The 116938-nt window shown below is 52.7% G+C and overlaps 1 protein-coding gene, 1 long non-coding RNA gene and 1 pseudogene across 3 annotated transcripts; all 3 read right to left on the bottom strand.

Annotated features, from left to right (window-relative positions):
• Positions 1-4660: 4660 nt before the first annotated feature.
• Positions 4661-7656, bottom strand: aqp4 (aquaporin 4). The gene is made up of 5 exons (XM_029831034.1): positions 7560-7656; positions 6857-7265; positions 6618-6782; positions 6022-6102; positions 4661-5543 (listed from the first exon to the last, which is right to left on the bottom strand). Exons 1-5 carry the CDS (start codon positions 7631-7633, stop codon positions 5289-5291), a joined length of 984 nt encoding a protein of 327 aa, XP_029686894.1. The 5' UTR covers positions 7634-7656; the 3' UTR covers positions 4661-5288.
• A 9774-nt stretch (positions 7657-17430) lies between these two features.
• LOC115247944 (uncharacterized) lies at positions 17431-57269 on the bottom strand. Its single transcript, XR_003886997.1, has 4 exons — positions 57026-57269; positions 56600-56684; positions 47239-47428; positions 17431-17588 (listed from the first exon to the last, which is right to left on the bottom strand). It is a non-coding gene; the product is annotated as an uncharacterized lncRNA (long non-coding RNA).
• Positions 57270-67204: 9935 nt separating this feature from the next.
• LOC115247931 (cadherin-2-like) lies at positions 67205-110442 on the bottom strand (annotated as a pseudogene). The gene is made up of 16 exons (XR_003886989.1): positions 110151-110442; positions 108750-108858; positions 84183-84403; positions 81657-81821; positions 80859-81014; positions 80325-80469; positions 79845-80017; positions 78884-79021; positions 78275-78460; positions 77862-78115; positions 77077-77219; positions 75812-76045; positions 75012-75245; positions 74699-74838; positions 71217-71381; positions 67205-68680 (listed from the first exon to the last, which is right to left on the bottom strand). The product of XR_003886989.1 is annotated as a cadherin-2-like (transcript).
• Between the last annotated feature and the right edge of the window lie 6496 nt (positions 110443-116938).

Consider the following 116938-nt stretch of genomic DNA (forward strand, 5'->3'; position numbering starts at 1 on the left):
CCCAGTCCAAGACACGGCTCCGTCTACTACATTTTTAAAAACACTCCTCGTGCGTGAGACAACTTGTTGATTAGTCCGCGGTCGACGTAATAATTGCCGAGATGTGATTAATGAAGGTCTCTCTCTGGACGTTGTAATTCTTTTCCTCCCTTTGGACCCCCCCACCCCCCTTCCCAATGACGTATTGTATAAATAAGCACTTGAAGCTTGCCTCTATGCCCAAATCAAGTCTGAATCAGCGCCTGCGGCTGATGTGCGAGCTCATTTCAGATGTTCAACCATGCATGGATTTGGAAAGATGGAAGCTTTAAGATTTCAGCACTGGGCAAAGGAATTCCATGTTTGGAAAATTCTTCACGTGGACGCGGGTTATTATTAGAGGGTGCTCTTAAATCTAAAAATCTCGCCAATTAAAATCATTTTAAGTAGTTATTCTTGAATAAAGATGGCACCGCCCCCTTTGGCGCCCCCTACCGCCCGCACCACGAACTTCACTCGTTCCAGAGGAAGAAGTTTTGTCCTCTTTGTTGTAACTCTGCACAACATCAAAAAGGAGATCTCACAACACAAACAGGGCGCACACAAAACCAGCCTTTGACTAAATATTTACACACAGTCTGTGTACCAAAATCCTCATCCGAGGAGAAGCTCCCCCCCCCCCCGCCCACCCACCCGATCCAGGACCGTTCTCAAGCTCAGGCCGCGGCGGAACGTGTGTCATCGCTGATGGAAACAAAAGATTTTTCCTAATTGTCTGCATCAAAGGAGCATCCTCCGCGGATGACAAACAGGACCGCTTCATCCCGGCTGATCCAGGAACCATTAAACTTTCCACTTTTTGTTTTTTTGGAGCAACAGGAAAAACAAACACCGGATTAAAGTGTTACCATGAAGTGATTTTTCCCCTCAGAGGTTACCAGGCTCGCGCACGCTGAACCTTGACTACACACGATTTGCACACACATGCGTGCGTTTTTATACCATTATTCTGACAACAAAATGGCGAGCAACCCCCTCCCCGGGCCTCAGAGTCCCATACGTTATCCATTTTCCACACAAATGGAGCCTATTCCCACTGGAACTCTCTTCCCTTCGGTATTCACGATACGAGTCGGACGCTTTTGAAGCGCTACGACACACGTACAGTTTGACAGAGAGATCGAGCGGTTCTTCTGGGACCTGCGGCGGTTTCCCCTCAACGCAACGGCTCCGGCGCCGGCGGCGGGCACGTCGCCGCCTGGCTGCACCGTGTTCTGGCGGACAAACGATCCAGATTGGTTGCAGATGTGAGCTAGCACGACCCCGATGACATCATGGGCTTCCCGAAAAGGAGCCGTCTCTGTCTGAAACTGCAGCCTTTTAGCGGCGTTCTAGCTCCACTTGAGCTTTTGTCAGTCCAGAACCGGAATGTTCTGCTCCATTTGGATCATTTTAACAATCTGTGACAGCCTGAGACAAAGACTCGATGATGATTTCCACACAATCAGTCATTCCTGGACGGTTCCCTGCTCCCCAGCCACTGCAGCAGATCCATGTAGCACATGCTAAGCTAGCCTCCCACCGAGATACGAGCGGTTGCTGCTGCCGCCGCGCTCGCCGCGCTCGCCGCGCCCCTCTCATGGCCCGTGGGCATGCGAAGGAGTGGGTTAGATAAAAGGAAAACACTGAGGCTGCTCCAGAGCCTGACTCACTTCTGCCCTGCGGGGTCGCACCGTTTTAGGCCAGACTGTTCATCAAATATTATCTTTGGCAGCGGAGAAGATGGCGGCGGAGCGTCGCCCCGTCGCTGCCACGCAGCCCTGCCACACGAGCGGGTTCGGCTCGGGGACGTTAGGGCAGCCTCTCTGCCCGCTCTTAATATGAAATTTGGGCCCGTTTTTCCTCGCGGGGGCACACGCGGCCCCCTCAGCGTGCCGAATCTGGCTAATTCACTCCTGAAGAGTTTCTCAGTGCGACAACAAGTGTGTGGCAAAGGTCAGGATCGGCCCCAGATGCCCCCTTCCCACCCACACTGGACACAGGAGTCAGTGACACTACTGTAAGTGGGGGGAGACAAGGTGTGTGTTGTGGGGGGGGGGGGGGGGGGGGGGGGGGGCTGCTTGGGTAACGCTGGGAGGCTCTAATAAAATGTAATCCTATTATATGGTTCCCACTAGAGGGCAACAATAATAAAGGTTTCCCTAATAACAGCAGCACACCAAACCCAAATGGAAAACAGCTCCTCGGGTCACATCCCGCACTTGTACATATATCCTCTCATTAACCCGATCGCTGTTGGGCCACATTACACCGACGGGCCTCCGAGATTTAAGCCGCGATGGCGCAGCAAGAGTTAAGTCAAACAAATGTGTTTCATCAAACTGCAGTTTGGGCTGCTCTGCATAAAGGAATTGAGGCAGGGAGGAGGAGGAGGAGGAGGAGGAGGACTAACGGAATGTGTGCGGGTGGAAAGTTGGAAGCAGAGCCCCGAGGAATCCAATCAGAACCTCCCCACCCGCCCTCCGCCTGTCCAAGCCACCGGGGTCTCAGGTGTGCGCTCCATGAGCTAATACCTCCCAAACCGGATTGTTTGTGTTGGAGTAATCAGGGTTCTGTAATGACGGTCCCGGAGTCACGGGGCGCTCGCACCCAACCGCCCCTGACGGTTCATTTACCTCGCCGGCCAGTCCAGGCGACACAAGAACAGAGCTTCTGATTCCACCAGATGAGCCTCCTCCCAGAGCAGCTCTGCTCCGGGTCAGCGGAGGCGTCCGGCGGAAGCGGCGGGAAGGCGGCCGCGTTCGGGCGAGGAAGCGGCGCCTCCACTTCCTGCCGCCGTACGCAAACGCCCTCCAATATTCATCATAAGTGACAAGGTGAGTGAGGAGATCCATCACATTCTCAAGACAGCCGAGTTATTAAGTGCGCCGGTGTAACAGCATTACGGAAGCCGGAATAACAAAGTTATTCCTCCCTCTCCGTCTCCGTCTGTCCCCGCACACGCGTGTGCACGTGTGTCTGACAGCATCAGATGGCGGGAGAGCGTCGCACGCCTTCCTGTTCCTGCACCACCCTCCGAGCCCAGAGCGGCTCACTCAAGGCTCTTTCCAGAATCAAACAATTTCACGCAGCTACTGGAGGAGGAAATGAACTGAGCCCAGAGCAATAATAAAATTATACAAATGTTATTACAGACTCGCCTGCTACTGTCCTACTTTAATTCAAATTTGGACACTCCAGGCGCCGCTGGTGGCAGAGACCTTCCTGAATAAATCAACATTAGCTTACGTCTAAATTATTAAGGAAGTGGGAGACTTTCTTGTTTATAGTATGAATTATTAAACAAGTGTTTAACGCTGTTTTTCCCCTCACGAATCCCCAAATATTATTTGCTAATGATCTTAAAGGTGTGTGTTTTATCTTTCGCCCCTTCTGTCGAGTGCTGGGAATTGAGATTTGAGTTTGCTAGCTGCAAGAAGCCCGCCTGCTGTCGGCGCCATGAGGGCGAGGAGCGGCGGCGGCGTCGCTCGTTGGCGTCGTTATGATGTGCAAATGAGACGCGATTCCCATCGCCGGCGATGTCGGCGTCTGCTCCGCATCTGTACGTACATTCATCAATTATGGAGGCGCCGCTTGCGTTTCAGCCTCCTAAACGGACAAACGCGCGGGTTAAAAGTGTTTTGCTGCAACCTTGTTGCTACGCGAGTGTCACAACTGAAACTTCGAGGGGTCGATTCCAGCATCCTTCAGCCTGCAGATTTATCACTCCATCCCCATCTGAAACCCAAACCGGCCCAAGATCCCCCCCCCCCAACTGGGACCGTTCTCCTCACTTTCCCTCCACCGTTTAATCTTGCGATGGCCCGTTGTTGATAAATCTGAGCCCAGGGAGTCCATTTCCCATCATCCCGAAACATCAGATTTATGTGCTCGTTTATTTTGGCTGTAAAGATGATGAAGGGGAGCTGAGGGGGCGCTGGCCTCCAGCCACTGAGCCCTTCAGGAGCCCAGGCAGCGAGCCTGCAGGTAAAAGATAACGCTGCAGGAATCCAACATAAGGAGTCCTGGAAGGAGAACATCAGTAGGTTTTAGAGTGGAAGGACAGCAGACATTATTTTGATGCATGTTAATGGGGGGCAGAAAAGGGCAGAGTTGCACCGAATATAAGGCTCTGACCAATTTCAAAATCCAGTGGTGCTCAGACTTTAAAGACAAACCCCTGCTGCCCCCTGACATTAGTGCAACCTTCACGTGCAAGGCTCTTGGCTGCCCTCCCCTGGAGAACAACAGATGGGACCGCGATCGCCCGTAAAGCGGTTCTCAATATGGCCGCTAGATGGTGCTGTTGGGACGCAGCACAGCGAGAGGCGGACGTGGGAGGTTAAAATAAATACTGCAAACGTAGCCGCAGACCAGGAGGTTGGGATCATTTCCTCCACGCTGCAAACCGAGATCGACTTTTTCCTCTGTTTCTTAGTGCCGGAGACAAAAATACAAAAAAGCTCAGGTCTCTGGCGTTCCGGAGCGGGGGCCATTTCCTTTGCTGATGGGATGAGATTATGTGAAGCCACTCTCTGAGGTCTACCTCAATGTTGTCGGGAGATTAAAGGTAGATGAGACCATCCATCATTGATCCGCAGTTTCAACCCCCCCCCCCCCCAGAGGCGCAGAAACGAGTGCACGCAGTGAAAGGCATTTTATTTCAAAACAACTACGACAATCATCACAGAGGACTGAAAGCCTGAACCAAAACGCTTCATTATCTCAGCAGTTGTTCAGCTGGGATCAGCCCCCAAAAGGTCAATCATTTAAATTCTCATAGCCTGTTGCATCAAACACGATGGGAAGAAGAGACGCCGGCATGACGGATGCACTGGAAACAGAGAGCGACAGGACGCAGCTGGGAGGACTTTCTCCCAACTGTCCCGTATTAATTATCAGGGGAAAATGTCGCCCATTATCACGCAGCCAATACACGGAGCAAACAAACGCGGAGGCCACTGCGGCGACCCCGGCGTAATTGGCTGCCCGTCCACATATTTCTGGTGGCCGTTTAGCAGCGTTGAAAGGAACCTCTGTCTAAATGGTGGTGGGGGGGCCCCCGGTGGAGCGGCGGCCGTTCCCAGACGATTCTGAGTCCAAGTGATGAGATTCACATTAGCTCGGTGACAATGAGGGGAACTGGGGTTCGCCGTGGAGCCCGGCGGGCAGGAATTTCACTTTTCTCCGAGGTCCTGGACCAAGATGGAGTCGCCAAACTTTGACCACCCCTTCTACAGATTGGTCTCTACTTCCAGCGCACGTGATAGTCATACGGAGGACAGCACTTCTCCCGCCGTGTCCTGGAAACACTCCTTTTTCTCGGCTTTCTCCAGATGGGAGACGGTGTGGACGGAGCCTGGTTTGATGGCGACGTCTTCCGCCTCCACCTCCCGGTACCTCCCCGCCGAGTCCTTGTGAAAGACCGTCTCCAGCCTCTTCTTGAGCTCCGGGTCGGGGCAGTACAGGTACTCGTAGAGCCCGGCAGCCAGGATGGCCCCCAGGATGGGTCCCACCCAGTAGACCTGCCAGGAGCAGCAAGAAACCCCCCATTAGTTGGCTGGACATGTGTCCACTCTGGCCCTGCCCCTTCCTGTAGGCTCCCCAGAGCTTCATCTGACACCACAGAGACAAACGTTACACAAACGTTATTAGCACAGCACCAACAACACGACGCCGTGGTTTAACACCCCGTCCGGCCACATTCCATCAGCGTTCCACGTTAACATGCTGCATTTCCTTTATTTCCTGGAAACAGGATGTGAACTGATCCATCCCTAACCTATGGAAATGCATGGACTTTTCCAGGGATCTCAGCTTCCATCCACGGCTGCCTCAGCATTCCTGGCAGCGGCGCTGGAAATGTGACCTTCTCTTATTTCACGGTGGTGCTGCGCTCCAGTCCGCCCTCTCCCAGCCTCGGCCACAGCTCATCATTGACGATGCATCCACAGGTTCAACCAGGCCACATATGCATGTATACATCCCCAGCTGGACGCTTACCCAGTGGCTGCTGAAGTTGAGTGTGATCAGGGCCGGTCCAAAGGAGCGAGCCGGGTTCATGCTAGCTCCGGTATAGTTGATCTAAGAGATAACAAACAGTTTCACACAATATCGTCATCAACTGTTTTCCATAGGATGCCGACTGCCTGTAAAGTGGGATCAACGGGACTCCTGATGTATATATGTACATGCATTGGTAAGACAGATGCAGGGGGAAGACAACATCCATTTCCCCGAGCGGCGGTGCGCTCGGCAGGTTCAGGGAAGCCCCAGAGATCGGTTGCTATGCGATGGCAGCCTCCAAATGAATGTGCACGTAGGTGTGAATCAGTGAGAAAGTGCACGGTGCGACACACAGAACAACACTTGCTTTTACAGCCGCGCCGCTGCGGCTCCAGAGGCCAGGGCGAGGTTCTGGTTCCGGGGTGTTGTAGAAGAGGGCGGAGGGATATTTAAATCACCGCTGTTGGGTCGGGGGCACGAGAGGTGTCAGCTGATGTGAGGTGGGAGAACATTTGGGGCGATAAATTTATGAATCAGAAGGTTTTTCTGAGGGTGGTTTAGAAGAGGAGGAATTTCCTCTGGGACGAACTTACGGCAAACAAGTGTCCGATGGCAACGGAGAAGCCGATGGCGAGGCTGGCGGAGCCCCCGAGGTCGGTGCGTTTGGGATCACAGGTGGCGAAGATGGTGAAGACCAGCTGGAACGTGATGAGGAGCTCCACCAGGAGGCCGTGTCCGACCGAGATCTGAGAGTTCACCTGGGGAAGAGACTCCCAGTGAGACGAGCTGCACGGAAGTGCGTCAGCGAACGGGAAGAGCGGCGGACCCGTACCTCCGTGACGCCCAGGGAGCCTCTAGCGGCCGCAGGCGTGACGAGGTGCAGGACCCCAGCGCCGGTCACAGCTCCCAGGCACTGAGCCAGCACGTAGAACAGCGCCTTGGCCAGGCTCAGCTTCCTGGTCACCACCATCGCCGCGGTGACGGCCGGGTTGATGTGTCCGCCGCTGATGTGGCCGAAGCACTGCACCATGGTGGCGATGCTCAGGCCGAAGCACAGGGAGATGAGCACCAGGTCGGCCGGGGGAGGAGAAGCCTCCCCCGCTTTCCAGCTGATGGTGGAGCCCAGGCTGAGGAGGACGAAGATGAAGGTGGCCAGGAATTCCCCGGACACGGCCCTCCAGAACTCCTTGGTCCAGATGCCTTTGAAAGCCGCCATGATGTCACAACGACGCAGGAACCTCCTGGCAGAGATAGAACACAACACGGACCAACGTCAGGGCTTCAACCTTCAACCTTTTCTTCCGAAGCTAACGATCAGGCTCGGAATTCCTTCAAGTATCCGCGTCCGTGGCTGCGGCCGCTCGGCTAATTCCGTCATCTCTCCCGGAGACTCACCAGAAACGTGAGCACGCTCCCCCTCCCTGTGTCCCTGACCAGCCCGATGTGCTCTCACTCATGAGTCCGGCTACGCACCCGGCGGAGACAGCTCTCCCCTCATGACAGCTAAAGGCTGGAACGGTTGCCGGGGTACTTACGGGAGCGCGTCGGGCCACGGGAGCGCACGAGCGGAGCAGGGGGCAGGTCTGTCAGAGGGACGCCAGCCACACATAGTGGAGCTGGATCGAGTACAGCAGCTTTATTAAGTCACTAACCGGGCATCACCTCTCAGGAGTTAGGCTGCCTGGGGGGGGGGAGGGGGCGGAGCCATGAGATTTGCCTGCGGGGCAATTAGAGGCGCAGTTGCACTCGGCAACGCAGCAACTCAGGCAACCTCAGTGTTGCAGTTGGAGCAGAGCTAGAGAAAAGACGGGCTGAGTCTTTATTTTACTGTCCCCACGTCCCCCACGTCCCCCACGTCCCCCACGTCCCCCATCCCAGAGACAGGATGGACACATGTGGCAACATCTGTGCTAAGCCAGCAAATAATAGATGGATTTTATTACGAGAGGACGGGAAATGGGCCAGCAAAGAGCCATAAAGAGGCAGGAGACTTGCTGGTTGTATTCTGGGCGGTATGAAGACGCTCTTCTTCTTCTTCTTCTTCTTCTTCTGGTGTTCTCATCTTCTGCCCTGGTGATCATCCAAGGTTCTCCAGGAAATGTCCTGTGTCTAATACAGTGGTGGAAGCTAAAAATAAAGGCACAACCACGAAGGCCGACTGGGGGTCCATGTTTTCATTGGACACACGTTTAGCATGGTTGCTGATGGCGACGAGCTAATGTGCTACGATCGAGTTTTTAATCCACTTCCTGTCTCCACTGACGCGTGCAGTGTTCCACCAGCACGTTGATCCAGCCGTCCGGCACTAAATCACCATAAAAACAAATGAAAAGGTTCAATTAACTCGGAACTAAGATCCTGGTGCTGATTCAGTCATAAAAGAAGAGAAAGTGCAGCGTCGCCCTACAGCTGCTCATGAATCAGCAGATAAACACGCCGTTCTGAGGGGAACAGGCAGTTTTTGGGGACAGGCTGTGGGCGCCACAGTTGCACCTCAGCCTGCTGAGCCCAAACGTGCGCAACGTGCGCTGTTTTCCCTTTAATATCAGCATGCACGGCATGCCTGCACCACCTGTACGGTCCTTCCTGCCAACATGTGACTGACCTTGTTGTGAAAGAACCATTCCAGGGCTTTTCATGTGCTATCGTTTAGTCATTACACATTATTTTGAAGGCTCCTTCACGCTCCTTTAGGCAAACACAACGGGGCAACATGTGGAGCGACACGAGTGGAGGCATTCAGATTTGGAGATAATGAGGCCTGATAAACTCCAAAGTGCTTTTGGGGACCTTACTCTCGCTAATTCATGCCCCAGCTCTTTACCCCAACGCTAACAATCACAACTACCGGATTTTCTGGACTATAAGTCGCACTTTTTTCATAGTTTGTCAGGGGGTGCGACTTGTACTCCGGAGTGACTTATATGTTAAATAAATACATTACAGAATTTCACATGTTTGTTATTTTAACACTGACGACCACAAGAGGGCGCTCTAGGCGTGTGTACCTGAGGAACGAGTTCCTTTAGCGACGCAGAAGAAGAAGCGATGCTTCGTCTCTGGAGTTGGACTTGATTGTTTGGTAAACTTGCTCGGATGTTCTTTATGCTATAGTTATCTAAATTAGCTGAATTTGTTACGTTAGCATACCGTAACCCTATTGCTAATCCATGCTAATTGCCTTTCAAGATGAAATGTATGTTCTTGGTCTCGGATTTTATCAAATAAATTTTCCCCCAAAATGCGACTTATAGTCCAGTGCGACTTCTATCTATTTTCCTTCTTTATTATGCATTTTTTGGCTGGTGCGACTTAAACTCCGGAGCGACATTTAGTCCAGAAAATACGGTAAATGCCCCATAAACACCAAACTGAATGTCTTCGCTTTGCCAGTGAAATATCAGTCCTGGTCCTTGTTCTGCAACATGTGCGAACACACACACACACACACACACACACACACACACACACAGAGTTAAATATATGCTATCACCAGAAGTTATTGAGACCGTAACCTTTGCTTTAACCTTTGACCTTAAGTGCCCGGCTGCTCTCCGCTCTGGGCTGGAACGTACGTAACGTCTCGCGTTTCCTCCTGTCGACGCGCTCGGAGGTTAATGAGCGTGCACGTCGGCAACAAGTGCACGTCTAATTTTTCGAGGAAGGCGTGCTGAAGCGCCACAGTCTTTATTTTTAGTGCTTCCTCGTGTTAAAGGTGATTATTATCGCTCCGCAGGTGCACGTGCACGTGCATGCACAGCGTGAGATAATCACTTACACACCCTGATAATTATGCACGCGCTGCGGCTTTGTTTACAGTGGTAAATATGACCACTAGGCTTGTTTATTTTACAGCAACATTAAAATCCCGCACACTGTATCAACTCGGAATCATAATGAGAGACATGAAACGGAGAATCTTGTGCTTCCTCCAGGCAGTGAACGCATCACAGCAGTTCCTCCTTCACTAATTAAAAGGTTGCCTTCATTTTTCATTGGTGCCCGTGTTTAATTTACAGTCAATTAATATTTGTGGACAAGACAGGAATCCTGTTGTGTTAGACGAGGCTGTTCGGTGTCATGCTAGCTCAGTCGTGAGCTAGCATTAGCTCTAAAGGACGTTTGTGTTGCTCAGAAAGAGCAGCTCCAGCTCTAGCGAACATTTCCTACGTTGCTACGCTTCGTTAGCCAGCCCGCTCTGCGCAGCGCCAAGTTTTCGGCATTCCACAGTGAAGAGAATCCCGAGGCCGTTATTTAGGCCTGATTTAGCCTCTTCCTGAAAAAAAGGGACGTGCGAAAAGGGTTTGATGCTTATTGGAGTAAATGAAGCAAACGGGAACGACCTGCTTGTGACAGCACGGTTAACCTCTGACACAGAAAAACAAGCGTCTGACTCTACTCCACCCCCAACACGGGCCGTTCGGGGGGTGCGGGGGGGGGGGGGGGGGGGGGGGTATGCAGCATGAGAGGACGCTGATCCGCAGATCTGGATGTTCTGGAGTGCTTTTAACCTACGCTATCTGTGTCAGCGAATGCAACAGCTGCACATCGCAGATTTGGACTGAGTGTAGACGGAAAACATTCCCGGTTATTCCGTTTACGGCCACTGGAGGCGATAGAGGACCGCTTCCTTTCAGGAGCCTGATGTGAATCAGTTTCTGTTGACAGTCAACAATAAAATCACCCAAAAACTGGTGATTATCGTCTCGTTAAAGAGACGCATCCGGAACACCCGGTCCGGGGTCATCGCGCCCCTCCTCCCCTTTGCCCCAGATCGTCTTTCAGGCCTCGGTTCCGGATGTAGCGGAGGAGAAAATTTACAGGAGTCCAATCTGTGGATTTCACGGCTGAGGGCAGGAGTGTGTTGAAATGTGATGAAATCACAGCTCAACTATTAAATATTAAACACACTGGCTGTTTTCACATATCAATAAAGCTTCTGACCGAAATGTCATTAGTTCCAGTAGCTGCCTGCCTGTGCTAACGCTACGCTCAAATGAACAGGAACACACACACACACACACACACACACACACACACACACACACACACACACACACACATACACACATACACACTCCGAAGCACCCAGAAGACCTTGAGATTATACTGCTGCAAAAACAACTTGACGAGGTCCCGATGTTTTCTGGTGTGTGTGTGTGAATGTGTGTGTGTGTGTGGGGGGCACATTCCATGTAAGCTTCATTGCTCCTATTCAATCATCTACAGAGAATAGTGACATTTTTCATTTCTCCCCCTCTCTGCCGAAAACACGCCGCTGTAGAACCCAACAATAAAAGTGCACTTTATAATTACTTTTTATCGATTTCTTTCGGCACACGTGGGGGGGGGACTACAGCGAATACAGCAACTGATTATCTCATTTGAGCCACGCCGACGCACAGCGCAGCGTCCGGCCGCGCGTTAGCTACGAGCATCTTTCAGCGCCACCCTCGTTACTCCCGGGAGTCGCGGAGCGTCCACGCTGTGGTCAACCCCGGCAAAATGGGTAGCAGCCGTTAGCTTCAATACAATATGCCACCGGCAGAAGCTAACGGCTTTTACGTGCAAGCACGCGTTAGCAACCGGCTGTTGCTACAAAGCCTGGCTTCGTGCCTCCGTTTGAGCTGGTCTGCAGCCAAAGACACGGACGAGTTCTTCCACTGCTGCCGCGTTGCTATTTTTAGCAGCGCTCCGCGGGCAGTCCGTATCGATTTTTCTTGTCTTAAAGTTCCGCAACTGGCTGCTGGACTTCAGTTAAAGATTTTGAAGATAGTTTTATTTCAACATTTGCGGGCGAGCTAGCAAGAAGCGGCGGGTTGCGTTAGCGACCGCGTCCGCGGGCCTCACGGCCCCTCGTGTCTGCGCGCACTTGCCTAAAACGGAGCTTTGGGGTTGAGTCTTAAGGAGGGAAAAGAGGATTGGGCCTGTTTTCATCTGGATCCTGGTGCCAGAGAGTCTGTCTCTCCTCCTAATCATCACTGGAAGAGGAACAGGGCGGCTATTGTGAGTAATTAGAGATGAAGCCGAGTGTGAACGTTCTTTATCGGGAGGCTGTGCAGGACAGAGAAGCTCCGGGTTGTAGCTCCAGTCCTGTTGGACCGTCCCAACGTGTCCCTAAAGGACGCCCCGTTGTTCCAGTGAGCCGTCCTACGTGACCACAGGAACCGGAGCCAGCAGCTCCTTCCCTGGTCTATCTGCCCTGGGTTATGTTCAGCGTGCAGGACTTAAGGCGTCACATGACAACACCTCGTGTTCCAGACCCCCCTTTTTGAGGAAAATCCCGCCAGTGGCGTAAGTCATCACCTGCCTGGGATTTACGGCGCACGTCGCTCTCTTCCCTGCTCCTGTCTCATCCCTGTGGACTTCAAAGAGCTTCAGCGTTCCACCGCTGACACTGAGAATTACCGCAGGAAAGTGACGCACACGAACGTTACGGCAACACACGGAGCCTCCAGACGGGGGCATGGCGGCCCCGTGGCGGACCGACGGGGGTCGGGGTCGTCTGAAACGGCCCGCTCGTAAACAGGAACAAACGCCCGTTCCCGTTCCCTCCAGATGGGAACGGCTCATAAATATCTGGCCTCCGCAGCAACGCGGCACTGCCCAGCAACTCCGAGGACATCGGAGAGACGCTGGAGGGGACGGAGCACAGCAGCGCCGTCACGGAGCAGCAACCAGCAGCTCGCCATCAGCGTTCAGAGCCTGAATTCAACCGTTGACCTTCAGCCAAGGTTAAAGGTCGTGGAACCGAGCGGCGCCGCTTGTTGCCGCACCTGTGTTGCCTCCCACAGGTGAACAGCAGAGGTGTGGTGAGGTAGCAGCGGCAGGGACGCGCGTGGACAGGACGGGGACAGAGCGTCTCATTACCGAGCCGTCGCGGAGACGAGCTGTCAGGTTAAAGCCCCCAGGAAGCGGCGCCCGCAGATGCTGCCAACGATCGCACGCCAGCCTCTCCGCCAACAACAGAGGACGTTTGCGAGCATTAGAGAGGAATCATTTGATGGGGGGGGGGGGGGGGGGCTCTCAGGCTGCCTCCGCTTGGCGGCAGGTTCACCAGGACGGCGGCGCTTCGCCGCTGGTTGACCCACGCCGGCGCCGGCGTGGACCGATGCGATCAATACCTTCTTATTATGACTAATAGGGCGTTTCTGGGGTACGTATGGATCCCACTGTCAAGGTCCCGTTAGCAGGACGCGCCTCATCCTCGCCTGTTCTTCCCTGTGAAATCAGGTTAATCCACCAGGATGGAGAAGAAGGGCTTTTCTTGTTGTTACCCCCCCCCCCCCCCCCTTCCCGGGGGGCAGGTCACATCCACGTTTACACCAGAAGAACCGAGAGCTCGACCTCCTTAAATCCAAACTTCATTCCAAAAGGCCCCAAAGCCCAAAGATAGAAGGAAAGAACCCCTGAATCCTCTGTGGGGGGGTGGTGGGGGGGGGGTTCCTTTAGTCGGACTGGTCCCTTCAGAAAACATCAGCCTCTTCTTCAGAGACGGGCGGCGCTGCGGCCGTGACGCCGTTCCGAGGGAGCGCGTGTTGACAGAACAAGGTCAATCGCTGGAAACGTGAAAGAAGGCCGCGTGTTTGGGAATATGGCCCCCAACACCCCAACTACACCTGACTACTGCCTCCAGGGCTCCGGGTCTGGGGCAGTATTCTTCGAGAAGAGTCCATCACACCCACTGGGAGCTCTGGGGGAACCTGGAGGAACCTTCTCTGGTCACACTTTCTTCATCAGGAGGCGTCTGAGCCGCAGAGGGAAACGGAGGCTTCAGCCCCCGGAAAGGTTTGATTATTTACCCCAGCGGGGCAAATCTGACTGGAGCTGCTGCTGCTGCGGACCTGCAGGACGGGAGGTTCAGACCCTGGATGGTCAATCTGACCCAAACAGGTTGTAGTAGTCACATTTAAAATATGAATATAGCAACATTTCTACCGGGGAGGGTGATGTTTCTATACACTAAGAAGAAAGGATGCTTCTGAAAGGAAAGAAAATAAACTCTTATTTATAAGCTAAGATAAGATAAGATAAGATGAACCTGGAACCTGGAACTATCCTGGAACTATTTTTACACCGGGTGATTTGTGAATCAGAAGCGTGTTACGTAATCACACACTGAAAATAAAATGTGCGTGGAACAGACTCGCGCCGACCTTTGCGTGAGATATTATAATTAGTTTAAATATATAGGTTTAAAAGATCCCGGAGGTGTAATGCTGCGTGCCGCCACCGGGTGGTGCTAGTGCGCTTTGAAACGCAGAGCTGAAGCGCCCGCAGATCCCCGCACAAACCCGCAGATTTCTCCGTGAGTGGCAGCTCTGCAATATTAATGTGATGGTGGATGCACCGAGCACTCTCTCCCATCCTTATATCTGCATTAATGTCAGGATTTCCACATCACGACAAAAAAAGAGAACAAAAACATAATGTTACAGAAGCGGCGCACATGCATTTTAATGAATCCCATCATAAAATATGGATCAGAAGGCACTTAAGATTCACGTGTTTATGTAGTTCCACCATGTTAGTTGAGTTTTTAGTTTATTTTAAATCTGTGACTCGGTGCAGACATGCAGCGTTTCTGAGGTCAGAGGAACATCTGGTGTTTGCCAAGAGGGGAGATTACAAGATCGATAGCAGAAGGTAAATACAAGACTAGAGCCAGTAGCTCGTTGTTGGGGGGGGGGGGGGGGCACGACCTGATCTGCCCAAGGGTAACAAAACCCACCTGCAACAATATGCTGAGATGTTACAGGACGGGAACCGGATCCTTCCCTGCAGCCCCCAGTTACGGAGATGAATAATCCAGGTTTTTCTTGTTATTATAATCAATATCTTCCTACTCCAGTATGACGGATTAGATCACAGAATCTGTAGGATCACATACGTCCTGTAGGATCACATACGTCCTGTAGGATCGTATAGGTCCTGTAGGATCGTATAGGTCCCGGGATCTGGCGCCTATTGGAGCTAAAACAAATGAATTCCTCTCCTTCCAAACATGGTTTAAGGATAAAGAGCAGAAAATAACTCTTCCCCGCGGAGCCTCGGAACCCCCCCAGCAGAAAAAGGTCTTCGCACTTCTCGTATGTTGCCGGCTATTTCTTGCTCTGCGCGCGCGTGTGTTCGCGCGCACGGAATGTGCGCGCATTTATTGTGAAAAGCCCAACCATCCCCCGGGCATCCAGGCAGAGACGTATATTCCTGTGTTATTCCTCCAGTATATTTCAACCCTCCAGGAAACCGGTATTGATATTTCATACTCATAAAATTGGACGGTTTTTTTTTTACTTCCTCTTGCACGTGCACGCGCATGCTGACAGAAAGGCTGCGAATTCACAGAAATGGAACCTCAGAAATGCGTGTTTTATTTTTTGTTCAGGAAAGTGGGAGCTGTGGAGCTCAGGAGTCGCTCCCCGGTGTAAGTGGATGTGACAGCTCCTCGCCCAGGAGAGCGCTTGTTCTGAGCACACACTGGGGGCCAGCGGGGCCACCTGTCACGCGCATCTGGGACGGAAGAACTCTATTAAGCGACAAACGCCCCGCGGTGGCAAACACGCACACCCGCGCGCCCCAGATCGATGTGCGGGCGAATGACCGCGCGGGGTGATTAGGTGGGGGGGTCATAAATATGGCGGCGGGTAAGAAAAGCCGGGATTGATGGTTGTTTCCCAATATAAGTGCACGTTTTAATGAGATTATTTCCTGCCTGTCACTGCTGGGTGTGTGTGTGTGTGTGTGTGTGTGTGTGTCTGGGGGGGGGGGCATCACTTTAAAAGGGCACTTTGATTTACAGTCGACAGCTGAGTGATGAGGGAGCTCATTTTTTAGTTTTCAACCACATTAGCTGCTTCTGTCTGCACGTGCACGGTGACCGCGGTCAGCAAGGACCAGCAGGGCCCTGAAAAGCTGCACGGCCCTCGCTCGCTCGCACGCACGCTCGCACGCACACGCACGTGCGCTCGCCTCCTCCTCTCCGGATTTAAAGGAAATGCTGTCAAACACTGTTTGTGCGATATAGGTTCCTTAATGTGTGGAGATCCTTCTAGAATGAGATAGCCGGAGGAATTTTCCACACTGTCACTCTGCTTCGGTCAGGAAAATAATCATATTTGACACTTCCGCATCCTCTGGAAAACCACGACAAGTCGGGCTGTCGGGGCTCTTTTGTCCCCGAAGCCTTTGGCGCCTTTTCATCTTATTGCTCGCTGCCCCTGGCTGCTGTGGCAACGTTTGAGTCTTCCAACCAAACGGCCGTTGGAAAAACACCCGTGAAATCAAGGATGATCTCTGCTGTCCCCCCCCACACCGCAGGCCGTCACGTGGCGCTCTCGCTGATCCAAGGGGAGAAATTCGTGGGAACAGGTGGAGCGTATCCCATTAGCGAGCCTGCTAACGGATGGTCCCCACAGGAGGAGACCCTCGTCCCCGTGCACCAGGGGCTCAGGCCTCAGATCAGGGCTGAAATCTGCCTCCAAGGGCGGCCGGACTGGCACAGAGATCCCACCTTATCCTGATAAATAGGTACAACGCACAGCGATGCACTTGGAGCTAAAACTCCCCCAGCCTGGATCTGCAGCAGGACGGGGCGGGGGGGGGGGGCTGGCATGTGCGGGGGGAGCATGTGAAGGGCACGCGGCTCTTCCTCCGGCTCCCACTGGCTGTGATGCTCGCCTCTGGCGTCATGACGCTACCGACATGCTAACACATGACGGCAACACCCTCCCCTCCCTCTATATATAGGCCAGACACAAGCGATGGGAGACGGTTACTTTTAATCAGCCGGGACGCGTGTGGCGGCGATGAGACGTGGCTGGCGTGCACGTCCGGGCGCATGACTGAGACAGTAATGGCTGTTGCGACAACCTTTCCTGCAGACATCCCTCATACGGCCTTTCAACCAGTGGAAATGGAGGGAAGCTAATGGGCAAACACCCTCACGACGCGCTCTGCATCCGCGCGCTCATCCTGGGGGCGAAGGCGCCGCTCGGCCTGGACGTCGCCCGCGCAGGATGGTAAACGCCGGAGTTTTCTCCGGGCATGCTGACAGCAAACTCCAGCTCAATCAGGAATGTGCAAACAGGCGGCAGGGTTTAACACACGCGGAGAATTTCAAACAGGAGCTGTCAGAACGCCGACTTTCCGGGCAGTCGATCCTAACGAGCCTGCGTAGGTGTGTGGAAAAATATACGTTAGCGCTGGCGCAGCTGCGTCCGTCAGGCCTGATTGTCCAAAAACCCCTTTGTGCTCCCGTGTCCTCTGTCAGGAACGTGGTTTGACTGTGGCAGAAACACACACACACGCACACACACACACACACACACACACACACACACACACACACACACACACACACACACACACACACCGCTGGATCGGGTGTATTTACTGAAGGTTGGCAGTAGAAAAGCAGCAATTGACAACACAGAAGACGTCCACGGCGAGGACACGACGGGTCTGTGGACGTCATAGAACAGGAGGGAGGTGGAGGTGATTGTGTGATGGGTCGCAGGTGTGCAGAGGGAAGGATGGGGGCGGACCAGGAAGCAGCGACGCCCATCCTGGGAAGAGACAAACAGGGAAAAGACTGAGACACTAGAGAGGACTCCTAATGACTGGAGAACGCTGCGATGTTTCCTTCACTGGAATTTTATTCAAAAATGGGAACGTGGGAGCATCAAGCAGCTGTCCAGCTCCGAGCCACATCAAAGCAAGGCGGCCGTTCGGCGCCGCTCACATCTGGATGCATTTCAGCCAGCTGTCTGATCAGCTGAAATGATCACTCCTGGCACGGGAGGTGTGGGATAGGATGGGAACGTTTTTACTGCTGCGGTCGTCCTGCAGATACGGACGGATGCAGCCGAGGGGAGGGAGAGCAGAGCCGCACGTTGCCATGGAGCGCGCAAGTTAGGGAGTGTAGCATCCCCGAAAACAACATCAGAGGGCTGCAGAGTCCTGCGAGGAGCCGCACAATAGCACCATTTATCAGGGGCGAGGAGCTCTTCCAGCTCCGGCAACAGGTTGCTCTTGTTCCACCGGCGGCGGGAAGTGACTGCTGCCGAAAAAGCTAGCAAAACTGGGCGTGAGGGAGATGCCCCCCCCCCTCCCCCGATGGGATGGGAAAGCATAATTAATGCTTTGTTTTAATATGGAAGAGGTAATTGACATCCTCACATACACACACATTCTCGTATTTGTGTCTTTGCGGGGACGTACGTAGACAAAATACATTATCCTGCTTCCAAGCCCAACACACACACACACACACACACACACACACACACACACACACACACACAGGGAGTAATCCGTATCATAACTGCAATTAGAACGTCTGGAATGGCTCAGCTTATTAAGCGAGGGCGTTTGCGGCCCGTCGATGGGCGCCGTTCTCGCGTCCCCGCATAATGAGGCGTGTTGGTGGTGCGCTGGGAAAGTTCAAGCTCATTGTTTGACCTTTTGTCTGAATACTCCCCCCGAGTGTGTTGCTAAAATCGATACCTCACGAGGCGCCGCTTGTTTCCCCGCAACAACGATGCCCGGTGGCTGTACATATTGTGCACTTGACATAAAAGGAGGTGGGGGGGGACGGACGCCGCTGTGACGGTGGCGGCGATGCAAACCAGGGTTTTATGGGATTTTAATCGCAAACAGACTCTTTTCTTTATAAGTGAATCGATAAACGCTACAAAAGTTCAGCCGTCTTGACAAGTTGATGGAAATGGTTTTATGGCTCGCAGCTTGTTGGCCTAATTAGAACCAGCGGTACGAAAAAAAAAGCTGTCAGTGATTCATTTCTTTTAATAATTCATGCCTTTCGTCTGCGGGCTTCTGCTGTTGCTATTGGTGATACACATAAAAGACCAGAGACGCCTCAACGTTCTTCAACCAACACATATTTTACCCATAATTCCTGCGGGGAGGCACCTCCGCAGTAACGGTGAGGAACTGGGCGGGGCCTCAACTCTTCCTGGACTTTAAATATTTGGCCAGGGGCCCAGGAGAAGGACCATAGTTCAACCAGAAATACAACTCAGACAGCTGCACCGGCCTCTGCCCCCCCCGACCGCTCGGCCTTGAGCCACAGCACAGATTTGTGCTTGCAGGCTGTTTTAATGTGCATCCTCATCCGTCTGCAGACCGTCGGACCGTCACCGAGGCGGACCTGTTAGCAGGCAGCAACAGCTGCTCCCCCCCGGGGAGTTAAACTGTTGGCCCCCACGTGCTCATCGCCCCTTACTGAGCACAAGCTCGAGTTAGGCCACCAGGACCTCCACGTCCAGGTGGAGCCGCTAACAAGTGGTTAGCGTCGATTCCTCATAGCAAGGAGGGTCTGTGTGCATGTTGTCCTTCTCTTCATGGGGTAACTTCCATCCAGCCCCACGAGGGGAGAAGAAGAGGAGCTCCACGCTGATGAGCTTCGTTATCTGCTGGTGTGGGCCTGCGTGGCCCCGCCCCCTCTTCAACAACCTACTACCAGGTGACTCTGATTACAGGTGGTTATTTATGGGAACTTTACCGCGGTAATTCTCATCTCTGAGGCGGTCTACCTTGACTGTTTGGTAGTTTATAGAAGAGCTAGCCTGACCAGCTAGGCTGGTGGAACCCTGCTGGGTCATGGCTGCCTCCTCTCCCCTCCCCTCCCCCCACACCAGCCTGGTCCTGCTCCAGGTTTCTTCCTGGTAAAGGGAGCTTTTCCTTGCCACTGTTGCCTGTTGGGGGTCACCCACGCGACACCCGCCTCCAGACCGGTCGGTATTTTAGGAGCCCGAGTTTTGCCTCGCGTTGCTGCGCGCTTCCATGAAACTTTCAGCACCCTCCTCTCGTGCTCGTGTCACGTTAGAAACACGCCACGGCACATTTCGCCCGGGTCGAGCATCGTCGCCATGAATCTTGCAGGACGGCCGCCGAGAGTCGCCGTGCTCGGGGCCGGGGAGACGATGGCTGTGCAACCAAAAATATGACCTGTTCTACACGAGTGTGTTCATTTCTGTGTCGGCGGATCCCTGGGAAATCAAAGCCGTGGTTTTATGGGCTGTGTGATGAGGCCTCCACCTGCTGGAGGTGTCCCGGGTGTCCGCGGAGAGCCGGGAGGAAGGAGGCAGGACACCAACAACCCCCCCCCCCCCCCCCATGGCTGCACCTCTTCAGCATTTTGAGTGACCGTAAAATGTAAATGTGCACTTAAAAGCGCCGCGCGCCTCCCGACCTGCTCTCAGTACTTTAATAAAACAGAATTACATGAGTCTAAATGGGCGCTCGGTTACGTGTAAAAGTTGGAGGGGGGGGTCTGATAGCAGCAAGTATTGGGGGGAATTTCATTTAATTAGTTCCTGAACGAGCCATTTGCAGCCAAATCAGAGACTCGATAAGCTCCTCTGCCTCCGTACTGTCCAGTTTGGAGGTTACACATCATAGATTTGATTTATTCCGTCTCCGTTTCTCCTGCGACACACTTACGGCGTCATAATACAAAATATTGCTGCTCTTAAAGGCCACAAACGGCGGAATGTCGCATGAATAATGTCTGGTTGATATTTCCTGAGTGAAAGAGGAAGTCGTCTTAAATAGAAATAGCAGTTTACTCTGGGTTAATGTGACTCAAATGAGGCTGGAGGAGGTGCTGCGTCAGCAGGTCTCAGCCGCCATTTGAGTGCCATCAGGCCGGTGGCGGTGGACTCTCTGCTGACGACCTAATGATAGGAATCGATAGACGAACGCACGTGCTGCTAATCCCAGCGGGGCTGGAGCTCAGCACGGGATTATTCACACAGAAACAGCCGCTCGCCGTGTATCAAGCTAGTGATTTTAGCCATTAGCAGGTAAACTGGTGGGAATAGGAACTCTTTGTTTCTCTGGCGTTGTGTTGCAGGATATCAGCCGTCATGTTTGGCTTCGCCGGGAGTGTTTCCAGTCCGCCGCTGTCACACTGATGGAAATACCGCCCTCGTTTGCATTGCATTAAGCCGTGGCATCTTTTCAGGCCCGTTAATTGAGTCTGATGGACGCACTTGGAATTAGCCGGCGAGCTAAAAGGACTGACGTGGCTCGAAGGCGCCCGGTCTGGCCTCAGTCCAGCACAAATATACGGTGTTTATGTGCAGAGTCGAGTCCACGGCGGCGTTCTCCAGCGCTGAAAGGGAGCGCGGCGGGCGGATCTGACGTGCTCCGACTCGGGTGGTGAAGCACGAGGGCCTTGACGCCGAAGACGGACTCGCTGCTGTTATTGGGTAAGACAGGGCGCGTTCACTCCCATTTTCCCAGTCCTTTGTCAGGAGATGCAAGGCGACGTCCACGAGATATGTTTTTCTTCCCTTTTACTTCCCTTTCAGGATTGAGAATAATTTATTGGCTCCTGTTGAGGAAATCAGTTTGTCGGTGAAAAATAGCCAGGACACACTGATAAGGGAGATTGATGACTGAAGGGTGTAATAAAGCAGCGGCGGATCTGGGCGATTAAGAACTTCCCTCCTCCCATCACACCTGTTACCGCTCTCATTAGAGCAGCCTTCAACGAGCTGGGATGAACCATTCGGTACCACCCACAATTCATTTACTAATAGAGCCGAAACTGCTAGCATTAGCGTTAGCGCAGGTGTGATGTCAGTAATACATTTCAAGCTTTTTTTTTAAATTTTAAATTTAATAAGACTATGACCACGGCAGGATCCAGCCTTGTGGGACTCTGGAGTATTTGATGTTTGCCAGTATTCCGGAGCCCTTTCTGCCCACTTTTCCTGTATTCTGCCGGATGCTTTGTCTTTATAATCCCGGCACAGATCCCCGCCTGGATACGAGCCAAGATTACACCAACTGTGGGGAATTTGAGGACAGGAGCATTAGTTTAGCATCCAGGAGTAATGTGATTTTATTCTGTGACAGGATGGGATCACGTCAGGACCAGCGCCATGGCAACGCAGCATGGTGCGTTTTTTGAAACTTGGAATCTTTATTTTCTAAGTGCTTGTCAAATAACTGAGAATATCATATTTTGAAGCACCATCATCTAATGCTAATGAAGCTTCGCTTCCACAGTTGAGACAGATGAGGAAGCACTTTGGACCGAACAAGTAAACTCTTAAAACGCCTTCAGAAGCCTTTGGTCTTATTTGCAAGTGACCCCTGGTGCACTTCGCTTACAGTGGGAATGCAAAGAGACGAGCAACCGAAGAGGATGTGAGGTGGCAGAAAAGAGGGAAAATGCCTTCTGAACATGAGCGCGTTGGCGGCTACATGAGCGTTTAATACGGCTGGCTACAGAAGGGCACCCGTGCTCCAGTTGGGATCCCTGCACAGACACTTTGGCCCAACACGCTGATCCTGGGCCCGTTTGAAAGACCTGGCTGGACTGGATCGACACTAATGGAGATTAGTCAGATCATGACCGACGATTAATGCAAGCTAACATAATATTCTCATGCTACCTCAGCTTTATAGGAACAGAACTGTATGAACCAGGAGGATAAATGCAGTGAGGAACAACCGTCTTACAGCCTGGTGGGGGCCAACGGGGAGAGATGAACCCGTCCCTCTAACTCTGCGTTGAGCTCTTGGCCTGGGACCACTGGGGGACCAGTGGAGGACCACTGGGGGACCACTGGGGGACCACTGCAGGACCACTGGGGGACCACTGCAGTACCACTGGGGGACCACTGCAGGACCACTGGGGGACCACTGCGGGACCACTGCAGTACCACTGGGGGACCACTGCGGGACCACTGGAGGACCACTGGGGGACCACTGCAGTACCACTGGAGGACCACTGGGGGACCACTGGAGGACTACTGGAGGACCACTGGGGGACCACTGCAGTACCACTGGAGGACCACTGGGGGACCACTGGGGGACCACTGGAGGACCACTGGAGGACCACTGCAGGACCACTGCAGGACCACTGGAGGACCACTGGGGGACCACTGGAGGACCACTGCAGGACCACTGGAGGACCACTGGAGGACCACTGCAGGACCACTGCAGTACCACTGGAGGACCACTGGGGGACTACTGCAGTACCACTGGAGGACCACTGCAGGACCACTGGGGGACTCAAAGAAGGACTCTTCCAGCCCAGCAGCACCTCTGATACAGGTGAATACTAGTGGAGAAAAATCCGGTTTCACATCGTGCGTCATGGATCCGGCTGAATCTGGTTTCCTCTGTTAACGTCTATTAACGTCGCACTGATTTGACAGCTGACGTCTTTATCGCTTGTGTTCTTTTCACAAACGTAAACAGGAAACATTAAATTGGTGAATTACAGCAGTAAAATTGTCAGTCAAATCGCTTCCTAACATCGTTAAAAGGTTCTAATAGAATAACAGAAGGAAAACAGACAGAAGTCCGTGGAATGGCGGCGACGGGCCCGGCAGCTCGCCGTGCTGCTGGAAGGCCCCGGCGACCTGTGGAGCCCCCGTGCACGTCAACATGGCAGCGCACGGCGTAGCGACAGAGAGCTGATGGCAGGAGGACGGGAGACGCACCGACTCAGCCGCTGACATCAAAACAAACACAGGAAACAAGCTGTGGCGTCGCGTCAGCAAACGGCTGTCGACCGTCGCCACGGCGGCGAGGACAGAGGAGCGGGGGAGGAGGGGGGCGGAGGGAGGGGGTGTCGGGGAGGGAGGGGACACATCGGCAGCAGGAATGACGGAGCCCCGGGATCGTACCTTATCTCCAGGCAACGCTCGGCGGGTTCTGCTGGCGGGCACATCGGCGTCCTCACGCACACGTCCTCAATCTCAGCGTTTCCTCCTCCGCCTCCCCGGTTATTGATTACGGAGCGGGAAGAGCTCGACGTTCCCGTTATCGCCCAGAAAGTTAAATTCTCATTCCCCGATTCCATCTTTATTTATTTTAATCTTTTGGGGGGAGGGAACAACGCAGCCTCTGCTTCCGACAACATTCCCGCTCCGAAACGGATGCAGGGACGTAATTCCCCGTCAGGTTTGCTGACTCTTGATTCTGCTCAGGCCCTTTTTGGTCCGGGACGGGGCCACCGGGCCCCCGCTCTGCCACCAGAACCTTGTGGAAGGACGTGCAACCGGGCCGCCGCCGCTCAGCAGCTGGTCTGGGACCAGCGTTGAGATGATGTAAGGCGTGTGTGTGTGTGTGGGGGGGGGTGGGGGGGCGGGGGGGGGGGGGTGAGCGAGCGGGTCGCTGCGATGGCGTGAGGATGCAGACGCTGCGGCCGTTAGCGGCCTCACACGTGATGCAACCAGACTCTGATCGATGGCTCCTTTACATCAAGTCCTGCCGCTCTTCGGCCGGCGCCGCCGTCGATCGGACCGCAGGGATGGCGAGTAAACACTAACGTTAGCTGATGGGCTAATCCCGCAGCCCGTCCGTCTCAGATTAAAGGCACATCAAAGGTAAGAGGGAGATCGCCGAGGAAGCTTTGATTAGCTGAAGGTGCTAAAAGCCACAGCGGCTACAACCCTTCATGGCACATCGACCACCAACCCTTTTTCCGTCACACCGCAGACGCCGTTTGGACGTCATTGATCTCCACAAAAGCACCGTGAACCATCCCGGCGACAGCGTCACGCCGGGGGGGGGGCGTTCCAGGGCGGGAGCGGGACGGATCCTGGAGAAGAGGCTGATCCCACGTGCAGGGAATTCTGATTTCAAACTCACTCCTTCCTCGCCGGCTTCCTTTCACTCTCTCGTCGTGCAGCAGTATTGACGTCCAGTGAATTCTATTACGGCTGGTTCCTCGGGGGGGGGGGGGGCGGGTGATTTCCACCGCTTCCACAGTGGCGTCACTTCACCGTCAACCTGCTCGCTCACATCAACAGCAGCTGAAATGTCTCCCCGACCGACCATTAAAACCTGCTGACCCCCCCCGACTGTTTGTGGTTGATTCAGCTAAGGTGGATCTGGGGGGGTGGGGGGGGGGGGGTTCTGATCATTGCCAGTCAAATAAGAACCAGGATCACCAGCACCGCTCTCATTTTGTGCTTAAGCAGCGTAATCCTGGTCGCAGCTCATCCCTCCATATTCATCATATTAATCCCCCCCCCACTTCACCCCCCCACCCTGGTCAGCTGACTGTGTCCCGACAGTCGTAACCTTAATTTAACTCATGAGACGTCTCAGAAAGTCCACATCTGATTGGTTCTGAGAGCTTGTTTCCATCCACCCTCCCAGTAGAAGATGTGATAACCCCCCCCCCCCCCCACAGATTCCCTCGCCCCAAAGTGTAATGGAGGAGTTATAAGAGAGGCTGCATTAAAATATGGGGGGGGGGGTGGTTAATGATGCTTCTCCTGCTTTTTCATCTGTTTTTAATGGGTCCGAAAAGGTCCCTCCCATTTAGGATGACACTGGCCCACGGGAGAGAATGTTAAGGTGGAATTCCGGAGCTCTTCAGAAGGCCAGTGTTTCCGCGTCTTTTGCTTCATCCTCGGAACGCCGCTAACAGCAGTTTAATGGGGGCTCCAGCCGTCCGCTCTGATCATCCTCGTGGCGCTCGCTGCCATCTGATCTTCCACAGGAACGCAGACGGAGGTCCTGGAAGTGCGTAAAATCCTGAAGGAGCCGGGCCTCTTCAGGGATGGAAGCTTAACGAGCTCAACAGCCTTTGAGTTGCCTGGAGACGGCGGAAGGGTTGTAAAGCAGCGAGGACGGGACGAGAGGAGAGCCGCCGATGCTCCGTCTAATCTGTGGGCGCCATGGCGGCGTCTCCGGGGACAAGCGGCGAGGAGCCCTGAAGAGGAGGTGCGATTCGGGATCAATAGCAGCTCCGCGGAAGCGTTGACATTTAGATAAAGCCCGTTTAATGCCGTTCCCTGGCTTAAATCTTTAAGAGGCGATCCTTCATGAGATACTATTGGAGGGGCTGAGGAGTGACATTTAAAAGTGCACGAGGCACTCGAGTTCTTTAATTACAGCGTGGATCCCACCAGACTTCCAGGATGGACAGTGTCAAATCCCGGGAAGAGGCACCGTGTTGATGGAATTCAGCATTTATGACTTCCCAATAAGTCCTGAGAAACCTGCTGGGCTGGACTGCACGGATGGATGGATGATGGATGGATGGATGGATGATGGATGGATGGATGGATGATGGATGGATGGATGGATGATGGATGGATGGATGGATGGATGGATGGATGGATGATGGATGGATGGATGGATGATGGATGGATGGATGGATGATGGATGGCTGATGGGTGGATGGATGGATGGATGGATGGATGGATGGATGGATGGATGGATGATGGGTGGATGGGTGGATGGATGGATGATGATGGATGGATGGATGGATGGATGGATGACGGACGGATGGATGGATGGATGATGGACAGATGGATGGATGGACATATGGATGGATGGATGGATGGATGGATGGATGGATGACGGACGGATGGATGGATGGATAATGGATGGATGGATGGATGGATGGATGATGGACAGATGGATGGATGGATGGATGGATGGATGGATGGATGGATGGATGGATAATGGACGGGCGGATGGATGGGCGGATGGATGATGGATGGATGACGGACAGATGGATGGATGACGGACAGATGGATGGATGATTGATGGATGGGTGGATGATGGACGGATAGATGGATGACGGACGGATGGATGATGGACGGATAGATGGATGACGGACGGATGGATGATGGACGGATAGATGGATGACGGACGGACAGGTGGAGCTAAGCCTCCTGGCTTTGATGGATTCATTCTAATTCATGACACGATGCAGCATCTTTATTGCTACCCAATATTGACAGGTCAAAGCCCAAACACCTACGTTTTGATATCTAGCGGGAGCAGGTTCGAATCCCGCTCGGGACGTGTGGTTTTGTCCCCCCCCCAAATGATCCCATCTGATTCCACATTCGAATGCTGAACCTCTCACAACATAGCATAGCAGGCTAGCTTGTTAAGCTAGCTGCGAATGTGTGTGTGCAGCTCATCACACGGCTCACTGACAGTCTAAGTGTGTCACAGACGCAGAGTGGAAGTGACACAGACACGAGAGAAGGGCTGCAGACAGGTTCCTCACTTACAGCTGAGCTGCCCCCCCCTTACTCAATCTCCTCACCTTTATTATGTTTCCATTCACTTCTGCTAACACGCCGCAGATGCTATTGCAGGAATATCATCATATCATAATTGCAGGGACGTTATGGTCGCAGCACTGACATTTCCCTCTTCCTGAAAGCCATGTTCCATTACGTTTTCATTTTTTAAAAAGGTGAACAGTTGATGTAAAAATGATTCCCGGGGATATTTTCTTTCATTAACTTTTGAACCGCGTTTGCTTTTATGTAGTCAATGCTATGCTGTATCCCCCCTTCTATTCTAAATAGTCCGTCTGGGTGTGGACGCTTTGCCGGGTCGCCTTTAATGAGAGCGTACCGAAGAAAATGAAACAGTAAATCAGAGGGAGGAATAAAAAACCTTGCAGATGATCGAGTGGGCTCCATTCCCGGGAGGAAAATACGGCAGAACCGCAGACCTCAGATAATTTGATTGGCATCTATTTTGATAGCTGCTGAAGTGTCCAGGTGCCCTCTTGTCTAATTCTCTGTTCGGCTGGGAGGCTGCAGTCCATAATAGCCTCGTTATGGAGGCCCGTTAAATTCATTATGAAGGGAGGAAGCGGGAGCGGCGGCGCGGGCGCGCGCTCTTGTTCCGACATCCGTCTGGCCAGAACTCTGCGGGGGGAATAGTGTTTCTCATTTTCATTAGATCTCGTTACCAACACCCTGTTTTCCACAAACATTGGAGAAGTTGAGATCCTCGTTCGCCCCTTTGCCGTCCTCTCCTCGTGCCGGAGACGGCGCTATAATCGTATTAAGTGCTATAAATCATCTGAGCGGTGGAAACGTGCGCGCTCTGCGGCTGGACTGTTGCTGAATCGGCGCCACAGTCTGCAACACCTCCTGCCGCTGCAGAAATTAGCATGATTCCAGCCCGATGGAGATGGCGCGCTGTCGGAATAGAATACGCGGGATTGGGTTTGACAAGGTAAGACCGTGTTACTGCCTGTCAGGGCCGGCGCCGCTTCCCGTTGCATCAGGAAAACACATTCGCAGCCACGACCGCGCCAACACGAACGCATTAGCGGGTGTGTGTGCTGCTAGCTAACAAGGAGATTTGTTGGTAAAATCAAAGATGTAGCGCCGCAGCACGTTGACATACGTGCACGCGGGCAGTGCTGCTCAGCTGCAGATGTTGGACAGAAAGCTGTGTGTAGGAAGAACGGCCACGATCGTGACGCTAGGTTAGCCACCCGCGCGTCAATCACAGCAGCTACGTGCACGTCCACTTGGCACGCCAGGGGCGATGCCTTCAGGAGCAATTTGAGGTTCAGGCTGTAGCCCGAGGACACTCTTGACGCCGTGGATCTGACGCCACAGCTGACAGAGGTGGCCGAGCTCCATGCAGACAGCACCCAACGTGTAGCGCTGGATCCCAAACAGGATGTTGAGCCATGAGGTCAGAAGGACAATGAGGCAAAACTAGCAAAAACAGCCGGAGAGACCAGGAGTGCACACGTTAAAACGTGGTTAAGCTTCCTCGTTACGTCCGTCTCCTCCTCCAGCAGTCAGCTGATCTGCTCTCTGGTCCATCCAAACACCTCCACAGTTGCCCCGCCATCACAAATGTCAGCCGAATTAGCAGCCAGACTTCCTGCGAACGTCAATAACACGAAGGCAACGCGCTCGCGGCTCCGAGCTGGAAAGCACGTGCACACGCCAGTCAAAACAGGCACTCGCTCGCACCTCTGCTAATCAACAGAGGTCCTGACAGGCTGCTACAGCCAAACGTGCATCTGTTGCCGTGGGAGGAGCCAACAGTGGGAGGAGCCTCGTGTGGGAGGAGCCTCGTGTGGGAGGAGCTTCCCGAGGTTTATCCACTTCAGGTGTGTGTGACGTCCATGCTCGTGCCCGGACGCATGAAATGGCCTTAAAAACGACTCCGCACCTCTCTCCGTGACACCTTTTCCATAATTCCTGCAGACGATTGTGGCAAAGGCCCTAATTTACGCTTCATAAGGCGACTGACAGAACGCAGCCCTGATTTTATAAGGCGTGCGTGTCGACCACGGCAGCCATTATCAGGGTGAACACAGCCGAAGCCGCCGTTCCAGCGAGGCCAAACTGATGCTGCTCCTCTCAGTGACCCCCCCCACCCCCCGCTGCTGTAAACAACAACAGGCCCCCTCCGACCCTTCGTGCCTCAGCTGGACAGTTCCAGACAGTCGGTCTGATGTGGCGTTCCATCGACGCGGCGGCTCCAACAGGTCTCGTTTACGGAACAAAGATCCGAGCAGCTGCCAGGATGGCGGTGGGAAAAGGCCTCCAATCGTGTGTTGTCAACACAACCGTAGACGAGCACGATGAAGCCGCTGGATACACGCTCGCGCTGCTCGTGCAGCCGTGGCGCTGATGCAGGGAGCCGATTGTCATTCCGGCCCGTCTCATTCCCAGCAGAGACTTCTTTTCCCCAGAGAGAATCCTTCTGGCACATCAGTCGAGTCCCTCCAAATATCCGTTTCATTGACTAATCATCGCTCTCTCCTCTGTTAAACTGGGACGGAGGGACGAAGGAAGGAGGGACGAAGGAAGGAGGGACGAAGGAAGGAGGGACGCAGGAAGGAGGGACGCGGCGCTGGGACGGAGGGACGGAGGGACAGAGGGACAGAGGTCAAAGGCACAGGGGTGTTTTTGCCCCAACCCCCCCTCATGTCCCAGCGGGGCAGGAGACGCAGGACTGGTCACTGGATAATTTTAGCACGCGAGGCCGAACGCTCGCGAATGATGCAATAAAGCGAAACAGTGTTTTCATTATCGTTAGCTGCTCATTTCTAATCAGCGGCGCGTGGGCGCCGCCGCTTCCGCTCCCATACAACAGAACCTAATTAGGCGCGTGTAAATGTGCAGAACTGATAAAACACGGAAGCATAATCCGGAATGCCGTTTCATTCCTCCTCCCTTCCAATAACGCTGCTGCTTAAATCCATGCATCCCTCATTAGGGCCTGATGAATATTTCATCTCAGACGCCGTCACTTTAGATGAATAATGGAGGGGGGCGGGGGGGGGGGGCAGGACCCAGGCCACTGGGCCTGGATGGTGCACAGGGATGGTTCTCGTCGGAAATGTCAGGGTCAGAGGTCAAACCGCTGACGTTGACGCACCAATTATCCTGAGCACCAATTATGCTCGACGCATTCTTCCTTGGAATAACGAAGCTCGGACCGGCTGGATCATCGGGTTTTTATCCAGTTCTGACCCGTTTTTTGTATTTTATTTTTCTGCCTCTGCTGGAGCTTCAGCCTGGACCCTGTGATGTCTGATGTAACTCTAACCTCATGCTGCCTTCAGGCGCCCCGTCCTTAAAGACAGCGGGAGCAGCCAACAGGTGTGTGTGTGTGTGTGTGTGTGTGTGTGTGTGTGTGTGTGTGTGTGTGTGTGTGTGTGTGTGTCCTGCTGTGTGCAGGGGCCTGAGATGAAGAACTGCCCCTGGAAAAGAAGGTTTGGAGGCTGTTTTTGTGCCACATGCGCAGGTTATTCCAACAGTCAATAACGTCTAAAGACAAAAGGACAAACTGGTCCCAGAATTGTTGAAGCTGAAAGGCGTCTTCCTCTGTCCAGCAACGCGCCGCGGAAGCTTAAGCGGCAGTTTGAAGCCCTAAATGAAAGCGAAGGATTTAAAATGGAAATCTTTGAGTCTGTAAGCCAGCAGATATATAAGAACCTCCCGTGGAGCACGTTCTGGTTGGCTGGTTTGGCACCACAGATACAGTCCCAGCATCCTCGGCTGTAGCACGCCAGCAGATTTTAACCTTCGGGATTTTCACACACACACAAAAAAAAAAAATCCACTTCCTTCCATCTGAACTTCATCGAAATTAAGATAAGGGTTCTTTTCAAGTGCGGAGCGGCGCCGGGTATTACGCAACACAAGGTCAGATCCAGTGTTCCTGTAAGATTATGGAAATGTCAGGGCTCCTCCTCCTCCCACTCATTAGGAGCGCTGACATGGAGACCAGTGGAGAGCCGGATGAGGAGCCTCTCCCCCCTTCGTTTCGGGTCTTTGACACTCAGACTTGAGGCTCTGACTAATTAATCTCCATTAACCTAAAATGCTGCAACACGTTTCTGAGTTAGGGACGCTGCAGGAGCGGCGATATGGCCGTTAACCCTCGGTGCCCGAGGCTTTGCACGGAAGTGCTGCTCTTTAGCGTCGCTCTCCTCAGTCGGGCGGGCTCAGAACATCGTAGCTGGGAAAATACAAACACCTGAAAGGATCCATTTTGACCCGTATTAAGTGACCTTTTGACCCCTGGAATCCATCAGCCTCTTAATCTGGAGGAGTGAGTGATGCAGATGTGGGAAGGTCTCCTTGGAGCCGCTCCTGCTCCTCCATCCTCTGATGGAGAGGCCGGCTGAATGACAAACTGTACTGTTCTCTGCGGATCAATGGCTCATAAGTATAAACCAATTTCCTTTACAAACTGCACTCTGGGAAATAAAGAGACGCGGCGCCTGAGGAGAAGCTCTGGCAGCAGATTAGTCATCCGAAGGTTGCAAAACTTTTCCGGCTGATCCCGACAGTCTGGCACCGATGGCAGGGTGAATAAAGTGGAATTCAAATCATCTTTAGGGTTAAATAATGGAAAGATGGCCATCTTAGAACGACAAAACGTTTAAACAAACGCGTCTCCTGCAAGGTGCTTCGGAACGGGGCCGAGCTTCGGCACCCGGAGAACAGGTGTCCCGCAGGGGTCCGTCCGAGGTGCTCCTAAAATCCGGATTTGTGATAGAAACTGTGCCCCGGAATGAAGAGATGTTAAAACAAACCCGGAACAGCTTCATTAACTCCAAACACGAGCTGGAAATTAAAATAATAATAACTGTTGGCTGCTTATTGAGCGGAGCTCGGGGGTGTTCAAAACCCACTTCATTTCCACTGTTGTGGCACTTTAATCATCCTCAAACCTCAAACACAATTAATAACATCTCTGTCAAATAATTGGCTCATGTTTGATGTCTGATAAGTGGATTTATTCAAAGTTCTCTTGTTAGCCTGAGTTAAATTGATTTTCCTTCTCTAGTTTTGTTCCTCTTCCCCCATATGAGCCTGGTCCTGCTCAAGGTTTCTTCCTGTTCACGGGTTGCTGTTCCTGTTGACAGCTTGGCTTTTGGGGGTCCATCCCATAATTCACTGGCTGCGTGTCCTGGAGAGACACGGGAAAAACGCCGCCCAGCCCTGGGAATAGCAACCTTTCCCGAATAAGACCTGGATTTGAACCCAGCACCATCTTGCTTGGTGGTGCGACTGTGCCGCCGACGCACCATAACGACCCCCCGCCGGGCCCAGATCGTCTCGTGTAGAAACGGAGTCTGGCTGTTATATCACGAATTGAAAGAGCTCGTTAATATTTATCTGGCGTTTCAAAGGCGCCGCTGGATCGCTTCCTCCACGCTGTTTAGGTACGTTTAAGCAGAAATTTGCCCACATTTGTGCGATAACTCTTTAATGACGACTCGGAGCCTCCGGTGGGGGAATTCTCCCCAGGAGCCGTTAAATGGAACGGGAATTTCAGCTACTTATCTCTTCATCTGCACACACGCGGAGCAAGATGGCAGCCGGTCTGACGGATCACAGGCGCCCTCGGTCCGAGTTGTGCGCGTCCGCGGCGGCGTGAGCTTGATTGGAAACGCAGCGTGCAGGACCTCCGTTAAGGGCGAGTTCTCGTTAGCGTGATAATTATTACGTTTAAAAAGACGTTTGGTTTTGGTGGGATTTTTCCTCATGACTGTACTGTTGCCCTGGCGTCTGTCGCAGGACAATAAAAGACAACAGACGGGCGTCAGAGGTCAGAGGTCAGGCGGAGTCCTCCAGACACAGCCTGACCTCTGACCTCTGACCTCTGACAGCACAAACACAGGCTGGAACGCTGCATCATTGAATAAATCCCAGGTCTGCTGGACACAAACACGACACCACTCTCGTCGCTCCTGCACGACTCCCCACCTCGACGGTTCCTTTGTTCTCGTCGTGCGGAGAAGCGGGAACGCCGCACGCCGGCCTACGCGTGTCCTCCCGCCTAAAGACTTTTAATTGCTCGTTGTGACGAACGGGAAAACAGGAAGAGGACAGAAAGCAACGTTCCTCAACCGCGGTGTGCATTTCCACGCGGAGATGGAGACAGAAAGGAGAAAGGAATCCAGGCACCGGCGGCGGGAAGGTTTTGATCTCCTGCGAGTCGTTTTCTCTGAACCTCCCACTTAATGTTTTGACACCGTTATCCGTGTAAACGCTCCGCGCGGCGCTTATGAATACTGAGAGCTCTCGTTTGCACATGAATTGCCTGAGTGGTTGGAGATCATTTAATTCTGTGGAGATGGTGATTAACACAAGCGTTTATTTCAGGTTATGCTCCGCTTTGATGCCAGGGAGGGGGGGCGGAGTGGGGGGGGAGGGGGGCGGAGTGGGGGGGGGGGGGGGGGGGGGGGGGGTGAAGGTAAAGGGAGAGCGAGAGGAAAAGAAGCAGGACGGAGAGAGAGAGAGCAGGAACGAGACTGGCTCATCCCTCATAACCATGTGACTAGAAGCATAAATGCCTTTGATAAAGCTGGCCGTGCACGTGCACGTGCATCATCAGCCCGCCTCTGAAGACCAGCAGGGACCAGCATCCATTTGCTGCATTCGCGGTCGCTCCTCTAACGGCGACGGTTTAAGCACAAAGCAGAACGCCGGCGTGCAGGAAATGGACACGGGCGCCTGTCTGGGGGGGCCAGCCCACCTGAACCAAAACGTGCACCTCAGAGGGAACGTGCGGTGGAGGACTGAGGCACGAGGGATGCGCGCACGAGACATTTGACGGTGGCTTTGCTGTGTAATTACGAGGCCGGGGCATTTAGAAGGCAGCCTTTATCCCCCGATAAGGCCGCCAGCTCACGCGGGTCGCCGCCGTTTCCTCCGTTCATAATTGCCAACACCTTCCTTTGGGTAAATTCCTCATTGTTTTAAAGGTCACGTCCCAAACTGCGACCCAGAAAGGGCAGCCGTAGTCACACAGCAATATTCATCTTTCCACAGTAGCTGTAATCTCCTCAGCCTGCCTGCGTCTCATCCGAGATCCCGCCCTGCATCCGGTCAGCGTTCTGTCTTTTTCTCTCAAGGCGACGAATTACAAGGCGTGTGAAGGTGTCAACAGGTGTTTTTGTTGCTGTGTGAATGGTTTTACCATCAAGTTGAAATGGTTCTGAAACAGGATCTATACTTCAGCCTCATGCAGCAACCTTCAAAGAGCCTCTTCAATATGTAGTAAACAAACTCCGAACGCTCCGGACACAAAAAACCAGCCGAGTTTCCGTGACCACCCATTGATCCCCTTTGAGAAACATTCAAGTTCGACGCTTTTATCTTCCCATTAGTCATAAAATCGTTAATGTCACTGAAGTAAAAGAGTAAAGTTAAAACCAATTTCAGCAAAAGGAATCAGAATTAAATCGGCAACGACGGAGGGAGAACGCGAGCGCATAAACTTTACCACTTCCTGTTTTAACACATCCGGCTCTCAACAGCTGGAATAAGTGTCAACACGTGCAAGATGCTGGTTGCTGGAAGTCTGTTGGGGTTTCTGGATTGTGTTGGTCTTTGTCCTGCAGTGGGTGGTAGGGGCACCTGTGGGAAATTTGCATCTCGTTGCCTTTTTAAGCAGGTTGTGCCTGACAGTGCCGGGGTGTCTGTTGGTGTGGGGAGAGCGTCCGTTTGTCTAGTGTGGGTGTCTGTTTGGGTTCCGTGGTGTTTGTAAGGGTGTTCGTGGTGAAGCTGTTTGGTCGCTTCCCCTGTCGTGTGTTGGTGCTCTGCGTTTCCTGGAGGGCCACTCCTGTTCCCGAGCTTCCAGTTTTTCTGGAGGGTTGCTCCTGATCCCGAACTTCCGGTTTTTCTGGAGGGTCGCTCCTGTTCCTGTTGCCCTGGAGTGCCACTCTTGATCCCAAGCTTCCAGTTTTTCTGGAGGGCTGCTTCTGAGCCCGAGCTTCCGGTTTTTCTGGAGGGCCGTTCCTGTTCCGTGTCTCCTGGAAAACCGCTCCTGCTCCCCTCGCAGTCTAGGAGGACTGCCCCTGTCTTCAGTGTCTCGGGGTACGTTCACGGTCTTCGAGTCATTGCTGGACCGGTGAGTGTGTCGCGCCGGACTCCCGAGTTCCCCGCAGTCCAGGGAGACTGCATCTGGTTGAAGACTCGCCGATGGACCTGTGACGGGCGGACGCTGCCTCCCGATCCCCCTGCGGTCCAGGAGGACTGTATTCTGTCGTCAGTGTGTGCTCCCCTTCCCTGTAAATAAAACTGACCACTCCACCATGGTGTCCTGGCCTGCGTTCGGGTTCTGTACCACCACGTATTATAACAAAGTCTATAGTTAAAAACTTGATGTGACCAGAAAGGGTCTAATGATGGGCGGACGCTGACCTAAGGGACCTTGATGCATATATATCTGTACATGCACTAAGCCCCTCCCCCAACCATCTCAGTGGTTGGCTGGAACATGGTTTGTGATGTTTTGGTGCACGTTTGCGCCCCCATGTTGTCTCCAGAGGTAACAGCGTCTTCAGGAGCAGCTAGCAGACCATCGCTCCGAAACTCTGGAGGAGCTCATGGTGCACCTTAAAGACCTGTGATCATTTTGCTGGGAGAACACGGACAACGTGAACATTCCCTGAAGCTGAGAATTCCCCTCTCAGATCTGCTCTTTTCTGCCTTTTGTAAAATCCCTCTGTACTGTCCGACTTTTCTGGAATCTGTATTCTGATCCGATCCACCTGCTCGGAGTTCAGGGACACGCGGAGCTGGGCCGAGCTGGGATCGTGCCGCTTTGTCTGCAGGTGCATCTCGGAATCGCGTGTATCGACAAAATCAGGCGACATTATGTGGCTTTGGAGAAGCGCGCTCCGAAGAAGCCTGTTGATTACGCTCCGAGGCTGGTGTTTATCCCAATCTGCCGAGTTTGCTGTGGGGGATCTTTCTCTGGATTAAAGTGATACTTCTCGTGCCGGCGCCCTCTTGTTTGGCAGCTTTATTCTTTAGGCTGCAGCTAATTAGCCGGGATTGTCTTAGCCGCGCTGCTACATGCTTGTTTATCTCCATCATGAATCCATTTGGTAAATTTTGTTTTGAATAAGTGCGGAGGGATTCCAGCTGCATCTTCTCTCTATTTTTAAGGACTTTTCTCTGGTGCAGCTCACAGAAGCTGGAGATCAGCTCAGTCTTTGATGCTAACAAGCTGAGCGACCGTTCAAAAACCACGAGATCATTTAAAACATCAGAGGACCTCGGACCTTCATGAGGGAGGAAAGACGAAAAACCCTCGCCCAAAGATCTGCTTTACACCCCTTAAAAGGAATAGGAAGACTGGAAGTTCTGGAGTAGGGAATGAGACGGCAAACACAGCGTCCCCGGTGTGAAAGCTGGTGCTGAAGGCTCAGCCTGTGTGGGAGGTTCTCTGCCGCAGGTGCACGAGGACGGTCTGGAGAAGGTTTATTTTCCAGCTACTGGAGTTGCAGCCAAGTTTCTCCAGCAGCATCCGGCACTTCTCTCAACTCTGACAGCTTCCCAGAAGGCTGATGGGCCCCTCCTGGAAACTCGTATTCAGAAGTGTTAGAACTCGCCGTCCTTGGAAGGCGACGTGCACGACGTGCACAGCGTGGCGGTGGTTTTGTGGACAGTTCCTCCTCCAACTGTGCCGACGCTTAAACTCAGAGTTCAAAAAGGCAGCCGTAAAATATTGTTTTATCCATAACTTCAAAAATGTCGCCCCTGGTCCCGCTCAGATGAGTTCTGCAGAGCTTTTTTGGCCCGAGTGAGTCACAGAATTATTTATATAATTCGGCTCCAAATTTCACCGCCACGGTGAGTGTTGTCATGTTGCCGCGGCGATCCGCTTCCAGCCTGTGTACTTTGCATCTTTGATAAGGATCAAAGGATGACGCTGAAATATTTAGGACTGATGAGACGTTTGGGAATTTTTCCACACAAACGTCCTCATTTGTCACGTTGTGCATGTTTCGGTGTTTCCAGCCGTCGGTTAGCGTCAGCGTTCCGGGTGGGAAGCTGTGGCACGTGGTTCCATAAAAGGTTGAAGGTTTGATTCCAGCATAATAAACTTGTGTTGTGAAGCGGAGGAATAGGTCATGAATAGCGCCGGCACTTCCTGTTCACGCTGAATGGGAGGGGCTGAGGTTAATGAGCAAAACTGCCTCGAGCGTTTTGTTATTCATGGGATGGCTCCTCAACTCACGCCGGTTTAAGTCAAACCGGAACGTGGTCGCGCTCGTCTGGAGAAGCACAAACTCACCCGAGGTTCATTTGTGACGTCACGTTTTTAGACACGTGACGCTTCAGCTCAGGGTCGCCACACTTTCAGTGGTTCTCATGCGTTATATTAAAGTTTTCTTTGAGGTTTTAAAGTGCAACTGACTCAATCTGAGGAATGCTTAAAGTGGGTGGAGCCTTCATCCAACGCCTCATGACGTCAGTGACGCCCTCTCTGGGCCCTCTACCCAGCTACCCGCCATTCTGGAGGCAGCTTGTGTCACGAACCACCGTGTTGGACCCCGACTGAGTCAGGACCACCTTCCCACCGTGAACTGATACGATCTGACTGCACCGCCTGGCAGCTGTTTTGAAAGAGTGCATTCACGATCAGGAGCGTCTTTATTTTACGAGCTGCTCTGACCAACTGTAGTCTCCATAAATCCGTCGAGTCGGCGTCCTTGAGAGCCGGCGGTGGTTTTTGCAGAGGAACAAATGCAAATAAATGTAAAAAGAGTGCATGTCGGAGCAGGGCGCTCGTGTGTGTGTGTGTGTGTGTGTGTGTGTGTGTGTGTGTGTGTGTGTGTGTGTGTGTGTGTGTGTGTGTGTGTGTGTGTGTGTGAAAACACAGGAAGACTAGTGCTAAATGTTATCGCTTTTGAAGAGAAAATTCCATTTCCCCTTTCAGCAGCCGGCTTCACTTCTGCCTGCTCTTATTTCCCATAAAGAAAATAAGAGGCTGATTTGGGACTTGGGGAGCGGCGAGAGAGCCGGTCTGTCACTACCTGTGGACAAACTGCGTGGGGACGAAGGCGGACAAAGGAGGCGATTAGTTGGACCGAGTGCTCATAATACAGTCCCGGGGGGACAGTAAGTCAGGGATGGATGTTGCATCCAGGTTCACTGAGCAATTAAGAGTGCCAGGAGAGTCAAAGTGGCTTAGTCTGATGCTCCGCAGCTCTGGAGAGCAGAGGGTCACTTTCAACCCCTATCAGTCCAAATGTGTGTCTTAATGCACCCGTCCACACTGGCCAGATGAGCCGAGGACGGAGCCAAGGGGACACGGCGGGGCCAGCGGGCTACACGGGAGGAACTATAATTGTGTCTGACACATCCACTGGCTCCCCTCCCAGATCACTTGATATATACATTTTTCTTCGTGCCCTTGTTATCCTCGGACCTTTAATGAATAATTTATTATGGGGAGAGTGAAAGAGGAGGAGAGCATTTCCCCTCATAGTAAACATACCAATAAAAAGAGAGATGAGTGCAATAAAATGATACTGAAGGGATCACTTGCCCTTTAACCAAAATGGCTCTTGAAGTGGGCCGAGCACCATTTTTAACATCAAAAAAGGGCTAAGCTCTTTTGGCGGATGATTCCGAAGAGTCAGACAGTCAGATTAAATTTTAGAAATGATTATTGGGGATTCTTTGATGTAAACGCCATCATAATTCAGTTGAACTGTAACAGGCCAGGTGGCTACGCTAGCACGCTTCATTATATCACGTTAAATCTTTTGATCTCCAAAACAGCAAACATGCTAATCAGCTGCCGCTGGTATCGCCATTACACTTTCCCCAAAGGTGCTTATATAATTCCTGTTTAAACGTTCAGTGTTAAATGTTTTAATTTCATCTGATAGTGGACTCTCTTCCCTCTGCTAACAGCTTAGCAACAGTGAGTTGGAACAACGTGGAACAGAGATAAGCACACATGCAAATGTGCCTATGTCCGTGTCACCAGTTGAGGCAGGAAAACACACACACACACACACACACACACACACACACACACACCTTAGTGTCTAATCAACTGTGGGGGGAACCAGAGATCCTGAAACCACGTATAAAGGCTTAAAAGAACTCAAACCTGGAAAATTGAGTATAAAGTGAGTATAATAATCTCCCGTTACTGGGGAGCGTTCCAGCTATTTCCCCCAGCATGTGGACGGCTCAACGTGAGCGTTTGAGCTAATGGCTGGATCAGGAAAGATTTAAGCAAGTATCAACACAGTCGAGGGGGAAATGAGGGGATAGACGCTCCGTCCCGCGCTAGCATATATGAGGAATTCACCAGGCACACACCGACCTGACAATCAGTCCAGCCCTGGGACAATCCTGGCTATTTTTTAGGTTTGCTTTTCCCCCGCCGCCAGTCCACAAGACAAGCAAGATTACAAGAGCCAAGGCGGCGGCGCCCGGAGGGGAACATTTTCCAATTTACCAGCAGCACATTCATGAACACTCTCTCATATAAAGGCCCTCAGAGAAATCTGTTCTCCACTTTACAGCTTCCACAATAATGTAAGAAATAAGTGTCGCGAAATGAGGAATAAAGCTCTTTGTTACGTCTCATTGAGGAGGAAGCTTCATGGGAGGATATCAGGTCTGAAATTGAACGGCACTGGAGGCCTGCTCGTGCGCTGCACGTTGGACTCCGAGGTGTTAATTTAGAAGGCTCCTTCCACCATTTTCGCCGTGGCAGGAGAGCAAGTTCCTCATCCACCGGCGCTCGGTCAGATGCTCCCGCTGGTGGAGCTCTTTCTGGAAGAGGGCAGTGATGCGGCGGAACAGAGAGCTCCTAATTAAAGTTGTACGGAATAATAAAAAGAGGGGGTCATTAATATTTGATCAAAGAGCGGCTAAATTGAAACATGTTTGCATCAATTAATCATCCCCCAGATGCCACTTATCAGCCTTTTCCATTGCAGCATCAGAGCAATCCAGCAGAGTAGTGGTGCAGAGCCAGAACCATCACTCATCGGGTCTCGCCTGCTCGTGGCGTCTGCGGCCCAGTGATTAAAACACGGCTGCCGCCGCCGAGCGCTCGCTCCCAGCCCCCTCTGAAGATTGGTCTGTGCCGCCAAAACCTGATTACCATGTTTTCCACCCGTTATTGATATTTTCTGAACTTCAACAGGGGCGAGGCGGCGTTTCAGAACCGTCTGCAGCTACGCTTTCACTTATCGGCTCGTTTGGTTCAATCACTGTCAGGTTACCTCACGGGGAGACGGACGCCCACCAGCGCTTTGTGATCAATACAAAACAGACTTTAACACAATGAGCGTGTGTTTACTGCCCCCGGGACCGTCGGCGCGCTAGCGTCCTTCGCCTCAAATCCATCATTTGGCTAAAATGTTGCCAGAAAGCAAGTTCTAACTCCTGACCCGGCTGAGGTTGCACAATGGAGCGCTACTTTGGTTCAGTAGGTGCAGATTAGACCCCTAACCTAGCTAGCAGGGAGCTCCTGTTAGCTAGGAAAAAAGCTATTCATCTCCTCAAAAGACTGAAGCGTGAAAAGGTTCTGAAACCCAGAAGTGTTAAACGGAACGGCACAGAATACGCAGCGGGAATGCACAAGAGCCTGAACATGAAAAACGGGGAATTCTTTGAGGAAAAGGTCAAGTCAGAAGAAGAATTCCTCCCAAAGGCTCGACGAACGCTAAAGACACCTAAAGCAATTTGTCGGCTACGGTTTTCCGAAAGCAAAAAGCACCTGTTCATTATTCCGGTTGTTGTCTCCGACTCCCACATCCAGCTCTCCTCGTCGCCTAATGGCAGACGTATAATTGAAGTAAGGTCGCGGCAAAGACGGCCGTAATTGTGTGTTGGCGGCACAACGCTGGGATCCAAATGTGCTGTTTAGTTTGGATTAATGACCCTGCGATGTGGCGCAGGAAGCAGAACATCAATAATTTCCTACATAAATGATATTTTCATTACGACGGTCGACTTCAATATGCTTCCCGACGGGAGCGTCCCTCCGGAGGATAAGGTCGAGACGGACGCGATGAGCTCCAGAGTCACCTCGGTCTAATCTAATCCTGGAATCAGAGTCTTTGTCTTTCTTTAATCCTTCAGGAGCCTCGTGGATATTAGCGTCCGTGTTCAAGGCTTTGGAATTCCATAAACATCCCTCAATGACTTCCAACTCCTCTCAGGAATTCCCTTTATTTCCAGTAAAGGCAGATGACGGTGAGGAAAAAAGCGCTCGAACTGGAGCGCTGATGAACATCTGGTTAATCCAGACGGGATTAGACTTGCTGAGATGGACTGCTGGAGACGACGCTCCCATCTGAGGTTCCTATAAGGAAACGTTGCATCATCTGTATCTAAGCGGATCCCTGCTCCATTTCGAGGATCCGAGACGTGATCCGTGGCAGCAGATCAGCTCTGGATATGCATCATGTGATGAACGACTGCCAGCTGTTGCAGGCTGGTCCCAGCGACGACGTCATAAATCACCAGTATTCACAGCCCCCCTCCAACCCCCCCGCTCCCGGGAACGTAACCCAAATGAATGCCGCTTCATTTCCGACCGTTTAAAGGGAAGCAGAGTCCTGTTGACGGAGGTGTGCTGCCAACGAGCCTCCGGTCGGATGATGAATTAAACATGAAATTTAAGAGTGCAAATACGACGTCCGGGGGGGGAGGGGGGGGGGGGGGGCTGTCCGGCGCTAATGAACACCCCTAAAAGCTTCCCAACAACAGACAAGACACCGGAACAAGTTCAGCAGACCAACAGTTGATGAAGGCTGAAGTCTGTCCAGACCACGGCGTTGCCGTGGAGACCTTTCTGCCCTGGTTGGGTCCATAATTGCAAGTTCAGTGCAGCGTTTTCAGTCTTTTTTCACACTGAAATGGAAAAAATAAAATCTAATATTGTCTAATAACTACTTCTACGCCTCCGTATTCAGAGCCTTTACTCAGCATCTTCAGCAGCAGCTCCAGCCTCCAGTTTTTAAGTGTCCCCCTCCTGGATTTAGGGATATTCTGATACTGCAGGATATTCTAGGCTGGTCAACAAATGTCACACACTCCTAATATGTGGGCGGAGCCTCTTCAGCTGTGAACACTCCTTCCAACGTTGCTCCCATGAGCTTCTGGAATGTCACTTTTATTTCCCTCCCAGATCTTGTAGTGATGATGGGAGAGTCGGACCTCTGAGCAAAGCTTATCCAGCATGTCCCAAAGGTTCTCAGGGGGGTTGAGGTCTGGACTCTGGGGGCCCGTCCATGTGTGAAATGATGTCTCATCATCCCTGAACCTCTCTCTCTATCTGAGCCCCAGGAATCCTGGAATTCTCATCTTGGAATATGCCCACATCATCAGGGAAGAGAATGTTGCTGAACCTGGACCTGAGGACCTGCAGCAGCCCCAGATCAGAGCTCTGCCCCCCAGGCTGGTCCAGTAGACACCATGATGGGAGCATGGGTTCATCTGCCTCTCTTCCTACCCTGATGCCCCATCACTCTGGAACAGGGCCAATCTGGACCCATCAGACCCCGTGACCTTCTTCCATTGCTCCAGAGTCTTTATGCTCCCCAGCAGACTGAAGCCTCTTGATCAGCCTCCCTCATTACTGCTTTTCTGAAGGCTCCACAGCTCTTCAGTCCCTTCACATTGTGCACGTGGGAATGTTCCAACTCTCACAGTCCTGAGTTCTACTGGTGCTCTTCTACCCTCTGAGCCCACCAAACCTTTGAGTGACCACTGGTCACCATTATTCAGGATGGTTTTCTGACCACATTTCTCCCTCTAAGATGATGGTTCCCCACTATCCTCCCCGTTCTGAATGGTTGGACAGTTCTTAAGCCTATTTTAGGAGTTTCTTAGATGTTTCCTCTGGTGGAGGCAGGACAATGCTGTGACTCTTCTCAAACACACCAACATCTTCTCCTCCACCACAGAATGAGCCCTTAACATGATTGTTGAAGAGCTGAGACGCGGCCGCATCAGCTGGGCTTAGATAAGGTGTTACCAGCTGAACGCTAATGACCCATCAGTGGTGCTCCAGCAGGTGTGTCTGACCCGTTTGCCTCGTTAAATCCAGGTGGCCAGACGGTGAACGTCCCTCCCCCGTCACTCTCATCGTCGTCACCTGGGCAGGAGACTCAAGCAGGTGTGGTCCATCACCATCGCCAGATGATTGTGCCTGTTAGCATCTGTGCGAGAACTTAACTTACTGTAGAGTTTTTTAAAAATAATAAACTCACTAACGTGTGGTTTCCTACACTCTGAGTCTGACCTCCAGCTGGGCAGGTCACAAGTGTGTTTCCACTAGAGGAGCAGCGGTAAAAAGTTCCCCCAACCACAATCTTGCTCTGAAAATAGTTCCAAGTCAACGGGGGACCTTCAGGTTACTCGGACGAGGGAAAGTCCTGGAAAAGAGAAGTTTAAATAAATATAAAGCCGCGGGAGGACTGTGGTGTGGGGGCCACGTCAACCCAAATTACAGCCTTTCATCATCTTATCAAGCCATAAAACATGCGGCAACTGTAAAGAGTAGCGCAAAATGCATTCAAAGAACACATCATTAAATGTGAAGACATCATACTGATTTTATTCCTTGATTTTGAGCCAAATCAGAGATGTTATTAGTTCAGGGAGCTTTCAGAGCTGTGTAATATTTAATCAGCCCTAATTTACATTCCTGCACGTGTGCACCGTTAATTCCCCAGATTTCACAGGTGATTACGAGTTTTTGGAGCCAACGTTCAGCATTAATCTGGAGCTTTGTGAGAAGATGTTTGTTTTTTACCTGTCTTGGAACAATAAACACGGAATTCTATTCCACTTTTTCTCTGCCACATTTTATTCATCAGCCATCAATAATCCATCGTGTGGCCACATTAACTCTTTAATGGCAGTAGAGTAGCAGGGTCACTGTGGGGGGGGGGCACCTGTATTATGACCATATCCATCTTGTTAGGGATTGGGTTTTTACAGGACCCAAAAACACACTGGTAAACAGTCCAAAATAGGTTTTATTAAACCAACTCAAAACAGCGGTCCTCCTGGACTGCAGGGAAGCACTCGTCTGGTCTTCCGGGGCGCACCGCGGCGCCAACACGGGAGTCGGGTTCTGCACGTTCACTAGTCCAGCAGGACGGCCTGGAGACCTCAAACGTGCAGGGAAGACACCAAAAGCAAGATACCCTCCTTAAATAGGCGGCCTGATGGAAATTGCCGACAGGTGCGCTGCTGCCTGGAGCGCCAAAAAAACAACCCGGAACCCTGGACCCCAACACATCTGAGCTTTACACTCGTGTGACAGGACAAAAAGTAGAACTGAGCGATTCACAGAGGATCATAACTTCATTACTAGCAGTTACACCTGTCACCCCCCCCCCCCCCAGCATGAAGAGCTGCTCTGGGATCCATCATATCCAGGCCCAATGGGAACCCAACACTAGCTTAGCAGCGTTCTGCCACGTTGGTTTAGAACTTTTAAAGAGGGAGCGCAAACCTGCCTGAGTCTGCAGATGGAGCTTCAAATCAGAGGAAGTCTTAAGAGGAAAGGTCTCTGCTGCACTCTCGGCATCTCCAAAGAGCAGTTTTAGTGTTTGATTTGATCAAACCCTCAAAGGTCAGCTCACTGAAGAGGGCCCGCTTTCAATGAGCGTCTGCTGAGAGATTTGCCGATACGAAAGGAGCAGGAAAGTAAAATCCTGTAGAGACGCCACAGGATGAAATTCCATGAATGAACTCTCCTAGAAGTGGAGCCGGAGAGGTTAAAGCTGAGCAGAACCGCGCACCCCCTCGCTCCCCACCTGCCTTCTGTTGTCCACTCTCCTCGCTGTGATTTCTGTCAGGACCTCGGTCGATTTTGGCTTGGCCCCTCTCAAAGACGCACCTCCGGGGGCTTTGCAGCCCCAGGCCAGAGCACTCGCGGCTTAAGAGGCAGGCGCAGCGCCGCCACGTCCTTCTGAGAGGACGGTGTCACTGTCAGCAGCAGGAGAGGGACCCGTGGATGTTAGCAACATGCTAAAAGGCTACACCGATGCAGCCAGGCGCTGCTTTACCCCCCCGGCGTGCTCGTACCATCAGCGCGTTGTGCCTTTCCCCATCAGGTGCTAAACGAGCAGGCGTGACAGTAAAAACGCAGCGTTCCCACCACACGTTCTGCACTTTAGGGGGAAGCAATCGCGCGCTGCACCCTTTCCACCACTTAGCCAGTTTTTTTTAATCATTTTTATGTAAATCCGCGGCTTTATAGCCCCCAGATTTACAGCGAGGAAGGCATCCTTCTTTACAAAAGTTTTGATTAGCCAAATATTCCCATCCCTGGCAGTAAAACAGAGAAATAAAGAGCTACAGGAATCAGGGTCTCTCCTCTTTGAGTTATGACACCGTGACAGTTTACGTCCATTGATTTAAAATATTTATGCACACCTCAACGTTCCACTCTATACAGGGTGTCCATATGCTGGGACGGGATAGAGCCCTACTGGGACCCTAAACGGGATAAGTTGGAATATAATATTGATGGATGAGTGGTTGCCAGGGAGCTTCCCTGAGGAGAACATATATATATGTTATAGGAATGACAGGCAATCTGTTCTTACCGGTGCGGAGGGAGCAGGTGAAATCGAGGGGGGGGGGGACGGCATAAAAACATCTACAGAGTGTTTTTATCACCAGCTACAACTTACTCATCTCTTCGCTGCGTGCACGGTGCATCACCCTCCCCTCACACCAGGCGGTCCAATGGACTCGGTACGGTTCCAAGCAAAGCCAGGAAAAAAACGGAGTTCTGGCCTTCACGGGGAGTCCAAAGCAGGCTTTACGAGACAAACTGGAACCACGAATAGGGAGCGAGTGGTGGCAGAAAGGCAGCAAAAGCCTCCTATTTTTGGAGACAATAACTCGGCGGTGGCGGGGAGCAGCGTGGCGACGTGTGCTGGACCACGGGGAACCCCGGCCCTTCGGCCTCCCCGCGTGGATCCATCTGTTGGCTGGTTGAACCAGGAAACAACAAACTGCACAACAGAGAAGGAAGCTGTCTCCGTGACAAGAGCACCCCATAAATTACATCAGGGAGCAATAACACAATTAATTCCGCGACAACACCACCCTGAAGTGAGGCGAGATGTATCATAGCGGGAAATCTGGTGGAAGGAAAAACGGGAGCAGCAATTGGAGGGAGCGTTACAGCCGGTGTAGCTAACAAGCAGGCGGCACCTGGAGGCTCGTAGCGCTGTGGGGGCCTCCATGGACGCCTCTCTGGGTTGTGCGACGCCATTTGCCTTCGCTAACAGGCTCCCAGACTTCTTTAGATGTAAAAGGCTGCACCGATTTGAGGGAAAAGAACAATTTGCCATCGTTGGAGATGTTTTAATTTCCCAGGAGGTCCAGCTCTGCTTGGATTCTGTTATTTAGCCTCGTGTTTTTGCGTACGAGTGTCGTTAAACTGGGGTTTGTTGTGGCCGCAACTGCTGCAGGACACCTGAGCCGTGTGTGGGGGACGCGCAGGTACGGACGCCTGAAACTCGCGGCGTTGGCGGCTCGCTCGGCTGCCGGCTGGGGGACAGTCGGTGACGTTGGAGTGACTGAGGGAGCCAAACATCCTCATTAAACTCCGCGTCTCAGGCTGCAAGGCGAGGACAGACCCTTTGATTTGGTACCAGAGTCCATTGGCAGCCCAACCCCCCCCCCCCCACAGCTGTGATTAATGCTGGAGGAGCAAAGACTTCCTACCGCCTTTTTGATCACATCATTTCTGTCAGCGTGTCCTGAAATATAAATAAATCAATAAAACGCAGGATGGAAATAGAAAAGGCAACGCCGGCAGCACGATTACGCAACAATGGAAATGAAAGGCGGAGACCAAACCCCTCCAGGCAGCACTACATCTTCTCTGGTCCACAATCGCTACGGAAACGTCAGTTCCAGTCAGCGCAACAAGAGTCCCACTATTTTTACCCACGCAGGAAACATTTAGCTAGTGTTCTTAACCACTTTATTCCACTCAGTGTCTCAACAGAGTGAAGGAAATCCACCATGAAGAGCATGAAAGTGCAGAGAAATCTGTGGTCAGGATGCATTTCTAGGAGGGCAGGAAGCTACAGATCCAGACTTTTGAATCCTGCATATAAAAAGGCTGAAAATGCAGCTGAGGTTGAAACTAAACCTTTATTACCTGTTGGTGACCTGTAAACTGTCAGCCGACTCCCTGAAAGCGTCCATTAACCACATGACACCAGGTCCACCAGGTTCTTCGCTGCTTTCATGCCTGCCGGAAGCGTGTGGACGTCCTCGCCCTGGCTGAACGCTCTGCCGGCTTGATAATGCAGGAAAACGATCAGTCCGTCGTTTCAGGCTGGTTCAGCCTGGAAAGCAAATAAGGGAAATGATTACAGTGTGTTAACCCTGGAGGAGTAATGGCACCTGAGCGGGGCCTCGCAGCTTCAAAGCACCGCGGCGCTAACGCCTATCATTACTTCTTTGGGTTCATATTTGCGGGCCTTGTTTGTAAATGAGCCCTGTTGGTGGGAAATGGCACCTTTTAACTGCTGCTCTGGACCAAATGTGGGGGGGGGTTTACATTTTGTTTGTTTCATCTTTGTTGTTATTGGCTTTATATTCAGTGATGAGCCGCTTTGGTAGCGACGTACAGGAAGACTTCATCAGTGTAACGGGCCAAATCAGGCTCATTTCAGTCCGTCTTGCACCATCTGCAGGAGCCCCCCCCCCCCCCTCCATATGAGCCTGGCCCTGCTCACGGTTCCTTCCTGTTGCTTGATCCTTTCATCACAGTGTTTATTTGTGCCGTTGACCAGGATGCAGCTTTATTATACCCCGAGATGACCACAGGCCACGCCTTTAGCTCAAACTCCTCACGCTAGCAGCTAAACAGACGACATACATTTTTCCTCCTTACATCCAGCTTTTATCACCTGAATATTGAGTTAGCATATTGAATTATGCTAACTGGAGAGCACTAATGTGGACCTCCTCAGAGCCACTTAGGCAGGTTTACGCAAGTGGTTGAGACTGTCCATCACAAAGACTGTAACGTTGTGTTTAAAGAACCATAAATCTGACTGATAACGTGTCAGTGAAGTCCAAACAAATGAGGATTTTAATCCCTGCAGCCTTTTAATGGGTCACTTCAACATGCGCTGATTTTAGCTGTTATATGGGGGGTTAATGTTTAGGCTACAGATTACATTCACACAGGCCCATAAACATGTGAGAGGAGGAGGAGGAGGAGGAGGAGGAAGATGAAGAGCAGGGGCGGTCTGTCTGTCTGAGTGTCTGTGGCTTTTGGAAAATGATTTTTGGGCTGAAAACGGAGAGAACATTCAGCCAATGTTGTCATCTGGGCTAATGTTTCAGCTTATTAGCTCTGGATGATTCGAGTAATTGGGCGCTGACTCCCCCGTTCACATGTGGTTTGTATGACCCCCCTTCTGTGCCTGCTCTGAATCAGGGCACCGCCACGTTAGCTTTGCCTCGGTGCTGAATTATCTTACCACGGCCTTGTTTTGGTATTCGCGCAGCGTTTACGTGGTTTTTAATACATTATGTACATTATTGTATTTCGCTCTGGGGGATTTGATTAAACAAGTGCTGAAGTGCTGCACAAATCTTGACACACACTTGGCAGGTGGGTGCTACGTGCTGCATATGCTAAGTGCTGCGTATGCTAATCTCCCCTCCCCTCTGAAATAAGGCGCGAAGGCCAAACATGAACAAGCGTCGGAACCTGGGACATTCTGTCACTCCACTGCCACCGCTGACTAAAACAGGTTCCTCCTGAGTTCTTCCCACTCTTTTTTTTGATCGTTTCGGAGGGTTTTATCGTAATAAGGCGAGTATCTGTCGTTATAAAGCGTGAAAAGAATCACCAGCTTCTCCCTCCCTCGTGGAATCACAAAGCAGCAGATGAAAATATCATATCGAAAGTGTGAAAATAGATTTTATACATTTTTTTTTATTTGATTAAGAACTGTCCCGAGGGAGCCGTGCAGCTCGTCGCTGCCCACCATTAAACGGGCGAGCACTGGGAGGATCAAAAGAGCTGGAATGAGAGCGCATTTCCTGGAATAGTTATCATCCTCCTCGAACGCTCACATCGCTCCACACGTGGGGATATTAGTCAGACAGCTGCACCATCTCAGGTCGCCGCTTTGTTATTCACTGGTTCCTCAATCACGGTTACCTCAAGGACGTTCTCTTGGAAGGACAGACTTTACTGGATGGTTAAGGTGGAGAACAAAATCCTTTATTTTTTTTATTTTTTTTGTTCTGCGCTTTGGCCGGGGATGCACAAGGCGCTCGCCAAACAATAAAAGCTCAGATGTGCATGAATGCATTCAAAGGAAATACAATCAGAGTGGGCAGATGCAGGAAACAAGGACATGAATCAGTCCAAATACCCGCTAATCCTGCCGCAGGAGTCCGCTTGGCACTGCTGGTTCGCGCCTGAGCGAGGATGTGGGAACGCAGCATCCAGGGCGCGATGCCCCGCAGCCAAGGCGAGGGGGGGGGGGGGGCGCTAGCTGCAAGTGTTCCGCTAACATCCCAGCCCCCTGGATGGCTTTGATAGACTGGAACAGATGACTGAAGTGTGCAGAGCCTGGTGTGGGCTTCTGTCCCTTTTCCACTCATGAGCCGGTCCAGGCGACTCCAAATTGACCAAAGTGTGAAGGACTGTTTGTCCCTGCATGTTGGCCCAGCCAGGAGCTGTGGACATGTCCAGGCTTTGACCCTCACGTCTCACCCAGTGACGGCTGAAACAGGCTCAGTAAGAGACACAAAAAAGCTGTTTTATAGAGTTCCTCAGAGCTGCATCAGTGGTTGGTCTGAATCTCTGTCCACAAACAGCATCTTTGGGGTCTGGGTTGGGCATGGTTGGCATCTTTGGGGGCTTGATTGGGCATGGTTGGCATCTTTGGGGGCTTGATTGGGCATGGTTGGCATCTTTGGGGTCTGGGTTGGGCATGGTTGGCATCTTTGGGGGCTTGGTTGGGCATGGTTGGCATCTTTGGGGGCTTGGTTGGCATCTTTGGGGGCTTGGTTGGGCATGGTTGGCATCTTTGGGGGCTTGGTTGGGCATGGTTGGCATCTTTGGGGTCTGGGTTGGGCATGGTTGGCATCTTTGGGGGCTTGATTGGGCATGGTTGGCATCTTTGGGGGCTTGGTTGGGCATGGTTGGCATCTTTGGGGGCTTGATTGGGCATGGTTGGCATCTTTGGGGTCTGGGTTGGGCATGGTTGGCATCTTTGGGGTCTGGGTTGGGCATGGTTGGCATCTTTGGGGGCTTGGTTGGGCATGGTTGGCATCTTTGGGGTCTGGGTTCGGCAAGGTTGGCATCTTTGGGGTCTGGGTTGGGCATGGTTGGCATCTTTGGGGGCTTGGTTGGGCATGGTTGGCATCTTTGGGGGCTTGGTTGGCATCTTTGGGGGCTTGGTTGGGCATGGTTGGCATCTTTGGGGGCTTGGTTGGCATCTTTGGTGTCTGGGTTAGCATCTTTGGGGGCTTGGTTGGGCATGGTTGGCATCTTTGGGGGCTCGGTTGGAATCTTTGGGGGCTTGGTTACGTGTCTTTTAGATCCCATCCCAACACACCTGTTGAAGGATGTTCTACCACTGATAGGCAGTTCTATCCTGGACCAGATCAATGGTTCTTTAGTGTCAGGTTATGTACCCCGGTCCTACAAGGTGGCAGTGATTAAGCCGTTGCTTAAAAAACCATCACTGGATCCTGATGTCTTGGCAAATTATAGGCCAATATCCAACCTTCCTTTTATCTCTAAAGTTCTAGAGAAGGTGGTGGTGACTCAGTTACTGGAGCACCTGCAGAGGAACAGTCTGTTTGAGATGTTTCAGTCAGGCTTTAGAGCTCACCACAGCACAGAAACAGCACTTCTTAAAGTCACTAATGATCTTCTCATAGCTTCCGATCATGGACTGGTCTCTATGCTGGTTCTGCTGGACCTCAGTGCTGCTTTTGATACAGTTGATCACAGCATCCTGTTACAGAGACTGGAACATGTGATTGGGATTAAAGGGACAGCACTAGACTGGTTTAGATCATACTTATCTGATAGATACCAGTTTGCCCATGTCCACGGCGTTCCCTCCTCATACAGTAGGGTTAGCCATGGAGTTCCTCAAGGTTCCGTACTCGGACCAATCCTCTTCACATTGTACATGCTTCCCTTAGGGAACATTATTCGGCAGCATGGGATAAATTTTCATTGTTATGCTGATGACACTCAGCTCTATTTATCCATGAAACCCGAGGAGACAGAGAAGTTAGTGAAGCTCCAGACCTGTCTTAAAGACATAAAGTCCTGGATGTCTTCAAATTTCCTCCTCCTTAACCCAGGAAAAACTGAGGTCATGGTGTTTGGTCCTGAACCTCTCAGGGATAGATTAGATCACATGATCACTCTAGATGGTATCTCATTAACATCTAGTCTCTCTGTGAGGAATCTAGGAGTAACTTTTGATCAAAATCTCTCCTTCAACTCACACATTAAATTAGTCTCTAGAAGTGCCTTTTTTCATTTGAGGAACATCTCAAAGATCAGGAAGCTACTGATGCAGCCTGATGCTGAAAAGTTAGTCCATGCTTTTGTTACTTCCAGGCTGGACTACTGTAATTCTTTATTATCAGGGTGTCCAAACAACTCTTTAAGAAGCCTCCAGTTGATCCAAAATGCTGCAGCCAGAGTTCTGACAGGTATTGACAAAAGAGATCACATAAGTCCTGTACTGGCGTCGCTTCATTGGCTGCCCGTTAAATTTAGAATAACTTTTAAAACCCTTCTTCTGACCTACAAGGTCCTCAGAGGCCTAGCTCCATCCTACCTGGAGGAGCTAGTGATACCCTATCAGCCCAATAGACCGCTCCGCTCTCAGAATGCTGGTCTACTTGTGGTTCCCAGAGTTTCTAGGAGTAGAATGGGGGGCCGAGCATTTAGCTACCAGGCCCCCCTGCTTTGGAACCAGCTCCCTGTCCAGGTACGGGAGGCTGACTCCATCGCTACTTTTAAGATCAGACTCAAAACCTACCTCTTTGAAAAAGCTTACTGTTACTAATTCAGTAGTTCCAGTTACTATCATAGACAGACAAATTATCATACTTAGGGGGTCGTCTAATCATTAGGTCACATTCTAGCTATGCTGTTATAGGCCAAGGCTGCCGGGGTCCGGAAACATGATCACCTGACAGGCCTCTGTCACTCCACTGGGTCATGGTTTCCTCTCCTTTCCTCTCCTTTCCTCTCCTCATCAAGCAGACTAGTTATGCTGATTCTTGTGTAGTTTTTCTGCTTCTCCCACCCCCCCCCCCCTATCTATTTGCAGGTATCACTGCCATCGGAGCTGCATAATGACCGCCGGCCCCGTTGAAGCGATTGTGTATATTTTTTGTGTGTGTTTCTGTGCTCTGTGCCTCTCCTCTCCCTCTCCTCTCCTCTCCTCTCCTCTCCTCTCCTCTCCCTCTCCTCTTCTTTCCTCTCCTCTCTCCCCTCCTCCTCCTTCTCCTCTCCTCTACCTCCCCTTCACTCTACCTCTCCTCTCCTCTACCCCTCTCCTCTCCTACCTATTCTATCCTCTACCTGTCCTCCCTCCTCTCCTCTCTCTTTACCCAGCCGGCCATCAGCAGGAGGGTCCCCCTACATGAGCCTGGTCCTGCTCAAGGTTTCTTCCTGTTAAAGGGGAGTTTTTCCTTGCCACTGTTGCTTGTCTGGGGTCAGGCCCTGGGATTCTGGAAAGCGCCTTGAAACAATTTTGATTGTATAAGACGCTATATAAATAAAGATTGATTTTTTTTTTTTTGGTTGGGCATGGTTGGCATCTTTGGGGGCTAGGTTGGAATCTTTGGGGGCTTGGTTGGGCATGGTTGGCATCTTTGGGGGCTCGGTTGGCATCTTTGGGGGCTCGGTTGGCATCTTTGGGGGCTCGGTTGGAATCTTTGGGGGCTTGGTTGGGCATGGTTGGCATCTTTGGGGGCTCGGTTGGCATCTTTGGGGGCTTGGTTGGGCATGGTTGGCATCTTTGGGGGCTTGGTTGGCATCTTTGGGGGCTTGGTTGGGCATGGTTGGCATCTTTGGGGGCTTGGTTGGGCATGGTTGGAATCTTTGGGGGCTCGGTTGGCATCTTTGGGGGCTTGGTTGGGCATGGTTGGCATCTTTGGGGGCTCGGTTGGCATCTTTGGGGGCTCGGTTGGAATCTTTGGGGGCTTGGTTGGGCATGGTTGGCATCTTTGGGGGCTCGGTTGGCATCTTTGGGGGCTTGGTTGGGCATGGTTGGCATCTTTGGGGGCTTGGTTGGCATCTTTGGGGGCTTGGTTGGGCATGGTTGGCATCTTTGGGGGCTTGGTTGGGCATGGTTGGAATCTTTGGGGGCTCGGTTGGCATCTTTGGGGGCTTGGTTGGGCATGGTTGGCATCTTTGGGGGCTCGGTTGGCATCTTTGGGGGCTCGGTTGGCATCTTTGGGGCCTTGGTTGGCATCTTTGGGGGCTTGGTCACCTCCGACCAAGGCTCCTCTCCCCAACTGTCCAGTTAATTCAGACATCCGGCTGTGGGAATTGTCCGGTCCAGCTCTGTGTCTCGGTTCTTTGGACCTCATGGATCCCATTTTTGCTCCGATATGCTCTACGAGCTGTCTTATTTAGAAGGTGTGCCTTACAAATCAGGCCCGGTCCATTTAACGTGACACAGCCGACCACTGATGAAGATGTAGAACCATCTCAAAGCTGAACAGAACCTCAGTGACCTATATGAGTTCTGGCTTTCTACCCTCCTCCTGAGGTGCAGATTGGTGTGGAAAACAGGAATCTTTGGATTTTGACATGAGGCTTCACCATAAACAGTAGAAGATTTTGTGGGTGTGAATACTTTGCCTGCCTGCTGTTCTGAGCACGGCAGGGTTGATTGGAGGCCCTTGGTACGAGTGTGTGACTGGAGTGTTTGTCCTCTGATAGAGCAGCGACCTGGAGCCTGCTGGGACAGAACCCAGCCTGCTGGCCCTGATTAGAAAGGAGGGATGAACGAGTAGAAAAGTTCTTTCAAATGCATAGGTGGCTCGACAAATCGGAGGGGGATTTCTGAAAAATTCCAAGTTTTATGTCACAATTTGGTAGGTAGAGAATAACCAGAGGTAGAAGGCAGCCATAAACCCGCTTCCACGGCTGCTTTTATCTGGAAAATAGAGGGAGAGGGAAACGTGACCGCTGACAGTTCTGCTGCATTAACAATAAATCAGGAGGAAGTTGAAATGAATTCTGAGTGTCGCACTTTTCCCACAAGTGCTCCGAAAATCTTCGTGTAATTTCCTGTGAGATCCTAAAATAACGCTGAGTCGAGTGTAGCTCTGGCTGCAGCCCGACTGTGTGAATTACACAAGCGATGCTCCCTTTTTATCATTTCCCAGCTCACAGAACAGCGAGAACCTCCACAAAACCAGCTCACACTTGGATCTACTGGAAATATACCTCCATGAAGTCTCCATGAAACCTGAGATTATGGAGACGGATAAACCAGTAAAATACTGCAGCAGCACCTCGGATGGAAGAACGTTGGTGTCGTCGAGAGGATGAGACCTAAAAGATGGTCATGGCTCATTAAATAGCAGCACAACTATCTGGTCATTATCAGAGGTTGAGTGATCAGATTAGTGAGAATGCATCATGTGGAGCTTGATTATGGGAAATTGGATTAATTACTCCTTACTATTGTCTTCCTGTATGTTTAATCTGATTAACTTTGTTCTCGTACATATGCACATGTGTAAAAATCAAAGGAAATGTTTACGCTACGCTACTCTGATGCATTTCCACTATAAAGAGCCTAGTTTTTGCCACCTGGTGCTACTTTTCTGGTACCTGCTCCCCTCGGGTTCCAAAAAAGTAGCTCTGTTACGAAATAGTGACGCAGCCTAGACTACCGATTGTTTGGAGATACTCGTCGTCATCAGGGCGCCATTTTTAAAGAAACATTTGTTGTTTTGAAACCTTCCTCGCCGTACTGGCGGATGAATACGCCCAGAGGCAGCTGGATCGGTCCTGCCTCGTAGGGGGAATGTGACCAAGCGCGAGTAGAGTAGCTGCTGTCAATGGAAACGACCGTGAGCTGAAGGCAACAATCATGGCAGTGATCCAGTAACTGGACTGAATCCTGAGGACCAGCTTTTGTAGCCTTGTGTCAGATTTGATGTTTACAATAATGTGATTACTCCTGTTGCTCTGAGGCTTGTGGTCAGCGAGTAGCGCCGTTGACATGGCATAAATAAACCCTCTTGACCCTCAGATGGGAACACTATGTAAATTATGAAGTCACACTGGTGTGTTCTTGTGCCTGGACCACCCTTGGGACACAGTAGTCAAAGCTCCCCAACAGGTTCGCCCTCGCAGGCACCAGTTGGCATCTTTACATTCCTATGAGGAAAAACAGTTTTTTCCCTCCCACCTCGTTGTCACCAGCGTTTCCCAGCATTCTCCTCTGTCGAGACTCCATAGAACAGAGCTACCGTAGGTAGCCGCCTCCTCCTCCTCCCCGTCCTCCCAGGCATTTACTCGCGGTGGCACCCGGTCATCATGGCAACGGTGAAGTCTCTGGCAGGGCCGAGCCGGTCCAGACTGGTCCAAGCTGGCGTCGGCTGGAAGCCGCGGCGCTGTTTAATTAGGCTCGTCCTGCTGAGCTGCTGCTGTTTATTTCCCCTGTGACAGTCTGAGCTGATCTCCACGCGGCAGCCAGAGACGGAGACGGAGACTGAGGGACAATTATTATGCACATCCATCCACGCAGAAGGACCTCGGCTCTGTCAGAGCTCCACACGCACATTTCCCTTCTGCTGTATATTTTCTCCCCATTTCATTCCGCGCACACGTCCATGGTGGAGTGAGACTGTAGGCTGTGAGAGGGCCCAGCGCGGTGATCTCCCGGTCTTAGTCTGAACTCTGGCTTTATTACTCGAAAGGTGCGCCGGCTCAGAAGCCGAGCCGACCGAGGCCGTGCTTGATATTTGCTTTCTGCCATCAAATATCAAATGAATTCGGTTGTGCGCACGAGAGGGCGAATTCTGCTTTTAAACATGTGGCCACTCAGCTCTCACGCTGAAGGGCACTGACAGTCGCATGTCTGTGCCATAAATGTGTCCTTGCTGCTAACTTTCACATGGAAAAAAGGCTAACCAATAGCCAGGCTCCATCTGAAAGGCCGTGAGCACTGACAAGGACTCAATTCTACGAACTGACTGAACTGCAGACGAAGGTCGAACTTCTTGTACATTTTGGCACCACAAAACTGCGATATTCCCCTCAGTTGTGCTAAAATGGATCTTGTACAAAAGAGAAACCAGCATGGAGTCCTTCATGGAAGCGGCAGTCACCGTGAACAACTGAAGTTAGATTGTTATTGGAAAAAATCCAAAAAGAGGAGGATAACTAACAGCGTGTGTGTGTGTGTGTGTGTGTGTGTGAATTCCGATGACTGAGTTGTCATTTCTTGACAAACACACAGTAGCGTGTCCTTTTTAAATCTTACCTTCTATTTAGCCAACGTTGTTCAGCCGCTGTTTAGAATCCCTCACATAAATGCGAGTGTCATCAGCGTATTGGAGGCGCCGAATCTGTGAAGTGTGATGCAGAGGAAGCGATTATTTTCACCTTTTTAATGCGTCTCTCTGACACTTCGGGGTGGTAACAGAAATACATTTCCTTGAAACAGAAACCCACAGCGCTCCAGTCTGTGATACTGAGCTCCGCTATCTCTGTTGTTAAAGCGGCTACATGTCATACGGGGGAAAGGCCAGGAGATACGTCTCCCTGGAACAAAGATCAATTTTAGAAAGGAGGAAAAAGGAATCGCCCTGACAGGAGCTTCACGGTATTCCTGTGGGGCAGAAACTCTTTTTCTCACATTAGCTGGTTAATTTAAGTGCAGTTCCAGGAAAGAGGTGAGTTACTGTACCCGTCTGCCGGGTCTCTACGCGACAGGAAGAAGCAGCAGGTCAGCACAAAATGGAGGCAGAGATGGATGGATCGTCTGGACCCTCTCTTCTTGCGTGCACTTTAAGCTGCTTAGCTAAACAAATCTCCTCCATGCTCCCCTCACTTGCTTCCATCCTGTTTTTCTTCCCTCGCCATGTTTCAGCGGCTGCAAATTGAGAACAATGTGAACACATGGCATCTTAGAAATCACTCTGACTACTCCTGTGCCTAAAAAACTGTGAAAGTAGGACTGGCAGAACTGCCACAGGACTCTGCCAGGTCCTTTATTGGTTTCACACACACAAACACACACACACACAGTCTCATATTTCTATCGTTGTGACTCTTAATAGATGTAATACATTACACAGCTGCCTCCCCTGACCATCATGACTGACCTCATGACCTAAGCGCAGCTCCAACCTCCACCTTAAAGCCAAGTCTCAACCCTCAACCCCCCTTTGAAGTTTTGGGGAGCAGCCAAAACGGACCCACATAGCAAAAACGTGCTCACTTTGCTAGTAGCCTGAGTATTTTGGTACTCAAGATGCAGCAAATACAAGGACACACACACACACACACACACACACACACACACACTGTTTTTAAACATGAACATGTGCCAATTTAACCCTTTTACTTGTCTGAAACCTCAGCCTTGATTATGTGGTACGACTACGCAGGTAGTTTTTACATTTACATCAACATAAAGAACTCAACATAAAGAGCGCGTGAAGTCATTTCGCAGGTCTAGTATAAAGAATTACATTTAATGGTTCGGATATTACTCCTGTGGGCGGCCAGATTAGAGTCGAACGTATAACTTGATAAATGGAAAAATGATTCCTTGTTGGGCTCCACATATGTAAAAGAATAATTCATGAGGCAGCTTCTTTAGAGATTATAATTCGAGGTCACATGATGTCATTGTGTCTGGGTGATAAAGCGACTGAAAGCACCAAAAGAAGAAGAAAAAAAAATCCATGAAAAGGAATTCTTTTGAAATGTTCAGATCAGTCGTGTATAAAGTGTAATGAGGGACCTCTTCGTCACCGCCACCCGTGATAGACACGTCGGCCTGGAAACCGGGAGACTAATGGAGATAACTCACCCAGATCCGAAGAAACGCCTGTGAAATGAAGCAGCCGGGGGATATTTATGGCGGTAATGTGTTTAGGAGGAGCTCGTTTATCTGGTGCGTATCCATGACCGAAGAGGACGCGGATTAGCCGCGGAGTCGGCGCGACCTTTGCTGCTGTCGCCTCGTCTGGGCATCGTCACGTCTGTTGAGACTTTGGTGTTTGGTGTGAGCGCCTGAAGGATGGACCCTGAGTGTTCCGTGACTAACCGTCGGAAGATCGGGCCAGTGTTGGCGCTCCCGGCTTTTCCATCATTTCATAAGAGGAATTTTCAGAATGCAAATGGAATAAGAAATTTGTTTGCTTCAAAGTGAGAACAAGAGGGTGAGAGTTGTGATCCCACCGGAGCTGGGGCTGGAGCTGGGGCTGGAGCTGGAGCTGGAGCTGGAGCTGGGGATGGGGATGGGGATGGGGATGGGGATGGGGCTGGGGATGGGGATGGGGATGGGGATGGGGATGGGGATGGGGATGGGGATGGGGATGGGGCTGGAGCTGGAGATGGGGATGGGGATGGGGATGGGGCTGGAGCTGGGGATGGGGATGGGGATGGGGATGGGGATGGGGATGGGGATGGGGCTGGAGCTGGGGCTGGAGCTGGAGATGGGGATGGGGATGGGGATGGGGATGGGGCTGGAGCTGGAGATGGGGATGGGGATGGGGATGGGGATGGGGATGGGGCTGGGGATGGGGCTGGGGATGAGGGGGGCCAACGTGACTCCGTCCCTGCGTCACGGGTCGGATACATACCATTAATCACAACTATTACACTTGTGTCAACTAATGGTTTTATTGCATGTTGTATTTACAGCCAAGTGGGACACGGTAATTAAACATTAACCTTTCTTCCTTCATTACCTGAGGTGCGACTTCGGGCAGCGACCGGGACGCCGTAAATCACGCCGGCGGCTCACAGCTTTCATTTGGATTCCTATTTTCCCCCGTTGCCTCCTTCAGGATTATTAGCATAATTCTCTCCTGTGATGAGCAGCGGCCCTGACGCGGCACAAGTACCGAACGGCACCATTAGACGGATGATTGGAGGGGGCGACTCCCGTGTCGGGTCTGCCGGTGGCACATGGTGATTAGGGCAAGTGTAAACAGACGAGGCCGTCGCCACGTTAGCGGGTTTGAATGATGCGTTCCACTTTCGGGGGTGATGTCATCTCTTCCTGCTTCCCACAGCTTCAGAAAAGTTTTGGGAAGTTGAAACCCACCGGAGAGCGGCTACATCCAGCAGCGCTCGGGAAGAGATTAGATTAATAACGTTTGTCCTTCGTCTATCTGAGGTCCGACTTCAGACCGGGCCGAGGATTATGTCTTCTGTGTGCGCTTACAGATATCAGCCTCGACTCGGCTGCTTCTGGGTCACCTCTCCGGCGAGGTTCTGAGCGAGCGCACAGCCGAAACGCAGCTCTGGGACGATGCGCCGTGTCCCACTTTCCTTCCTCCAAATATTCCCGGCAACATCTCTGCACCCACTCCTCTCTGATCCTCCCACTCCTGCGTTCAGGAGACGGGAATCTAAAGTATCCAGCCTGTCACAATGGCCCAGATCCATCACCGCGGGGCCACGGAGGCTCCCGGCGTGCATCCATTAACGCTATCTGTGGAAGAGCCTCACAAAGGGGCATCGTGAAGAGGGTCACTGGTGCATGGGCCCCATCCGTCGTAAATCTGAGGCAATCCAGAGCCGCGCCGCCTCCGCACTCGGCTAATGGCGCTCTAATCGCTCCTACCGCGTCCTGGGTGGGACGGAATGTTGGGTGCAGGAGTGTGGTTGGGGGAGGGGGCCACAGAGGGAACGAGGTGTACAAAGCATTATTCATTCGCTTCCCAGCTCGGGGAGAAACGAGCCCGAACTAATCACTGATACGTTTCTAAAGACGGGAATTAGCTAGCTTCCCGGTGACGCCGGGATCCACGTGGACGCCGGGCCTCCCTTCCCAGGCTGGAGCTCATCATTGAAGCGGGTCGGCGCCCCGTCACCTCGGCCCTCACCTGATGGGAAACACCTGCTTTACTGGGATCTGGATTATTGATTGGAGAACGTTGATCTATCGGAATTTAATAACAACGCTAAAGTTCGGGGAGCCAATTAAACGTCCTTCACCAACCGTGAAGAAGGCTGTGTGAAACCTGGCGTGCGCTCCAGAGACGTGTCCACATGTATTTCCCCCAGCAGCGTTCCCGCGCAGGTGCCAGCGTCCCGCTTATTTGCCTGCAGGTTCCTGCGAATGTCTAATTCCCCATGGGCTGTGAACGCATCATCTAAACTGGGTTATTTTCTTTCACACCCGGTGTGCACGATCTGTCCTCGGCAGATTCCCGCTCCACATATGGCTTCATAGTCAGGAGGCCGTGGGTGTCCTCTCAAGAAGACACCCCCCCCCCTTTCTATTTTGTATCATCCTGCACATACACACCACACACACACACGTTCAGGTTTCCCTGCTCTTCACCAGTCCTGGCAGCCAGGGCTGGATCAGCAGCACAGAAGGGAAACGCGTCCACCTTAATGCCGTCCCAGGTTCCGGAGAGATGCGTCGTCGGGCTGCCAAAAAAAAAAAGGAGGGTTCCTCTGAAGGGCCCCCAGCGGTCCTCCTGCCTTCACACGGTGAATGATCAAACCTCACAGGAAGCTTGGAGTCAAGTGTTCTGAAGACAATGAATTCATTTCCTGCCAGACGCTGCAGGATTACTGGTGGAATGCAGCCCAGTCGTATTCTCACATCAATTACACCATTTAGATAATAGAGCGGAGCTTGATGTCCAATCAGTGTTACCATGAGTGCTGAGCCTCAGATATGCTGTAGCTACTGTAGCTAGTATAGCTACTGTATAGCTAATGTAGCTAGTATAGCTACTGTAGCTAGTATAGCTACTGTATAGCTATCCAAGGTAGTTTTCTCTGTCAACTGGACTGGGTTTCTTGTCCCAGTCCAGTTGACAGAGAAAACTACCTTGGATACAATGACCTGGATGACTGAGAATTTACACAGACATACTGTATAGCTAGTATAGCTACTGTATAGCTACTGTAGCTAGTATAGCTACTGTAGCTAGTATAGCTCTCACACAGCAGCAAGAAACACTCCCAATTTCTGGAGATCCACTGGTTTTACTGGAGTGTAACTATGATCAGTAGGTTTGCTAACTGAGAGGCTGGTTTTGGTTCCCTGGTGGGTTTGTTGCCTTTGATTTGCAGTAGCAGACGTGCGAATGTGCGATTTTGAGCCGGTTTAAAAAACAGCAGGAAAAGAGTCCAAGAGGAGCAAATCAAAGATGGTCCAGTTTCAGTCACCAGACCAGAATCTTCTAAAAACATCACCTCTCTGCTGTGAACGACTTGTGACTTGTCCGTTAAGGTACTGGAATGTTTTCCTGCAGCTTATTTAGCGTCGTTAGCACAGCGGCAGGGTGTAGTGAGTGACACGCGTGGGCGTATCCATACACGTCTGATGGAGCAGCTCGTTGATCGCCATCCTCAACTCAACGTATGTTCTGCTCCTCATTAGTGAGAGCGCGCAGCAGCACCCTCATCAGCTATTCACCTGAGGTCATTCCCAGTGTGTAAACACCGACGCCGTCCTTGATCAGGTTCCGCCTGCCGGCCCAGCGATGACGGATGACCAGCGAGCCCCCCGCGCTTTACTCGCCGCCCCTCAGAAGGTGCTGAGCGGCTGCTTTCATTAGCATTCCGCTCCACTTGTCCTGCATCCTGGGACAGAAATCTGCAGCGCAGCGAAATATTTAAAACGGATGCAAACGGGCGAGCGAGGGAAGCTTCCGCCTACCTGTCGTTGGCTAATGCTAACCGCTAACGATGTTGTTCAGTGGCTCAGGCGGTTCTGGTGCAGGAGGGCCGGGCTGGGAGCAGGTTCACAGTGATCACACGGCCATCGACGGCAGGACAAGAGGGCGGAGCCACCTCGGCCGGGGGTTTTCCTGCTCCAGTTGGGCTCTGGATCCATCCGTTTTGCATAGTCATTTCATGACTAATGTGTCTTAATGACATCTCAGTGGTTCCCATTTAAGACACTAATGGGCAGTAGCGGATCTCCGAGCGTGGTGTGTTATATTAAATCCGTTATTGATCGCAGGCTCCTGCGCGATTGATGTCTGACTCCTCGGATACCCTGTTGCTGGTGCGGAGCTCAGGACGCATCTGGAGCCGAAAACGTCCACGCGCTTCGGAATGACGACGACAGGGCGTTGGGAAACGAAGGACGAGGAGCAGACGGAGCGGCCGCAGTGGGGTCTGCCCAGTCGGGAAAACCATTCGTCCACTTCCGGTTGCGACCTTGTTCCCAGGAACGACGTTTATTCTGCCATTAAACTGCTGGAGTTATTGTTCTTGTTTTCTACCTGACCAAAGCCGACTCCAGGCTGATAAGAAAGTTTCGGATTTGTCTCCTAAAGCTGCAAAAGGCTCCTTCCATCTTGGTTGGGAAGCATCTTTGCTCGCCGATAAGCCCGAGAGTTTATGGCGCTCCGGGACGTCTGTCATTTCTGTGCATCTCGGTTTATTACAAGGGGAAAAGCAACGTTCAAACCGGCATTCCGAGCTGGAACCGAGCGGAATAGCAGTGAATAAAGCGACCGGAGCGTGAAGGTTAATTCCGACAACGCACTGGGTGAGTCGCTAAATTTGATGGCGCTAACCTGAATTTTCCAGCTGCTGCCGTCGTCTGAGCTCACCTGCGGCGGCGGGTCACATCTGGCTCTTTTCCGCATGTTTGTTATTCCAAACTTTCCCTGCCGTAAATACACCGCCCGACCTTCCGCTCGATCCTTGTGCAGGTGCTAAACCGAACAAGTGAGAGGAAAAAGGGAGGGAAAAGGAATAAAAGAGCAGAGCTGCCTGATTTATTCCCCTCTCACCTTTAGTGAGGAGGTATTAAGGTGTTGTTCCAGCTGTATCTTTGAGGAACGGCGCTTCATGGAAGCAACCTGGAAAGTCATTTAGCTTCATAATGTGCAGCGGGAATGCTGGGATAAATCAGCCCCTCGGAACGTTCCCTCGGCTGCGGCAATAACTGGATGAGTTCTTCTTTATATGGCCTTCATCCGCGGGAGCCCAGCCGGAGACTCCGGAGCAATAAGGCCGAATGGGACGGAGAAACGTCCCCGGAGTGAAATCAATGCTGGGAATTTGAACCTCTGAGGGAGAGGAGCCGCCCCGCCGCACTCCGGACTCGGGGCACGGGTGCGAGACGAGAGGAGCCACCGGTTAAAAAAATAATAACAAACCCAGTGGAGTCTAAGAAGGGTCCCGAGGAGAGCCTGGGCGGGAGGAACCCGTTTGACACCGCTTCAATCTCTCTTTACACCTTTTGGGAGCCGGAGCCAAGTGGAATCTGTTTATTCCAGCCGCCGAGGGAACGCTGAGAATTGAATTTAAAATGCAAAAAAGGATTAAATGAAAGGGTGATTGTGATCACGGGGTTTATCTGTGTTTAGTGGAGCAGATGGGCTGACGTGTCGGAGTCGGCTCATGATTTCTGCTGGCTAATTCCTTCTCTGCGCCGCGGTAATGAGCTGTAAATCAGACGTTGTGTGCGTTTAGAGATGTCAGATGAATAATGGGCTGATTAAAGCCTTCTAGAATTGATGCCTGATCTCGGAGCGCCCGGAGCGCCGCAGGAGAGCGTGCTCCAGATTCCGTGGCGGCCCGGAACGTCGACTACAACAGAGTCAGCAGACGGGAACGTCGGTCTGCCCACTGGCCTCCTTCCCCCCCATACGGGCGACAATGGCGCGACCCAGACGCACAATCAGCATCGATCTTGGAGCCCCCCCCCCCCCCCCCGCACCTCTATTAGCCGCTGATCACCAAGTCCCCCCCCTGGAGTCGGGGGCAGGAACTGCAGCATATTTGCCCTCATTGGCAGAAATTAGCAAAGTGTTTTGCGGATGTGGCCGAGGGGACGAAAAGCTTTAACGATGAGAACGTGGCAGCATGTCAAGTGTTTAAAAGCCGGAAGAAATCTAAAGCCCCTTGGGGGGGGGGGGGAGATGGGGGGGTTATTCCCCTCTTTTCTGCCCCTCAATCTGGTTTCTGCAGATTGTATCAGTCCTGCAGCCGTTCGCACGTCTGATAATTGCAAACGTTCGTTTGCTTCCCCCTCCCAAATGGGAAGCGCGTGCACCAAAGTGAGCGGGGGCGTGCGTGTCTGCAGATGTGCACGTGACCACGACGCGTCCGCGGGGGGGGGGGGGGCATCAGCCCTCCGTCCGGGAGGAGCGGCGGCCAGGTGAGAAATTCCTCCCTGCGCGTCTGTGGGCGGCGAGCAAACGGCTGATACGCATCGGCGGTGTTCTTGTGACCACCCCGGCCCCCCCCGTGACCGTCCTGCCCCCCCGTGACCGCCCTGCCCCCCCCCCCGTGGCCACCCCGCCCCCCCGTGACCGCCCTGCCCCCCCGTGACCGCCCTGCCCCCCCCCCCGTGGCCACCCCGCCCCCCCGTGGCCACCCCCCCCGTGACCGCGGTGTCATGGCGGAGAATAATGGCGCCGTTGGGTGCCTGACGAATGAGAGCAGATAAATCGGCGTCCCGACCAGCAAAACAATATCTGCCCAGATGGAGGGAAGGTCGGCGGAGAGATATCGGGGAGGACGCTGAAGGCCGTAGATCAACCCGGGGCGATAACGGCACCAGCGGGCGCCACAACAGCCCCGCCCCCACCGCCACCGCCGCCGTGGCAGAAGGAACCCAAACAAATGGATGTAATAGTCGCTCAGAGGGCAACGGCGTGGAAACCAAATCGACTGATTCTAAGGTCTCGGCCGACCGAGCGTCCACGCCCGACGTGCTCGCTCATCCCACCCGCTTGTTTATCCATCCCGAGGCAGCGGCGACCGGACCAAACGGCGCCCGAGCTGCCATGTGGGTGTTGGTGGACGGTCAGCTGAAGGTAGCGACCCATCCCGGCGTCCCCGTCTCCCAGCGGGACGTCCGGGGGGTTATCCGCCCTGCGGCGTTCCCGATGGGACGCTTGTCGGGCGGAGCCGGTGTCGCCCCGGTCCAGCTTCGTTAGCTCTGCGTTTTTAATTTCCCGGCGTCACTATTTTTATCCTTTTGTCTGCACTAAAGGATGCAAATGAGGGACTATTTTCAGACGCTCCTCTCGCACGGGCGCCGTCACGATGCTCCGATTCTGTTTGTCCTTTTTTGTCCGATAATGACAGTAATCGGATTCTGAGTAATCGGATTAACGCACCTCGCCACAATACTCCGATCTCCTTTTTGTTTCTTTCACATCTGTAAAAACGTAGACATGAAGACACCGAACATGACGTCCAGAAATCCAGTAACTGGACTGAAACCTGTGAACCAGGGTGTTTGGATTATCCCACTCCTGAGGGGCCTGTAAACGCATCACATCTGATTATAATAATCTGATTACGGCATCATAAAGAGCTGATAGCACTGTGAGATCTTCTATCTGTGTGAGGACCCGCTCATAGACAAACCTTACTCAGCACATTATCCCAAGACTGAGCAACCAAACAAACCCTCTGGCCCTGACCCCTGACCCCTGACCTCTGATCTAAACACAATTCTAACCTCAGCCTAAAACCCAGGTCTTAACCCTCAAACAGTCCTTTGAAGTTTGACCAACTAAAATGTCCTCACTTTACTAACATCAGCATGTAGCAGATGCAAGGACACACACGCACACGCACACACACACACACACACACACACACACATGGCTTTGCCATGGCTACAGGCGACGCTCTAAAACCGGCGTGGACGGCGAAGGTTTGCAGGTGGCGAGCAGAACGACCTTCATCCACAGCGAGGAAAGGAAGCCTCTGAAGGATCCTTCCCTCCGGGGTGAGGCTACGTCGGTGGCGAAGGACGTGAGCGGATCCAATCTGGGCCGCTGAGACGCAACCATCATCATCCAACCCACGCGTGGCGCCGGGGGGGTCAAGGGTTCCGTTTAAAAGCCCCCGCGGCCGCCGCCGAGCCCGTTGTAAACAGCTTTATGTCTATTTATGAAGAGAATTTCATATTTGAGGCGCCGCTCATAAAGGAAACGGCCTCCGAGTCCTCCTTTGGGATTGTCCAGGTCGGGAAATTGAAGTGCGTGAAGGAGGGGGGGGGGGCAGCAAGGCCTCGGCACTTTAAGCTACTCGTCCCTGGAAGCGAGAGGTCCGACGCTAGCGACGTTAGCGTTAGCGGCAGCTTTGGGTTGGTTTATTGTCCAGATGAAGGTCAACGTAAAATCAATAACTCAAATGGGTCCATTAAGACGGGGCTAAAGCGAGCGGAGCTCAGCTGACCGCGGCGGGAGGATGGAGGCAAACATGAGACGCATCTCGTTCGGTGGGACGTCCAAAGTCCAAACCCACGATGGCGGGTTCAGACCCTATTCGGACCCTGGACCGTTCCAGAGGCTCCGTGTTCAGGTGACTTCAGGGAGCCGATCAGCCAGAAAGTAGCGGACGAATTATCATCAGATTCCAGTGGAGGCTTTAACGTTAGCTTTAGCCTTCCGGATCAAAGCCTGGTTAGCGTCAGAGCCGATGATGTCATCACAGCGCGACTGTTCCTGCTTTACGATTTCTTTTGGACGTCCTGTTTGTTCTGTTTGTTCGGCTTCAGCCGATCGGGCACGTTGGGGTCATCACCCCCGAGATGTTTATCCATGGATCAGTAGCCGCCCAAGATCAAAGCGAAGAGCGCAGACGGGACCAGGGAGAGAGGAAGTGCACAAAGACCGGAGCAGGCGAGACGCTCCGAGGTGGGCGGGAAAACAGGAATGGTTCGCCGAAGGAGCCGATGGAGGTTCCAGGGTTAAAGGGTTAAAGGTCAGGGTACTGGTGATACCGGCTCGGGGGGTGGGGTGGGGAAGGGGGGTATCTGGGATCTCCGCGAGCTTCTGCCCCTTTAAAAGCCGGTGTGATTCCCGTTTCTCCAGCTCCGCGTGAAGGAGACGGATCGCGTCGCCCGTGGTCTAATTAAGCCTCTAAAAGTGCTGAGCAGGAACAAACGAGCGGAGGCAGTTCGTAGCTCCAAAATTAGCATTTTATTTGAATCGTTGGGGTCAGAGATGTATCATTTGCTTCTCAGTACACACGCTAATCCTCAAACCCAAAACCTTTCGCAGTCTTAAAGCTCTTTAGCGCCTCCTCTGGTCCCAAAACGCCCCTTTTTGGTACAAACCCGACGACAAAAATCACCGCTTTTCCTTTTTAACCACGGGCTTTTTCCAGCTTTTATACAAAAACTCTCTTGGCTTCTACACACGTAATGTCACCCAGGTTTTTATTTCAGTTTCTCCACGTCGTAAATAAAGTCGGGAAACAACATTTTTTTCTTCTTTTTTTTTTGTTTTTTTTCTCTCAGTTTCGTTGTCATGAAAAGATAAAAACATGCAAAAAACTTGAATTCGTATAGTCCAAATCAGACATTTACAGGTTTGGAACCGGTTGCACTTTCTCATATACTACATCAAAAGAAGAAGAAAAAAAAAAAAATAGGGGGGGGGGGACGTTATGTACACGCATCTTTTTACAGTGAAGTAAACCTCAAATATCAGATGATGACTAAGGCAAAGGAAGTGGACGTAGATTAGAGCGAAACAGCTGTTTTTGTTGCTTTTGTAAAATACTACAACACTTCGGGGGGGGGGGGATAAAATGTTGCTACAAAAAGATGGTTGGTGCCTCCCTTTATTTGTAACCAGCTGCATAACTTGAATGTTTTTAGTGAAAAAGACTAAAGCCTAGCGAACTGTACAGTGCTGCTCTCAGCTGTGTGGAACCCATGCAGGATCCTTCCCGTCTCCGTCCTCAGCGTTTATTTAAATAATCCTCAACAAACGGGAGCGTCGTGTATCCAAAGGAGGAGGGGAAAAAAAAAAAAAAAGTGTGAAGCATACCAGAGTTTAACATATTGGTTTGAAATCACTCCAAAAGTCAGTACCATTAAAGCCTTGAACGTAAAACTAATCATCTCGATCCCAAAGAAATGTACAAAAAGGCACATTATATCCCAGTGCTTCTGTACTGTAGAATTCAAGTGTAACTGAGCGCATTCAATACCGACAATCTGAGGGGGGGGGCAGTCCGCCGGAGCTCCTCCGGACCCGGGCGTTCAGCGAGCAGATGTATGCGTGGACTACAAGGATAAGCCTAGATTGGTTGCATCTTTTTTTTTCAGATTCAATGTGGAGATTTGGGTTCTTCCCCGTCACAGTTCCCTCTCTCGGAGCCCCAGAAGCCGTCCGTGTCCACCCGGAGGAAGCGTTCCCGCCCGTTTGGGCCCGGGCCGTCCTAGTCGTCGCACCCGCCGTACATGTCCGCCAGTTTTCTGAAGCGGGGGCCCCAGTCGTTGAGGTAATCGTAGTCCTGGTCGCCCCCGCTGCTGGAGGAGTTGAGGGAGCTGAGGGAGCCGGCCGTGGAGCCGCTGCCCTCGTAGTCGAACACTAGCAGGGAGTCGTAGGGGGGGGGCGGTGGGGTCGTTGTCCGCTGCCTTCAGTCCCTGCGTACACACAAAAGGAGCAGATGAAGCCACATCTGCACACCCCCCCCCCCATGCAAACAGGCTAATCTATTCTCAGACGGGTCGGACGGTCGACCTCGGCTTGTTCAGGAAATCAGATTAATCAGGCTGGAGGGTTCTTCTGAGTTTCTGTCGCTCGGGACTCTCCTGATGTTCTGGGGGGGGGGGGGGGGGGGGGCAGGATTAACTCCCGCTTGATCAAAAGCCAAGACAGCACGACCAGCAGCTGCAGAGGAAACATCTTCAATCAATCCCACGACCCTCTGCAGGCCCCCGCCCGCCTTTTGATGGGCAGCTCCAGTGGTGACCCCCCCCCCCCCCCCCCAGGTTCTAGTGCCCACCCCCCAGGTTCTAATGCGAGTTCAGCAGAGATGAACCTCCACATCCTCTATCAAGACGTGTGCAAAAAAAAAAACTCGTCACCTTCCGCTTCAATTGGCTCGTTTTCCGCCACTTTTACAGCGGAACCTGTTGTCATGGGAACGGGCCAGCGAAGGGACGAGACCGGGGCGCGGAATCTGGCGTTGGAGATCACAGCAACGCTGGTGCTAACGGGCCGTACGTGTGTGGCGCCCGAGCGCGCCTCGCTGCATCATCGCCGCTCTCCTGGCTCTGGTGGGTGTGGCTCTGACTCTGGTGGGTGTGGCTCTGACTCTGGTGGGTGTGGCTCTGACTCTGGTGGGCGTGGCTCTGACTCTGGTGGGTGTGGCTCCGACTCTGGTGGGTGTGGCTCTGACTCTGGTGGGCGTGGCTCTGACTCTGGTGGGCGTGGCTCTGACTCTGGTGGGTGTGGCCCTGACTCTGGTGGGTGTGGCCCTGACTCTGGTGGGTGTGGCTCTGGTGGGTGTGACTCTGGCTCTGGTGGGTGTGGCCCTGACTCTGGTGGGTGTGGCTCTGACTCTGGTGGGTGTGGCTCTGGCTCTGGTGGGCGTGGCCCTGGTGAGTCTGGCTCTGGTGGGTGTGGCTCCGACTCTGGTGGGTGTGGCTCTGACTCTGGTGGGCGTGGCTCTGACTCTGGTGGGCGTGACTCTGGCTCTGGTGGGCGTGGCTCTGACTCTGGTGGGTGTGACTCTGACTCTGGTGGGTGTGGCCCTGACTCTGGTGGGTGTGGCTCTGGTGGGTGTGACTCTGGCTCTGGTGGGTGTGGCCCTGACTCTGGTGGGTGTGGCTCTGACTCTGGTGGGTGTGGCTCTGGCTCTGGTGGGCGTGGCCCTGGTGAGTCTGGCTCTGGTGGGTATGGCCCTGACTCTGGTGGGTGTGACTCTGGCTCTGGTGGGCGTGGCTCTGACTCTGGTGGGCGTGGTTATGGCTATGGTGGGCGTGGCTCGTGCTTGAGGAGCATTGAGCAGAATTTCCACAGAACTGAGAGCATGTGACCAGACGTGGTGAAACGCCAGCAGCCCTTCGCCGTTATTTCCGAGGCGTCCGCTTTAGCTGGGTTTGCTCGCGGCTGCGGTGGGAAACGTGACGCGGGTGATTCCGCCGGACGGCGCGGCTAGATAGAGCCAGTGAGCCAATCCCAGAATATCCCCAACCCCAGTAACCCCGCCCCCTCCTCACACCCGATTAAAAGAGGGCTGAGATGGGTACGCTAGCATATGCTGTTGCCCCCCCTCCCTCGTGGGAAAGACTAGGAGGCATTTTGTTTGACCAAGTGTGAGGTTTAAGTTCTTAAGCTAAACCTGAATTTTCCTGTTTTTTTTGCCGTTTCTAATTGAATTAAGAGCCCGGAGCGCCCGGCGTGCGTGTGCATCACAGGCTGGAGATCAGCCCCCCCTAATCCACACGGCGCTCCTCCAGCAGCTCCCCGTTATCAGCCGGGCCGCGCTCACACTCCCCGTGTAAACAGCAGGAGCCACAATAAGGCCTGATCAGATCTGGGACCATAAACCTGTCGGCGCTCCCGTCTGGAGGACTCGGAGCGTCGGAGAGGCTTTATGATTTTAAAACGGGAAGCGGATTTCCATGGAGCAGCTCGGTGCATTAAATTCCACTCGATATCAGCTGTTATGACAAGCGTATTCATGAGATTGGGAGAAAGAGCGCTGCCAGGGTTAAAGGCTCCGAGATGGATGGCGAGCGGCGGAGCAGGTTCTCATCTAAAAACATGGGCGCCGTCCAGAAAAGTGGGAGAGAACTCCATCTGGGATGCAGCGAGACTCTTGTCTGTCGGAGCTCGTGAAAAATACATGACTGCTCTTTTCATTTTCCATTCTGCCGTCATGCTGGAGTCGATGATGGCCTGGGGCGGACGGGGGCACGGCGAGCGCCGCGCTGCCGCGGCGTTCATCCGCCGCCGCTCTGCAGACGCGTATGTGACCGAGAGCGGAACGCAATTAGGCGTGACCGATTTAGCGGCGCGAGGACGCGCGTGGAATCAGGAAAGTTGCTGCCTTCTGCTGGAAAACAATCCTAAAAATAAAGGGATCCAGTCGGGACGGCGAGGCCGGATCGCGTTTGGGCGCGACTTGGTTACAGGAAATGGTTCAGCCTGAACAGGAAGCGGCCGCGTTACCTCGTTGATGAAGTCTCCGATGTCTCCGGGGTGGGGGGCTGCTGACCTCATGGGGTACTGCGGCTCGGGGTGGAGGGGTCTCTCGTCTAGACGGCGGATCCCCACTGGCTTGATGGCGTCCGGCTCCAAAGTGTCCGGCTGCTGGAGCTGACTCAGGTCGTAATCCTGCACAGACGGGAGGGGGGGTTAGCTTAGCAGCAAGCTAGCTGTTGGGGTTTTCAACATGGGTGGCGCGTGACGCGCGAGCCCCCGGACGGCTCCGCACGCCACACGGGCAGGAGAGGAAACGGCGAGTGGAGTGTTGGTGCTGCAGGAGGATCTGCGGGCGACTGTTTTGGTCTAATCAATGCTCAGACACGGGATGGTGGATGTGCATAAGCCACCGCTAATCCTATTAGCATTACCAAGGCAACCTGAAAGGCTGGCAGTTTGAGCAAAGTCAGGGGCAGAGGAGGAGGAAGAGGAGGAGGAAGAGGAGGAGGAGGAGGCAGAAGTGGGAGCAGTGAGGGAGAGGAGCCGACTGACAGCAGAGATGACGGAGAAAACGCCATCCCAGAATCAGAGGGGGCCTAATAGGCGTGCATGATGGATTGTCCCTCTTTAGAAGATTTTCAGTAATCCATCCATCTCTAATATCCTCCTTCAAAATTGTTTTTGCTCAGTTGCACATGTACCCACACACACACACACACACACACACACACAGATAAAGCTGCAGTTGCTCCGGTATAAAATAAACATGAGCATAAATATAAACACGGGTCCCAGCCCACATATATAAAAGCACGACAGGCTCTCCACACGTCTGCTCCTCTCCACACTAGTAACATCATCTAGCATCTAAAACAAACTCTGATTGTCGTGTGTAATTTGATTTCATGGGGGGTGACAGTGGATCGGAGGCCAGCCGGGGGGGGGGGGGGGGGGGGCGGCGCCACAACGGCATCCATCATCTTTGCTGCGCTTGGGTTTGACTCCTGTTCGACCTCCTTTAAGGTCACACCGGAGGGGTCAGGAGCTGGTGACGGGGGCTGAGAGGGAGCCGTATAATGGCTGAACTCAGCAGGAAGGTCTAATGACACCGCAGCCCCCCCCCGGGGAACCGGCTCCTCGCTCCTGATGATGAAACAGCCGCCGCTGGCGCGCATGACCCACATTCGGGGAAGAGACGGAGCTCAGAGAGCAAGAGGAGCCGTTCCAAATAGGACCGTGCCACCAGTGGTACCAGCACCCCCCCCATACCAGAGTCGTCTATTCACATTCAATAGTCCATCAATGTTCCAAAATGACCTTTAAAGGCGGGAATGCTAATGTTTATCTAACCTGCTTCACTCCTGCCCCATAAACTCCGTTTCTTACCGGGACGAAGCCTCTTTGCTTTTCTTGGACAGAAATATAATAAAGCGAGTGCAGCTGTTGGCATTAATGCAAACAGGCTGATGTATTTCTCCAAGCTGTCCTCTTGAATAATACCTCTATTATCTCCTCTCCTTTTATTTCCTTCCCAAACGCTATAAAAACAGAAACGGCGGCCAAGAGTGCGCCGCGGAGCCCCGAGCCGTTAAAACCTGGAATTGCCTCCAGTTGAGGAGAAACGTTCCTCCTCTGACAAATTAAAAGCGTTTCTGTTGCTGTTGTGACACATGAAACAGGTCTGGTTCCTTCCTTGTGCTCCAGATAAACACGTGCATATCAACGCTTCCTGTCAGTGTCATGTCTGCCTTTTATTTGATCCTGCCGCCGTCTTTTTCTGCCATTTTGTGGCTCAGGGAAGCGGCGTCTGCGCGGCGTCTGCGCGGCGCCCCTGATAACGCGGAGCGCCGCGCGAAGCGATAGCAACGTGAGCAATGACAGTAGCCGGCAGAATCGTACAGACTGGGAGCACCCAACTCTCTGACACTTCAATTTCCTCCACAGCAGGAGATACGGAGAACAGAGCTGGGAATTAGGAAGGAGGAGGCACAGCGGCCATTTTTAACCCGGCTCCGGATTCCTCTCTCTCTGTGTCTCTCTCCCTCTGTGTCTCTCTCTCTCCCTCTGTGTCTCTCTCTCTCCCTCTGTGTGTGTCTCTCTCTCTCTCTCCCTCTGTCTCTCTCTCACTCCCTCTGTGTCTCTCTCTCTCCCTCTGTGTGTCTCTCTCTCCCTCTCTCCCTGTGTCTCTCTCCCCCCCTCTGTGTGTGTCTCTCTCTCTCTCTCCCTCTCTCTCACTCCCTCTGTGTCTCTCTCTCTCCCTCTGTGTGTCTCTCTCTCCCTCTCTCCCTGTGTCTCTCTCTCCCCCCCTCTGTGTGTGTCTCTCTCTCTCTCTCCCTGTCTCTCTCTCTCTCTCCCTCTGTGTGTGTCTCTCTCTCGCTCTCTCCCTCTGTGTCTCTCTCTCTCCCTCTGTGTGTGTCTCTCTCTCTCTCCCTGTGTCTCTCTCCCCCCGTGTCTCTCTCTCTCTCTCCCTCTGTGTCTCTCTCTCTCCCTCTCTCTCGCTCTCTCCCTCTGTGTCTCTCTCTCTCCCTGTGTCTCTCTGTCTCCCTCTCCCCCCCGTGTCTCCCTCTCTCTCCCTCTCTGTCTCCCTCTGTGTCTCTCTCTCTCTCCCTCTGTGTCTCTCTCCCCCCCCCCGTGTCTCCCTCTCTCTCCCTCTGTGTCTCTCTCTCCCTCTGTGTGTCTCTCTCTCTCCCTCTGCGTCTCTCTCTCCCCCCCCCCCCCCGTGTCTCTCTCTCTCTCTCGGCTCCATGTCTCATTCCAGCCTCTCCTAAAGCGGAAGCTAGTTTTTCCCTCAATAAATTGCCGCGGCCGCCCGTTTGCCTTTGAGCGCTCTTCCAGCGCGCCTCCCTCTCAGCGCGTCTCGGTCCGCGAGCTTCAGCCGTTCCTCTGTGCTGCGGCGAGGACGGGAACACGAGTGGGCGGGCTCTCTCCTGCCTCGCCAGCGGACAGAACGCCTCTCCCGCCAGGTCGTTACCTCAGACAGAGCTTCGTTATTGTGCCGCAGCAGATGTCCATCTCCCAATGACATCAGCGCCCCAATTACTCCTCTCCCGGGATAATTTGGCACCGTGCTGGGTCAGACCGGGGGCTCCGGCTCATTCCTGCCCCCGCCACTTGGAGAACTTCAGCTAGTAACAACCAACAGTCCATTTGGCGCAGAACTGCATTTTTTTTTTTTCATCTAAACTTAACGGCTCCATTCTATTAACAAGGGGTCAATAGGACAATTGAATTTTGTTCCTCTGCATGTATAATTAGTGCAGGAGATAAGGAGATGTGGCTCCAGCGGTGCCTGCGGGCCCAGATTTGTATTGGGTCTGTTTGTGTATGTTCGGGATGTAAAGTCAGGTTAGCGCCACCTGAGGAAACGTCTAAAATTAGCACACCTAATAGGATCAAAAGCTGGTTGCTTTACGCATTCCGGATTAGAATTTCCAGGGAGAAATGTGGCTGACGGCGAGGAACGGCGGCGGCCATTAAGCCCCCGTCGGCGTTTATTAGGCGGCTCTCACCTGGTCTTCCTCTCCTCCGCCTTCCTCGTCATACTTCAGGATGTTGTCTCGCACGTCGTCCTCGGGATCGATCAGGAGCTGCTTGGCCTGCCGCTCCTTGTCGCGCCGCTTCATCCACACCACGAACAGCAGCACCAGGACTGCGGACAGGGAGCGACATAATTGGAATCCCATCTAATATCCTCCGCTTTGGACACGCGCCGAGTCCAGGCTATCGTTTTGGTAATCCCGCGGTAATCTAGCGCTGCATGGGATGATGATCGGCTGTAATCCCTGTGCGTGTGCCATTAAAGAGAGCCACCGAGACACTTACTGAGGAGGATGATGATGCAGAGGAGGATGGCGATGATGGCGCCGGTGCCCAGGCCGGCCGCCATGATGTGCTGCTGGTCGGTGCAGTCCCCGTTGATGTCGCACTGGCACACTTTAACCCGCAGGTAGGAGGTGTTGGACATGGGCAGGTTGCCCGAGTCTGTGATTATGATGGGGATCTCGTAGATGCCACTTTCCAGGAAGCCGATCTTCAAGCCGACCTGAGCGTGATCGCCTGGGGGGTGGAGAGGGCACAAAGAGTGGGGAGGGAAATGAGACTGGAGCCAACAGGATTCATTGAGGAAGAAGGCTGAATGTCTCCTGTAATGTGTGTCAGGCTGCATTTCTCTCCATCGCCGTTACCCCAAATCTGGTGACTAAATTGGTACCTGGAAGTTGATCAGCGCGTCTAAGCCAAAACATGCTCGGGATTTAGATCCAGAGCTCGTAAATCTACTGAATACCTTTTTGAAAATGCTGCTTAATCTAAATTCCCAGCAGCAATAATCCAAATGACATTATCCTATTAAGACACATTCGCCGCTTTCGAACTCGCAACATCCGGTTGCTAACAAATGCCAAATTAGCTCTCCGACTCGCCTTTTGAGCTGAAATTACAAACCAATAACTTCTTAGGGAAATTGATTTAATGTTTCCCGTTCCTGCTGCCTGCACCCGGGCTTTAATAACCCGCCCGTCTCACGCTCGCCTGCCCCCAGCGCCGCAGAGGAGGAGCTGCTCGCGTCCACTCAGGAGCGACATAATCAAAACCCAGTGGCTGAACGTTCCTGAAGAACCCACCACTGATTCTGGTGATGGTCCAGTTCCTCCGCACGTCAAAGGGCCGGTGGGCCAGCTCGAAGGCGAACGGCCCGGCGTTGGGGTTGAGGTCTCCGTCCACAGCCGTGATGTTGATGGCGTTCGGCTCGGGCTTTTCGCATATCTCGGCCTCCTGGGGGAACACCTTGGGAGCGTTATCGTTGATATCCAGGAGGTAGATCTGCAGCGTGCCCGTCCCGTTCGCTGGAGGTTTGCCTGCGGGGAAAAACAAACACGCTCAGCACATATATATATTTATGGGGGCAGTGGATTATTCTTTTATAAAGTCAGGGAGAGAGAACGCACGATTGAAATTCCACATCTTATCTGCAGTCATTATGCAGCAAGCTAAGAAAAGGGGGGGGGGGGGTTCTGCTTTGGGTATAATAAGACACTCTAAACAGCTATTTACTGAAGTGGGAGAAGATCCATCCAAACTGCATACTGATCTGAAAATCTAATCTCAAGTGAGGAGATGGAGGGATGGAAAGAGAGCCATCAGAACATTTGGTGTGTGTGTGTGTGTGTGTGTGTGTATGCCTGAAGAAAATCTTCCTGATGAAGGACATAGGATGGGAATACTAAAGCAGACAAACAGGCCACTGTCGCTCCTCTCAGGCTCCTCTATGTATCCCCTCAGCTAAGAGGCTTTTTTTTTTTTTTTTTACCATTCAGACCACGCTCAAAGGAGTTAGTCATCCAATCCTGACCCATTAATGCCCAGAAACCTCTTTATTGGTGGAGTTTTAAGCCTATTGGCCGGCGCTGTGCTCTGCCGAACAGGCTAAACCTGAACAGAGGTAAATCCCTCCAGAACAGCGAGGTGAATACGTCCACACGCTGAACTTTTCTGGGAATGCTGGCACATTAACCTTCCGCGGAGGTGGCCAGCGATCCAGACGTGCCCAGCGCCGGCTCCAACGCTGACCTTCAAGCCTGACAGGTGTTTTTGTGGCCTGCACTACAAGGATCCCCCCCCCCCCCACCACCACCACCACCCACCCCCTTCAAAAGTTGCAGCGTATAAAAAGGCAAAGTCAAAAAGTTTGGGCAACGAGCGACCTTTGCTCGGCAGGCTGCATTAAGCCTCCGCTCGCCTTCCTTCTGTAGATGCTGCTTTATCTTCGGAGAGCTGGAGCAGAAATGGAGGAGCGGAGTGCTTGTGTAACGACGCGACTAAAGCACGGAGCCGTGGAGCGGCTGCATCTCAGCGAGGTATTTTTGGCATCAGCGCGGCGGGAACGTACCGTCGTCTAAACCCATGAAGGTGGCGTTGTACAGATTGTTCTTCACGTACGACGACTCTCGGTCCAGGGTGGCAATGGTGGTGATGCGGCCGGTGTTCGGGTCGATCCGCAGCCAGTTCGCTGGATCTGAGAGCTTGGAGTAGCTGTGGGAGGAAGAGAAAGGGGGTTAGACAATTATTCACTCTCCTATTCACTGACTGCATAGCTGAGTCCATCATTCTTTGCTGGCAAACTTTCAAACAGCCCTCGCTCCTCTGCTTGGTGTCAGATTAAATAGTGCGGACTTTTATTGCCTTTCCCACCGAGGAATCTTCAGAATCTAAAATTCTTCTGATGTGTTTGTGCACAGTCTGTATTTGAGGCGTTTTACATAATTATTCCAACTTTTGAGAGGCGCCTCGCAGGGGAGACACAACTGGCTTGTTGTTATCAGTAGTTTGTAGGACAAAGTGTGGAATTATGAGGCCATCTCCCTTCACACGCCTCGTTTTTCCAGACACTTTCATGGCCACACAGTTGCAAAGACAGACAGAGATAAACACCGTTAGCTTGTGTTATTTGGGCCGCTATCCTTGAGAAAGTCTTTTTAGCCCCTTTTTTGTCAACATTTCTTTGCTCCACACGTGAAATCCAAAAGTTATCACCGGTTTTGCGCAAGTGTTCCCTTCTCCAGTGGACGTCTGTTATAAACTGGTCTCGCCAAGCATTTCCTCAACCCAGGAAAAGATTCCCCTTAAGACGTTCAACACCTCGACTAATGTTGCAAATAAGAAATTGAGACGTACGTGATTTTCTGCCGCATGAAGCGATCGGGATCCTGCGCGGTGAAGATGGTCAGTGCTGACTCAGGCATCAGTCCCTCTTCCAGTTTAATGAGTTTGGGGTTGGGCTCGAAGTAGGGACTCTCGTTTTCATCCATCACTCTGATGGAGACGGTGGCGGTGGACAGATGAGGGTAATGGATGCCTCTGGCCAGGGGAACCTCGTTCTTAGCCTCTACTGTCAGCACAAATGTCCTGCTGGTCTCATAGTCGATGGGCTGAAAAACAGGAATGTGGTTTATGTAGACGGCGAGTCGCCCGTCACATTCATGGGCGGAAACGATGCGTGCGGCCGATATGTCATTGACAGTGACATCAAAAATAAGCACATTCCCAGTGTTTCCATAAGGGGCAGGAGTCTGAGAAAGAGGCTCTACCTTGACGACCGTCACCAGGCCCTCGTTAGTGGTGGGATCAGTGGGTACAGAGAACCTGCCGGTGGAGTCGCCCCCGGTGATTTTGTAGACGGCGTTCCAGGCCGGCGTGTTGGGCTGGTCCTTGTCAGTCACCGTCAGGTTGGCCACGATGACATTCACGCGGTTTTCGCGTACCTCTCCGGAAAACTGCATGAATAAACCATGAACACAGAGCACGGAGCTGTCAGCGACACTGCTGCGGCAGCAGGAAACACACGCCGCCCGGCACGACGCGGCGCCCGTCCGGAGTAAATAGACATCGAAGGTAACTTATCATGTCGTCACGGTCATCTCATTCCCCGTCCTCCCCCAAAGGCTCGGCGGCGGCCACGGTAAGTGGCTCCTTCAGCCGGGGAGACGAAGCCGCGGTTGCATGTGTCAACATTCGGAGGGGCTATAACACTCAACGCACGGCTGGCTGCTCGTATCGGCGCCGCGTTGCCAACGCCGGGCCAGCAAAAGCAGCCGAGTGAACAGAAATGACGCCTGAGTGCACATCGACAGCAGGCCGGCACCCTCTTCGGAATAAAAACCGTGGCGCTGACGTGTCGGGCCGAGGCCGCTTCTCACCATTTCGGCGGTGAACTCTGGCGGGTTGTCGTTCACGTCTGTGATCCTGATGACGGCGGTGGCGGTGTTGGAGAGGCCGTACATGGGGTTGCCCTCCATGTCCGTGGCCTGGATGATCAGCGTGTACTGAGGCACCTTCTGGATACGGGCGGAGAGAAGAAGGGACGGGATTAAAACACAGTTCTGGGCCGGCTGCTGGGTTGTGCCGTTAATCCTGGATATCCGACGCTCGCCTACACAAAGCCTGATGTGTGTAACAGTGGTGACAGACCAGTTGCTCGTTAATGAGAGCCAAGTAAATTAGGTCCACGGTGGTGACTGGCAGACATAAAACTGAGGCCCAGGGGCGGAAATGATTGACCAGCATGCCTCGCTAGATTACCCTCGCTGGAATTGCACCAAATGGTTTCAGCTTTTCAGGCACTATTTTATTTATTTTCTCAAACAGCAACGAGATCCAATTAAAAAGCAGCGTGGCAGCAGCAAATAGAAAAGGAGATAGGGAGAAGGGCAGGGAAGCAATAATGAGGAAGGTAAACATTTAGGAGGTATTTAGTGATGCAAGCTGCCCGTTTGTAGGAGTTAATAACTCCGAATCGGCCAAATTTGTTTTTACTCTCCCGCTTAGTTGGTTAAACAGCAAACTTCTGCTGGGCTCATTAGTTTTCAGACATTCTGGATATTAAATACTGTATAATCAAGCCGTGTTGTGTCAGTAGACTGGGAGAAAGTGCACGGCCCATTTCCATAAAGACAGGAAAGAACCAGGCTGTTATATAATATAATAATATATAATAAATATATAATCACGACTGAGGCCCGACGGACACCAAAAATTAATTACACACCGAACGGCCTCACTAATGACACGACTAAAATGTCGACGTTCGTTCTATAGCGAGCGAACATTTCAACGCTAAGCGGGAACGTCACAGACGCGTCCGGAGGAAACAGGAAGTACCTCTCTGTCCAGGCCTGCCGCCACAGTGATGATGCCCCCGGTCTTATTGTTGATGGTGAACATGTTGGACGTCGGGCTCTCGGGGGTCTGGGACAGGATCTTGTAACGCAGCATCCCGTTGGCTGTTTTTGGGTCGTCTTTATCCACAGACGTAACCGTCATCACAAAGGTTCCTGTGGGAAGGAACACTTGTTTTATTCCCTGTTGTTAGCAAAGAAAACAGATCAAAAACAAACCCAGACCAGCAGCTAACTGGATATAATACTTCTTGAAACTCAGCCTTGTGGAAAAAAGGATCCAATGTTCTTTCTTGTGATCTTATAATGCTGCCAAGCCCTTCAGCCCAACAAAGTAGCCGCTGCAGAACACCGTGGATGCCGTTTGATCTCCGGACATTATAACAGCGCCGGAGGCTCCGGCGGCGGCTGATCAGCAGCCCCGACGGTGCGAAAGGCTGCCCGGCTTGTTCGAGCTTATTACCTGGCTTGGAACCTTCCGGAACGGTGCCGTTCCAGATCTGGTGCGTGAACTCGGGCCTGTTGTCGTTCATGTCGATCACGTTGATCACGATGTCGATGGGGTTCTCCACCTGGTTACCGTTCAGGTCCACTGCATGAGCTCTCAACTGTAGGCAACAAAGACAATGATGCAATAATGGACCCGGTGGGGCATCAGCGCACAGCTACCTCAGCAAAATAATGAATAATGACTCCCCTGACCTTTAGAAATCACACAAACCGTATAGAGATTAACCACATACGGTAGATTAAAGACCAAGGAGTGGAGGCAGCGGCTCCAAACCATCCCGATATGTCCAACAAAATACTAAATTCCTCTGAGATCCTTTAAATTCTCAGACGGATAAACCAGATTTCCCGGTAGACCCCGGGGCTTGACCGAGAATGTTCAGGTTAAATGTGGAGCGGCGAGCGGGAATGGGAATGTGTGGCGTATCCGGACAGGAGGCCCCGCAGGACGGGATGTGGTTGAGGGTGAAGGGTGTGTCTCACTCACGTGGAAGTTTGAGATGTGCTCTCGGTCCAGCGGCTTGTTGACGGATAACTCCCCTGATATCGGGTCGATTATGAAGATGCCGGTGGGGGGCTGATCGGCGCCCGGGCCGGTCACGCTGTATCTGAGGGCGCGGCTTTTGTCGTGGTCTGACCGGATCTGTGGGGGTCAAAATTCCGATTGTTGTTCACTCCGAGTACATTTCAGCTCTGCAGACAAACTATTTCCCCCATCAGCTGACATCATCCACTACAGCCCCCCCCCCTTTAATATCCACGGATTACATGTAATAATTGTGTGTTCGGGCCTTAGCACTCAGTAAGGAAGTCAGCTTAACGTGGTGAAAAAGGATCTGCGTCTTAGCTGCGCCAAGAAGTGCTTGTCCCCTGTCACCCCCCACCCCCCCCACTCAGCCCTGGCCGGAGAATTGGTACAAATGAGTCTGGCTGTAGGCATCCTTGAGAGCCAAAGTAAAAAGGAGTGCGACATCTCCAGAGTCGGGAGCACTTGGCATTACGCTCCACTTCTAAATAATGCTCGGTTACAGCGGTGCCGAGCGCCGCCTGAAACAAAAGATAAATAATACAGCTGGAAGGAGCCCTGACCTTTAGAAAATATGAAACATTTGGTGGGGAGCAACGCCACATGTCTGCCTCTCTGAACTGAAGCTCAAGGCAACAAGTTCTACAAGGTTGTCATATCAACCAAGAGGGGTTTTGTTTCTAGCTGTGTGAGACTGGTGTGTGTGTGCGTGCGTGTGTGTGTGCGTGGGCACCCGTGGGCCTTGATGAACTACATTACCCGGACAAGCTCTTGTGGGAACGGTCCTCGGGAATTCTCGGGGACATTGATTGGGGGGATGACCCAGTCCCTCTTCATCCGTTTCAGCTGGCTGTTTCTTCGTGATGGAAACGATATTTCCATTAAATCCGTGTTGCCCGCTGGAGGGACGCTGGCGTCCGGCACCTGTTAAATGGAAATAATTTCATGAGTTCCAGGGGTGAGCAACGACCACCAGGAGACAGTTGTACATGGCGGGCCGCCATTTTGAGGTCCCCAGATGCTCTCAACCTTAGAGCAGACACACGTCTCCCATTCCGAGGGTGTGTTAGCGAGTATTTCTAATGGAATGCAGCAGAATCTCCGGTCAATCGGCCGTCCTCTCTCTGGTGTGCTGCAGTTCTGAAGTATCTACAGAACTGTGTGGGCTGTGTCTTCAAATGTTCCTGTGCAACTGCTCGGCTGTGCTGGTCTGCTTTGAATGGCGGCCCTCTTCTTATGTTCTGATAAAATGCTCCCACACAGGCAGGCCCTGCTTCCATAATGGATGTGCCATCCTCTCTCCTCTGTAATGAATGAGATTTGAAACAAAGGAAGGGATGGGGGGGGGGGGTACCTGCGAGCCGGAGCCTGAACCCTGATGGCTAACGCAGCCTCTGAAGCAGAGTGACGTCGAGCCAGAACGGGAAAATGAGCTCAAACAAAAGGCCTATTGAGGAATTCTCAAAGAGCAACATCTGGAATCTAAAGGGAAGCACCTTCCAGTATTTCTCAAACTGGTGCGACCTTCTGAAGTGGGGCTGATTCCGGAGTCATTGCAAATTGCCAACGCAAACAAACAGAAATGAATTAGCACTTTATACCGTGACCCACATGCCAGGCTAATGCTTGGCGAACATCTGGGGAGCTGTCAGACGGCTCCCACTAATCACATTTGAAATTTGATTATGCAGCTTACACAGGCTGAAAATGCAGAGAGACAAGTGGACGGACAGCAAAGGAGCGTGTTTAAGAAATATTACCCAATTAAAAAGGATGCCAGTAAGAGGCAGAATTATTTGCAAAGCACGCCTGGAATGATGGATGGCATGAAAGGTTTCTCCAGCCCCGAGTGCATCCATCTTTGATGTGATGAAGATGTGCAGCTCCCTCCACTCTGGAGCCTCTTCATCTCGTGGCTGCAGCCTCCGAGTCGGCCGTGCTGAGCCGTGGTGCGAGTGTGTGGCCAGGATTAGGCACGCGTGGCCTTTTAGGGAACTTGGACACGGAAAGGCTTCCTCCCTCCCACAGTGAAGAAGTCCTAATGGAGGTGGGGACGGCGGGCCAAGAGCCTCTTATGCTAATGAGGACATTGTTGGGTTGTTGCTGATTAAAACGTTTCCCCAAGGCTGCAGCATTCATGGGCTAATAAAAAAATGTAATCGCTGATGTGATTAAGAGATGCGTGATGATTCATGACAATAATTATGCTGCGGGGAGGACAAGTGCTCGTGACCTCGGAAACGTGCACGACGTGGGAAAGTCACTCCCCGCTTTCATTACGGACAAAACGCGACGAGCCGCAGACCCTCGTACAGATGAGCGTGCGATGGCCGTGCCTCTGTGTTCATACGTGTGTGTGTGGGGGGGGGGCTCGCACCTTTGACCAGCTGACGAGAGATTAACGGCGGCATTACGAGCCTGGGTCTCTGATGACGGCGCGTTGGAAAACCTGACCGCCCCACCACCGACACCCGCTCATCCAGGGCAAACCGACCACGGGGGCCGACGCTACTTCCGTTTTAATCTGAGCTCCTTAAATACTGAAACGTCCCTCCTTTGCAGCCATTTCTCTTAAAGGTGTTAATGAAAGCGTTCGGGTCTCTGTGCAACATTCAGGGAGGTTCGTTAAAATCTACAGGAGATTAATGATCAGTGATCTGGTGGCAATGATTAAGAAAATGGCCGTCGGCACAGAATAATGAGCGGTGGTACCTGTGTGCACCATCATTCTCCTATAATAGATTCAAATGAAGAGATAACTTCTCATTAAACTGGATCACACGCGCGCTCGGCTCCGGTGTCAAAAGCCGACACAACAAAAGATCATTTAAAGCATCTTTTCATTTCCTGATCAGCAGACAGATGGATGTTGTCGCTCCGCTCCCTCTGATGGTCGGCCAAGCACGATGTTGACACGCCAGCGCACGGTCGTTCTAACCAAGTGCAGATGACTGCGGAGCATCCAGCAGGAGCTCCAGAATAGCTCTGTGGCTCACACAGATGCTTCACGCCTCCTAAAGTGCTGGGAGAGGCGTGTCCACTTTTGGGATAACAAGGCAATAACCTGGGAATCCCAGAGCTTTGGTGGGAGCCACTTTACGGGGAGCTATTCCGCATCTGCTCCTGCTGCCACCGACCGTGCCAGTGTGTGTTTGAGCCGCTGCTAAATTGACGCATTAAGTTTTAATTGGCCAGCATCCATCCGATCTCTCGGAACACCTGGTACGATTCCTGAAACGGTTCCGCTGCGGAGGATCTGTTCCGATGGTCTCTCCGTGTGCTCACCTGCTGGCTGGAGAGGGCAGGAGGCTCCATCCTGACCTGAGTCGTCCACTGCTGCTGGGTGGTGCCGTCGATGGCCTTGACCAGCAACACGAGCGCGTGTTGTGGGGAGCGCTGAAGGCTCCTCGCCGCGTAAACCACTCCATCAGCCTCTATCCGGAAGTCCGACGGGTTGTTGCATTCCATGCGCACTGGAGCGCCTCTTCCGCAGTCGAGAAAATCCACTGGAGGAGACAAAAACATAGAGATTTGTTGAGGGGGAGGATAAAAGCAGTCCTGGGGAAATCGGATGTAGACAACAGGCAGACACACACGGGCGGCCCACAAAGGGTTCTGGCTCATACATTATTCACTTCAAGCTGTGCCCCAAAAGGTATTTCTCAAAAACAGATGCAGCGGAGAAGAGATGGAGGGAGGGGGGGAAAAACAAAGTGTTTCCCTTAAGTGCTATTTAAAACCCCAAAACCTGACTCTTAACATGCCGAAGTGTTAATTAGGCCTGAAAGCCCGCTGCGTAACTCAAACACTGGACCGTTCCCACCGCACGTCCAGAACCTCAGCTCCTCCAGGGACACGCATACGATGTTGATTTATCCCAATGTTGCACACACACACACACACACGTGCATATGCGGGGCAGTCAGGTGACCCGTGGGAGCCCGCGCTCCCTGGAACGGCTCAGTCTCCACAGGCTATTTTTATATGACGGCCATGTTTACAGCACTCAACAGCATAAAGAGAAAGCTAAAACACACCTTCTGACCACAGAGATCACAGTTACCTCGTGTAAAATGCCTGCGTGGAAGCTCTCGCTGGTGCGTCCCTGAATTATTAAAGCAGATGTGGAATTACTTAAGAAAAGCCTAGGAGGAGGGTGTGTGATCTTCCTTTGTGCCGCCACCTTAGGGACTCGCTGGTGCCTCCAGAGCCCCGTCTATGCTCCAACGCTGTGATCCTCTGGGCTTTGGGGGAGGATGCAGAAGGTTCGGGGTCTAAAGGAAGTCACGGCTTTAACCCAAAGGCTTAATTTAATAGCTGTCCCCAAATATATGCAATCAGTCCTCCCAGAATGCATTGCACCCTGCTGCTGCTGCTCTGATATGCAGACATCTTCAGGAAAAGCTCCCTGATGTAAAGGCAGCAGAGAGAAGCACCTACAGCAAAGATATCTGTGGGAAATGGGAAAACTGCCACATTTATTCTGACAATCAAAGCACAGCTTCACTCGGACGGACAGAGGGAGGGAGGGAGGGAGGGAGGGAGGGAGGCCATCTCCTGACAGGATCAAATGCCGCTCCCCCCAGCTGCTGCCAAAATAACAAGACGTGCTAACAGATAATAGACACACAGAGCGGATGAATGTTGAGCTAAATAAATATATTCAACAGGACTAAAGTGAACTTGCCGAGTCAGAGAGACAACAGCTCCCATAATAAAGACAGAACATGACAAGAGCGTTCTTTTCAGCTGGAATACACACGATATCGACCGTCACCTTCCTGGCTGGCTTTGGTCAATTACCCTTGACCAATTAGCTCTTCTCTGCCCCCCCCGACATTAGAAAGATGTCTGTGTAAATTCTCAGTCATCCAGGTCATTGTATCCAAGGTAGTTTTCTCTGTCAACTGGACTGGGTTTCTTCTCTTGAAGACGTTTCGCCTTCTATCCAGAAGGCTTCTTCAGTTCTGAACTGTTCAGAACTGAAGAAGCCTTCTGGATAGAAGGCGAAACGTCTTCAAGATTAGAAAGATGACTTTCTCCCTCTGAAGGTTTCGCCTTAAAGCAGCAGCCTGCAAACTCCGAGACTTGAAGCAATCACCAGTCAGCAGATACCCGGGGGGGGGGGGGGGTCAGAGCAAGAGGATAACTCACAGCTGCAGGAGACGCTCCATAAATTTCCCAACTTCACAATGGGATGCGTAATGTCTCGCTCGTCCGGCTGATGCTTCGTCTCTTCTTTAATAAATCATGTGTTGCTAAAGTCAATCTCCAGGGTCAGTGGTGGGGAGGGAAAACAGCCCAAAGATGAAGCGATGAGGGGAGGGAGAGACAACATAATGACTCACCGAGTCGATGTTTCTGATTGAAAACTTGGGATAAATGTTGCTCTTCCGTTATGATCTACGTCTGCCTGGAATGTCGGAGCACTTTTAATCCAACGGAGAGTAGTTTGGCCTTAAAATGTGATTTATAGGCAACAGATGTCAATCTGACGACCGCTTTCGCTTCGGACGCGTGCGGGACGCGTCCCGCCGCGCCGCTACCTAAAGCCGTCCGTAAATGGATTAAAACGGGCGCCAGCGTGCTTTTATTTTTAATCCATCCATATGGCACTTGACATGATTTAGATTATTTTAATGAACGTGCTGAAAAGTGCACTTGACTGCAGTGTTGACGCTGACGAGGCTTCGCTCTCTGGAGCGCTCCTCGCTCGTTCCAAATCTGGCCCCGAGGACGCCCGTGAGGGGCCCTTCACTGCTCGCCCGCCACGGCGCCGACGCCTGCGGTAACGGATGAGAACGCCCCGCTTGGACCGACTCATTTATCACCACAGAAACGTGCGGCGCGGCCCAGCTCAGCCCCCGCTTGCTCAAACTAATCAGAGTATCGATGCTTTGGCCCCCAACGCTACGAGAGCAGAAGGGATCTTGGCTACCACGCCCTCGCAGACGTGTCGTCATGGGCGCAGAGATAAAAGCCTCCGGTTTGGATAGAAATGCCGATGCAGCAGAGGGGACCGGGGGGCAACAAAAAAGAGGGTGGGTGAGGGAGAGGGACAGAACCGAGCTGTCAGCAGAAAGGCCCATCCAACTAATACCCTGCACCAGGGCCCAAAATTACCTCCAACTCAATGATCCTATTCACAGATTCGATGCCCCCCCCCCCCCCTCCCACTGACAAGCAACACAAAACCCCAGCTAACCTCTATGGAGTGCCTCTCCATTGTGCTCCATCACGTGGTGACTCAGACAGACGTGAATGGTTAGAGGGGGGGGGGAATGCAGTAACTGTGCCAGGCCAAACACGGGAAAGGAAGGCAGTTTTTGAGCAATCTCAAAATGCCACCTTGTTAGAGGCTAAACTACCCCCCCGCCCCCATCCTGTGTGATTTCAACTCAGAATTACTCATCTCCAGGATGTGAGATCACCGACCGTTGTGAAATGTTCAGCTTAGTTGACGTTTCATCCGAAGCTGTGAGCAAACACCAGTCAAATACCTGGGAGGCGCTCCCTCCTGCCCGGGGCAACTGTTGCAACAGGCCCGGCAGCGAGCGTCATTCACCAGTGATCGGGAGCCGCGTCAGTGGCCCGGCCTGTGCTGGCGGAGACGATGCGTTGACCCGACGGGGGCTACGACACACCTGTGGGGTCCGGGAGCCCGGGGCAGCCGGCGCACTGGTGCTGGAGTTACGATCCAGCTCACTTTCATTGTCATTCCAGCCACAGAACCAGCAGAACAAAATGAAATGTTAAAAACGCGCCCATCTTTTTAAAAAAAATAAAATAAAAAGTCCGTTCTTTGTGGCTAAAGCCGTTTGGATCTGGGAGCGCCGATACTGCCAGACCGAGCCCTTGAAGGCATTGTAACGCGCCACTCTTGAAATGAGCTCAGCATTCCGGGCATACAGTCGGCCCCCGAAAAGTGGGGGATTTACAGGGAAAAAGGAGTGTTTGCACCCTTTTAAGTGTCTCTGGCAATTAGGAAACTAAAGAGGAATTGCATCAGAGCACACACACATCTCACAAGCAGCCGCTCCTTCTTTTTGCTCCACGCCCACGGTCATTCTTCCACTGGCATATTGCCGCCTCCTTTCAAGCTTCCTGCAGCCAACGGTCGTCCGCACGCCGACGTGCGCGCCCTCCGTGTTCAGTCCTCGCTTTGAAAAGGCCTTTTTCAGACGGACAGCAGCCACTTTAGCCATCACCTCCGTTTCCTTGGAGCGCCGAAGCATAAAGCGGCTCCTGTTGGTAGAACTCAGGTTCATCTTCCAACTGTTTACTGAAACCCACCATTACTCTCCACTAATGGCCTGATGGGTGGACACCTGCTGGGCTCTGAGCTAGCTGACGCCGACTGGCCGCTGTGAGCTTCCTAAACTAACGTTCAAAAGCTCCCCGAGCGGAAAAGGAGGGAATCTGGGTGATGTGACCAGTTCGGAGGGGTCGGTGGTGACGGGCGGAGCGTCCCAGATGTTCCCGGACCGTTGTTTGGGAAACGGAAGGATCCTGTGTTCTGCAGCACGGTGACAGCGGAGCGTTGTGTGGATTACGGTGTCACCGGAGCCCAGAGCTGATAAGACTAAGCTACATCCTTCTGCAGTTATCTGCGCGCAGCTACTGGGATTTGAGTCCGCCCGTTATTGAGACAGGCGGCCTGATGGAGAGGCGCGGAGAGGGTATTAAAGTGGCGGCGCCGGCGGCATGTAAAGAGCCTCAACTTTTCGTGACATCTGTTAGAAAAGCTGTCCGACCTTTACAGGTAGATCTCAAATTTAGATTGATACGGGGGGGATTCGCGTTCTGGGAACGGCAGGAGCAGAGCGCTGAGGCGGCGGGAAGGTACCATTCGGGGCAATTTGGAAAATCTTTCAGTTAACGAGTCGATTTCATCACCTACAATTATCAGATTCTCTCCATTGGACTTCATTAGCACTGCTTTTCTGACTCCTTGAGCCTTCTAACAAAGGTTAACAGGCTATTAATAAATGACATGAATATAACTGCGGGCAAACTATTTCATCCTTAATCAATGCAGATTTTAATTAACGGGGGGGAGCAGGAGTGCACGAGCATGTGAATGAGGCTCTACACAGGCCCTTTGATGCAGCCTGGTCTTCTTGTTGTCTGGTGGGGCGGTGAAATGGTACCAAGCTGACATCTGTAGAAACAGGCTGAGGTGGACGGACCCAGCAAGGCTGGGGGGGAAGGGGGGGTTCAGTACCAGGTCTTGGGTGAGGTTTACCTACTCACGTTGATGGCGAAGCATTCAGAGGGGCTAGATGTTCGCCATTGCTATGAAATTCCTTTGTTTTTAATGTTCACAGGCGGTTAAAGGGGCAAAAAGGATGAAAAGGCGAGCAGCCGGCTGCTGTCGGCTGCTCGCCTTGAAGGCCTCGATTTCCTGGTTAGAAGCTGGCAGACGGTTGCAGAACAGCTAATCACGAGGCTCCGGCATTAATGCCGCCTCGCTGCAACCTGTAATGTGACGTGACTAAACACTTTTGATCTGGGAGCCTTCCCCTTGATCATTCTGTAGAGACAAAGAACAAGTCAGTGACCACGGATTAGAGGAGCGGTTGGCCCGGTTCACTGGGGATTTAAATCTCAGCAGTAGGCCGGTGATGAGAGAAAAAATGTTCGTGTCTGCAGCCCACCGCTGTTCAACCGGGACAACCGTTAGCCGCTGCTTTTGCTAGCGAAGGCAGACGGTGGACGCGGCACGAAGTTGCCCAACGAGGAAACGTTTCAGCCATTTTCTTGGGGATTATTACTCAGCAGTTCCAAGCGTTTGTACATCTCCTCTGTGGTGATTAGGAATAACATTTGTGGAGCGCCGTTGTCAGTCAAGTCCAAGCTAATGACGAGCTCAGGTAGGGGCCGATGCGCTCCACTGCATCCAATTACAGTCCTGAGCACACACAGGACACGCACCGTCCATCCCACTTCCCTTCTTTCTTTTAAAACATGAATGTTTGTGCACACACACACACACGCGCACGCACGCACGGGCAGGTGGTATAGAGCCACAAAAGGACTCTTTGTAAAGTCATCAGTGCTGTTTTCCTAAACAATTTTGTAAAAATGGAAAAATCTAATGTGCATCTCCAGCACACAATCCCAATAAAAGCTGTTATAAGGTGGTCGGGCTGTGAAGCCGGAGCCTTTCTGTCATGTTCCACAGTCACGGGTTCACGCTGAGACTGTGAAAACAAGGTTAATGGAAATGCTGCTTCCTCCGTGGCGTGGAGACGTCAGGGTGAGGAGGAGGAACGGAGAGAGGCGTCGCGTAGATCTGCCGGGAAACAAAGAAAGACGGGCTGACAGCCTGAGAGGGAGACGATTATCCTGAAGATCCCATCGCCACTGCGCCTGTGCCTGAGAACGCACGCCAACTTTTCAATAAGAAATCATTTAAAACTAAAAAAATTAGGGCGTGTCCGCGTTTGAGGGGCTTTGATTTGAGCTTTAAAAAGCCATTTAATTCCCGTTATGTCGGCTGCCAGCCTCCACGGCCGACTACAGCTGTCAATAACCTTATAAAAACAATGGAGGGTTTCAAAAGGTTCTGAAACCTGTCAGCACCCAACAGTTCGCAGGGAAATGGAGGGGGGGGGGGGCAAACTTTACAACAATGGCGGCTAGAAAAAGGCTGCTTCCTCACAGAGCGGGATTAGGGCATGTGCGTTTAGCTCGAATCAATACGTGTCAAATTCTGCTTGAAACACAATTAGCCCCCGCTTTAAAAAAAACAACACAAAAAACACACAGGAAGGAGATTAAAGAGGAGCCGTGCGTTCCTCCCCGAGAGCGCTCACGTTCTCCTCAGATATGTGACAGCTTGTTCTGTGCGGCTCCAGTCAGGAGGCAACAGAGAGGGTTTACAAATGCCGTCTTAATGTGTCAACCAAGCTTATCTCTTTGTACTGCGTTTGTTCCTGGAGATATCAAGCTAGCACCGAGATGTCGAACGCCGCTTGCTGTCTCGACCTGCTTGAACCCCCCCCCCCCCCTTCCCGTAGTTAAGTGATCAAGCGGGTGACTGGTGGGGCTGGAGGTAGCTCCGCTCCATCTGTGGAGAACATCGCGTGCTTTCTTGAGGACAGATAAAAGCTGCACACTTCCAGGAGATGAAGAATATACATTCAACTGTGGGCTTTGTGGGCGGGAGGCGTTCATCTCAGTGTATAAAAACACGGTTCTGATGGAGACGTCTCCTCGTGCACCTCAAAGCACATCGAGATTCTTTCACCGAGACCACGCGTCTCACACAACATACAATTAGAGTCAAAACCAGGGATGCACGAGGCACCCGAGGCTGACGTCTGTCACTTTCCAACGCTGCGCTTTGATGATGAAAGCAGGGTCAGCGTGTGAGCGTAAGGCGAGCCAACGAGGCGCGGGGGCGGCCAGTGGCGTGATGGCGGCGGCGTGGATGCGTACGGAGCGACTCTTCGCCCCACTGTTGGTGCAGGCTGACGGGAGAGTCTCAGTGTTAGCGATAGCAACATATGCGGCATCAGGTGTGAGCAATTAGCCTCGGCGCTGCTCCAGCACCAGGAAGTGGCTCCTTTCATATGTGTTATCAGTGGTAGAGGGGCAGTAAAGCATTACTGTGGGGGGGTGGGGGTGGGGGGGCTGGACTGGTCAGAGTCACTCCCTTGTAATCAGCTGAAGTGAGTGGGTTCACAGAAGGATCTGTGCAGCTGTGCTTTATTACAAACACAATGAGTCCCAGATTAGAGGAACTGGAAACTGGAGGGAGGGGAGAGAGGACCATGAAGGGGCTGGGGGGGGGCAGGGGGGTGAAAATGACTCCAAACACATCTGTCCTCACTTTGTCTGCCGTTACAACACACAACCACAAGCATGGCTGAGTACAAATCAGTCTCAAATGTGGGCCGGCCGCCTGAAGCGTTTCCAGGCCTCGGCTCTTCCGCGGTCCCGGTGGGAATCATCCGTCGCCCTGCCGTGGCAGCGGCGTTGGCCGGGCGACGCCGCCATCGCCCGCGGTGGCACAAACGAGCAGGTGGCGCGCACCGGTCGACAAACCCTTTCATTTGGAGCAGCGACGGCGGCTGAATGAGTCCTGGAGCCGCCGCGGCCCTGAAGGTGGAGTCCAAACATTTATCCAAATGCCTATTGTGCAGCGCTAACAGAGCGAGACGGGTCGGAGGGGGGAGTCGTGGGGAATGTTTGGTCAGCGGGTCGGCAGCGGCCATGCTTCCCGCTCTTTAGGTGTCCACATTCGCACTCTCTCTCCGCCAGGTGGGTTTAAAGTTAAAAGAACGTGGATATTCCACTATAGCAGTCGGCTGGGAGTCACGTCAACCTTTCAAAGTGGAGCCATCCTTTAATGGGAAGATTCCCAGAACAGCTCAGCCAGAGTGATTAAACATCAAACCGCATTGTTGCGGCCTAATCCACCACGTCTTGGTGCGCGTCCTCCGTCCTGCTCACGGAGACGAGAGGAGGCCGTCGCAGGATTAATCCCACAACAAGATAGATTTGAGAAGTGCCAGAGTGACTTTGGGAGAGGAAAGAGTCCCTTTGTTAGAGTTTATGTGGCAACAACAATGGCCGCGGTTCATTTAATGCCAGGCTGTAATTATAATGGGGGGGGGGTGGGGGGGGTACGCTGCATTTAAAGAGGAAGATGGCGGAGGGCTGATATGCTGGCCCGACCCCTCCAGCAGGGCTCTGGTGCAGGCAGGATGCATCACTGCTGCTTTGCTGGTCAAGCTGCAGGGTCAAACCGTTTCAGGCTGGGGGGCCATTTTCATTAAAGCTCCGCCAGCCCAGCAGCAGCACAACGGCCGATCCTCTCAACAGGAATTGATCTTTTCCTAAAAACACAGCACCAGCGACAGCAGAGCTCGGCTCCCCCCCGACCAACAGGCCTGTGAATATCTACTAAACCCATTTTAACCCATTAACCAGGTTACCGTTACTGGCTGATGCATCGTGGCAGCGGGGTTATTAGAGATTATTTAACCAAGAGTTGGTTCGGATGAATGTTGAGACCCACACAGGCAACATGCTTTGGTGCTGGTCTTCTGGGGTCAGGTGTTGTGTGGCTGCTTATTAAACCATCCGTTATGTTCGGGCCCCCCAGGAGCAGGCGGGGCGGCGGCAGTAATATACATGCAGCCTCCAGATGAACGACCTAATAACTCATTACATGGATTCAATAACGCATATCTAGAAGCCTGCAAAGCTGTTGATGGGAGTCGTAAAACCGTTCCTAATATCCGAGTGTGTTAAAGATGAGCGCGGCGAGCAGTCGGGCTGTAACTCACCGTCCACGCCACGCTAACGCCGCGCTTGCAGATGGGGGCCGCGTCTCCGCAGCCTCCATAAATAAGCTCCGTTCCTGCTTTTACAAGCTCATGTCAGCATGGACCCTGCACATTCTCCAAACCACCGCCCCCCCGGCCGGTTCCAGCGTGTTGCCGTCTGCTTTCGAAGGTCATTTGTGCGCGATCAGGTGCTCCGAGGACACAAACTTGGTGGGCGTTCTGGCAGAATGTGGCGGAGACGGGAGACCGCGAGGTCAGACGCCGCTGCCCAGCTGTGTCTGCTGACACTGCGGACCCCCCTTCCAAGCCACCCGCACATATGGTTTCAATCGGAGCCACGGCGAGGTTTTAAAGCACGCAAAGGTCCATAAATTTAAAAAATAAAAAAAAGCCAGATTCACTGAAACATAATAAAACACATCCCGACACTTTAATGAGTTGAAACTGGTCTTCTGTGGGACTCCAACTGCCAATTATTGTGCTAAACAAGCGGTCATATCGCGTAACGTTGTGTTCAACTATCAAGTTTTAGCGATACATGTCAGAGCCCCCGGCTGTTATTGGTGCACAAATTCTCTGGTCCTTTCCTTTAAATGCATCACTCTGCTGTAAATGACGTCTCTAATAGTCAGTCAAATCAACATAAAAGCCAACAAATGGGCCTAAAACGCAGTCCTAAAGCACAGGAGCCATTAAGTCCAGCTGCAGAGCTTCCATTATGGAAGTGTCGACCTGGGTGTTGGTGTATTCATCACGCCTGCAGGGGAACGCGGCTCTGCTTAAAGCCTGCACAACAGTAAATAAATGCTAGCTCTTTTTTCAGCTTACTGGCTGGGGGTGAGAACTTCTCCAACTCTCAAAACCAGAATAAAATAAAGACACTGAACAGAGTTGCAACCAAATCCTTCCCCCAGTCGCTCATGGGGACGGTTGAGGTCGGCCCGGTCCTCCCTTCTACACCGTGATAAACACCCTCGCACACACACCAGAGTTTACGGCCCTTGCAACAGATATAAAAATCTAGCGTCAACATAACGTGTGGTAACGAGCCCGGATGGGAGGCTTGATATGGCAGCAGCAGCTTCGTGATGAGGTGGGCGGTTCCGCTCTATAGGAACTAACACCACGCGTTGTTGCTTTGGGGGTAAAAGGTGCAACTTCATGGTCAACTGATACACTGTCTGGGAAAGGGCGTTGTCCCTGAACACCCCCCCCCCCCCCCCACCACCGAACCCTTTGTATGCAGCGACAATAACGGCATTTTAGTGTGTGGGTGGAGGCGGTAGGTGGGATTTAGTTACCTTTTCAAATCCTAGCTTATCGGGGTATAAAGGAAGTGGCATGCCAACGCTTTGCGTGCGCACGCAGGTCAGGAGAGTAAACGTGCACCCACAAATTTAACATCCTGGCGTTAGAACTCGAGAGCACGCACACCTAAAAGGAAGCGCGCAGAGAAAGTGATCCACAGCGCTCCTTGTTTGTACACTCATTTGCATAATGTGGGCGTCCACGGGTCAAAGATCAGCCCCAATCAAAACTCCCTTTGGTGGAGGTTCTTGCAGCAGGCAGGAACTGGATGCCTTCTCGCCCGGCGGCGTCAGAACGGCTCCAGCATCCTAATAGCGCCGGCCCTTTGTTCAGCCGGCCTGAAAAGAACCCTCCACCAGCACTGTAACTGGAGGCAGCCGGCGTATCGGTTTGCAGCCATGAGAAAGACGAGCTCGGGAAGGGCAAAGAAACTCAGCTTAAAAAGTCCTTTACACAGAAGCAGCGCACTTCTGGTTTCTGCTTCTGGTCTGTTGCCGGTGTGTCGTCGCAAAATCCGGTTCCCACGGGCTCTCGGCAACACGGAAGAAGAAACAAAGATGTGGTCGGGGAGGGAATTTTTCAACGTGCCTCCCAAGCACAGCTAGGCCAAAACATAATACTGATGTTCATTTTCACATTTCTTCCCACAATAACTGGGAAAAATGTAATTATTGTGATGCTGGATATCATTTTCCATGAACTCGGCAGTTGTTTTCTGTCTGGAACAGGGTCGCCGAGTGGTCTCCATCGTGCCAGAGGGATGATAATGAGGTATGCTGGCCTCACAGCAGATAAATCTGAAGTGGCTGCACATGGGATGCTAGCAGATATGCTGTTGCATTGTGGGTTGGAAGGGGTGGGCTAGAAGAGGATAACATGACAGCTGGAGCAACCCGGAATACCAGAAAGGCCTGGAAGCACAAACATTTGCCTTTCTGCCTCACTGGAATTCACATTAGGAGGACCTTGGCATTACAGGAACCTCCAAACCTGTGACCCGGTGACAACTGCGCACGGGAATTAATGACCCGAACACGCATAACGGAGCAAATGGTGACGACATGTATGTTGGAACTCGATCCCTGACGGCGTGCCGGGGATACATTCAAAATCCACGTCAGGACGGCCCCGGGTCTTGGAACCAAGTACACGTTAGCATAGCAAGACGGGGGAGAGAGGAGAACTTGGACCGGGGGTGAGTTGAGAGATCCCGTCGGCACCATAAATCAATCCCAGTAACAAAAGGGTCACGGGATCGTGCACCAAACACAGGAATGTTTGATGTTTCCGTGGCATGTGTCCCCCTCCATCACGCTAAAGTCGTCTGTCCAAACAGACCGGAGGGAGCGAGCTTTCAAAGATTGAATGTAGCATATGGAGCGGGCCAAAGGGAGAGGGAGGGGCACCCGGGGGGTTCGAACTGGTGCCATGAGCCAGGACAGCGGGAAATTCATATGGAATTCCAATCTACCTTTTATGGATGTGGGACTGTTTCGCTGGGAAGAACATTAAACATTTTACAGGTCTGCAGCAGGGCACTTAAACAGGAATAAAATGGGAAAGAGGTAAATAACGGGAAGAAAATCAGTCGGCAAGTCACCTAACGACTGCTAAAATCTAATTCCTCTTCCTTAAGTTGCCTTGGAAGGCTCTCTAGACCCTGGGCCACGGGAGGAACATATGCCTCCTCCATCTCCGAACATTATGGGAAATCAGAATGTGGGAATGATACTCCCCGAGTATCCAAACTCAGAATCCTGTCTATCACGGCCACATTAGGACATATGAGACAGGAGGCCCATCAGACATAATCAGCCTTATCCTTTTCAGAAAACGGCCATTAACCCCCCCCCCCCCCCCCCCCCCCAGCCGTCAGTCCTCAGTAAATGAAGCAAATGAACGGCGTCGCCAGCATTCCAATCAAAGCATCAAAGCATGGCGCAGCGTCGGCCTGGTGAGGGGATTAATCCCCCGCTACATTTCTGCCCCCAGTTAGCAGGGAAAACTCAATTATAAATCATTTATAAAGGCAGCGCTCGTATCGGGTTCCACCCGCTGAACGCCGGGATCGTGTTCACTCCGGCTACGGGAGGTTTTCTTTAAGAGGGGCGGGAGACACAGGCGCATTACTCACGGCCATTTTAGTTGCCCCTGACAACGGTGGGCTGTTGTGAAGGAGGCCTCCCCCTCTCTCCATTTAAACTTGCCCGTTTTCTTCATTTTGCTCTTCCTCCCTCCTTTTCACGGGAGACTCCAGCCTTTTTAAAGAGCCCCCCCCCCCTTTGTTACAGACACAACCACATTATCCGTGTCGAATCCGTTGGAGGCAGCCGGGGAAAGTCGATAGGGACCAAATAGATTCTCTGCTCGCGTGCGTCTCCCGAAGCAGCAAAAGTAGGCGCAGCTCCAAACAACTGGAACTTTTTTTTTTTTTTCCCATTATTTGATAAGAAGGAAAAGAGAAAAATCACTTTCTACATCAAATGCAATCTTTTGGTGCGTTCAGCCAAGATTCATCCAGGAGCGAGGGGGCCCTTTCCAAACGAAACCGTTTGCTTTGTTTGGAATCTAATCCAACGGCCACATGAGAACGTGAGCGGTGTTGGCAAAAATAAAACCTCCGGTCTGTTTTAGCAATTAGCACCTGTCAGCAGGCTCTCACCCCCCCCCCCTGTCCTGAGATACAGGTGTGATAAAGACCCAAGTGTGACCTGATGAAAGACACACCGCCAGTTTAGGGCCGGTCGTTTCCCCTCATGGTGGCTCTTTATTTAGCATAGCCCGAGGTCGGATGCTAACCAGCAGCCCTGACAGCAGCGCCGGCACCTCGGCTAAAAATACACCGGCTGCTTCCACCTCGGCTTGAGGGAACCAGTTTTTCCCACACAGACGTGAGACTGAAGCTCGGAATTGGACGCGCCAGAGAGGAGAGGCGCCACCTGTGGGGCGGCGGGCCTCTGCTCTGGTCGGTGGTCAGATCTGTGGATCTGAGGGGGCATACTAACGCCAGCCTGGGCCTCCCGGGCCGCTGGACCCCAGGCCTGGTGTGGAATCACAAATGAGCGACTTTGACAGAAAATACATCAGCTTATAGATAAAAAAAAAATAGGGCTAAGGGTCGAGTAGCCGAGGAGGCAATGAATATAGAGGTTGGGGGATTTTCAATATGACAGGGGGTTGTTATTTGCTGGCAGCAGCGAGTCCTTTGCAAACAAAGGGCCTTTCATATTTCCTGTGAACAGAGACAGAGACTCCCATTAATCCCAGAGGGAGAGCTCATCGCCGGCTTCTCCTCCACACATAAATTACTCTTCTTCTGCCCTTCCTCCCATTACTATTCAGTGTTTACAGCATAAGGAATAAAATTAAGAGGGTAGGGAAACCGGCCGCGCGTCTCTACGATGTTTGGAACCTCTGGAACGTGCCCAGAGGCGCCCGCCAGCCCGCGGAACCCCGACGTTCCCCCGACGTTCCCCCTCGTGCCGTCTGTGATCAATTCCCTCCGTTCTCATTGGCCCAGCTGTTGTGTTTTGAGACCCACTGCGACAGGAGGAGGATGCGCCAGTTCCCTCTTATCTTGCACGGAAAAGTGTTCAACGGTGGTGCGCAGCCGCTCGTGCACACGCGCTCACGTGCACAGACCTCTTGGTGGTCTGATAGAAAGCATGAAGAGCAGGCGGGGAAGGGGGGGGGGGGGGGGGGGCATCGTTTCACCCCTGTGGCAGGAGGAATGGGAGGACGAGGAGAGAGAAGGAAGAGGAGCGAATTAGATGTTAGAGTCACACTGGTGCGTGCACGTGCCATCGACGCTGTTGCACGTTGCAGCCAGACGGCTGAATGGAGGTTAGAGACCAGGAAAAGCAACAAGGACCAGATTTTCCTTTAAGTGGACCGCGTTCCAGGTGTCGCCATTAAAAGGGATTTATTCAACTTTCATTCCAAACATGTCCACTTAATAACAGCGGTCAGGACTTTGAGTCCCTTTAATGTTCAGAAAGATCTAAAAACCGACTCCTTATCAGATCGGGCGCCCTGTCAAACAGCCGCATTCCTCCTCCTCCTGGTGGGAATATTCACGCCTTAAATCACAGAACCCTCGCGGCACCTCTGCGTGAACGACCGCCGCAACATTTCTGTTCTAAAAGTGCCGCATTCATCACGATAAAAAAGGAATAATCACCATAAGTTTTCCAGAAGTAAGCCCCTGAACACACCATTAAAGCTCATAAATAAATATCATTTCAAACACTGAATAATGAGCTTTTAAAGCCATGCAGGAAGGAACGGTGTGTGTGTGTGTGTGAGTGTGTGTGTGTGTTCACAAAGCCTTGTTAGTGTCGGCTGACCTTCCCCATCCCAGACAACACAGTCTTGGTAAAAGGGCCGTGTGTGTGTGTGTGAGTGTGTGTGTGTGTGTGTATGTGTGTGTGTGAGTGTGTTCAAACAGGTTCACTATTGTTTTTAATAACTTTAGATGAGTGTGTGTGTGTGAGTGTGTTCAAACAGGTTCACTATTGTTTTTAATAACTTTAGATGAGTGTGAGTGTGAGTAAGTGTGCGTGTGCGAGTGCGAGAGTGTGTGTGTGTGCGTGTGCGTGTTCAAACAGGTTCACTATTGTTTTTAATAACTTTAGATGAGTGTGAGTGTGTGAGTGTGAGTGTGAGTGTGTGTGAGTGTGAGTGTGCGTGTGCGTGAGTGTGATCAGCCTGATGGTCGATGTTCCCTGCAGGCCTTTGCCGCCCGCCTCCATGAAGCCAATATTGAGTGAGAAGCCGGCAGCAGCTTTCTCAGCGCTGGTGAGTTGTGTGCTGATAAAAAAGAGGAAGTGAAAGTTCCTCAGACGAACCGCCGGTCATTTAATTTAAAGTCCTTCACAACCAGCTGCAGCGGTTCCCTTTGACCGCTGGATTAGCTCATTATTGGGGCCAGTTTGCCTTTTATTTGCAGGGGTTTTCGCAGCAGATTTTCCTGCCGTTGCTAACGCCTCCGGTTGCTGCAGCAACATTAGCTCCATATTCCACCAGTTTGATCTGTGGGAATTCTCCGCCGCGCCCGTCTGACGTGCACTGTTTGATGATCTGCCTGCGCTCGTGCACCGAGACAAGGACGCTCGTCTGATTAAATGACCCGGCCGAGCAGGAAAACAGAGCCGAGCATGCAAATGTGGGGGGGGGGGCATTTCCTCCTGACAAATTAGGCGTCATTAAAGGAGCGCGGTCGGCGTGGAGGGGGACCACATCTGGATCCAGCCTTCTCATCTGGACCACAGGTCACAATTATCAGCCTGGCTTAATGAGCTGCCCTTATTAGACTTTTCTAGAACATTTATACTTGTTTTATGTGCTGCTAAAAGGCTGCTGCTGTTGCCAGGCTATGGAAGCACGACGGGGATTTAAAAAAAAGGATTTCTTGGGGAAAAGTTATTGAAGTTCGCATCATGGATCTGAATGACAGCATTTGTCCTCATTCTGTAACAGCGGGCTGAATAACCAAGTTCTTTTTTTTATAACGAGTTCTGTCTCTGTGGAAAAAATAACAGCAAAACATAATTCAGTGATAAAGGAAAAAAAAGGGAAAATGGGCAGATGGAGCATTTAAAATATGGGAATGGTCCCAGAATTCCCGTGTACTGTAAACAGAAGTCCTGCCAGTTCCTGGTGTTCTGCTGCCAACTCCAGCCCCACCCAGAGCTTCCCAGGACGTCTCCACCAGGACGTCTCCACCAGGACGTCTCCACCAGGACGTCTCCACCCGGACGTCTCCACCCGGACGTCTCCACCAGGACGTCTCCACCAGGACGTCTCCACCAGGACGTCTCCACCTGGACGTCTCCACCAGGACGTCTCCACCCGGACGTCTCCACCAGGACGTCTCCACCAGGACGTCTCCCGGACGTCTCCACCGGACGTCTCCACCAGGACGTCTCACCAGACGTCTCCACCAGGACGTCTCCACCTGGACTCTCCACCACGTGACGTCTCCACCAGGACGTCTCTCCACCCGGACGTTCCACCTCTCCACCCGGAGCGTCTCCACCCGGACGTCTCCACCCTGGTGGGACGTCTCCACCAGGACGTCTCCACCCGGACCGTCTCCACCCGGACGTCTCACCGGACGTCTCCACCTGGACGTCTCCACCAGGACGTCTCCACCCGGACGTCTCCACCCGGACGTCTCCACCGGACGTCTCCACCAGGACGTCTCCACCAGGACGTCTCCACCAGGACGTCTCCACCCGGACGTCTCCACCCGGACGTCTCCACCCGGACGTCTCCACCAGGACGTCTCCACCAGGACGTCTCCACCTGGCTACTCTGGGCTCCGCTGGCCATCTTGTCTGCTCCTGAACCGTGCGTGAACTTCAGCGTGACCACCATGTTTGGCTCCGCCCCCCTCAGCTGGCACCACTCGTCCCTGGACCCCCGCTCGAGGTAGGAGCTTGACTGATTCCGGGCCTAAAATAGCCCACCCACTCATCGCCCCCCTGTTGCCCACCGGCGCCTGGTTTTTCCCTGCATGCATTTATCACCCGCGGTACATTTTTATAAGCGCTCTGCCTGAGCGTGCGAATAAATCCCCCCCAAACACACGAGCGTGCGCTCTCAAGCGGGGGGGCGTTTAAAAGCACCGCTCCTTTTACCTCGTCCTCCGGATTCACTGCTGCCAGTAAACAGACGCTGGAGACGCGACCCTCTAAATGAAGGCTGCGGCGGAAGACGGCAGCTGGGACGCGACGCCAGACGCCCATACGGACGCCGCCACATATTAAAAGTGGGGCTGGTTGTTTGTGCCCACACAAAATGGCCGCCGGAGGCACCATTTCAAGTGAGCGGGGGTTGTTTCGTGTCCACGCCGGAGATACGGGAGCCACCACGGAAGGGAGAGCTGCGACCCACAGTGCGTCACCCCCCCTTTAAGACACCCAATCCCAAATATGTGAACCTTGATCAGCCACCAGAGGACGGGCGCGTCTTCAGCGTCAAAGCTACCAACAACACATCAGCCATTAAAATGGTTTCAGCTGAACCCACATCAGGGATTATTCTAAACACAAGTTAGCATGGTAGCATGGTAGCATGGTAGCATGGTAGCATGGTAGCATGTAGAGCTGATAAATGCGCGGCTCCCTCGCCTCCCACGAGGCTCCACTGGCACTGGGCTGGATTTCCATGAGCTTTATCTTCTCTGGCCGTGGTCGGACATTTCTTTGCATTTCAAACAAAAGGTTTCGTCAAAAGACCGAGACGGAACGACACAAACTGCTCCGGTAAACTGAAATTAGCCGAGGCTGAAACTCATTGTCAACGTGATCATTTTTAAACACTCCTGCACTGACGACTCCATTTGTTGCGCAATTTGCAAACAGGGCCAAGCCGCCCCTCTGGGAGAGAAAGGCCGGTCCGCTCTGGGATGGTTCTGGAATACACACCCAGGTACAGACCTGATAACGGTACCAGCCTCACTCATTACCGGGGAGGGGGGGGGTTGTTTTTCCTTTCTCAACCTTTCCAGCCTTCCTGGCCAAGTCAAGCACGCCATTTTGGAAGAGTGTTAATCCATCAGCCATTTCCCACGCTGGGTCCAGACCCATTTCGGGGCCCTGAGAGGTCGACGCAACAAGACCCCGGCTGGCTGAAACGTGCCTGTAATCGTGGTAATATACAGCGTGAGATCAAAGCAGAAGACAAGCTTCCTCCCTGGCTTTGATTCACAGCCCGGCATGTTAACAAGCCCGGTCCAGGAGGATCCGACTGCCTCCATCACCACTGACAGGCGTGAAAGGTCAATAACCTCGGCTCGGAGCCCTCGTATGGTTAGCGATGCCATAAATTAATGGTTGAGGTCGTTATTCCAAATTCTTTAAGTCAGCCGAAGGAAGCTTATCTTCTACAAAGGTCACAGTGTTTGAACACTTCTTGTGAGTCAAGGCTGACAGAACCTCGGTGAGCCCGGGCAGATTGGCTTCTCGCCGTGGGTTTGGACGGGAGGTCGAGGGATGCCGGTAAATGGGAACCTCTGGCATGCTGCAGCGCCGAGGTGGATTCTTCTGTACATAATAAAACTGATCCTAATTCCGGAGGACATGTGATATATAGAAAAGCCCGTGTGATTCACTGTCGGTTTCTAGCGCCAACGCACGTTTTTGTGTTAATAACCCATTTGTGTCACACTTGGATGGACTCGCTTTAAATTTAGCATGAAATCAGAGCTACTAGATTAAAAGTAAACCACTTTCAGCGTTGGCGTGTTTACCTTCGGAACGCACGCGCGCATCCCGACGGCGTCTTGGTGATTTAGTGCGGCCGAGTGGCGGCGATCTCATTTCCATCCCATCGTGCTCGTGGTTCCAGGACGAGCGGCTACTTCTGCCTTCATTAGCCTCTCCGTGCTCCGCGCGGCCCGTTTGATAAACGTTATTTAAGAGCAGCTAATACATTAACGGACATTTGTCTCGTCACAGCAGCCCCCCCCCCCCCCCCCCCCCCGGCTGATCCCCCCCCCCCACCTCGTCCTGCTGAGCAGGCACCGCTACAGGATATAAAGTGGCAACACGCCGCACGCTCTTTAATGCCTCAGCAAATATCGACGACGCAGGCGAGGCGACGGGGGCTGCAGGTCAATCCCAAGGCAACGCCTCGTGACCGGGGTCGCTGGAGACGCAGATGGCGGCTCACATATGCTCCTCTGATGAGCCAGCATTTATGGGATGTTCAGTTCTTAAGAGACCGTTGACTCAGTCTTGGAGTGGAGCGATAAACCAGATTACGTAATCACGCGGACGCGGCGTTTCTCACATTCCCCCCCATTGTTGCACAAATAACAATTACATATTTTACTAATGGCTGCAATAATAAAATGAGCTGCAGTTAATGCGGCGGCTGCCGGAGGAACAGGCTGCAACAGTCCCCGCATTGCTCATTTAGGTCAGATCAATTATTGCGAGGAGCCAGAGAAGCTCTTCCCTCGTAAAGCACGATGGCGGCGGGGGTGGGGCTGCAGATAAAGGGACGGATCAAAGCGGCGGGGGGGGCGGGGGGGGGCGTCAGACGATGCATTCAGCAGCTCTTCACACGCCGGCGTCCAGCGAGGTGCTGCTGTGTTGAAATTGAAGCCCCCTCTGGAACACAACCCGCGAGCGGCGTCGCAGCACCGTGGCCAGCGAATGTGCCCCCCCCCCATCAGATTTCTCCTCTGCTGTCAGAGGGAATAATATCGGGCTAATTGAGGCGGCCTCTTCGGCCCAGCGCGATGTGAGAAATCTGTTTCTATTCTCTACAACTCCTCCAACACCAGCAACACCTCTATCTTCAAGCGAGCGCTAGCTTGACCCTGCGCGCGAAGACGTGCAGGCGGAGGAAGCTCTCTCACAACGCCGAGGCCGAACAAAGCAAGAAGCGAGAGAAGTGGCGCGGGGAGGGGCGCCCCTTCACGTGCACGCTCATGCCAAATCCAGCAAGATTTTTTGCTTTACTTCCACCGAGCTAAATAGAATGAGAAAAGCTAGCGCAGCAGGGACGCGAGCAGGGAGATGGGCGGAGATTAGGACAAAAAAGGGCTTTCCCTCTCCACAAGTCAGTCGCTGTGGAGCGAACGCAGGACTCCGCAGGACTCCGCAGGACTCCGGGGCGCTCAGGTGCTGATGCACGGTCTTCCAGGTGCGAGCTGGCGTGTCCTGCTTCCAGCGGAGCTCCGGTGAAGAACGGCAGTAACCCAGATATGAGACGGCATAAACGCAGGAAGTCGGGTCAATACGGCTATTTATACTCAGCCTCATTAAGCAGCAGGGGCAGCACGTCCTGGGTGTTCTCCGTGTCAAATAAAACGCGTTAGAGCCGGTGTTCCCACAACCCATTTCCCCAGAACGACCCCAGCTCCCCGGCGCTCCCCGTCAGGGACGGGATTTTGGAGAGGAACGACCGTTTTCTCGGCGACAGCCGTGATCGGAAGAGCTCAAATCGGTTTAACAACCGCTTCAGACGGAGGGGCGCAGGTGTGATGGCGCACCAAATCACCTATAAAACCCCGCCGCCGCTCCGACCTGCGTCCCGTCCCCGTAAAATGGAGATGGGACAACAGACGAATCACCAAGTTGACAGGGTTCCATTTGGCGTGGCGGTCCGAACCCGCCGCCTCCTGCTGGCCGGAACAATCAATCCTAGCAGGAACCATCTGTACCCTTCTACAAGAGGGGGAACAAGCTAATTATATTCCAAGGACAAACGTCACAAACTCCCACGGACATGAAGGAGAGACACCTCAGCTAATGTCCAGCGTCACAATCACACAGCCGGGTGCCAACAGCAGAGGGCAGGGCCCCCGGCTGATAAGAGCCCTATCAGCAGGGCTGACGAGAGGCTGTTAGGATGATGTCGCTGCCTCAGACACGCCGTTGGAGCGCCCGTCCCGACCGCTCGGGACCGTTTCCAGACTAACCTCTGCTGTCGTCAAGATCTGGAAGCCAAAAAAAGGAGAGCACTCCCATGCTTTAATCAAATCCCACTATTTAAAAAGACCTTTTGGGTGTTCCCAGCCAGATTCCTACTTAACAATAACACTTGACCGACCAGCACAATAATCTGGGTCATGGGGGGGGGAGTATGTGGGCTGATAGCAATAAAGAATAAAGCAAATTCAAACAGACAGTGAGACTTTAGCTGCGAACTGGAGCGCAGCCTTCATTACAAGGTATTGATCGCTGCAAACACAGACCCTGGATTCATCGACCTGCTTCCAGGGAAAAAAAGGAAAAAAGAGGGAATGGGGCAATGAACTGCTCCGACTGGAACTGCTGCCTTAGCAAACACAAATCGCACCAGGCTGAAGCTGCTCTGCTGTGGGGGGGGGGGGGGGGCATGAAACCCGCGTGGGCTCTGAAACAATGATTGGCAGCAGCTTCACAGCCTCCTGTTGCTCTTCATTTTTCCCCTCTCCGAGCTCAAGGACTTTCACATTTGAATGTGAGGAATGCCGTTGTTGGCGGCTGAATTATTCAGCGGCGCCGGAGACGCTGCCTGAGACCTCGCACACCTCAAACGCCCAAAAAGATCTGACGGCAGGAGCCCGACCGTCGTTCCGGCTTCAGCGTCATTCCAAAAGTTCCCAACTTATGGAGCATTTTATGGAAAAGTCGTGGTGAGATGTTCTGGAGAGGGACCCTTCCGGGGTCGCACTCATTAGACGTCCTCAGAGGTCAGAACAACACCGGGGGGGGGGGCGGAGCATTTGTGGCACCCCTGGTGACGGGGTCGGGACCCCTTTGACTGGTTTCATTCAGCTCCTCCTTACCAGTAAACCCCCACCGGTATTCCCAAATCCGTGAGCAGGAGGGAAAACAAGTGCGTTGCTAAGCGCTCGGCCCCCGTTTACAGGACAGGGTGAGCGGGGTCACGTCTCAGCAAACACCGGGGCCCCTTAAACACGTCTGAGTGGCCCCAGCTGCCCCCCAAACCACCGACGACCGAACAGAGCAGCACAACCACCCGAAAATGGCTTCACATTGGGGGGGGGCTGGGCCAAAACAATGTTGTGTTTGTCAGAGGGGCGAAGCAAAGCGGGTTCCTCGAAACAAACCCTGCAAGGAGCCGTAATTACACCTAACGATGGATTCAGTGGAAACTGGGAGATGCATATAGGCCACGGGAGCCTTCCAGTTTATGTTCCAGCCACTGACATTAATTGCTTCAATCACAGTACTAAACTGGTCAGCTGGAAATTCCCCCCCCAGCACAGCTCGCTGAGCTCCAGACACGCTCGGATTTAAAGGACTTGGACCGAGGCTAAAGAGGACCGCGGCCATGCTTTCCCTCCACTGTTGGAGCTCCAATAATGGTCCAAAATAAGAGTCTGTGGGGGTGGAGATGAGGAGAATGGAAGCAGAATAGGTGGTCGGGGCGTGATGGGGGGGGGGTAACAGCAGCAGAGCACTGTGTATTAAGCCCAATTAGGCTTTTGGGCTTTTCATTAACCCAGTTTTTTCGGAGCGGGAAGCCTCTGCTGAATAACGCTGGGAATGACTCACTAAATGCTGGGAACAGCAAAAAAAAAAAACACGGCACAATGCGTGTCAGCGCTCCAAAGCCACCGGAATTCTATTAGATGCCCGGGAGCACGCCACCCGCAGCTCCAGCCCACCTGAAATTAAACGCAATTTAGCAAAACGAGGCTCTTTATTACCAGAGTAAAAGGGAGCCGAGGAACGACTGCAAACATTTCCGGACTTCAGCCGCTTCCTGTCCATCTGTCCGTCTGTCGGGATGGTAATAACCAATCAGTCCCTGCATATCAGACCGGGTCAGATGGACCCGTGTTAGCTAGCAAGGTCGTGAGAGCAGACATTTGATGAGCCGGAGCCTCGCCGGGTTCAGGTTTGTGTCTGCTCGGCCTTTAACGGCTTCTCACATCACATATTTTCCAAAGCAATAGTTGTGCTTCCTGGTATCTCCACAGGCTGAAATATTAAAACGGGCCCGTTTGGCCGGCTAATAGTGCAAATTTGGCCTTAATCTCAAAGTGTGAGATTAAATCTTTCATCTCTGATAACTAGCTGTGAACAGCCGTCGCTGAGCCCACAGGATGTCTTTAATTATGTGCATACAGAGACCGTCGTTTACACAGGAAGTTCCTCCATTTCCAGCTTCTGCGGGGGGTCAATGACAGTATCGACTTGAAGGTGACGGCCTAAAAAAAAGGGCTGGAATTCTTGGAAATCCTCCTCAGTTTTTACAGCTGGAGGAGCAGTTCAGGCGACAGCTGAAGTCGCACGTTTAGAATCCGGGGGTGTGTATTCTGGACCCGAGCACGTAGATTAGGATCACTCCTGGTTGTTGTTAGCATGTTAGCATGAGCCGCAGAAATCTCCCAGCAGCCAGAGATTCCCAATTATCAGAGTTAATGAAATGCAGGGAGTTTTCCAGCATTAGTGAACCACATGCAGCTCCCAATGTGTCACCTCCTGGTCAGGAAACCATCTCCGAGAGCAGCATGGGGACGGAAAGATTGAAAAACTTCCCAACGTGGGGGCTTTGTCTTCCAAAACGCGCCGGGAGAGCTGTTCATTAGAGGATGCAGTTCCATTACCATCGTCACAATGACACAGGAATGCCCCCTCTGTCAAGGAAATCTTCACAGAGCAACAGCTCACTGGGGGAGGGGGAGGCAGAGAGAGGGGGGCAAACAAAAGGGAACCCGATTACCCCCGGTCACGGCTCATCCACGAGCCACAAGAGGGAAATCCATCACCTGTGGGATCAAACAGAAACTCGTGCAGGAGGTGCGGCCCAGTGAAAGCTGCACCCCCCCATGGAAGCGCTCTCCTTCCTCCCTCCCTCGTTTCCTAGACATTGAGGGGCCCCCGCCCCCGCCGCCGTGACTCACACCGACAGCGGCGTGCAAGTTTTGAGCGCACGCTGTGAAACCCAGCATAAGCGCGGAGGCATTCTGGTCCAGATGACGCTGTCTCTGATGGCACGCCGGTGATATATTCCAGCCTTTACGGCTCTCCGCGGGCCCGTGCACCGCCGCACGGCCGCCGCTTCCTCGTTTCGCCCTCGTTAAAATTCAGGAGAAGCAACACCAACTGCTCACAAACGTATTTGTCACCTTCTTAGTTGCAAGATTAGTCACAATTGCTTGAAACAGGCACTATGAGGGATCCTCAACCCTCCTCACTATCGAGTGTGGCGAGCAGCGCGGCACTATTAGCACGCCGCCCTAATTGGAGCCCTTGGGCGGCGAACTCGGTCAGAAACAGAAGGAAATGCAGGCGGCGTATGGCTCAAACCTGTCAGGAAGTGCTATCAAAGCAGGAAAAGAGGATGAGACCTGACTGGTACTGTAAGGAATCGATGCCCCACCGCCAGGCATCGGATGTTTAATAGCCGGGCTGTTTGCCTGATTAAAGTTGCATAAGTATTTAACTCTGCGTGCCATTGATTTTCATTCGCCGCCATTCAAAATGCCCCCAGTGAATCAACAAGGCCCTCGTCTCGTGTTCATCAGAACCCCCCCCCCCCCCCAACGTCTGGCCGCCATACATCACGCAGCGTTAGCATGTCAGCGGCACGGATGAAAGCTCTGGAAAGTTGAGCGGCGCGGCACGCCACCCCGGGAAAACTAATGCTTTAAATGTGCCGGGGTTGTTCTGATCCTCCTTCAGATGTAAAACACAGAGGCGAGCGTGCACGTCTGACACAGCCGCCGACGCACGCACACACGCACAACAGGCAGGAACGCTGCGCCACTCACCGTGGAAGAGGGGCCGGCCTTCCTCGACGGTATCCGGCAGCACAACCTTGTACGTGTCTTCCGAGAAGCCCGGCTTGCATGGTGGGGCGCCCCTGCCCTCTGCTGCAATCTGGAATGGTAGGAGGGGGGGTGGGGGGGTGACTCATAAATCAACCTGCAAAAAAAAAGCACTCTGTTGCCCCCCCCCCGCCCCCCAAAACCTCTTGGTCATGTTCTGAAATCCCCACAGTCGTACAAAAGCATCTGTTGTTTTTATAGCAGGGGCTGCAATTAGGATAATGAGGCCAAAAGGGTTAAGCATTAGCCAGAAAGCATGGCCAGGCAAGAACAAGCCCCATTTGTCCCCCCCCCCCCCACTCCCCACCGGAGGGGCCCGGGCACAGGGGAGAGTTAAGGCCGACCCTTCCCGGGCAGTTCCTTTAATCGACACACTACACTTGACATGACCGGCTCGGAAGGAACGGGAATATCAACCTTCTCAGGGAAGAAAAAGCACCGACTGGGATCGACTGACCTCATTTTGGAGAGGGAAGGGGGGGGGGTGAGTGAGGGGGGGCTGTGGTTTCTGTGGGATAAACAAGGTGAAAGCCTAAAGTTGTGCACAGGCCGTGCACGACTGGAGCAAACACTCTGGTTACCAGCTCCGTCCAAATTAACTACATCATCCTCCCGCTGGGGGGGGGGGGGGGGGGGGGTGAGGGGCCTGGCCCCGGTGCCTGCCTGGCACTCTGAAAATAAAGGAAAAGGATCCGTGCCTTTCCCAATCACTGGAATTTAAATGGAAAACGCTGGCAGACCGGGAGGAGGAGCGAGGCCGGAATTCTAGTCTGTTACAGCAAGGACACCGAGGGGGGGGGGGACATGTCCCCCAATTAGTGATAAGAGAGACGCCGAGCTGTCCAACAACCACCCGACCTCTGCGCATGGGTCGCCGGGGCCCCCGGTCGGTGTGGTGGGGTTTAAGAGACAACCAGAACCGTCCCGTGGCTCCGCTCCCGAACACGTCCGGGATGCGCTGACCGCCGCCGGTCCAAAAAGAAGATGGACGCAGCTGCGTTAGTGGGGAACTTAAAAGTCAGCACGAGCGAGCGCAAACTGGCTTCATGTCGGCAAGAACCGGCCCAACTTCCCGACAAGAGGAGCCCGCACGGAGCCGCTCCGGCCCGGCTCCGTGCGTGCGCGACGCGAACCCATTAACGCTTGATTTAATTGTGCGTAGCTAGCATAATGAAGCCAGCTTAGCTAGGGAGGCGGGCGGGCGGCGGACCCGGTACAGTCCCAGCCCGCTTTGGACCCACAACGCCACGGTCAAAGTGCCCGCTCGGAACCCTCGGTTCGGGCGTCCAACTCGGCGACCGCAGGAGCACCAGCCGCCGAAGTGTCCGGTGGAAGTCCGCTTACCTGCAGTCCGACCAGGACCGCCAGCAGGAAGAGCCCGCTGCCCGCGTGGAGGGAGAACATCGGCGCGCCGCTTTAATCCCCGGCTTCGGGATCCCGGAGAACAGTCTCTTGTCGTTCGAAGACGAAGCGCAGAATATCCGTGTGGCTCAAGAAAAAGTCCCTGTGCGACAAAGACGGGAGCGGCGTCGGCGGAGAGCAGCCTGGCGGTCGGTGTATCCAGTCAGCAGTGACGGAGAGCAGCGCCTGGTACTGAAGCTGCTGCTCCCTCCCATCCAGCCCAGCCAATGACTCCCGCACCCAGACACAAAAACCAGCCCACCCCGCTCTGTCTCCCCCTGCTGGCCGCGGAGAGAACTACACCTCCGGGGAGCGCGGGGACGGGAGAGGGGCCCGGCTCCGGGAGAGGGGCCCTGCTCCGGGAGAGGGGCCTTGCTCCGGGAGTGGGGCCCTGCGGTAGAGGGGCTCGGCTCCGGGAGGGGGGCTCTGCTCCACGGACGGTGGAAGAACGACGCTGCCTTGTTGTCATTTGTAAATCAGAAATATTCCTCCTCAAACACCACTTAGGCTATTGTCAAAATAAGGAGCGCAGATTAAAGTGCTCTGAATGCGGAATGAGCTTCCACAGAGGGGAAACGTCTGGGTTCGTCAATTTATTTATTAATTTAGGCCGTAAATTACCATCTATTGTGTGCGAGAGCATTATAACAATATTACAGCTGTCAACTAAATCCTTCCGGACGGTCTCGTGTATAACAGCCCATAATTTATCACAGCGCTCAGTCAAATGAGCTGCGTGAGCATCTTTGCAGGTACGCCAGGGTTTCTGGTTCCATTCCCAACGTCCTTTTCCTGTCTTGTGTTTGGGGTTGAAGATGTTTTCCTCCCACAAACCAAAGGCACTCTAAATTGGCCCTGCAGTGTGTGTGTGTGTGCGTGTGTGTGCGTGTGTGTGTGTGTGTGTGTGGTGACTGCTTGGATGGAGCTCCGGCCCTTTTCTGCAGACCTGACCTGGAATCAGTGTGGGTTAATGGAGGATGGAAGCATGATTGGGGGCTGCTGTCAGCCTAGCAGTAGCAAGGGCATCCAGATGGACATCAACAGCCTTTCAGGTGTGAGTTTAGACAGCTTTGTTCCTGCGGAACGCCACGAAAAGGGCGGAAAACCGCACCTCAGGTGAGGACAGTGACTCTCTCCGAGCGTTCCGGGGTCAGTTTAAAGCCTCCATTCATCTGATTTTATTTACTCGTGCACATTGTATTCAAACGAGAGCGAGATAGAAACACAAAGCCCGGCTCATCAGATAGTCGGGCTTGTGATGAAGAGGAGCCGCTGTCATTGAACTGCTATTTTTTTTTTTGGTTTTATCTCCATTTTCTTTCCCCGGACGGCAGCAGGAAATGTCGGGGTTTTAGGATTCAATCTGTGGCGTCGCGGCTGCATCGATCATTGGGAGCCGCTGATCACGGGGGCCCGAGGTAATTGGTGTTTACTCCACGCCTGGCCTCCTGGATTATGAGCGGCGGTGTTGTTTCCCCTCCTTCACCCCCCCCCCCCCCCCCCCCCCCTTGCCCCCCCTCTTCCCTTCACACGCGCTGTCGTTTCTGTTGCTGACAAATAGGACGACTGTTCCAATGACTGTCACCGAGATGTTTGGGAGGCTGCATCCCATTCATTCGCCGTCGCTTTGGCAGAGAGACCCTAAGTAAAATCTTTTTCATGTTTGACTAAAATATGCCATGAATAATTCCCTTACATTATCTCCTCATGTGATACAGTCTGATGAAGGTTAAATTACCTCGCTGGCGCCGCCGACACCTAATTAACTGTCAGGAGGTGGCTGTGTGGAATACATTAGATCCGCCACACACAGATATTCCACTTTAAGGAAATGAGAACAGTTGTTCAGTTGTTCTCTGTATAATAAACAGAGCCTGACTTTTGCTTCCCACCCACCTGGCCGCCGTTTGGGGGGGCGGGGGCGGGACAACTATGGCTTGTTCCGACCACCAAGCACAATGTGACCACCAACAGTTGCCAAATACTCTCCAAGTGTCCCCGACCACGAGTTTTAGGACATTTTCCATGTTTGGAATGGTGTCTCGCTGCAGCACCAGTAGAGCCGCGATGGCGCCGGCGATGGCGCCGGAGGTGGTGCCGGAGGTGGCGCCGGTGACTCTGAAACGCTCGCCGGTATCGGACGACACCTCGGTGTTGACTCTTGCAGTGGAGTGTCAACCTCACTGACTGGTGATAGACTTTAAATTAAAGCAGAATTAGCATTCAAAGACCCTGGGGGTGGGGCCTATCCCGGATGTGGGCGGGGCCAGCGTATGGTTCGGCAGCTCCCAACAGGTCCAGACGGCGTTCCTCAGGCGCTCGTTTCCTCCCCTGAGTGGTGTCTGACCGTAGAGATGAAGGAAGCCCGGCTGTTGTCATGGTTTCCTGCAGCCTTTTTTTTCCTGGCACACATCAAATTTGTGGGGGGTTTTTTGGGTTCGCGCGGCCTCCTCGTGATTTGCTGTGGCGGAACCGGGCGAGAGGTCAACCCGAACGACCTGCTGATAACTAACGTCCCATTTTTTCCTAATTGGCAAATGTGTGTGATCTAATCTGAGGGAGAGTGGGATCAGAATGCCCCATCTCCCTGATGAACGCCGGCGCTTATCTTCCATCAGCACTTGTCCCTGGCAGCGACAGAGGTGGCGTCAGCTGGGATCCAATTTGGACTCGGCGGATCCAGTCAAACGCCGTCGCGTTGCGTGATTCACCGGACCGATCCGGGACCCTGCGAGACCCCCGCGTGCGGCGGATTTTGCCGTTGTTTTAAATACGTAATGGAAAGAGTCACTTCCCATCAAGGTCACCTCTCAGTTTACCGTGTTCTCCTGTGCAGCCCGCGGACCCACAACACCGCGGGGGGGGGGGGGTGATGCATGTCCCCGGCGCCGCTCTGACCCTGCTGGTTGACCCCCCTAAACGCAGGTGGCCTGAGAAGGTGCGCGGCCCCCACCTGCCCTTCACAGCTGAATGCGACACTGCGGCACGCTGGCCTCGATGTGGCTGCAAGAGAAATGGACGAGGTCAGCAGCCCCCCCCCCCCCCACACACACACACACACACACACACGTGACTGTCACACACCCCGATCCCGCCGCAACACTGACACCAGTGCTCGGGATTTATCGCCCGCTTATGTAAATTGACAGAGACGTGGCGGCACGATCTGGGAATATCGCCACGCTCCGGTATTCAATCAGTAAGGAAGAGCCCCCCCCCCCACCCCCCCTTCCCCTCCCTCCCCCCCCCCAGTGTAAACACGCACTCGGAGGCCTTTCAGTCGGCGGCTTATTACCTTGTCAGAGACAATCCCGTGCACATCAAAGTTTGCTTTGGAACAAATTAGCAAGTGGGAAGAAGCAACGAGAGCCCAGAGCCATTATCAATTCCAATCAAGCCGCATTGTCAAGCATTCAATAAAGAGCCTCCGAGGAGCGCCGGGATTCCCTGATTATTCCCCTCCGGTGTCAACTCCGCTCATTCCAGCTTTTGTGCCGTTTGAATTGAGCAAAATAGAGCTGGGCATTAGGTCGCACACACACATACACACACACACACACACACACACGTTTCTAACCAGCGGACTCCTCCGTGAGCAGTGTTCTCCCACGTGGAGAACAGGCACCCTCCCGCTCCAGGTGAGACACTTTTTTCTGGAACGTGTCAGGAAACCAGCTCCTAATTTGGCGTTTGTAATTCCTGCTGGAGGCCACGTGCTCGAGCTCGTGCTCGTGCTCGTGCTCGTGCTCGAGCTCGTGCTCGTGCTCGTGCTCGTGCTCGAGCTCGTGCTCGTGCTCGTGCTCGAGCGCTCACAGATCTAATAGTGATTGATGGCCTGATGGAGGCAAATTGTGTTGAAGTGCAGCGCGACCCGAGGAGAGAACAAAGCGTCTTTAGCCAGTGATGCAATCAAGGCTGATTATTGATCCGGAGCGCCACGCGTCGGATCTCGGATCGCCCCGATCCGCATGTTGTTCCCCGTCAAAAACAAACCGCGGATTTAAAAGTGCTGAATAGATTTCTGCCGCAATTATGAGGGATTTAGGATGATAAAATGATTTAGATGCTATCTCCTTTAATGAAAATGTGTTCCTTCCTCGAGGCGCAGCTGATTTGTTCCGAGTATTCCGGAACGCGGCAGCTACGTCGCCATCGTTCCTAAACACCTCCTCATGCTAATTAAGGCCCTTTTTTCCCTTTTCCCGCAGTAAAGTTTATGGTATTCCATCTGATAGGTGTCACGATGTTGAGATGGCAGATGGTGGCGGCACGTTAGCGTCTGCGCAGCCTTTTATTGAGATCCATCCAGTAGCTGCTGGGATATTTCAGTTGGGAACAAAGTGGCGAGCAGTCGGACAGACGAACGCCGCCGTCTGTAAAACCAGCCGCCGTTTTAAAGCATCAAAGCCGCCGGAGGAGGCGGACAATGGCGGCGTTATCTCCGCTTTCAGGGCGAAGCTGGAAACTTTTGCCTCTGTCTCACAAACCTTTAGGACAACTTTTTCTTCCTTCTTTTTCCCCCCATTTGCCATTTTTTGTCTCGTCTCCTCAGGAGAGGACCAGCAGCCGGACTGGGAACCAGTTCCTGGAATTCTTCATCCGCCCGTCTGGCACTGGGCTCCCATTAACAGCATCATCTCAGATGGGAATAATGGTTGGAAAGAACGCGTTTTCCTTCAGGTTCCGGCCCAAATCCCTGGTTTTTTAGGCCGTCCTGTTGGGTTTGGCCTTGTTTTCCTGCTTTCTTCCAGGGAAGCCGGATCAGGAACAAAGCGTATTTATAATTGCTGTCGGATTACGAGGGCAAAAGGTCGAGTTCAGCCGGGTCGCTCCGAACACGAGTGTGTTGACTGAAACAATCGGAACCGAATGATGGAGCAGCACCAACAGGATTCATGGACCATAAACGGATGCCGGAGCTTCTCAATAACCATCAGTTTTCACGTTGATTTAAGCTTTTTTACATAAAAACATGCTCCTAATTTATGATATGCTGTTGCTAACGTATCAGTCCAGAGCATCGTCGATGGGAAAATCAGCCTCTTGCTTCTGCCAGCTCGGCTCGGGAATTATGGAAGGTTTTCCGACGGGGGTCGGAAGCAGTCGGGGATTTTTGGGAGGCCAGAAACGCCATATGTTGCCAGCAGGTTGTTTCGGAGGGCGGGGCAGCTTGATCACCCTGATCATGTGACCTACTGAGGTCAGCGGGACGCGTCCGGACAGTTCTTAGACGTGCGGCGCGTGTCGTTCGCCCCCCCCCCCGGCACGCCGCAGCGATTCGCCGTTCGTCACGTCTCGCCGGAGCCTTTTTTTCTCCTCCTCTCTCCATTTTATTCGCAGCTCGATCCTTCGTTCACCTCTCAAGGCGTCTAATTGGGTTTCATTGATTTACTCCTCCATGATGCCAAGTCTCTGCTGACCCTGCAGAAAAATATCAGCAGGGGTTCACACACACATGCACGCACGCACACACACACGCACACACACACGCACATGCACACACACACACACACGCACACACACACACACACACACGCAGCACTCCCAGTAAAATGATTGTGTCAGTGAGTTGGAAATGAGTCAACCAGCCGTTCCAGCAGCCGTCACAGCACAACCAGTAGATTAGTGGGGGGGGGGGGGGCACGGCAACAACAAAAGACTCTTGGGAGTGGAGGTCATGTATGTGTGGGGGGGGCAGCTCATCTATCCCAGCACACTCACAGCAGAGCCCGTGTCAGGGGGGGCAGCAGGCATTCATCTGTGTCACCTTGAGGCATCTCCAGAGGGCGTCCGGACGCGACCCCCCCCCCCCCCCCAGCCAGACGTGGCTGTGATGGAGGGGGAGCGATAAAGCCGGAGAGGAAGTGAGTGTTTAACACTGCTACATTCCAGGCGAAGCGAGCTTTGGTGGACGGGAGTGAGCCGTGTAACGAGGGGGGGGGGGGGGGTTTGGGGGGAATTCCAGAGTGAAAATCTTTAATAAAAACAAGAAGTTGGAGAAAAGCTGCGATCAGCCGCTGAACTCTGAGCGGAAAGAGGACAGGAAGGATCCACCGACTGTGTCATCATTTCCCCCCCCCCCACACACACACACACCCGCACACACGCGCACACACACACACACACACACACACACACACACACACACACACACCTTCTGCTGTGCATTCCAAACGCTTGATGATGACAGTGACAGCTCCTCAGGTGTGCTGCATGCTACAATAGTTATTCAGCTCCTGGGTGCTGCAGCCCCTCCCTCTCACCACACACACACACACACACACACACACACACACACACACAGACACACACACACACACACGCACACACACACACACGCACACGCACGCACACACACGCACCGCTCACAGCTGCTGTGTCAGCAGGACTCTGGAACCACCAAAAAGGGGGGGATATCACATGAATCAGCCCAGTAACGGCCCTCCACTCCAGACTCACGAGCCAAAATGGGTTTTTTATGATCCGTCTCGGGTTTTTTAACGGGCCGCCCATGTTCCCCGGCCCGCTGTGTTTACTCCTGGACGGATCCTTTACATCTGAGTGGAACGTGTGGGAAAATGTGGTCAGTCGGAGGCAGACTGAACCCGGCCGGCTCAGAGACCCACCGTCTGTCTGTGAGGGCACCGCGGGGGCAGGAGGTCCCCGACGAGCACGGATAGCAAGAGCATCCCGTTAGCGTACGCGGCCTCAACAAAGACGTGATGCGTTCA

This window comes from Takifugu rubripes, chromosome 22 (assembly GCF_901000725.2).
Source record: "Takifugu rubripes chromosome 22, fTakRub1.2, whole genome shotgun sequence".
In the NCBI taxonomy this organism is placed as follows: domain Eukaryota; kingdom Metazoa; phylum Chordata; class Actinopteri; order Tetraodontiformes; family Tetraodontidae; genus Takifugu; species Takifugu rubripes.

Excerpts from the sequence above, each read along its gene's own strand:
- aqp4 (XM_029831034.1), bottom strand. The coding sequence starts at position 7,633 with ATGTGTGGCTGGCGTCCCTCTGACAGACCTGCCCCCTGCTCCGCTCGT. Across the intron at positions 6,783-6,856 it reads GCTCCCTGGGCGTCACGGAG|GTGAACTCTCAGATCTCGGT; the intron begins GTACGGGTCCGC and ends TCTCTTCCCCAG. Across the intron at positions 5,544-6,021 it reads TCAACTTCAGCAGCCACTGG|GTCTACTGGGTGGGACCCAT; the intron begins GTAAGCGTCCAG and ends TGCTCCTGGCAG.